This window comes from Girardinichthys multiradiatus, chromosome 19, assembly GCF_021462225.1.
Source record: "Girardinichthys multiradiatus isolate DD_20200921_A chromosome 19, DD_fGirMul_XY1, whole genome shotgun sequence".
In the NCBI taxonomy this organism is placed as follows: domain Eukaryota; kingdom Metazoa; phylum Chordata; class Actinopteri; order Cyprinodontiformes; family Goodeidae; genus Girardinichthys; species Girardinichthys multiradiatus.
This window is the reverse complement of record NC_061811.1, coordinates 19,595,769-19,719,951: the sequence shown is the minus strand read 5'-3', so window position 1 is coordinate 19,719,951 and position 124,183 is coordinate 19,595,769. Positions and strand designations below refer to the sequence as shown.

General features: G+C 39.8%; 4 protein-coding genes and 2 long non-coding RNA genes across 8 annotated transcripts; 4 read left to right on the top strand and 2 right to left on the bottom strand.

The window, feature by feature from the left end:
• Nucleotides 1-27,623: 27,623 nt before the first annotated feature.
• On the bottom strand, nt 27,624-28,530 carry LOC124855495. Its single transcript, XR_007035101.1, has 2 exons — nt 28,392-28,530; nt 27,624-28,307 (listed from the first exon to the last, which is right to left on the bottom strand). It is a non-coding gene; the product is annotated as an uncharacterized LOC124855495 (long non-coding RNA).
• Nucleotides 28,301-38,643, top strand: kcnk5a (potassium channel, subfamily K, member 5a). Its single transcript, XM_047345401.1, has 5 exons — nt 28,301-28,630; nt 33,594-33,705; nt 34,940-35,106; nt 35,186-35,354; nt 35,890-38,643. The coding sequence occupies exons 1-5, from the start codon at nt 28,445-28,447 to the stop codon at nt 36,834-36,836; spliced, it is 1,581 nt and encodes a 526-aa protein (XP_047201357.1). The 5' UTR covers nt 28,301-28,444; the 3' UTR covers nt 36,837-38,643.
• A 14,576-nt stretch (nt 38,644-53,219) lies between these two features.
• Nucleotides 53,220-72,391, top strand: rab3gap2 (RAB3 GTPase activating protein subunit 2 (non-catalytic)). Of its 2 annotated transcripts, none has more exons than XM_047344757.1 (35): nt 53,220-53,594; nt 58,054-58,151; nt 58,348-58,465; nt 58,545-58,626; nt 58,714-58,761; nt 58,838-58,913; nt 59,001-59,102; nt 59,211-59,310; nt 60,356-60,454; nt 61,145-61,293; nt 61,418-61,497; nt 61,798-61,890; nt 61,998-62,137; nt 62,272-62,467; nt 62,636-62,779; nt 63,843-63,925; nt 64,011-64,075; nt 64,169-64,271; nt 64,376-64,497; nt 64,588-64,798; nt 65,745-65,842; nt 65,954-66,062; nt 66,145-66,305; nt 66,404-66,578; nt 67,239-67,418; nt 67,534-67,640; nt 68,428-68,494; nt 68,591-68,661; nt 68,746-68,781; nt 68,857-68,931; nt 69,182-69,397; nt 69,473-69,562; nt 69,649-69,873; nt 70,434-70,598; nt 71,781-72,391. In XM_047344757.1, exons 1-35 carry the CDS (start codon nt 53,486-53,488, stop codon nt 71,937-71,939), a joined length of 4,152 nt encoding a protein of 1,383 aa, XP_047200713.1. In that variant the 5' UTR covers nt 53,220-53,485; the 3' UTR covers nt 71,940-72,391. The 2 variants fall into 2 exon arrangements, with proteins under 2 accessions (XP_047200713.1, XP_047200712.1); XM_047344756.1 differs by having other exon boundaries at nt 64,585-64,798.
• A 60-nt stretch (nt 72,392-72,451) lies between these two features.
• iars2 (isoleucyl-tRNA synthetase 2, mitochondrial) lies at nt 72,452-88,590 on the bottom strand. Its single transcript, XM_047344758.1, has 23 exons — nt 88,180-88,590; nt 86,440-86,562; nt 86,148-86,301; nt 85,919-86,067; nt 85,436-85,485; nt 85,242-85,351; nt 85,085-85,172; nt 84,475-84,590; nt 84,173-84,342; nt 83,923-84,013; nt 83,696-83,847; nt 83,420-83,580; nt 82,820-82,922; nt 82,382-82,475; nt 79,758-79,866; nt 79,574-79,676; nt 78,601-78,723; nt 78,378-78,509; nt 78,144-78,250; nt 77,916-78,061; nt 77,637-77,827; nt 73,393-73,537; nt 72,452-73,022 (listed from the first exon to the last, which is right to left on the bottom strand). Exons 1-23 carry the CDS (start codon nt 88,438-88,440, stop codon nt 72,877-72,879), a joined length of 3,024 nt encoding a protein of 1,007 aa, XP_047200714.1. The 5' UTR covers nt 88,441-88,590; the 3' UTR covers nt 72,452-72,876.
• A 7,024-nt stretch (nt 88,591-95,614) lies between these two features.
• On the top strand, nt 95,615-96,828 carry LOC124855791 (hepatitis A virus cellular receptor 1-like). Of its 2 annotated transcripts, none has more exons than XM_047345881.1 (2): nt 95,615-95,737; nt 95,903-96,828. In XM_047345881.1, exons 1-2 carry the CDS (start codon nt 95,675-95,677, stop codon nt 96,458-96,460), a joined length of 621 nt encoding a protein of 206 aa, XP_047201837.1. In that variant the 5' UTR covers nt 95,615-95,674; the 3' UTR covers nt 96,461-96,828. The 2 variants fall into 2 exon arrangements, with proteins under 2 accessions (XP_047201837.1, XP_047201838.1); XM_047345882.1 differs by having other exon boundaries at nt 95,647-95,737; nt 95,887-96,828.
• A 5,256-nt stretch (nt 96,829-102,084) lies between these two features.
• LOC124855754 lies at nt 102,085-103,005 on the top strand. Its single transcript, XR_007035135.1, has 2 exons — nt 102,085-102,244; nt 102,528-103,005. It is a non-coding gene; the product is annotated as an uncharacterized LOC124855754 (long non-coding RNA).
• The last annotated feature ends 21,178 nt before the right edge of the window (nt 103,006-124,183 follow it).

The following is a 124,183-nucleotide window of genomic DNA, read 5'->3' as shown; positions in this document are numbered from 1 at the left end:
GTCTTTTTATGTTAAATAATAAGTAGCTGACACTTAAAAAGTCAGATTCCAACTTGTTTTCAGGAACCTAAGCATCTTCTGAGCAACAATTTTAAGGAAAGTGACGTGAATGTAGATTAGACTATAAATGCAGTACAACAATCTGGTGACGTGTGGATGCAGTAACCAGGTATTTATGGATTACATAGATGATGAGTTGCAACAACTCTCTGCACATAGTGATTCTTCTTAAAAATAACCACACACAGCTAGTGAGGAGAGAGGAAAGACAGTGTTGCCTATGTCCAGACATTCTCCATGTGAGTAACTGCTCTTCTAGGGACACCACCTGGTGCATGAACCTAAACTTCCAGAGCCCATCTATCAAGTATCCCGCAAAAGTATAAACATCTCTGGACTTTTTCACGTCATGTTATATCCACCAACTTCAATGTAACGTACTGGGATTTTATATGAGAGACCAACACAAAGTAGGTTATGGCTCTAAGGTGGAATGAAATCATCTATGGTTTTCAAAGTTAAATTCTGAAAAGTGTGGTGGGTACTTATGTTTCTCCCCCCTGAGTCAATATTTCATCTAAACCATCTTTCACTGAAGTAACAGATGTCTTTTGGTTTCTCTCTGTATCAAAGGTCTGCACATCCACAAATGTAGATATTTGTCTATTCTTCTTTAGAAAAATTCTCAGGCTCAGATGGAGACTTACTTTTGTGCCAGGCATAGCATTTCACTTGTAGACTATGAGAGTTCAAATGTTTGTTTATTCTTATGAAGCACATTCCCCTACATGGCTTGTGGCAAACAGCAAATGGAACTTCATATGATTTTCTTTCGACAATAGCTTTCTTCTTGCCACTCTTCCTTAATGGCCAGATTTATGCTGTCAACAGATTCTCCCAACTGAGCTGCAACAGGCTGGGCAAAGAAAGTATTAATAGGAGATGGCAACAATGGATGAGCTTCAGAATTTCACAGGTTATTTTTATACCTGTGGGATAAAACGTCATATTAGCAGATAATACTGGTTATACTTTGACTAGAGACTGTTGTTAAGTTTGTCACACGCTTTAGAGCCGAACAACTTGTTTGTTAGAACCCAAAATAACTTTGCCAGAGGGTGCCATTTGTATTATTCTTTCAGATGAGCTGCAACTTTACAGTGCTAGTTTGCCACTATTGGATCAGCTTGTCAGTTGTGTAATGGCCTCAAACATAAGACATTCCCACACTTTTCCAGGTCTCACAGTTGATTCTGCTGCTCATGATTCTGGGAAGTTTCATTTTAATTAATGCATTTAGACTTTTGGCAAATACTGTGACTGAGTTAATTCTAAGGATGTCGTGCCCTGAGTCCACAGTGGGCTGCTCCAACACATCATGGAAGTAACTTGTCATCATAACAGCTCTCCCCTTTTGACCCATCACCTTCTTGGAAGTGGCTTGTTGTGTTTAGACCAAGAGTTATGCATGGATGGTTTGCAAAGTTAGGATTGATGCAAGTTTGCACAAAGCACCAACTTTTGTCAGGTCTTGATTTATTTTCTTCTTTGGCTCATCATAATGCTCATGTGTTTTGTTCTTTTTTGTGTCCAGAACAGTTCTCGCATTTCAAAGTCAAGCTGCACCAAACAAAAGGATTTTTGCAGCGTGAAGCTTAATGTTTGAGCCTATAATTTAAAAGTGGATCATTGCCATTTTTTTGCTTGCTTTCTCATGGCTTAACCCTGTATAAACAAAATTCCAACAATGAAGTAACAGGCATTGAACTACCTTTATGCTTTATCCCTCAACTGATATGTTTGAAATAGTATCTGGAAGCAGACTAGGATTAAATGTCTCTACTCTCCAATCAGTATAGAATCCAAAACAACAATAACATATTACAATAAACATCTCAGATCAGTTTTCAGACACAGGCCATTTTCACTTGTAACCTTAAATTAAATACGTACCTGATGTTTTTCAACAGTCTGAGTAGTACTATCACGTTTCACCTAACTTTTACGTCACTGTGAGTGGCAGAGTCAGTATTATACCCCAATAGAGGCAAGAATGCTTTAACTGTAAACAACGAACGAAACAACTACAGCAGATGTTGTGACAGCTGCTGTATTTGATAATTGCACACTCACACCGCTATTTGGCGTTCGACTTTTCATCTGTGCCACTGTGTGGAACAACATTCCCAACTTGCGCCTCAAGCTAATCACAATGACGTGCTTCTACCTGCTGCTCGAGCCCACGTTCCACAACAATACTTACAAACATTTCAGCCGACACAGTGGGTGGAGCTAGTCCTCATTTGTCAGATCTGATTGCACAATTTAATAATTGATAGATGTGTTGCATCAATATTTGCTTTTGGAAACAGAGCGATGAATGTGCATGTAACGTCTTTTTCTGTGCATGCAAGTCACTTCAGGGTCATAGTAATATTGGGCAATGGGTCATTTTCTTTTCCAACTGATAATTGTCAGTCCATTATACACTTATTGGCTATATACATGCGCAGAAGTCGTTGTTTTTAGAACTACTTTTGTCTGATTGGAGGGGCCTGAACATGTACTAATTGATTTGTCAATTAGACCTTAAATAAACCAAAAATGCAAGTGGTAAACAATGACTGGGGAGGAGTAGACCCTTGGAATGACTGTTTAGCCCAACCAACCGGCCGGCAGAAGAAGCCGTGTTTGATTTACTTTTTTGTTTAATCACAAATAAATCCAACATAGTTACAGTTGCAATAGTGCTTCCACTTAAACAACATTCTTTTATGTCTTACCTTTACACAGATGCAAACAGTTTTCATGTAGACCTTATAACTGTGGAGCTATACTTGTTTTATTTCAGGTATGTAATTTCAGGCGGAAATTGCTTCTAAAACCCTTAGGGCTTTACCGCACGGAAGACAGGCAGAAATGGACAATTAACACAGCAATGACATCAGAGATAGAGAAGACTAATGTGGTGGAACATGCGCAAAAAAACATTTTTCTCCATCAAAGTTTCATGTAGCTTAGACTATTTTTACTATTTTATTTTTACAGTTTTTAACAGGTAAACAAAGTTAAGTTAAAAGGAAGATAAAGATATAAAAAGATCAGTGTGAACCACCACATGCACAAAAAAAAAAAATCATATGCCAGCAAAATGCTGGAATTGAGCATTAAGACCTGCAGTGTGAACGTAGCGTAAGACATTTTCCTTACCTAATGATGTATTCAAAGTACATAGCTAGTAAACTAGACAGGACTCTGGAGCTGGATTCGCCCAAGTGAAGTAAGGTGTTATGAAACAGGGAGCTGTAGATGCAAATGCTTTCAAAAACAAAGACAAAACTTTCAGTTTGAAAAGGCATCGGTAATAGTCTACCTGGAGGCTTTAATTTTCCAGTTTTTGGTTACATTGCACACCATACACCTTACAAAACATTCCTCCCTGATAAATAATCACAATGGCTTGAGGAAATTGTCACAATGGTTTGAGGACATAGATAATAAACAATACTCCTTCATGGACAAAACCATATAAGATTACTTTTTCTATAGTGTTCGTTGTACATAATTACTCAGGGTGACACAGAAGCTGGATTAACCTGCACAGAGCATTTTTCCTTTCACACATACTGCTGCCGAGATTCTTCGGCTTCATGTAATGTTTCTGAAAAGTATACCAAATACAAGTAGATGCTTGTTTCATTCAACAAAAAAAGCTTAAAAAGTCATACTAGCTTACACAACACATTTGTGACTGTTCTGATTGACAGGAGTTGGGGGTTAGCACATTCTGATGAATTTAAATGAAATAGAGATCAATAAAACATTCCAGAATTACCATATTTCATATTCAACCCCAAAACTGCAGAGCTTGACAGTGCAGAATGACAGTAAAGGGACTTTGTGGTTAGTTGTATGAAAAATTTCAAATATTTTGTGTCAGACCATATCATAGCCTTGTCAGCAGCGGTTGGTTGCATCACAGCATGGCTGAGGTTAGTAATCACTGACAAGCAGAACGCACTGTTGCTCCAATCACACGGGTGAAACTGAAACAACTGAACTGAGATAACCGTGGACAACATGGAGTGCAATTAACAAAATACTGCTGAAGGACAGTAATGCTTCAATGATAAGAGATAAGTTGCATGTAACAAAACATTTAAACAATGCTACTTTTATTAATGTCCTCATATTCTACACACGTATAAAGGGGAGGTTTTATTTTATCATCACGTTTTATTCACATTTAAAGTTTCTGCCCAGACTTTTCAATAAACCTCCACCTAAATGCAGTTTCTCATCCATAGGAAAACATAATATGTTAATTTAGTTTTGTTTGTTACCCAATTTTGTTGTAAATTGCAATTTAATCAAGATAAGCTCTGCTCTCCCAAAAACAAGCTTTCAAGCCCACATCACATTAGGGTACTGATCATAGTTCTTTTCTATACATTAATTTAACATTTTGTTATCATTCTCGTTTTGAAATGACTGCCAGGTAGAAAGATTTATAATCAGCCTGCTGGCACACACCTGTTGTACTAAGCTATTACATCACTTTATCAGACAGTGGAAGGTCTGGCATCAAGCGACATGAAGCAAGCACCTCTTTTGGATTCACAAAAATGAGACAAGAAGAGATTTGGACCATTTTTTTTAAGAAAAGAACCTCTTTATGTTGTTGTTTTTTTTACAAGTGGGTTTCACAAATTCCATATGTATCACCTAATTGTTGAATCAGTGTAAAAAAAACTCAGTCCAGATTTGACATTTTCATGTTTCCAAGTTTCAAGTTTTATTCAAGTTTCAACATTTTCAAGTTCGAAGACTAACTTAACTTAATTTCCAGATTCTTCCAGATAATCCTTGGTTCTCAAACATAAACATTGCATGGTAATGTTGCATCACTCTGTTGGTCATGGTTTTCAACCATCTTTGATTCACTTGTTCATATTATATGTATTGGTCTTCCTTATTCTTTAATTTTGTTTGGTAGATTACTTGGATTGTTCTTGTATATTAAAGAGTTTGTTGATTGAAATATGGTTGACTTTGAGTTGACTTATTTTTGTTAATAAATTCTTGTATTTTAAGAAATTGTGTGAAATTGTGTTAATTTTATTCCATGTGTCTTTGCAGAGCTTGCTGTTAAATAATGTCGGAGCTTGGCTCACCCCTTTCACTATTGTCCTAATACCACCGGACAACCCTTAACAGACCAACTTATTTTTTCATAAAATATTAAATAATATATTCATAATAATAATCACAACTTACATTGTGCACAACACAAGGGTACCCATTCACTATTTACTGAAAATTTCAATGAGCTATAGAAATGTTTTTATTTTTTTTGCAAGCCCTTGTGCCACCCACTGACACAATGACGCCCTGGGCAGTGGTCCACATTACCCATTTAAAAACCGTCACTGTGCTCAGCAGTAAGCAGAGGTTGTCAGGGTAAGCTGAAGTAATGAGTTCAGACTTGAGGATGAAGATAAACAGATTTGTCCCAGTTAAAGTTCTGAAGACAATCATAGTCACTGTTGTCATAATGTCATCTGTTTGATTGTTGTACCTCTTTCAATGTCGTCAACTTAGATAAACTCAAGGCAGAATCACCAGCTCTTACCTCTTCTGAGTGAATTTTAAACTAAGATTTACTTGAAATGCTGCAGTGGAAATTCATTGTTTTTTTTATGTTGCTCTCAGTTGGACTTAAAGGAGCTTCTGGAGCCAATAGGGAAACAACATTCACATTCTTCCTCTTAGTCCCTGACATTCCCCTCACCTCCTTCAGTGAAACATACCTCTCTGCGTCATCCCACCTCATCCTCCCTCATTTCTAACTCCCGGCCAAATCTCTGTTTGTGTGCATTTTTTAACCTGACAGATTGACCAAACTTCATGTTTACTTTCCCTTACGAAGCATCAGCTGCAGCTCTCATGAATCCCAGCAATTATTGTAATCAGCCGAGTGAGTTTTTGTGGTTTGCAAATACTGTGGGAAAATACTGCATATTCATATATATAAAGCCTTACTGTCATCTGTGGGATCCCTTAACAGCTGTTAAAATGTGTTTGCCTAATGTGTTTGTCTTTTGGAGGTGGGTGTAGGTGGGATTTGCCACCTCATCTGTGTGTTTTCGTCTTTACCCCTGCATCTGTATGGTCTTTCTGAAAGCATGTAAAATGAGAAAACACCTGAAAACAGAATGTTTGGCTTCAGGAAAATAGGGGAAAAGAAACCTAGAAGTAGCAAGGTCAGATTGAATCTTTGAAAACACAGCAGAGCAGACAAACAATAATTCCTGACTGAGGTGACCTACCCAAAACACTGCAAAGGTTCACCACCCTCCTCTAAGTTCTCATTAACGGCAGCAGTGCCAAAACATGTCTATCTATACAGGTCAAAGGCTTGCAGCATATGTCAGCCTGCTCCTAGCTTAGCAGAATGATAGCAGAAACAATTTTTGGACAGTTTTATTAATTTTATGAAGATAAAAGCTTCCCTGGCCCTTAGTGATTTTCTCTGTATTTTACGAAGCAGGATTGGCAAAAAATATTAGTGTCTAGATGTGCAAAGCTGATAATCGATTACATAAAACTGATTACATAAAAAAAGAAAGAGTTTGGGTGATTGAATACAAATGCACCCAGAATTGTTCAAAAATGTGTATAATACATCTTGAATACCTTTTCTTCCATCAATCGTGTGACTTTGGGTTGGTCTGCCACATAAAATCCCAATAAAAATCTTGTCTACACATCCTCATTCCCTACTGAACAGCTGCATTTTGCCAGTTATCCTCAGTAACTGACGCACAGGATGTGCAAATAGTAAACGCCGACAGGAAACATCATTCTTGTTTATCAACATCTAACTTGGTTTGTGGAGTCCACAGAGGAGGACAAGGAAAAGCTTCAAACTCTTCTTTTGGGCTGATGTGTTTCACTGCCCTTTTTTTTTATTGTCATCTGGATGAAAACCAAATAAAAGTTTTATTTTTTTTAAATACATTTTTATTTACAGCCAACCTGTGAGCACACGAAGGCTACATTTACATACATATTAAAAGAAAAAAATGCCAGGAAAGAAAAAAAAAAGCATTTCCTGTCCTACTATCATGATCTGAAACATGTAGCTTGTTGAAAGCTGTTGGTGCTTTAACAAGAGTAATATGCTTTGGTAATATTAAACGGTTGCATAAAAGATTGTTCTATTATGCAACAAACACTCCAGTCGAGCCTGCCATAAATCAAAGAATGTATATGTAAAAAATCACCACACCCCCACTGTGATGCATAAGGGAGGATCTGTGATGCTCTTGGCCTGTTTCTTGTCCAAAGGCACTGTATAGCTTAGCAGGGTACATGACGTCACCTCTTTCCACCTTCTTGAGTCTTTGGATTTTTGCTGTTTTGTCAAAGTTTGAGAAAACTTATTTGTTAGTCAAATTACTTGGATCAGATCAAGATAACCTTAAAATTAAGAACTAAAGTAGAAGTATGAAACTTTCCATTGGTTTTCAAGAGCTATTGTGTCAAATAGATGTATGACCTCTTATTGGCAACACAGAAAAAGACATACCAAGCCCTTTTGCTATAATTTACATTCATGCAGGAAATGTGGTTGAGCAGAATGAAAGTAAAAAGGCAAAGAGAATGAATTTCTCCACACCCAAAGAAAATAATGTGGCAGCATATTTTTTTTCTGTGTCTGAGCCAAGTAAAGGATAGAATGTTTAACTTGAATGATGTCTGAGTATTTTAACTTCCCTCTCATCCACAACATGTATAGCATTTGTGTTAAATAACAAAAAAAAACTAAAAGTAAATGGGCTTATGGAGTCTGAGCCAGTGTTGTGGAATTACATTTTGACAGCAATATAATTGCAGTGTAATTTTTACACTTACAAGTAAAACTAGAACTGATTATGTCGACAAAAGTGCAATCACAGCATGGGTCCCTAATATAAAGTGTTCTTATGACAATTTGAAGAAATGGGAAAGCTCATATCAGTGCAACAATGCTGGCCAGGAGATAAATTGTATTTATTTATTCATTGACAATATTTCCCTGACAATTTAGAAACCTGAAATACAGAATGTTTATGCAACTACATGTCACATGTAGTTGCATAAACATGCCACATGCCTAAGCCAATAAACCCTATAGTTCATTGCAATCTTATAAGAGTTATACTAATCAAATCTACCTTTAGCGTATGGGACAGAAAGCCAATTCCAACATTCAAACATCATTCATCAGCAAGAAAATATCAAAGTTGACCTCAACTTCACCTGCAAGGGAGTAGTCATGAATTTCATCTTTTTTTTTTGACTGAAACAGTGATCAGTTTACTCACCTTCTGATAACTTACACTTACAACTGCGAGTCCAGCTCACCCACTGCAGGCCTCAGGAGCACGGACACACAAAAACAACCTTACAGAGTCTGCCTCTGGTTTTCTCTGATTGTGACTGTGAGTGTATTGCATGTCTGTTCCCAAACTGGTCACAATAATCTGAAGCACAATTATGAATGTTGCATAATTAGATTCCATGCTGTTACACTAAGCTTGTTATTGTGTGTTAAACTGCAAAGTCTAGGAACTCAACTGATCACAACTGGGTGTCTTCTTGTTGACAGTCTGCACAGCTGAATAGCTTATATGTGTATTTCTGGCATCCTGAGATGTGGTCTGTGCCTTTTGGGTCATCTCCCTTGTTAAACACACAGATTAGACCTACAGTGAATTCCTTCTTAACTCCTGTGTCTAAAGGAAGGCACTCAGTGCTCAAAAAATCTGAAACCCTGAGGCAAGCAATTCTAAACCATTACACATGCAAGTTTGAAAACAGCACAACACACATATTGAAATAAAACCTGAGAAAGGACAGGGACTTTATGCAACACACAAAAGATGTTGGGGGATCTGCACTGGCGAGAAACTTTTTGGACTACATGCAAAATGCTATATGTGTGCATGGTAGTGCTGTGGGGTAACTTTTCCTTAGCAGGAACAGGAAAGCTGGTCAGACTGTATCTATGAGGAGGGAGCTAAATGCAGCAAAATCCTTGAAAAAAACTCGTTAGGGACTGCAAATGACTTGAGACTGTGGGGGAGGTACACCTTGCAGCAGGACAACCCTAAACATAAAGCCAAGCTGCATTGAACAGGTTTGTATTTAAGCAGTTTTTAAACGGTCAACTCAAATTGCAGACCTAAACCCAATTGAGAATCTGTGACAAAATATAAAAGTTACCATTTTCAAATTCCTTTTATCCATTCTGAATAAGAATTGCCAAAATATTTCTATATGTAGATGTGCAAAGCTGGTAGAGACATACCACAAAATGCTGCAGCTATGATTACAATGAAAGGTCGACCCACAAAGTATTGACTCAGGGTTGATGACTAGAAATGCTTGACACACTTTTAGAATTTTATTTGTGTAGGTTCTGAAAACCATGTCTCATTTTATAAAGTATAAATAATTGAAGCTGCGAACCTTAATACGCCATTGAAAAGAAGGGGATCTTTAAAGGGACCTGCTGAAGGGCTGCTGAAGGCCTGAAGACCTGCTGTAGGTCAAGTTAATGTTTTGAACTTAGGCAGCCTTATCATTCATTTTCAGAGCACAATCTGACAGTTTTTAGAGGTTGGGTTTCTCGTATGTTAAACTTTAACTCTGACCTGTGAAGCATTCAGCATACAAAAAGCCTGCCTCCCCATTCACACACATGCCAGTTTTCTTGGAATGTGTCACAGCCCCAAACATAGGAACAGATGTGCAAGACAGAACATGAACTTTATAAGAGGTATTAAATACTAGTGAATAGAAAGAGTTCATACCCTGCTAGCTTTTACTGCTTTGGAGTTTTAAGATCCAATAAGACGGGAAAAAGCTACAGTCTGTTCATGGTTACAAGCTTAATCAAGATGTGATATGAGAATTAAACAGCTTACAGAATAAAAGTTTATGATTAATACACTCGCAAACTGATTTATTAGTCCTGCTGGTAAATAAGAAAGCAGCTAAACTGTTTACAGAAGAAGCATTATGGTGCCCTAACAAGTTTCCTTGCTCTAATCTTAAAAGCTACCTCAGACAGTTTGTCTCGCTGCTTAACCAGGACAGAGAACATCCTCACCATCTCTCCCCCTGGCTCCTGACTCACATTTTGAAGCCTATTACTGAATAAAGAGGAATAATTTGTCAATATAAGCAGAATTACAGTATTGGTTGTCTGGCCTGTAAACCTGTGACTGTTGTCATATGAGGATGTAATAAAAGGCTTGATGTGTCTGAATGAAGCCTTTGAGCTTTTTGAGTCCTAAACGAGAATGGAAATGTATTTTTACATGCAATGAGTAAGATCTTGAGGAACTGGATTGGTGTAGTTTAACCTAATATTCCAACTTCACCTGAAGCAAATAATTTATGGGCATTAATCTGATCAAAATTGAAGAGCAATTACAAGCTAATCAACTTTTATTGCTTCTCAATGATAAATGTGATATTTCCTGATACTGAAGGCAAACTTTGAACTCTGACATGAAGGGAAGTTCCAGGGCTTCAGTGTCTCCAGTGCACCAGCGAACACTAGTCTTTGTTTCTAGAACTGTTGATCCAGTGATGACACTGATGAATCGTCACATTGCAGACTGCACTGCCAGTTGATGGCATGCCTTTGCTCATCCTGGCAGTGTTTGCCCTTAGGCTTAGACCCTCTCTGCAGTGTCGGCAATTCTGTGCAGGAGAGTGAAGCCACCCATGATATTCAGCCAGGAGCTCATGGCTCTATCTCCTGCTTTAACCATGGAATGTATGAAGGATATCACTATTTGTGTCCTTTTTTAAGGTTTATAATTTTACTTCTTCAGGTTTACCAACTCTCACTCTTCTGGAGTGAGACTCAAACATCTCCGTTTCTTGATCTGTCCAGATAAATCTAACTCTTGGTTTGGTAGTCAAGACCACCTACCCTGAAGTTGAGTAAAGACCACAACTTAGACGAAGATGAGACCATGTTCAATATCATTACTGGAATGATAATGTTGCTGCAAATGTTGAAAGAAAATCAAGAATTTGAAAAATGTCGTTAAAGCTAAAAACTTTGTTGCATTGAATCAAGCCAGGAGCTCAAGCTAAAACATTTATCTTCGGTTGAACTTCAAAGTATGAAGCCTGCTGCATCGCCTGCTCTGACCTGGCCCCTCTAAGGGTAGGGTGATTTCCCTGCAATGGTGACGGGCTGATTCTGAAATCTTACAACCCACTTGTGATGTCATTTTAGTGAAGAAAACAATTTTGTTCTGTGTCCTTAACCTAAGAAAGTAAAACATATATTAGAAGTTCTTTATTTTGCCATATAATTGCACTATAATTTATAGTTTGTTGTATTCTGATGTACTAATTAAAACAACATTTTGACACGTTTTTACAGTTAGGCAAGTCGTGGGTATACTTCATGCATATTTAAAGATTAGTGTAGAAATATGTTGTTAAAGTGTTAGTATATTGGCAACACCTTATTAAAAATACAAATACAGTGCAATCATTGCATTTGTGGATAGGTTACATTTGATACTCAGCTTTGATATTGCATTTTTTTGTTTCCTGAAAAGTAAAAAAAAATGTTGCAGGGCTGATTACTTACACAGACACATATGGGTATATTAGGACACATCCGTTTATACAATAGAAACTAGCGAGAACTGATCATGCTTCGTGTAGGAGTGTCTCATTTCTCGGTGGAATATTTAAACCTCTTCCTGAAATATTTCCCAGAGATACGGAGAAGAGAGGGTTTGCTAGTATTAGGGATAACCCATTAAGACCAGGACTGAAGACCCAAAATTTCAGTCTTGGAAACAGGAACACTGGCAACCACCAATCAGAACCCAGGAACCACTGGAGGCAGAGAAATAAGTTAGTGGCTTGATAAGCTTCTGACAACGTTGCAAGTCCAAGCAGCCACTAACCTTCTCGGGGTCTGTGTAAGACAAAGAACCATGAAACGGCTCCTCAGCTGGGAGGTGGTCAATCAGAAGCCAGCCCAGAACGTCTGTACGGGAGTGTCCCACTGACCGATGTCAGATTGCCCACAGACCCAAACTCACCGACCAGTGAGAGAACCAGAAAAGCCGGGACAGGCCACTTGACAGGAGACTGGGCGAGGACAGGGAGTCTGGGCAGAAAAGAAAAGCAAGTAGGCTCAGGCAGATAAAACCAGGGGCTGGGCAGAGACAAAAATCCAGGGACAGAAACAGGGTCGAGATCCAGAGCTAGAGACATCCAACAAGGGCCAGGCAAGAAGGGGAGATCCAAGAGACAAAAACCGTGGTCAGAAAACATGATCAGGCAGGAAGAAACAATGGATATCTACTCCCTCAAATGGCTTTCAAAAATCTGGCACCGTCTGCCTGCCAGAGGCTGATTATAACTGCTGGTGCACAGGTGACTAGCATGACAATGATTGAGCTGCAGTGCAGCGGCAAACAGGTGGACCAGATGGAGCTGATTGCTGACAGGAGGGCAGAGGAGGAAGCAGGTAGATGGGCCAGAATCATAACATAGCCCTTAGAAATATGATTCAGTTTCAGCTTTCATGATATGAACCATGAATATAAAACAATGAAGTAGCACTTACCTACAATAATATCTTGTTCAATGCCAAAAATATTTATTGGAAAAAACAAGCCACGGTCTTCTCACCACACACAGTCTAAAGCAACGCATGGTAATATATAGAAGCAACCTGACATGTAAACTACATAAAAAGTTTATATAACAGTCCTGGGCTGTTCATCATCATCATCATAAGCAGCTTCATCTGGGCATATGTCACGGTTCTGTCACGGTTTACTTGGAATTGGACCCCAGAATGCAGACGAGCAGGCAGCGTGATGGTAAGTGAAAAATATTTAATAACGAAAACTCACTCACTACAGGAGGCAGGAACAAAACAAACAAGCAGGCAAGACAGGCATGGCATGATCAAAAAATAAGACTTGAACATCAAATTTGACATGAGCATGAGAGTGAAAGATGTTTCCGCGATGACTAACTGAACAGGTGTGTATAAATGGAGCATGGTACAGGTGGAGCAAGGAGACAGATTAACTTGGACAGGTGAACCGAATAAACTTAATTGACAGAGAACACAATGTGACAGGAGCAAAACATGGCTTGAACAGAACGCAAATCCAAGGAAACAAACTAACAGAAATATAACTAGAAAAACATGAAACAAAAGCATAACCAGATCCGAAAACCAAGCTTGACAAAACATGAACAAGACGACAAAACAAAAGCATGACCAGGAAAATAACAGAAGCATGATTCAAAATCTAAGAAGAATAATAACAAAAGAACGAGTCAAAACCGTAACTGTGAAAAACATCAGAAGAAACCCGAAACCAAAAACCAAACAACCCTACATCATGACAGCATATTTATATTTTCAGAAATAAATATTAAATATCAGTTCAACAAACTTGTCCATGAATTTAATTTTCTATTTGGGCTTAAAGTTGTTCGCTCCCTTTTTCTTATTAATACTCGGCTCACCTCCAGGATCATCTCCAGGATTAAAGGACTAATGTCTCAGCAGGACCTTGAAAAACTAATTCATGCGTTCATCTTTAGTAGAATTGATTACTGCAACGGTGTCTTCACAGATCTGCCTAAAAAGTCGATCAGACAACTGCAGTTGATCCAGAACGCTGCTGCCCGCGTCCTCACTAGAACTAAGAAAGTGGAGCACATCACCCCGGTTCTAAAGTCCCTACACTGGCTCCCTGTATCTCAGAGAATAGAGTTTAAAATACTTCTGTTAGTCTATAAATCACTGAATGGCTTAGCACCAAAATACATTACAGACTTGTTGTCAGTGTATCAACCACCCAGACCTCACAGGTCTTCTGGCTCAAATCTACTCTGCATACCCAGAACCAGAACCAAACATGGAGAAGAAGCTTTTAGTTCTTATGCTCCACTAATCTGGAATAAACTCCCAGAAAATTGTAAAAGCGCCAAAACCCTAAGTTGCTTTAAATCAAGATTAAAAACTTATTTGTTTAGAGTGGCCTTTGACTATACTATCTAAACATTATTGGTTACGTTTTCAGTCCAATTTTCCTTTCATTTTCTTATCCAACATTCTATTCTCTTTATTTTATTTTATTTTTTTTTAAATTACCTCTGTCGTTTGATTTTCTGTATCATTGTAATGTTTTTCCTTATGTATAGTGCCTTGTTGCTGAAAAGCGCTATATAAATAAACTTGACTTGACTTGATTCACATGTTCCTCTCCAAACAGGCTCCACTGAAAAGTTGGCAACCCTGTATGTTTCCAGGGTGGTGCAATGATAGACCTGTTCCCTCACAGCGACAAAGGTCCTAGGTTCGTGTGCATGGTTGTTTGTTTCATCTGTCTCTGTGTTGCCTTGTGATGAAATGCAACTTGCCCAGGGTTGACCCCACCTCACCCATTGCTCACTAGAGATGGCACCAGCACACCCTCAGCATCCCTGCAAAGATTAAGCAGGTATAGAATCTGGTAAAATAAAAAAAAATTCTGTTCTAAAGAAAAATCAGTTAAATAGGCGTAGATCTTTTTACTTTGGTCTTCTCTGAAAATCTCTTCCCAACCGGCTGTTGTTTACTCCCAGAAAGGGTTATCTCCACACCTAGTTCTGTGACATTACCCAGTGTGAAACTGGAAGTAAGCTGAAAATCCTTTCAGATTATATAAATAAGGACCAAGAGTAGTGGTGCTGTATTTACCAGCTGCAGCACAAATTAGCACTGGGTGGACATGCTAATTTTCGCTAAGTACAACAAGCTCACAGTTGTAGTGTTAAACACCGTTCACAATAGCAATCCAACACTGAAAGGAAACACTAAACCACATATAAAAAACGTTTGACCTGCCTAAACAGCTTCTGGCAGTTTGGTTTCAGTTTGCTTTGGTGGGGCTGAGCGCTTCTGAGAAACGCGGCAGCAATTCCTGTAGAACAGCGATTCCTTTCAGTTATAGTATTCAAAGTGGTGGAGGGAAAGCAGATTCTGAACTAATATTGCTATCACTCATCTTTAGGCAAAGAGCTCTTGTGCTTTTCTGAAATAGATGTACTTATGTTTAAAAGCCCTGAGTGTTGTCTGAATTAGGTGTAAAGGCTTTACCTTTGCTTTGTATTTCACAATTTGTGTTGCACACAACATTTTGATTGTAATGTTATTAAAAACATATTCAATGTCCTTAAATCAGTAATGTTCAAGCCACCAAACTGCTAAGCGTGGAAATTTGATATTCTGCTTGTTGCCAAAAGGTAAATAACGTCTGGCTGGCTGACGCTTGTTGGACCATTTGTTTGCTGAATATTGGACCATTTGCACGTAGCTGGACGCCACTATGCTGTTCAGCGTCATCGGCCATTTTGTACCCCAGGATAGTCTGCTACTACAAATCCCAGCGGACACTGCGGCTGATAGGACGGGGCGTCCCAGTTCTGACGTCAGAGTGGGCTATATAGTAAGGTGAGCCCTTTAATGAAGCACTTTTCAGCCTGGAATTGAGACGTGGTTACCGGCATCTCAGGCACATCATTCTAGAGAAGAAATCCCACGTGGACTTTCATTCATTCTCCCATTGGCCAGAAAACTAAGCGAATTAAGCTTACAAGAATAAGAAGGCTTGTAAGTTTCAACTTTACCGATCGAAGATGTGGATTTAACACGTAACCAAAAAACCAGGAGGTTTCAAAGAGAAGAAAATTTCCTCTTTGTCAAAAGGACGAGGACAGACCGCTATCCTGAGTCACCCATGGACGCATGGAAACTCCCCCCCCCTTTTTTTTCTCTACCTCTCTGACCAAGCACTCCCAAAGCTTCATTCAACCATATTCCTCTTGTATTTTTGCCATAACTGCCATAACTGCTGGTTTGATTTCATACACACTTGTTGCTGTTTTATTTTGTTTAGTTAGATATTTTACCCTTTTGTATAGAACTTTGCATGTTTCATTAGGTGAAGATTATTGAATCGGAAAAGCGAGTTGTATCAGGGCTGTTGATTTAATAAATATTCATGTAGATAAAGAGAAGGCGTTAAAATAAGTCAAAATAAGGTTAAAGTTCCCAACATTTCGGCAGAAACGGTTGATTAAACAGTGACATCTGGTAATAGTTATCAACTATTACTGAGAATTTAATAATTGTAATTATCAAGGGCTTTGAGCCACAATTACAACACCAGAGGACATCTCTGATTTCGATTAATAAATAAGGATTTTTGGTTAAGAAATTAATTTTCTCAAATTATGATTTTCAATTATAATTATTGACAAATATTAATTAATCAATAATCATAATCCCAACACGCTTAATATGGTACGAGACTGACAGCAATGAAGGTAAAACCACTATAAATATGGACTCCATAAACAACAAGGGCTATTTGATATAAACTTTAATCTAAAGGTGGATTAAAAGAAAAACAAATATGCAAATAGTTGAAGGCTTCATAGAGCTTGAGCTGAAAGGATATGAAACAACACAAAGTAACAAGGCTGTGCCAACAATTTCGCAACATGATGCAGCAAAAGAAATATTTGACTTTCCACATGCAAAAACCATTTCTAACCAAGTTACTTAAAAATATCATTCCTGGACCTTTTTAGATCTAGTCAAAATAACATCTCATTACTTGTTGGTGGCATTTTGAACTCTCCAAAATATCTGTGTTTTTATGACCTTAATAAGTGTCAAGCTTAAAATATGTTTTGTAAGAATGCCTATCAAATATGTCAATGTTTTTTTCTTATTTTTGCTGTGTTAGAAGTTAGGAAAAATTTAAAACAATATGTAATTAGTTGGAACTTATAAGTTGAAATATTGTCAACCTCTTTTTCATCAATAGAATAAATGTTTACAGCTATAAATGAGAAAACAGCCCTGGTGATGAGATAGTATTTTAATGATCTCTTGTTGATATTTTTTCTCTCCCTAGTCTAAAGAGTGTTTAGAAAAAAAAAAATCTATTTCCTGCATCCCAAAGTCTGCTTCTTGTTGGTTGATCAGTCCCTCATAATGACTTTCTCTAGGGAAGTGCCTGCTGCCAGAGCTGGGTTCTCGCTCACTAACACAGAGGCTCATGAATTCATCAAGAAGCTTTGTCTGACTGGGTCAAATGAAAGTCCTGAACAACCTCAATCTCAAAAAGTATTTTGTTTGCATCATATGCCTTGCTACTTTTGCACAACCATGCAAGAATTCAGGTTTCTCCTTCACCCTCCTGGACATGCTCAGCATCTCTTAATTTCTTTAAGAGCGTCACACAGTTCGGAATCCAGAGGGAGACACCTTCAGACATCTAAAAGCCAGTACCCAGGGAGACCCGTACAGCCAGCTTTTGACACCAGTGGCAGACAGGAGTGCTGCTGGAGCATTTTAATTTTCTTTGTGCAATATAAATACATACAAGTGTAATATTCAAACATCTTGCACATGTCATTCTGGTTGTTTCTTTATTATTTGTATGTATCTATGCATATATATGTATTAGATTCTGATACTGAGATAGATAGATAGATAGATAGATAGATAGATAGATAGATAGATAGATAGATAGATAGATAGATAGATAGATAGATAGATAGATAGATAGATAGATAGATAGATAGATAGATAGATAGATAGATAGATAGATAGATAGATAGATAGATAGATAGATAGATAGATAGATAGATAGATAGATAGATAGATAGATAGATAGATAGATAGATAGATAGATAGATAGATAGATAGATAGATAGATAGATAGATAGATAGATAGATAGATAGATAGATAGATAGATAGTTAGATAGATAGATAGATAGATAGATAGATAGATAGATAGATAGATAGATAGATAGATAGATAGATAGATAGATAGATAGATAGATAGATAGATAGATAGATAGATAGATAGATAGGTAGATAGATAGATAGATAGATAGATAGATAGATAGATAGATAGATAGATAGATAGATAGATAGATAGATAGATAGATAGATAGATAGATAGATAGATAGATAGATAGATAGATAGGTAGATAGATAGATAGACAGAAGTTCTTACAAGTTCTAAGTGCTACAACTCCAACTGTGGTTGTTAGTACTTTAGTGTAATTCACAGCCAGAGATTCCATCAATGTGCCTTTTTATCTTCCCTGTAAAGCCTCCAGAAACTTCTGCAGCATCTGAAATGTCAATGGCGACTGCAAAGCCACAACAGAGTGATTATGTTACACGGTTGCACAGAAGCAGCATTCAAATACAAGACATCCCTTGTTGCGCATGACAAAGGATGATTGTCAGTTAAATGTTTTCCCTATTCCTAGAAATATTATGTTACCATGTAATGAACCTACACGAGTTTGTCAAGTCTCCCTTACAGAAAAGGATTATTTTTTCAAGAAATACGGATTTGCACTGGGAACTAACTAGTTTTGCAGCTGAGTTTTACTCTCCATTATGCAGTTCATAGAAACCTTAAATTAATGCAACACCTATTTTCAAGAAACACAACCTAGTTTTAGGAAAAGATATAGCAAAAAAATCATCAATGAGAGAAAATATTGTGACTTAAATGTGATTGAAAAGTATAAACACAAGACACTTCATGTTTTGTCAAAACATTAACTATACACCCATGGTTCAGTGCAAAAATACAAATGGCAATGAGTCATTTGTGGACCAAAGGTTGAGTCTGAAACATCTGTTCAACAAAGAAAGAGGGATTTGGATGTTTGTCCTGCTAGAAACCCAGTAAATAATTCTAGGAATACATTCAACCACCTCATTGGACAAGCTTAAACTACACAACCGGAAATCTTTCATCGTTGAGACAGCACTGAGTATGTATGAGCAAATAATCATCCTGGGAAATCGTTTTCAAGTGTTTCAAGGCAGAGTTACCTTTACAGTTTAAATTTATATCTACACTTGCCAAGCTGTGTGCTCTGGATTAAAAAGAGACTCAAGACCATTTTCAGCAACAAGTTCAAAAGCAAAAACCACTTATGATAGTATGACATTTCATAGCCCTTCATATAATGGCAGCATGAATGCAGAAAAGCACAACACAGATTTTGGGGCAAAATATGATGACTTCAAAGCCAAAGCCTTACTAGGGCTGTCCATGCATTTTGTTGAACATTTCATTCTGCACACATTCCTAATCTAAACACATGCAAAACTAAACAATATATGCTCTGTCCAATCTCGCTACATGCTCGTTCAGGAGAGATTGCTGCAATCTCAGTGAGATTGATGCAACGACCGACGGACGTTTCCTTAGATAGAAAAACTTTCTTCCAATTTGAATAATAAACTGAACTTGATGGAATAAAACTGCATCTGAAAGAATGGCAGGCTCAATGCTATAATGACTTCACAGATGAAAAGCTCTAAGTAAATGTAAGAACCACATTTCTAATTATTTTCTAACTTGAAAATGCATTACAACAAGACAAAAAATTTGTTTAAAACTCTGAGTATGTTCAAAATCAATTATTTTTACTGAATTTATACAAAAATAAGATTTGTCTTGATGGTATGAGCCATTGTCTACCAGTTATCTATGATTTACAATTGGAAACTCATAATGACTGACAATCAACAAATTAACTGAGTGATTGTACAGGTTTCCTTCCCAGCAAGACGCCTGGGCGGATTGGGGAAGATGGAAACACAACACAAACATAATACAATGGGACAGGGAAGCATATCTTTAGGGTTTCGCATGGTCAAACCTCAGTACACACCTACATTTGCTAAAAATATCCCATTACAAAGGGATGGCATACAGCATTATACAACAATTATACAACATTATTATAACATTATACAACAAGCAGGAACATCGATACATACATTTTTTGGAATTTGGATTAAAAAAAATAAAAGCCATTTTATTAATAAATTGTTTTTTCTTTTTTTTTTTAGATAATGTGAGTATGTACTGCGACTTGTCGGCAGTCTAGCTGGTCTTTCAAGACAGTTAGGCAGGATTTGCCAAAAAGCAAAGCTTCGTTTTAATTCTGAAGAATTGTTTGTGCAATATAAACCAAATTATTTGAAGTGCTTTTGTTGATCTGTTCACCAAAGAAGCAGATACACCCACTTTAACTTAGATATCAGTTTTACTTCTGTTCTACTGTTTTAAGAAAACATTTTACTATTCAGTCTAAAAAGATTGAGGTAAATTCTCTGAAATGACAAAATGAGTACTTCCTGTTTATGACAGAAATGACCAAACAAAAAAAGAACCAAACAATCTGCATCTCAGTCAGAAACCAAAAGAGTTTCTGGGTTTTTAGCCTTGCAATATTTATCCAACAGATTGAGTTCAACTCTTTCCAAGATCTCCCTACAGATCATCTCGTCGTTGGAGACTGCTTGTCACAAAATAACAAGTGTTAATGCATCCGCAGTGGCTAATCTGTTATCAGATGTGCCGGTTTCCGTTGTCTTATCTGGACTCCCAGAAAATACGGAAATCAAAATCCCAACAAAGTTTTCACAAGAGACCACCATCATGGTCCCTTAGCAGCCTTGTTGTGCCCTGTGGGGTATCTCTAAACATCTGCTGGACTGCTACAACTAGAAGAGCAACATTTGAAAAAGATTCATTTCAAGGAAAAATAAACTTATGACGAGAAAAAAAATGAACGAAAATATGACATTTTCTCAGTGTTTTACTTTCTGGTTACTCAACTAAAGGAACACAGTCAAGCTTTTTGGATTACACAGGAGGAACAGTCGTTTTGTTAACTGGGTGATCTTATTAAACATGTTAGGATGTCTAACTGTTCATCTCTTTGCTATAAGAACTTGCTGCTTCTGAAATGACACATCCCTCAATCAGCTTTTCTGCAAGTGTTTGCTTTCATAACTTCATAAGCACTTTTTATCAGCTAAATATACCACAGAAGAGTTTAACAGAAGAGCTGCACATTATGAAAAATCATTGACTGTTATGCTACCGAATTGTAGCTATCTCTTTTACCTTAAACATGCTTGATTAAACTGTGTGTAATTATGGCTCTAAAACTGTTAAGCATTGTTAAAATATTTTGGAAAACCTTTCAAATTTTACACGCTTTTCTTGTGATCAATTTTATTCTCCAATCTTTGAAGACTTATTGTCATGATCCTGGTGTGTGGGTATGTGTTTGGGTATGTGTGTCTTTCTCTCATGGAGGATCTCTGAAGAAGGGTGTGATGGAGCTCCTGCAGTTGGCACAACTGTTGCTAATTTCCTGGTTGGTCTGCAGATGATTTAAGGAGATGCAGGACAAGTATTTTTTTGCCTTATGGTCAACCTATGCGATAGACTTAAGCCTCCTGAGATCAGTTTCTGGCCTTTCTAAGATAATAGTTTTTGTCTGTGTTTTCCTCGCTCAGTCAACCTTGGGCTTTCTGTGCCTTCAGGTTGCTGCCCACACCAATCCTGGACTCCTTCTACTACTGCTGCCAGCCTGGAACTCCTCTGGTTATCTTTAGGATAACCTTGCATGCTAAAACTAGATATTACTTGTGCGTTCCATTTGTACTCAGAAGTTGGAATTCTGTCATTTCAGGTTTGAAAAATTAAGTAAAAAGTACCAGTTTCTTAACAACCCCATACTCAAAATCCAGTATTTCGAAGAAATGAAAGTTTGTTAAAACAGCAACAAGAAATGTTCTTGTTTGCACTGAAAATGTTTTTTTGGTTAAACAGTTGCAGGCATATGATATCTTAGTGTTGCTAACTCCTCAGTAAAAGGTAAAATGGTAAATGGATTGAACTTATTTAGCACCTTTCCAGTCATACTGACCACTCGTAGCGTTTACACGACAGGCACATTCACCCAGACACACGCATTTTTCTACTGTAGCCCTAAGCATAACCTCTGGAATGCTATAACTGCTATAGCATTTAATGCTATTTGAATATCATGACAATGAGCCAAATATTTCTTTAATCTCAGGCAACAATAAGCAACCACTCTGTCAGCCCTGATATAGATTTCCTCTACCCCTTCAGGATGCTAAATGCTCGAAACTAAAAGTGAAACTGGTGGCATGAACAACTTTCTGATTTATTCAGCTAAGTTCTATCTGACCAGTTGGGGCATTCATATAGTATTGAAATTTCATTCCCAGATGGTCAGTTGATCCTTTGATATGAAAAAAAAATAACAGAATTACACAGCAAAATGTCTAAATGCACTATTCACAGTGGGAGTGCATTAAAAACATCAAACATACTTCAAAGATGTGGCCAGCTTTGATTTTCCTGAAAATCCATTGTTTCCTCACATTGAAACATGTGTAAAATGCATTTTCCAAAATACCAATAAACATCGTAAGACAAAAAACAGTGCAACAGAAACTAAAAGCATTTTATTATTATTATTATTATTATTATTATTATTATTATAAGGTGCATTGGCTTAGATTCCTTACTATTCCTTACTTTTTATCTGGTTTGGTTTAAAACCTTATGGTCCACAGCCTACAGGGTCAACAACCCAGCCAGCAGCAGCTTTTCTGCAAGTGTGATTCATTTGCAGCCTGGATCCAGAGGGTGATCATCTCCTGCTCTAACTAAAACTGGGAGGAAATGCTGCACAGAAAATGTACAAATGGTAGAAATCGGGAAGGAGACCACAGCAGCAACAAGATTTTGTTGAGGAGAGTAAGAACACAACCAGTATTGAAAAGTAACAAATAACACCAAGAATAGTCGCTAGGCTTCTAACTTTCAGCTTCCTGTTCTGACTTCTGGGAAAAACAGAATTCAACATTACACTGGAAGAGTGAGTAACTGTCATCTAATTAGACAAGAGGTGATTGATTTACAACTGTAGATATAAAATGATGTTTTGAGAATCTCAGCTGGATACAAGTCAAGAATCAGGTTAAGAAACTTGGTGCACAACTAACAGGAAAGTATTGGTGCACGTGTGGGATGCAGTAGCTATGATTGCTATGGTATTTGTAATAAGGAGATCTAAACGCAACTGGATTAATGAATTATATCAAATGAAAGATTACTATTACAAATTAAGTGATGAGATGAAACCTTTTTTCTACAAACTTCCTGAAATAAATAAACTCAAAAAAACAAAAAACAAAACATGAAGAAGCCTGGAATGGAGAAATAGTGTTGAAACAGATCCAGACATATGAATAAATTAACAAAGAACAAAGAAAAAGAGGTAGAACAGAAACTCAGGAAGATAGTCACACCTTCATATGGATGTAATAAAAACAAACATAAATTTTGGGTGTGACAATGGCAGAAAAAAAAACTAAATGAACAATGTGAAGAGCCCATACTAGAAATCAAACTATGATAACAAAACAAAAAACATGAAATGAAGGAGCAACAATAGCTTAATCTAACTACACTAACAGACTAATATCCAGTTTCAGTATAAAACCACATGTGGGAAATCAATTCCTTTAGCCAAAGAAGGTCCAGTATGCAACAATAGATTGTTAAATACCCCCTTTCAGGTTGTATTTTTCCCCAGCTGGTATGCAATGTTAGATCATAAAAGGCAAAAAAAAAAAAAAAAAGATTAATGAATGTGGAATTTGTTATACAGGCTCTGGTGCTATTAAAACATTCGCTGAGAACTTCTCAGTTTGAGTCTGCAGTTTGCAGGAGTAATCTGAAAGCCATTTACATTAGTTGAGTATGTCACTTAGATTTTCATATTAGATTTTGAGTTACAATTTGTGTAAACTGTCCAAAGCTGTTTAAATTGTTTAAATGAGTCAAAATTAATTAGAACATGGGCTGATATGAACTTTATGTTAGTTAAAGTAAATGAAAACAAAAGATTTTCCACTGAAACTGAAAGGTTTTCTTCTGTATTTACATGCAAAACGTGATATGCTGAAAAACAAATGTTTTGATTACGTCTGGAAACCCAGAAAGATCCTCTTAACGCTTAATTTCTACAAAGCTCTGTGTATGCGAGTCTAATATAGCAGAATATAAATTTTAAGCTGTTTAGCCCTCTCCAATCCTCCCCATGTGAAGCACCAACTGGTTTGTGAATGGGATGTGTCACTGGAGTTTTGAACACTCGGCAGGGGGATCAACCAGCAGTCCAATCATTCCTGGGATTCTCCTTTCTGTCAGGAATCTCTGTGAACTCAGATTTGCGGCTCTCTTCGTTTCAATTTGTTGGTATCTGGAATTTGCTTTCAAGTGCACTGCATGCAGACTGTCTAAATGATCACTCCCTTATCAACACATTTTTAAGTTCAACTTGTTTAGGTTATAATTTGTGTTACTACTTAATGCATATTAATTATGTTATTTAAAAAATATTATTAATGACAGTTTTACATTTTCTGGTTATACAGACATAATTTGGAAAATGTACCATTTTAACAAATGAATAACAAAACAATGGATTTCTTTGTCAGATGAGACCAAAATTAAACTCTTGGCTATTGGCAGCATCATGCAGTGGGAATGTTATCCTTTAATATTGACCGAAAAGAAGAAATTTTAAAAAGTTGGAAGTTATTGAAACAATATCTAATTAGCACTAATAATAAATTTATAGTTTGCTGATTCAATTAGATGCACTGGGGCTGTGAGGTATTTTAAAACACAATGTTTGGACTCTCTTAGCTAAGAGCTTTTCTGCTCAAGATCTGGTATGTTGAGAGAACAGGTTAACATTTGCACTTCCACTGCTTGTAGCACATAGCTGCTAGTCCGAACCATTCAGCTCTTTTCTTTCTCACCCCTTTGATATCAAGTCCCATCATCAAAAATGCAGGACTTTGCCAATGATTTCATGCAGCAGCATGTGAAAGTAAGCACATTTTTCTCTGCCAATCCACTCACAGCAAAAGTTTCCAATGCATTTCACTTCTGATCAACAGTTGCAGCACCTAGTAGATACAGAACCAAGCAAAAGTATTTCTACGGATTTAAATTTTTCACATTTTATCATGTATTTTGTTGAGATTAAAGCATAGCACTACTGCATAATTGCATTTGGGAAAAATATAAAACATGGATGTCTCTACCAACACTGGGGAACAAATAACTACCATTCCTGTCCATTCTTTTGCAGCATATCTCCAGGTCAGTCTGATTTAGTAGAGAAAATATGTAAACATCAGTTTTCAAGTCTGGTCACAGATTCTGGATTAGGTTGAGGGCCAGCTTCCTTGTTCTTGCAGGAGAAGAGCATCTTCACAGCATGATGCTGCCACCACCGGGTTTCACTGTGGGGATGGTGTGTCCGCGTTTATGGATACTTTTGGATGCTATGCGCTGCATGCATTGCATTTTGGATGAAGGCCAAAAAGTTCACATTTGGTCTCATCTATCCAGAGCACCTTATTCCACACGTTTGCTGTGTCCCCTACATTGCTTGTTGCAAACTGCAAACCATACTTCTTATAGCTTTCTTCTTGCCACTTATTAATGAAGGCCAGATTTGTGGACTTTGATTTGCACAACTAATCATTGCCCTGTCAGCAGATTTTCCTACCTGAACTGTGAATCATGCTTTGGGAGGTTTGTGATTGTGGCATACTCTTCACTTTTTGTTCTCTAACAAACCTCAGAGCTCTTCACAGAACAGCTTCTTGCACTGAATATTATTCAGAAATACTATGTTAAGGGAGGTGAATACAAAAACATGTAAGATGTTTCAGATTTTATCCATAACAAATGTAAAAGTCATGTATGATGCTTGTTCCAGTTCACAATTATGTGCCACTTGTTAATCTATTGGATAAAGTGAAGTTTAATCTCAGTTTGCAATAAAATAAGAAAACATGCAAGGTTTAGAAATACTTCTGCTAGGCACCATATGAATCTAAGCTCAACTGTCTAAAGATTAACAGAGTTTAAACCTAACTTGTGTTTACCAGAGCATAAACCAGGGTAAAAAACGACCACTGGGAAATAGACTACTAACAATATTTAATCCTCTATTGCCATGTATGCTGAGTCTCATAATAAAACTGAACTCTCATAGCCTAGTAGGTTCTGGGTTTAACTTATTTACCAATCTAAATTTTTGTTTTATCTTCATTGTCAACTAAAGAAAATGCTTTCGATTTAGCACCTTATGGTAACATTGTTCTCAGATGCTTGTCTTTCTGCAACTCATTCAGAGCCAGACTAAAGAATGCTAGTGGAAGCTCACTTTCCTATCAACAGGCCACCTATAGGTCTTAACATGCCAGACAGGTTCAGGAGGATTTCAAGAAGCTCTGCTCCTGCATTTCCAGCGATCCAGGTGTTATTCTTTGAATTGTCAAACCTGAATGTCAAAGCTTGTGTAGCAGAGGACCCAAGAATGCACACTGACAGGCAGCATGATGGTAGGTGACATGATTTAATGAACAAAAAACTTACTTCAGAGGGTGATGGCAAAAACAGACATGGGCAGGCTGGCAAGACAGGCTTGGCATGAGCAAAAGGACAAGACATGAACAGAGTGAGTGAATGATCCAAAAAACCTAACTTGGCAAAACATGAACTAGAAGACAAAAACTAAACATGACCAGGAAAATATTAAACAGAAGCATGATTCAAAACCTATCAAAAATAATAATAAGAAGAAGAACCCAAAAACACCCACAAATCATGACACTGAAAGCCTCCTGCATTTATGAACTTTCACCTAATTAATATAAACAAAGAAAAATGAGAAAACTTAATTTCATGTTAAACTATTCTGACTCTTCCACTACAGTTAACATCTAAAAGCAACCCTGTGGATAATTTGCAAAAGGTTTTACTGTGATAAAGTGAGGTGTAGGAGTAATTTTTTGCATAATGAATAAATATGAAATTTTCCCTTGTCTCGCCATCAAGGTTCAGTTTTGTCAGAGGTTTTCTTGGTCCCTGAAATGTTGGTGAAAGAGAGATATGGACAACAGAAAAACATAGACATTTTGAAAATCTAAAATACTTTTTATGGAACAAATAAGACAAACATAAAACTACATATCATTTATTAGGAATTTGAAATCAGTGGTTATAGCTATATGAAAAGATAATTAATATTTTAAAAGCCATTTCAATCAAAAAAACAACACAGTAAAAAAAAGATAAACCTACTTAAAATGTGATAAACAGATGAATAAAATAAAATCAGATAACTTTGATAAATACCACAATAACCAAATAAAATGAAAAGAGAAGAAATAAATGAAATTTATTATGATCACAGTTTGCCCATATATATCACCAGTTAACAACAGATCTAATAAACGCAATCTGAAAACATGGATACATTTAATTTAATAGAAGGACAATGTTAAAGTCTGGGATATTTTTTTTAACTTACCATCAATCTTTAGTTGACTATGACATGATCTGCACTTCAAAATTTAAGCATGCCGTTCATGTGTTCATATCTCATCAAAAATAAAACAAAATACACTAGTTATAGTTAATCTAGTAGTTGTTAATTATAATTGTATTATAATGGGTATAGTTAATTATTAATAGGATTTTCTTGTTTTTTTACATTATTTAATTTAAGAAAGTAGATACGTTGTTGAATTTACTGTGAATATGTTATGTTATGTTATGTTTTCTAAGAAAAATGTTTAGGTTATGTTTTTTTTTTTTTTTTTTTTTAAGGGGATTTAGTTAGAAGGACCATGAAAGGAGGGGCCAGTGCCCTTCCAGCTCCTCCCATAGATCCGACCATTCTATTAACTAATTTCTGATGGTGCAAATAGATACTTTATTAGTCCTGATTATTGATATACATATTTATTTTTTTCTTGTTGCTATGTATTGTTTTATTAAGGCAATAAGATACAGAATTGCATCCTACAGTAACGTTCAGATTATAATTTTTATAAATTCACTCACTTCTGTTTATCCTAAATGTATTTAAATCAGATGTAGTGATATTATACTTGATTATGATGCAGCGCAGAGGAGTGACGTGTGTCTGAAATGTGTTTTTGTTGTCTCTGGGACTTGTGCACCTGTGGCCAAACTTCTCAGCAGAAGTAGCAGCAGGGGTGTTTGCCCTCCCTCGGCGCTGGGCGGGTCTCCACCACTTCACTCTCCGCGGCTCTCTACTTTATGGTCACAGTTGGCCGCCGGATGCGCACGTGGGAGCATACTGCAACAAGTGGATGAGTTGGCACGCGCGCTCGGTCCGGCTTTTTAAACTTTTTCTCCACCGCTATCTTGTCTGTCTCGAGCCCGAAGCTGTCAGCTGCCGCGCGCTCCTTTGTCGTCTCCCAGCTCTTTCACAACAAAGGAGAAACATCCGTGAGCTTCAACTTTACAGAGTTTCTGAGAATGATTTTCGCTTAACGTCGACTTTTTACTTGTTATCTACCCCTCCTCCTTTAGTGTTTGCCCCGCTCTTCTGCACAGAAGTATGGTAGATAAAGGCCCCTTGCTGACTTCTGTCATCATCTTCTACCTCTCCATTGGGGCTGCGATATTTCAGGTCCTGGAGGAGCCCAACTGGAAGCAGGCTGTGAAGCAGTACAGGGAGCAGAAGCAGAAAATACTTGAGGACTACCCCTGCCTGTCCAAAGGTGATCTGGAAAGAATATTAGAGGTATGTTCTTGGCATTGGTTATCTGAAATGTAGTTGATTCTAACTTATCTCTGTATGGTTGCAAAATGAATGGGTGTGCTCAACGCTTCCTCTTAAAGAGGGGTGACACAAGATGAGCCTCAGCTGGTTTGTAACCTTGCACTGAAAACTAACATAGCTCCTGAGGAATGACACACACTCCAAAGAGGCGCCTTAATTCTGTCCAGTCCTAAAACTTATAGACGTTACCTTATCTCCCTTTGGCTGAATGATAAGTAATTTATGACATGCAGCTCTCGGCTAAGTCACGCAAATTTTCTCTTTTTTTCTGGAGGAGTCATTGCTCACACAACTGCAGAGATCCACTGGGTTTTCCATTCCCTGCTTCTCATCACAGTTTCGTTTTGGTTTCTGGGGGCCCTGTGCCGTTGGCCACTAGTCTACACCCAGCAGTGAATGGATATACAAAGTCAACACTCATGATTTTTTAGCAGGCTTTTTCCTCATGACAAATTGTCTATTTTTATTTTTTTGTAATTGCCAGAGCTCTGCCATCACAGATCTTTACATTCATCTGAAACGTTGAAGCATGAAAGGAATTTCTTCTTTCCTACATTTATGAGATGACTTCTTTATCGGCCCATTTTCAGCTATTTAACTCAACTCTTATTTATTTGGGGAAAGCCCAGCCTTTTCCTCTCATTTTCCATTCCCCGAGACATGTCTGAACCTGTGCCCCCTTTCGGGTCCAGTGTTGGGGTGGATTTATTATCCCCCATCCCCCCTTCTGTCTCTCCTCTTTGTGCGTTAGTGAGGGGACTGAAAAGGGATATGCCCATGAACCTCCCCCCTCTATTCACAGCAAATCTGTTCGTGAATGAATTCAACAGTGATCGGGTCTGGAGATTTTGAAAATTTCCCCTTTTGGCATTTGGTTATGCAAGTCATTCAAAAGAAGAAGCAAACTGAAGCACTTTCTGCTCATGCATGGGAAAAAGGAATACATAAAGCCATGTGTCTAGCTTCATGGCACATCGAAGAGACCATATCATGTTTGGCATTGTACCCCTTTTCATAGCCACACAGATAGTGGTTACTGTTTGCCAAAACACCTGCTGGAAAGGAGCCGGTTTAGGTAGCCCTGATAAATTCTTTAGCAGAGATGGTTAGATTTCCATGATGGGGACTTTGTACCCAGTTAAAACTTATTCAGGCAGCTCTACAAGGATGGCGACACACTTGTAAAAGTCAGCCCTCTCAGTTTTAGTAACAAGGAGTTTGCTATTAACCACAGGCATCCTTGGAGTTGGAACAGTCCAGACTGGGATTTATAGCCCATCAGCATTGGTGCTTGAGAAGCGTTTATGAAGTACGGTGAGGGTAGTGCTGGGGAGGGGTGTTATCTCTCTTGCCGGTAAAGGATAAACCCTCCTGAGTGTCATGCAGCAGCATCGTTTTGTTCTTTGTTTTTTTCCCCTCATTTTTCACACAAGCTGCAAAAACGAGCCCGTAAGGAAGGATTAGGTAAATACAGCATGGAAATGCACCTCTATAACCTGTAGGCTGCTTGACTGCACATTTATGTGTGCCTCAGCTGTAACCGGAGTGCGTGATGCATTCATTTGCTCTGAATGTAGCGCCATCTCTGCTGAGGTGGGTAATTCAGTTAAACTGTTTTGCTGCAAAAGTAAGTTTCACACTTGAGATCACATTTCAACACCCAGCCATCACATGTTTGCAGCAAAACATCCTTTTGTTGAAATATCGGGGGAATGTGTGGATTGGAATGAAGCAGCACACTGTTTTCAGGAAGTGCTTTTCTTGTCTTGTGACTTGGCTGCTATCTGAAGTTGCTGATCTCAAAAACAAAACGTTGTCCTTCCTCATTTGGAAAGTAAAATGAAGAACATGCCACCATTTATCTACCTTTTTATTTATTTTATTAAAGCTTTCTGAGAGAGTCTTAGAGTGTGTATTTAATGTTTTTAATCAGCTTCTCAATTCTTTATTTGAACCTTAGGAAAGATTTGGCGGTGGTAAAATTAAAGTTTAATTGGCAAATTATACAGCGTTGATTATCTTAAAAATAAATAGAAGAATGTAAACCAGTACCATGATTTAAAGCAACTACCCACTGCTTATCAGATGTTGGCTTTAAAAAAAATCTTCTCCTGACAGCTTTCTTCTTTTTAAAGTTATCAGTGAAAAATATCAAAAGGTTTTTTGTTTTTTTTTATTAATTTATGAAGTTATAGCCCTGGTGTTAGAGCTCTGACTGATGCATATGCTCAAATGTGGTTTATAACCCAATTATAGTCAGTAATTCACAATGACATGGAGGAGCTTAAGTGACACTTTTGTTTGTAACTCTTAAATCTTGCAAGCAGCTGCTGCTGTGTTACGTTTGGAAGTGGTAAAGTACCAAGCAACTGGAGCGACACGCTCTCCGACCAGCTGTCTAGATAAACCCTCCGCCAACTGTTTTTTTTAAGTTATCAAAGGGTGGCAGAGGATGACTGTCCAGCTGTCAGGATGGCAGGATACCAATCTACAAAATAAGTAGGGGAACCCTGGGGAGGTTCATTGAGTCAGTGTTATGCCTCTTTTCCATTCATGGTTCTAGTACCTCACGGCTTCGCTTCACTCCACCCGAAGTTGCTCTGTTCAGCACGAAACCTGTTTTGTTTCCATCAACGGCTGAAGGTGTGGCTTAAGGACATTTGTGGGCTATAGCCAATTAGTAAACAGCAGTCTCTTCACATCACATTTAGGACCTGCAGCCAAGCAAGTCCCAAAAGATCCAGCACTGGGCTGGAAAAGCCAAAAATGGAAATGGTCATAAATTGGGCTGAGTTCAGTGGAGCCGGCCAAAGAGAGTCCTTGGAAAAGATACATTATATGTCTATAAATGTACATGCATCCTTCTATTTGTTCAGAAGGCAGTGACTTGACCTCCAGGTGGCTTTTTAACCCTCGTCTGTTTTGTCATGGAGAAAAACTCCCTCCTAGTGCCATTTGTTCAGCTTGTGCAACTCTGCGGACCTACTGCAGACATGAGCCGCCACTGTGTTGTATAAATTCAGCAGTTTTGCAAAGGACGACAACAATCTTTACTTCCTTATCCAGCAAGGAAACTATGACCATGTTTGAGTTTCGCTTTTTAAGGTAGAATTAGGTGAAGAGCTAAAAACACACCAGCAGAGAGAGACCACAGATGTGAGACAAATAAAAAATATTCTTCAATAAATAGGATTTTATCATTACATTAATTTTGTCATTTGATCAAAGATTTTCTTTGAGCTTTTCCCACTAAACTCTGAACCATTTTGAACTATTAAAGACATACCAGTCATAAATGTGTGGCAGATTTTGATCTGCCAATACTATTTTAGCAGACTCTGATTTCTCTTTATGAAATATAGGATCTAAAAGCAGTTTTGAACATTTTTCAAGCCTTCCTACTACAAGCATTTATTTTTCTGACAGTTTTTGAGCAGAAGCGGAGTCACACTGCTATGTAAAAAAGCAGTTGCTGTAAAACAGGGTTTAATATAGAACAATTGATTACAGACTTAACATTTTTTAAATGGCTTAAGCAATTTGTACAGCTAGCATTTCTTCAACAGCACTCTGTGCATGTATTCCATAGAAAATGTAGATCCTTCACCTAATTCTGTTATCCTCTGGAGATATCCGAACTCAGCATGTTCCATAGCAGACACACATAGAAAGGTCAAACAGACAAAGCAGAGCATCTTCCTGTTGTCCGCTGACGGTCCTTTTCTCTCTTTCAGCCTGAATGATTCCCAGACGTGTCTCGACTTGTCATAGAAGATAGTTTTATTTTAAAAAGTTTCTTGTATCTCTGTTTCCTCTCTCTTCAGTGTTAAACACATTTCTGATACTGAAAGTAGCTCATTTTAAGTCTTCTTTCTTCTGCAACAACTTCCATACCAAAGAGGGTTCTGAAAACTACAACAGACAACGCAGTTAAAAAGCCGATGTCGTAGGAAAAACTGTCTAAAATCACACAATGTATTGTATATAGTGAAGGATCATTGAGTCCTTTACATTGTTTTAAGTTCCACAGCAGTTAGCCTTCAATTCAGCAGATGTTTTGCTATTTATATAAATCTGGAACAATTTAGGGTCAAACGACAGTTTCCTTCATGTTGTATTTGTTTTTTAATGCAATAAATAATTCTCTGATATGCAAGTCTGCCAAGTTCCTGTGTGTTTCTTGTCAGTCTCAACATAAATGTGGTCAACACAAAGCCTTTGCTTCTGCTTCCCGCTTTGTTTGGTAATTACAAAGCAGAGCTGTCACAGACCTGTTATTATTAGAGAACCAAGCCTCTTCCAGCATGTTGGAGGTTATGTGAATTTTGCTAATGCAGGCACATTTCCTCAGCTGCCAGTTCACCAGGAGAGAGAGAGCGCAGTTAATGCATTGTCCCAACACACATGGTCCGGTGTTTGCTTATTCCCAAAGGGGGGCGGTGGGTTAAGTTTTTGTTTTGGCAGCTCAAGGACGTGTATGGTCAAGAATGATTGATTAGAAGCTGTTTGCCTCAAACTGTGGTTGTGGATGTATAACATGCATGGGGTGTTTTTAAGAAGGTTTTTTTTTAATTTGTTTTACAACCAAATAACCTATTGTGAAACTGATGTTTAGGGATGCAGCACTTGCTTTCCTGTTCTCAATAATGGAATAAGCAGGGAATGAGGAATGTTCATCTGGTTAGTGCTGCTGCAGATGCAATCATTCAGTGTCACACAGGAAGGAAAATTCCATTTAAACTTAAACTTCCTTCTTTGGTTTTAGCTGAATTTCATTTTTTAAGTTTGGTTTATTAACCAGCCTGAGGTTGATAAATAATCTAAAATTAGGTTGACAAACCAACTCTCATACAGTCTAATTCAATTCTATAAAGTTATATTCCATTTAGTTTTTATTAATAATTATGTTTTCTTTTGTCCTTAGGTGGTGTCAGATGCTGCAGGCCAAGGGGTGACCATAACTGGCAGTAGGACATTTAACAACTGGAACTGGCCAAATGCTGTCATCTTTGCCGCTACAGTTATTACCACCATTGGTAAGTGTGATTAGAAAAACATTCAGACAAGCCTTTTCTGAGGGACGTCATTATTTAGAATGAATATATTTCAATTATATGAATGAATATATTTCAATTTTAAGATGTTCATTTGAACCAACATCTGATGCTTTATGTAGCTGAATTTGCAATGTTTTGAACTGACATCTGGGTTGCTTTTTGTAGTTTAAAATTGCAACTACTTAACAGCGTTCCACCAGGGGGCCAAACAGAGAAATCAAACCTATTGAATGTGTACTGTGAACATTGAGACAATAAGTAATACTAGAATGGGTTAATTATTTCAAGAAAAATAGATACAAGTTTGCTATCCTGAGAGATATTTAGTGGCTCTGTAATCTGGTAAACATAGGTCATTTGTTCATAATGCTTAAAAACTGCAGGAGGAATGACACAACCATCAATGGGTTCTTTTTACACATTATCTTAGCTGCAAACTATGAAGTTGGATGTAAACCTTTAAATTTTAAAATTTAAAGAAATGTTTCCAATACCCTTAAAACTTTCAGGAAATGTTCAGATATCTAATATCGGATCATCTGTTTTACTGTTATTGTTTTATTATTATTTCATGGTTTTCACGCAGCAATGTACTTTGAATTTGTAGTGTTTTCAATCAACATCAGTAAGTTGGGCTAATAGGTCTATTGTGGTCTATAGTAGACTTGCTCTGCAGGTTAACCAATTAAATGGTGTCTATTGGATTAAAATGATGTAAAATTGTAATATATTTCAAAAATTACGGTGGCGCGGTTGCTAGCACTGTTGCCTTGCAGCAAGAAAGTCCTGGGTTTGACTCCCGGCCGGGTGTCTGGAGTTTGCATGTTCTCCCCGTCCATGCGTGGGTTCTCACCGGGTACTCCGGCTTCCTCCCACAGTCCAAAGACATGCCTGTTAGGTTAGTTAGCCCTTAGGGTGTACCCCACCTCCAGCCCATTGTCTGCTGCAGATGGGAACCAACTTCCCTGCGACCCACTATAGAAGAAGCGGTATAGAAAATGACTGACTGACTAAATCATTTAAATAGTTATAGATTAACCAATAAATTTATGTATTATTTTTATTCAGGTATTAGATTTGTTTATGTCATTTTTGGCTCTTGACAAGTACAATGTATTTTTTATGTTTTGTCTGTTTTTAAGAGCAAAAATATAATTAACATTCAATTTAATGTCCTGTTCTAAGATAATGTTATCTTATTTTAATTTTTAAGGATATGGAAACATCGCCCCTAAAACCTCAACTGGCCGAGTGTTTTGCATCTTCTACGGGCTCTTTGGAGTGCCCTTATGTCTTACCTGGATCAGTGAGCTGGGCAAGTTCTTTGGCGGCAGAGCTAAGCACCTGGGACAGTTTCTAACCAAAAAGGGGTTTTCATTGGTAAGTTGAGTCTGGTTTTGGTTCTCTCCACCACAAGCATCTTTTTTCCACCTAAATATATATTTGTTTTCTTTTCCAGAGAAAAGCCCAGTTTACCTGCACAGCAATATTTCTCCTCTGGGGCGTGCTGGTCCATTTAGTCCTTCCACCCTTTGTGTTTATGTCTCAGGAGGGCTGGACATACATTGAGGGGTTGTACTTCTCATTTGTCACCTTGACCACAATCGGTTTTGGGGACTTGGTTGCAGGTAAGCGGATAGTTGTGGAAAAACCACAATCTGAGTTTCTGTAAAGTCTTAAAAAGTTCTAACTGTAATAATCCTAACTTTAGAACTTTAAAAATTCTAGATCTTAAAATACATTGGATGATGTCTAAATTTTGCAATGTGGGTCACTGATTGTGTCTTTGATCCATTGCTCTTTCTTAATTTAGGAACTGCGCTGGCAGCATTTATTTGTTCTGTGGTTTGTTGTTCTAGCTGAGTACTAACTTCAAACCTTGTCATAAAGTCAATTAAACAGCCCTGTCTGCAAAGCGTCAGACAGAAGTATTATGCTTCTGAAAACTGTCTTTTTGTAAGTTTAGGCAATAAAAATCAAAATGTCTTTATGAGGTAATCTGCTTTGAGCTACTTCCTCGTGGAAAACTGTCTATTTACAATTTAGTTCCTGTATACTAAACCAAAGAGTTGAATAGTTTTAAATTTAAATTAAACCTCGCATAATTAGCTTTATCTTTTTTACCTGTGGCATAAAGAAATCCTGCTTTCTGTGTTTTTGTAGGTGTGGAGCCAAATATAGAGTATCCAACTCTGTACCGTTACTTTGTGGAAGTATGGATTTATCTGGGGCTGGCCTGGCTTTCTTTGTTCTTCAACTGGAAAGTGCGGATGTTGATCGAAGCCCACAAGGCTTTGAAGAAACGTCGCAAGCTGCGCAAGCTATCTCTGGAAGAGATGCGCCACTACAAAGAGTCTCATAAGGCTTCTCTTCGCTTGCCGCCCACTCCCAACGATGTTAATATCTTCAGTTTCTTATCCAAGAAGAAGGAGGGCTACAACGATTTGATAAAGCAGATTGGCAGCAAAAATGAAGGTAGGACCAATCACAGCACTGGTGACTCCAACAAGAAAGGCAAAGACATAAATCGCTCCAAGAGTTGCAGTGATGCTCCCCTGTTCAATGATCACACCATCCTCAGGCTGGACCGTTCGCCACGCCAAAAGAGACGCTACAGTTTCAGTGACCGTGTCACCGTCGTCTTTTCAAAGTCCAAGAACTACCTCCTGGGCTCTGATAATGGTTTATTGCTAACAGAAGACCAGGTGGAGGGTGACCCAGAAATAAACCAAAACCAAATGTATGAAAACCAACTCGACAAGGACATCGGCGAAGAACATCGAGCCAACGGAGACTGTGGGGCAGAAGGTCGGAGGACGTGGGACTCTAAAGAGTACCATTCTCTGTCCTTCCAGAATGCAAATATAACTTTCATCGATGAAGAAAACTTTCTGGGCAATAACTTGGAGGAGGAAGAGGATGCAGAGGATGATGATTCTAAAGCAAAAATCTCTATCACAACATGTGACGAAAACATGGAAGCAAACTCCAAGGAGGATCAGAGTTCTGAATGTGACGGGTCCATTTTTACAAGTGACGGTTCAGAGCACTGCCACTCCTATGAGAAGCTGGTGGAGGAATACACAAAGGAAGACAACACAGAATCTTGAGCTGTGGAAGCTGACTAACATAGACTTGAGGAATCCTTTTAGCCCTCTAGGGTTGACTGTAAGTATTTGTATTACAATCTGAAGCATTCGAGTGGATATCAAACATCTCGTCACACTTTGAAGCACCGTAGAGCTGAGATCAACTTTCAAACGGACGATCAAACTCGACACAAACAACGGACAACAGAGGTGTAACCTCATGAGGAGTCAACATCTCCTCTATGTATGACTTTCTTTTTCACAAGTTTCTTCTGACCTATTCAAACAAGCAGCAGTTGTTCCTGAGTGATTTTATTCGTGCTCATAGACTGAGGTTGTATGTGGGATAATTGGTGTGATTTTCCCATAGTTTGAACTATTTCTATTCACCATATTGGTGCTTTTTAATGATATTTATTGAAATGAAGGACATTGTAGCATTTGTTCAGTTGCTATGTGGGTTTATTCGTCTGCCATTGCACAATTTCAGTCAGATCAGCGTGTATCAAAGTCCACTCCAGGGCAGACTTGCTTTTACAACCTGAGCCAAACCTGTCTTACAATGAATTGATGAAAGACATATTTTACTGTTTTTTGTTTTTTTTTGGTATTTCAATTATAAAGGTAAGCTCTTGATATCTTGTCAGAATTTGGTCTTCTATTATCAGCAACCAAACTGTGATGTCTTCCATCTGAGCCCTTACATCAACTGAGAGCAAAAAAGATTATAATTATTATGAACAGCAAGAAAATGCAAGCTATGTTGAGCCACTTTGATCAGTCTCTTTAACTGTTTCTATTTTGCTGCTGTCTGCATCCCAACTGGCAGCTCTGCATTTTCAGCGCATGTCATTTTCATGTCAAAGCTTTCACAGCAACAACATTCTTTTGTTCTGTCTCTGCACAGTCTTTGAATTGATTGTATTTGCCAACAGCCCGCCAGTAGCCAAAAGCCAGCCCTGTCTGGGACATGGCCTCGCCGCTCGTGTTTGCCTTTGGGGGGCTTGCCCCATCACGAACGAATGAAGCGCCGCTCCTGACAGGCAGCGAAGGTTAACTTGTGGCAAATCAATAATCTCTTGACGTATGTCGTTCATATCGGTGCTCAACACTGGTTTCATGCGAGCACGAAACCAAGATCTTCGAAACCTCCAGTTTTCAGTCTCGCTTTTAGAAAGTGCCTTTTGCACACAGTGTTTTGCACAAAGATTATAAATGGTGTTACTTGGAACAGTAAATGGGAGCAAATATCTCATTGGGAGTTCTTTGGAAGTTGTCTTATACGTTCACGCCAAATTTGCTGAAACAAAATGCTTGTAATAAGTGGCCTTATTTCAGGGTTGATTTTTATTTTTCATGTGAACACATCAAATGCACCGTCTGACTAATATTACTGCCTTATTGTTATGTGAATAGCCTTTCAATCCACTGTGAAGCAGAGGATGCACAATTCAGAACAACTATTGAATGTATTCTGCAGCAACTCACTGTAAATGTATTTTTTCCACACATGGTGGCATTTTATTTTTTTCCTCTGGTAAATTTCATCACAGGTCCACATCTGGTTTTATTTTTTGTCTTTGCATGTGAGCAGTCTCTTTTCACTGGTTCTTCAGGATGCCTATGCATAATTTGTTATACAACCAAGGTACTGCTTTGGACCACATTTCAAAGAATATATCTAAGATCCGATATTGTTCTCTACGTTGTGTGAAACTCCACTATAGTTGTCTGTGTATTTTTATGGTTAAGTTATTTGTATTTGTAAGTTTGTACATAATTTTCAACAAAACTGTATATTTCTTGTAAAATAAACATTTAACAAGTATTAGTTTTTTTATTTATTGACAGTGTTTTGTAAAAACTGGTGGAGAAGTAACGTTGCCAGTCACCCTCGCCAATTTGTGCCAGAGCAGAGGAGCGTTGTGGCTTTTTGTGCTAAACCGAGTAAGATAGGAGAAATTTGGCAAGGCAAAAACTTTGTTTTGTTTTGTCTGTAATCAATAAGAGCACATTTTCACATCGTCTTCATAGATTCACATATCAAGTTTATGGGTAGAAACTCATCCATGTGTAAAACATTGCATAACAGAAACACAACCTCCATTCATCTCAATATCCCACCTTTTGCTCCATGTCTTTAGTGCCCATCTCATGGTAATGTTTAATGAAATGTCTAAATGCAAGTGAAGGATACCCCTAACGCAGGCCAAAATCAAAGATTGATCCTAGATTTATTTATTTCACCCCCAACAAATTTGGAATTATCATCTTTATTGCAGGGGTGAACATTAAATGAAATGAATGTTCAAAAATCTATCAATTTCCAAATTTGCAAAACTCACTTCAGAGGTGAATACTCTTCTCAGACGAGGTCAGGAAATGACAAAAAAATCAAGAATCCAGTTTTTTGGCAGAATATATTTACTTCGGATTACTAAACCACAAGAAAATAAAAGGAAACCAACCCAAACAACTAACACAACAGGCAATATTGATTTTAATCAACCTCTTAATTTACATTACTTAATAAAATAATTAATAAACAGGGCCCAAACACTAAAATGGTATGATTCAAACATTTAATAAAAGTCTAAGGAAACAGAGTTTGTTTCTCAGAAGCCAAAAGGAAAGGCTTGTATGGCCTAATTATTAATTCTGATACCTAACCCAAACCTAAGAGGGGAAAGTGTGGAAGCTGAACGTAATCAAATGCTTTCACCCCACTTTGTGGTCAGCCTACCTCACCAGCACCAGGCAGCAGCTTCAACAGAAAGAATGGAGTGCCTTATTTTATGTCTGCTTTGGTTTGATTCAGTTCTTAAAGCACCTGCCCAGGTCTCAGGAGAGGACTGGATGATGACTAAGTCTTGGCACAACAGCTGAGAGGGATGGCTGGAACCAGATTATTAATACAAAGAGCATCATAACTTGAAGCATACAGATGTTGCAAATGCACCTTTTTATTATATATATGTATATTGTACATTGTAAATATGTATATTCTGTAATACAAAAACAAAAATAAAGAGCAAAGTGTACCGGAGTCAAATTCCTTGTTTGTATGTACGAACTTGGCAATAAAGCTGATACTGATTCTGATTCTGATAATTTGCTGGATTGGGCTAAGCACGAGGAGATGTAATGAAACACAACCTTCCTATTCAAAATTGTTGTGGGGGTGGTCTCAAAGCAGTCTGGATTTCTAGATCAACAAACTATATTTATTAATCCCAATAAAACACCTTAGCAAGGTCATAGACTCGAGGCCCTGAGGATTAACCTGCAAATAGGACAGTTCCGTAGGTGTTCAAAGGTGTTTGTGCTAAGTTACATTAGAACTGCAAAAATGTCAGTTCTGATTCTAGTAATCCTGGTTTGATAATAAATAATAAATTATCATGAAAATAAGAGCTTGCTCTACTTATTTTAACCATCTTGGCAGCATATTTTCCAAGGCAGCTGCATTATGTGCATTTTGAAAACATTCCAATTGTTTTTTCTGGTTCAAACTTTGGCTCAAATTCATGCCAAACAAGTTCTGCAAGATTACATGAGTGAAGTGGCAATGCACAGATAATATGCTGGTTTTCTGGGGTTGGACCACTTGTTGCTGAGTATTGGACTATCTGCACGTTGTTGGACGTCACTGTGCCTCTCCAATGGCATCGGCCATTTTGTATCCAGGACAGCCCGCTACTACATATCCTGTCGAGCACTGCGACTGATATGACGAGCGTCCCAAGTCTGACGTCACAAGACGCTATATAGGAAGGGCTCCGTGTTGAAAACCCCGCCTTCAGCTGGAAATCTTGACATGGTTACCACGCAACTGAAGCATCCTCTGGAGAAGATGAGATCCCACGTGGAGTCTTCATTTATTCTCTCTCGTTGGCCAACGAACAATTCATAACTGAGGTTTCTGGACTAGGAAGGCCAGAAATTTCACTTTGCCGATCGAAGACGTGAGTTTAACACGTAACTAAAAACACGGAGTTCGAGGAAACGAACCGCCACCGTGTTTCATCCCTAGTCGACTGCTGATGGTCAGATCCTATTTTTCCTTTTCGTCAAGAAGGCCAAAGGACAGGACTGACCACTCTCTTGGAGTGTAACTGCGGATGCGCAACAACGCTTCAAAACCCCCCCTTTTTCCCTCTCACTCGCTGCCCCAGAACGAGCTTCACCAAGTAAAACCCATCTTTTATGTAATCTTTTATTTCTTTATTAGAAGGCCTGGGCAGGGTCAGAGGTTGTAGAGCAATCAGAATCGGTAGTTAGGAGCTCATGTGTTCTGAATGATATGTGCATGTAACCTTGCTTATTGGAACTTTGATGTGTTGTGTTGATATCTGAAGCCGCTGTGCTAGCTCTGGGCGTGTTTTACCATCTGAGAGTCAACGCAGGTGCGTTGTAAGACTGGACTGTTAAAATAACCTCATGGTAAAATTCTCCATTTTCCTTTGTCTCCAATATCACTGCTCGCTAGCTTGCCGCCAAAAGCTTTATAACCCTTTGTCTGCTCAGGAGTTGGGGGACGTTTTATGACTCAGAATAACTGAGTTACAGTTGGAGTTGCACCCCCCACTCTCCACTCACCACCACACCTCTTCGTCATATTCTCAATTTTGCCATAAATGCTGGTTGATTCAACACCCACTGCTGTTATTTTTGCTTATTTAGATGTGTTACCCTTGTTATGTAGAATTTTGCATGTTGAGTAGGTGAAGATTAATAAATATTCACATAGATAAAGAGAGAGCGTTTTGTGTTCATTGTGTGCGAAAGTGATTTGTCAGTCAAGATAAGGTAAAGTTCCACATGTTTCGGCAGAAACCGTCGATTAAACAGTGACATCTCCGGCAATAGTTATTAATTATTATGGAGTATTTAACGGTTGTAATTGTCAAAGGCGTTGAGCCACAATTACAACACCAGAAACATCTCTGGTCTCGATTCATAAATGAGGATTTTGGTTAAGAAATTGATTTTGTCAAATTATGATTTTTAATTATAATTATCGATCAAGATTAATCAATCAAAAATCATAACCCCCAACACTGGTTCTTCTCTAAGTTTTCCTGAGATCTGTTTAAGGTTATTCTCTTCCTGAAGGTGACGTTTTATATCTACAGCCTATCAGACAAGCTTGAGTGAAATGTTTGAATGTGGAGACACTGAAAGACCAGTGATTCTTCCCTTGGAGTCATAGCGGGATGGTTGTGATCTGAAGAACTGAGTAGAAGAAATAAAAGCACCCATACGACGCTTTTCCAGGGACCTTTAATTATCCTTAGCTTGTTTCTGCGCATTTTTTTGTTTGGAAATTAAGATGTCAGCTTATGCTAAAAGGCAGCTTCAACTCACTAAATAAACAATATTAAATCTTAAAACAATAGAAGTAACTATTGTTGCTGTAACTGCTGACAGTCCATATTTGGCATCCATTGTCATCTAAAATAAGTCACTGAAGTTGCCAGGATGCCGAGTCTTTATGTCGGCACGCCACTTTTCATATTTAGAACCAGAACAGGATACCCTTTTTGTTTAAGAAGAATATAAGCTTTGTCATAACAATAAAATAAGCTGATAAGCATGTGATCCCTAATATCTACCATTCACTGAAGTTACAGTCTTTTAGAATATGTGTCTAGGGACTTTGCACATTTTGCCCATTGCTTTTTTTCCCCTCAAAATAACTCAGGCTCATATTTGATGGTGGGAGTCTGTGGAGATCAGTTTTGAAGCCTTGCCACAGATTCTCAAATGGATTTAGGTCTGAACTTTGACTGGAGCACTTTGACACATGAACATGCTTAGATCTAAATCATTCGGCTGTAGCTCTTATATGCTTAGTGTTGTTGTCCTGCTGGAAGTTGAACCTTTCCCCTAGTCTCAGGTCTTTGATAGCCTTTATAACAGTTCTTCTTCCAGGATTGCCCTGTATTTAGCTCCATCTATCTTTGGAAGGAGATGGAAAATTTGTATACAGCTTAGAAGAGAAAGCAATCAAAGGTCATTAACATTTTGTAAGTGAGAACATATCAGTTTTACATAAGACGTTTTACATGAGTTCATCCACAGTTAATGATTGTATTTTTGGGGTTTCTAAGATCTGTCCTTGTAAATTTATATCCTTGTTATGCTAGACTGGATCTGATCTAACGTGTCATACTGGCAGTTATAGTCTGCCTTTATGGATATTGCTTGTCACACTTGGTGACACATCCAAACCCAGTGTTAAAAATCCCTGCTCGACTTAAGCTCCAGATGCAGTTGCATCCTGAGATGTAAGAAGGCAAAAAGAATGTTGATACTTGTGTTTTGTTTTGTTTTGTTTTTTTATACAAATACAGCTGTACATATTAATAATTGCCTTCTTACAAGTCAAATGTTTTATGTAAATATTTAATCAAATTAATTTACAAGAATGTGACAGCACTATCTCTGACCATTAACAATTATCCTAAACTGCCTCCATTTCTTTCCTATTATCTTTGCAACCCTGTACTTGGGTACTTATCCCTTGCTATCAGTTTATTTCTCTTGCTAATTTAAATGCTTAAATCTCATGTATAATTAAATTTTTTGTATATTGTTTTCTAAGTGGTTTATGTTGAATGCTATTTTTGTTAATTGTGGTTCTGAACCCTGCTTAAATCTGCTGACGCTTACAAAATGTGACAAATTTTGATTTCTGATCAAAGCTAAATAACTAGAAGCTGCCTGCTGTTGATAGATATCATTTACAGGAAGGACATAAACACATTATTTCCTTATAGTAGACTATAAGTAGATCACAGAAAATTAAGAAGCCAAAGTGGATACAGAATGACCAGATGGTGAAAAGGTGCCTGATAAGTAGCCAAAGACTCCTTTTCAGCTGGGATGGATTGGCGACCTGTCCAGGGTGTACCCCGCCTCTCGCCCATAGACTGCTGGAGATAGGCACCAGCTTCCACGACCCACTATGGAAGAAGCGGTATAGAGAATGACTGACTGACTCCTTTTCATACATGAAAAAGTTGGGCATCATTGGACAAAAACGAAATGACAATAGGACGTGGTGACACAGACCCAATGAAGAGTTTTGATATTAAATATTTGACATAAAACTAAGGGATTGTAATCGTTGCTTCTTGATGTACAAATATAGATTAATCAAGGTTTGACGACTAAAAATGAACACTGGCTAAAGAGAATAACCTTCTCTATTTTCGTTTATCTTCAAAACAAGTAAACAAGAACAGACACAAAGCTCATTACTTACTGAAAAGTGTTTGTCATATCAGTATTAATTGTAAGATCCTTTTACTTTAACTAAGAACTTGAACTCATGACCCTGGCTGAAAATGTGTTGAGTCTGGTGGAAACCAGAACATCTCCTGTTACTGTGGGATTCCAGGCACAACATAGAGGAATCAAATGACTTTGAAAGTATGAAATATTAGTTTACAGTACAAGAACTCTACAGTTAACATTTTGTATTTGTGGATGATTTTTAGAGAATTTTAATTTGTTTTTGCAAATTGACCAAGATTATTGTGTGCTAGAATACAATTAACATACTCAGACAGGATCGACATTTTGGCTGCTCCTTCATTTGGCTGCCATTACATGTCTATGACAGCTTCAGCTTATACCAATTCATCTTTAAGAACTATAAGAAGATAAAGAACAGCACTGAAAACATTTCTCAAACCTTACAGCTATCAGGATTTAAACTTCCGACTTTGAAACAAGTAAGACAAACAAATCTAAGTAAATCTCTCTCATTCTTCTCTCTCATTTAGAGGGAATAATTTTGGTAATCCAAACTGACCTTAAACTGGACACGTTTGGGTTTATTTTTTTCCAGACAGCAGGAAAAAAAGTTTTTGTTTCTTCTTTTTCAGTGTATGTAAATATGTATTTATGAAAAGACACAAATGAAAAAAACAAACAAACGCGTGCACCCTTCAATTACTTTGATTTAAAAAAAAACTTTCAATTCCTCTTCAGCACTCAGTCTTCATGCGTTCCCACCTGCCATCAATTTAGTGAAATGAATTAACCTGAAACAAAGTTTGACTGTTTGCATCCTTTATTGCATTATTTATTTATTTATTTATTTATTTCCATCTTTTAGTTAAAGTCATTGTAGACGGGTTGCAAATAATGAAAACGATCTCAATGTACAAAGGTATCAGTCAGGAGAACCATCCACTGTGTTATAAAAAGACCATGGTACAGTAAAGGCCTTCTTCTGATGCAACAAAAGAATACCTTGCCCATGGTGAAAGATGGTGGTGGTAGCATCATGCTCTGGGTCACCATTCTTCAGCCTCAAGTACCAGTCAGTTTTGGCCCAAAATCTTCTGTTGTATGAGAGATTTTAGCATCATAGAAGATCTGAATCACCAGCATCCAATTCGACAAAAGAATGACTTCATGAGAGGAAAACAAACGTTTTGGCATTGCCTTGCCAGGGTACACAACTGCATTTGTCAGAAGATCTGTGGAGTCATCTAAAAATGGAGGAGGGCAAGAGATGTCTTCACAATCTGAGAGGTTTGGAGAACTTTTCCAAGGCAGAGTAACCAAATATTGTTACGATAACAAAGAAGATAACTAAGAAGACTGAATGCTAAAATTGAGTCAGAAGCTGCTTGAACAAAGTATTAAGGATGTGCAACCAGTTAATTGCACCTTTTTATGTTTTTCTTTCTGTCTTTTTATGGTTTGAAATTATTAATCATGATCTCCTTTTTTAAACCACACAAATATAACATTTGAACAAGAGTGTATACACATTTGAGAGCTTCTACATATGCCTGAATCAAAAAAAAAGAAAAAAGGAAATCCAAAATAACAGCAATATTCCTTTAAAACATTCTCAGAGCCATAGCATTTCAGGAATGCTTTATTTGGCTCTTTTTAATGAGGTAGTAATGGTCTGGAAGTTCAAGATATTCAGTAATTCTAGGCCTTTTCAATACCACTTTATTTAATGAATCATGCTCTTATCTTCAGAATAACTAGTTAGGGAAATGCCTCAGGACTGGTGAAAATGAAGTTTTATCTTAAAATAATCTGAGTCATTTTCTGTGATCAGACTGAAAGAGGTGATTCAAATGCAAAGCTTTCTTTTAATAATCTTAAAAAGGGAGCAACATAAATGTATTTATTTTACTGGCCTTTAAAGGCCTCATATTCATCTGCAATAGCCACAGGTGAGGCAGGAGTCTTGTTTCTACGGGTTTACATTTATTATGTCAGCAGTGATGATTTAGTTTGGTTGCAAGATTTAGATCAGGGTCAGAGATTTAGAGATAATATACCTCCTCTTTGTTCAGGAGACTGATAGGATCTGAAAACCTGCACTAAAACTGCAATAAAAACAGCTAACTTTACAGTATTATGGGAAAAAAATGGTTGGGTTACTTATTGTCAGCAAACACCTTGGCAGTAATTCTAAGGAGATCAGGGAACACATTTTATTTGTCATAAAACAACTGTGTGTGAACTTTGGATCTAGTGTCACCCCACCTACAGTAATTATAAGGTTTCATATTGACAAAAATACCAAACTGATATGTTCACTGGATGGTATAGATGGTAAACATGTATTACAGGTGCAAATCAAATATAGATGATGCTTGAAAGCAGAAAAGTCAGTGATGTAGAGGCAGAGTAGAAAATTGACCCTAAGTGTAATGAGCTGCTGAAATATTACACACACGTTGAACGGAAAAGTACAGCCAGTAATCGTGAACCAAAGTGAGAACATCATTTCACAATCACATGTCCAAAAACACCAACTTCCTGGCTACTATATTTCAGCTTATTAAGTGTTGGTACATGAAAACTTTACAAAGTAGTGAAGAATTGTGAAGTAGTCATAAGTGGTTACAAAAATAGCTTAAATCGTGTGACATTTTAAAGCTGTAGTAGGTAACTTTTGTATAAATTAATGTTTTATATTTCTGTTAAAACTGTCACTATGTCCTGATAGTACAATAAGAGACAGATGATCAGTGAAAAAAATCCAACTCCTCTGGCTCCTCCCAGTGGTCCCTCTACCATCTGTAAATATACACCACTCCCAGTCTGAAAACAACCAATCAGAACCAGGGGTAATGTCTCATTTAATGTTTTATTAGAATTAACTGTTGTATTACTTACATTCCTGTGACCTGCAACAAAAACTGGATTTCTTTTGGCTTTTCTTTCAACATAGGATTTATTTTCACCTCTCTTTCACAAACACCAAATTTTTAGTTTAGGCCATATCTCAATAAGTTTGTAGCTATAACATTTTCAGACAGTGGAATGAACAGAGCTCTGTTACATGTTCAAAGCTTGGAATATTGCTTTATAACCTGACCAAGCTTTAAACATCTCCACAGCTTCCTCCCTGACCTCTGTGCTGTGTTCCTTGGTCTTCATGATGCTGCTTGTTCTCTAATGCTCTCTAACAAACCTCTTAGGCCTTTACAAAACAACTGCATTTATACTGACATTAATTCTACCTATTTAGTGACTTCTAAAGAGAATTGGTTGCGATGGAATTTATTTAGGGGTATCACAGTGGATGGGGCTGAAAACAAACATGCCTCTGTTTTTAGATTTCAATTTGCAAGAAAATGTTGAAAGCCATGTACATTTATGTGCTAGTTTGTGTTGGTCTATCACATGAAATAAAATTCACTGAAGATACTGGCAGAAACACAGCAAACTGAGTAAAAGTTGAAGGCTATAAATACTTTTCCAAGGCTCTGTATAGATTTAGTCTACCTGTTTCCTACTGGGATCACATGTCCTTGTCTGGAAACCTGCAAAACAAAACCCAAGGTCTTTTAACTCCCAGTAAGTGGAGTAAGTCAATGACTAAATCAATGTCATCTCTCTTTGTGTACCAACGGTACGTCAATCCCGCATCCGAGCATGCCAGCTCGTGTTCTTGTCAACAAAGGAAGAGGGGGAACCAGATCAAGAGTTGTTGCCACGGCCCGTAAAACAGAAGGCACAACAACAGTTCAATAAGCAGGGGCACAGGATGAGGAAACGTGACGAGCCCAAGGACCTCTCCGACACCCAATTGTTTCCTGAGTTTTTGTGTCCAGCCTTCCGGACCGGAAACTTTTGGGCACCCCCCAGAGGGTGGGTTTGTGTTTGAGTGGTCATGTGTGTGTGAGCAATACTGTTTGTTTATGTGTGTGTGTGTTTTCTCTGGATGTGAGAGCGAGGTAGGTTTGTAAATGAATACAGAGTACTTTGGCAGGTTGCCTACAGCTGTTTTAAGAGAGCGTAGGAAAGGATGGGAAAGAAAAACGTGGAGCATTGTTTACCAATGGCACCAGCAGCTGCTCATGTTGACAACATTAGGTTCTCAGGAAGGAAGGTTGTAACAGTGACCTCTTAATCAGAATGAGCAGGATGCTGCTTTGTGGGGTTACAAAAGTCCAATTTTCAAAGTAGAGTTTTTTTTGTTTTTTTTTTACCCTGTCTTGTCCGGCAGAGTATCGCTCAGAATTGTTGTCTGAGTGCCAAGAAATTGCCCAACAGATTTACTTTCACATTTACTTTTCACATTTACAGATTTACTTTCACAAATTAGAGTTTTTCTGTGTTTCTGTGTTTTCTGTGTCCAAAGACATTTAAACAAAACATTATACACTGCCAGGCAAGGCACTGTGGAGGAGGCACTGTGGAGGAGCACAACTAACTTCATTAGAACGTCATCATTTTCAGAAATAAAACTTTTCAAAACTCTATTTCCATGCTGTTGAAACCAGATACTTGCATCAACTATAAAAAAAAAAAGTCTTTGGTTTTCTTACTGTCTGATTTTAAATCAAACTAATCTTTACATGTTTTTGGTACATTGCGGTGGCCAATTTAGGATTCATAATTTCAGAAACCCTAGATGATGACATTATAGCTTTGTAAGCTTTATTTACAACATTTGAGTTAAATGGAGACATGCCTGTGGATGTATTTCAGAGCAACACTTTGAAATGTGCTGCTTCCTTGTTTTAAATTATGGGAAATACAAAAGAAAAAATTGCATTTGTTTATTTAAAAATAATATGCCCTTTTATATTAAATTATCTAAATACTTTGCCAGTTTTGATTCAGAAATGTGTTTTTTGAAAATGTTGAGCAACAATTTATCTGAGATCATTATTAAAGACTCAGATCTGACAGTCTCTATATTAACAGTTAATCTGATTGGCCTATTCTCTGGAAACATTTTACTTGTTTCTTTTTTTTTTTTTTTCTTTTTACCATGTCCTGTCCGGCAGAGTCTTGCTCAGAATTGTTGTCTGAGTGCCAAGAAATTGCCCAACAGATTTACTTTCACAAGCGGAGCATCACAGCTAATGCTTTAAAGCTCTGCTTGATATTTATAAAAGAAACTTTATTATAAACTTATTTGGGAATATTTCAATTGTTACGGACACGGAGACTGAAATGAAAAGGAAAAAAGAAGCTCAAAAAAGAGAGAGATGGGGGAAAAAGGGGAGAAAAGGAGGAAAGAGTGGAGGAGAGAAAGAATGGTGAAGAGAATACAAGCTTACACCTGGCTTGCTTATACACCTGCAGCTGTTTTTGTTTTTTTTTAACAAAATAGTACATGGTAATTCTGAATGTAAAATGTACTTAGTGAGAGGTGCAGCCCAATATAGAACATCTGTGTATCTGTCAATACCTGAAGGTTAACACCTGTGAGTATGGGTTTGGATGCGCTTTTGTATACAAGGTTTCTTCACAAAAATATGCAATAGCGAGTGTGAGGACCCACAGGTCTGCCCCGTGGTCCCTGGACGGACACTGAGGAGATCCGAGCCACAGACATCTAAAGGCACCCCAAAGCACAGGAACCCCAGGAGAACCATCGCTGGGACTACCACAACCCCCCCAGAGAAGAGCAGTGGAGAGTCCCAGGGAGCCGCAGCAACGAGCCCACAGGCCCCGCAGGCAGCCGTCCACGCACGAGCAGATCCAGCCATGGACCCAGAGGCCCAAGACCCCGGGACGCACCACCCCCCAAGCAGAGTCCCGACAGAGCCCAGGGGGCCAGGCCCCGGCAAGCAGCCACCGGGAGTGAGCCAGCACACACTAAAGCACCTGGCCCCGGACACCGAGAACCACAAGTACACCAGCGGGCAGAGACTCCAACCACTGGCAGGCGGCGTGCCGGGGAGGAAGCTGATCCAGGAGAGGGAGCAGTCCAAGACCCAACCTGTCGCAAAAAAAAAAAAAAAAGGCACACACAGTCACAATCACCCACTCCCACCCTCATGCATACACATAAAATCACTCACACCCAATGTAAGGATAAACAACAATGAACGTCATACATTCACTCACACATACTCTATGCATACTCTATACTCCCAGGTCCAGGCGCCGGTACCCCCGAGGGGCAACCAGCCCCCGGACCCAGGAGGTGGTCCCCTTCCCTCCTGGGGCAGAGGCAGGCAGACAGCGCCGGTACTGCCCAGACCCGGGTGACCCCGTCCCAGCTCCCGCCCCCCCGCCCCGAACCCAGTCCCCAACAACCCCCATCCACCTCTGGAGAGGGGGCTATGTACAAAAGAGGGGTCCACATGGCCCAAAGCAACCAGCCAACTGGAGCTGCCGCAGGACGGAGCAGTCCCGACCCCCCAACGACCTCCGATCCCAACCCCATGAGTCTCCCACCCCCAGTGAACCCCAACAAGAACCTCTCCACAGGGCCACCTCCAACAAGGACACCGATATCGAACACATCCCCCCGAACCCAAACGCCACGAATCCCCACCCCCACAGGGGCTCACCCCCACAGGTGAACTCCGTGGCCGAGAAGTCGATGAAGCCACACCCACACAGCGCAAGCTCCACACACAGCCCCACTCTAAGAACCCCCGTTGCATCCCCTCCCCCACCACACAGCGCACCGCAACGACAAGGCACGGGCCCCGCGCAACGCCACCCCCGCCCACTGGCGCAACAGGGTAGACCCCACCCAGCACCGCACCCACAACAGGACCCCCGACCCCGCACCATGACGGGACAAACTCATCCACCAAGAGGTCCTCGGCCAGCGGCAGGCACCCAGGGCCAGTGACCCCACCACGCCCCTCTCAGCAACAAAAAACACTACATCACTGCCACTGCAACGACCGCCCAGGGAGAAACACTATCCAGCTCAGCTCCACCATCGCCGCCCAGCTGATCCAAACACCATTGACCCCACGCCCTAGAAGTGGATACTTGTTTCTTATAACTCATATTTTTTCCTGTCATGTCTGTTTTTTATTGAACTCTGAATTTGATTAAATTACCTGAAACAAATGAAGCTGGTCATCAAAGACACTGAATATAATTTTCTCCTTTTTCGTGTCTCTAAAATGGGTCAGTTTTGTTGACTTAAAAATAACTTTTTAACATCTTTACACTGTTAGGCACACTTATTTTCTTTTAGGCAAACAGATGCTAGTTAGCAGCTTTAAAAAATAGCTTATGCTTTTAGTCAAGTCTAGAATAAATTTGATACTATCGTTATCTGTTTACACCATTCTCAACAATACTGTATCTGCTGTGGACCATCCCCGGTTCCTAAGAACCACCATTTCTCAAGACCTGAGATGGTCCTCACACATAGACAATATTTGGAAGAAGGCAACTCAAGATGTTCAACCTTCCATGGGAGCTGCTGATTATCTTCTACATTGCCATAATTCAGGCTGTCCTGTCTTCGTTCATCTCAGTGTGGTTTGGCTCATCCACAAAACAGGACAGGTCCAGACTGCAATGAACAATTAGGTCTGCAGGGAGAATCATCAAGGCTGACCTTCCCTCTATCCAGGACTTATACAGGTCTAGGGGTCAGGAAAAGGGCAGACCCTGCAAATAAATTGTTTAGACTTTTACTTTCAGGTCGGTGCTACAGAGCGCTTTCTGCTAAAACCAGCTGGTACAGAGACAGTTTCTTCCCCCAGGTTGTTTCTCTGATGAACACTTGACAGTCAGAGTGTCAGAACAACACCGTGCATACTTGGACTGATCTCATATTGTCTTCTCTTGTAAAGTCACTCTGCATATGTGTACATTTAAAAATATATTTTCTATTTCCTTTTATTATATTAAAAAGTCACTGAGTGTACTGAAGTCAAATTCCTTCCTTATTTGTGTTCACAAACTTGGCAATAAAGATTAGAAATGATTCTGACTTACTGGTCAGATTCTATTTAAGGTGGAGCTTTGAAATTTTATACAATAAAATATATTTCCATTGCTTTTGTATTATAATCTTGCTTTGTCAAAAATGGTCTTATAGAGGCTCAAATATCAATTTTGTTTGCACCTTTTTAAACAAAAAGGTTGCATTAAATAGTTCAAATGAAGCATGCATGGGTACCTTTATTTGTCCTTTTCATCTTCCAAAGAAAAAGCCTTAAAGGTGTACGTTTTTCATTAATGGTTAGTTAAAAAGGGTCCCAAATCAAATACATATGACATTATTCATCTGTGTGTGATGCACTGAATTAAATGGCAGCATAATTTGGACATTCATCACAAAAAAGCAACAATATAAACACATTCGAAGTACAAAAAACAGCACATGTAAATAGAGGAAAAAATATTTTATTAATTGCAAAAGCTTTAAAAGTAAGCTCTCAGTAGGCTTCATATGCAACAATTTCTAAAAAAAAATATATATAGTCAGCCAAATTACCAGGAGAAAACCATCCTTTTTTGTTTTTAACAAAGACTGCTGGAGATAGGCACCAGCTCCCCCGCGACCCACTATGGAATAAGCGGTAGAAAATGACTGACTGACTGACATTTATACACATAAAAATAAAAGAGTAAATCATAAGAAACATTATGTATTCATGAGGTTTTACTGAATTAAAATAAATAATTATAAAAATAAAAAAAATAAAAGTTAGAAATCAGGAAAATCATTGTTCTACCGCCCTCTAGTGGAGAAAAGCAAACCGGTACACATTTTCAGATTCAATGGATACGTGTTAAAAACATTAAATGTATTATAGATATATATCTAAACGTGGCTAGATCGGTGCTTATAATCTTAGTAAAGTAAATATCAAGCTGTCCAAGTTCCTACATTCGTGTTCACTGATAACGTAGGATTGCTTGGAGGGTACGGGGTAATTATACAATAAACTGTTAACCCAAAAGTGGATATTTCCAAGTCTGAAGTTAGAGAAATTACCAGAAAGGTCCCAGCGAGTCTAAATTCCAACTGGGAAAGGCAGATGATTTTAGTTTTTCGTTAAAAGTTGGTTTCCCACTGAATTCTTGAAATTTCCTCGACCAGCTTTGAATGTTTGACATTTGGGTAAAAACATTTCCCGTTAAACCTTTATTTTGAAATGTCGTATGCCGCTCCGACCCGGAAACAGAAACGCGTTGTTATGCTAATGATGTGTCATCAACACATTTGGGTGGAAGCTGCAGATAATGATCCAAATAAACCCAGCGGACAATTATCGATGTTTGTCTAAAAAGTTAAATAAGCAGCATTGTTTAGTGAACTTACCCTCATTAAGTTAAAAACGGAGACGGAAGTGGACAAAAGCAGCGCTGGTTATCTGGGCTTTTAGCAGGGAGCTAACTGACTCTTCCTCGATTTTTTTTTTTTCGGTTTCTTGACAGGACAGGACGGGAGAGGGATGTCCTGCAGCTTGTTTGAGTTTTGTCGGCTCCAAGAGCTTAAAACAGTCCGGGACTTCTTGTTCCAGAGCCAGAGTAAAGAGTCGGCCGAGGAGAAGAATCAAACAGGTGAGTTTACCTCGGCTAAATGTTGGAGAAGATGCTGCAGCAATAAAACGCTTATCTGGAGTCCTGTTAGCATCAAACAGCTACGCTTCGTTAAATGAAGACATTAAGAGTCCGATATGTTACCTAAGAAATGCTTTTCCTGAGTCAAACGATGAATAGGTTTGATTGTTTTATTAGATGCAAATAACATCTGAGATATTGTAGCCTGCTGGATGCGTCGTCCATCCAGATGTTTGGCTTTGTTAGGTGCCTGCTGGTCAGAGAGTCTTCCCTGTTACACCTTTAAGGCAATTTAATATCCTTTTGGATTATCTCTAGATTCAGCGTACAGTTTAGAACTGCTTAACTACCCATAAAGTGTCAACACACTTATTTTCATGCAGGGTTGTATTTTTTTATATTTTTACCCAGGTGTGTGCTTTCTAAAGGAAGTAACAGTACGCCTGTGGAATCTTTGGTTACTACCTCACATGAAAATAATCTCTTTTGCTGCTTGGAGCAACTGTTTCACCATCTGAGGCTGATAAATCCAGGAGCATGACCCCCCTGCTGTCATAGAGGAGAATAACTTGCTCATCCAGCATGTTTGCTTCGTTTTATTGAACATTAGTGATATAAATAATCCCATATCATAATACCACCTACATGGGTACTATACTCTCTTACCTTGATGTTCTCATCACCCTGAAACAGGATAAATGTAGAATCATTTAACTAGGTGCTTTTTCATCGAGGCCCAAAAACATTTCCCTTTCGTCTCTGATCGCTGTGAATTAACACCACTAGCACCAGAAAATCCTTTAAAAGGAGATCTCGCATAATTTAATTTAGGTGCTGCTGCTTTAGTGATTATTTTATTGTGACAGGGAATGTTTCCAAATAGGCCAGTTTGTCTTTTGTTGTAGCCATCTGAGCAGCAGTGCACACTAACAGGTAGTAAAAGGGTGATACTATGTTGCTCCAAGGTCCGTACGACTTTGGTCATCCCTGCAGCTTCTCTGGATTTAAACTGTAAGAATTGTATGATGGGTTTCTTTTTTGCTCTTTTCTAACCATATCTTTTTAAAACCTAAATACCTTGATGGCGATAAATACCTTGATGGCGTATCACGATAAATACCTTGATGGCGTATCACGAGAAATACCTTGATGGCGATAAATACCTTGATGGCGATAAATACCTTGATGGCGTATCACAATAAATACCTTGATGGCGATAAATACCTTGATGGCGATAAATACCTTCATGGCGATAACTTGATGGCGATAAATACCTTGATGGCGGTAAATACCTTGATGGCTTATCACAATAAATACATTGATGGCGGTAAATACCTTGATGGCGATAAATACCTTCATGGCGATAACTTGATGGCGATAAATACCTCGATGGCGATAAATACCTTGATGGTGATAAATACCTCGATGGCGATAAATACCTTGGCGATAAATACCTTGATGGCGATAAATACCTTGATGGCGGTAAATACCTTGATGGCGGTAAATACCTTGATGGCGATAAATACCTTATCGCGATAAATACCTTGATGGTGATAAATACCTCGATGGCGATAAATACCTTGGCGATAAATACCTTGATGGCGATAAATACCTTGATGGCAATAAATACCTTGATGGCGATAAATACCTTGATGGCGGTAAATACCTTGATGGCAATAAATACCTTATCGCGATAAATACCTTGATGGCGATAAATACCTTGATGGTGATAAATACCTTCATGGCGTATCACGATAAATACCTTGATGGCAATAAATACCTTGATGGCGATAAATACGTTCATGGCGTATCACGATAAATACCTTGATGGCGATAAATACCTTCATGGCGATAACTTGATGGCGATAAATACCTTGATGGCGTATCACAATAAATACCTTGATGGCGTATCACGATAAATACCTTGATGGCGTATCACGATAAATACCTTGATGGCGTATCACAATAAATACCTTGATGGCGGTAAATACCTTGATGGCGATAAATACCTTGATGGCGATAAATACCTCGATGGCGATAAATACCTCGATGGCGATAAATACCTCGATGGCGATAAATACCTTGATGGCGATAAATACCTTGATGGCGATAAATACCTTGATGCTTGATGGCGGTAAATACCTTGATGGCGTATCACAATAAATACCTTGATGGCGATAAATACCTTGATGGCGGTAAATACCTTGATGGCGGTAAATACCTTGATGGCGGTAAATACATTGATGGCGATAAATACCTTATCGCGATAAATACCTTGATGGCAATAAATACCTTATCACGATAAATACCTTGATTGCGATAACTTGATGGCGATAAATACATTGATGGCGATAAATACCTTATCGCGATAAATACCTTGATGGCAATAAATACCTTATCGCGATAAATACTTTGATGGCGATAAATACCTTGATGGCGATAAATGCTTTGATGGCGATAAATACCTTGATGGCGATAAATACCTTGATGGCGATAAATACCTTGATGGCGATAAATACCTTGATGGCAATAAATACTTTGATGGCGATAAATACCTTGATGGCGATAAATACTTTGATGGCGATAAATACTTTGATGGCGATAAATACCTTGATGGTGATAAATACCTTGATGGCGATAAATACCTTGTTGGCGATAAATACCTTGATGGCGATAAATACCTTGATGGCGATAAATACCTTGATGGCGATAAATACCTTATCGCGATAAGTACCTTTATGGTGTATCACAATAAATACCTTGATGGCGTATCACGATAAATACCTTGATCGCGATAAATACCTTGATGGCGTATCACGATAAATACCTTGATGGCGGTAAATACCTTGATGGCGTATCACGATAAATACCTTGATGGCGTATCATGATAAATACCTTGATGGCGATAAATACCTTGATGGCGTATCACGATAAATACCTTGATGGCAATAAATACCTTGATGGCGTATCACGATAAATACCTTGATGGCGATAAATACCTTGATGGCGTATCACGATAAATACCTTGATGGCGTATCATGATAAATACCTTGATGGCGATAAATACCTTGATGGCATATCACGATAAATACCTTGGTGGCAATAAATACCTTGATGGCGTATCATGATAAATACCTTGATGGCGATAAATACCTTGATGGCATATCACGATAAATACCTTGGTGGCAATAAATACCTTGATGGCGTATCATGATAAATACCTTGATGGCGTATCATGATAAATACCTTGATGGCGATTAATACCTTGATGGCATATCACGATAAATACCTTGATGGCAATAAATACCTTGATGGCGTATCATGATAAATACCTTGATGGCGATAAATACCTTGATGGCATATCACGATAAATACCTTGATGGCAATAAATACCTTGATGGCGTATCATGATAAATACCTTGATGGCGTATCATGATAAATACCTTGATGGCGATAAATACCTTGATGGCGTATCACGATAAATACCTTGATGGCGATAAATACCTTGATGGCATATCACGATAAATACCTTGATGGCAATAAATACCTTGATGGCGTATCACGATAAATACCTTGATGGCAATAAATACCTTGATGGCATATCACGATAAATACCTTGATGGCAATAAATACCTTGATGGCGTATCATGATAAATACCTTGATGGCGTATCATGATAAATACCTTGATGGCGATTAATACCTTGATGGCATATCACGATAAATACCTTGATGGCGATAAATACCTTGATGGCGTATCACGATAAATACCTTGATGGCGGTAAATACCTTGATGGCGTATCACGATAAATACCTTGATGGCGTATCATGATAAATACCTTGATGGCGATAAATACCTTGATGGCGTATCACGATAAATACCTTGATGGCAATAAATACCTTGATGGCGTATCACGATAAATACCTTGATGGCGGTAAATACCTTGATGGCGTATCACGATAAATACCTTGATGGCGTATCATGATAAATACCTTGATGGCGATAAATACCTTGATGGCATATCACGATAAATACCTTGGTGGCAATAAATACCTTGATGGCGTATCATGATAAATACCTTGATGGCGATAAATACCTTGATGGCATATCACGATAAATACCTTGGTGGCAATAAATACCTTGATGGCGTATCATGATAAATACCTTGATGGCGTATCATGATAAATACCTTGATGGCGATTAATACCTTGATGGCATATCACGATAAATACCTTGATGGCAATAAATACCTTGATGGCGTATCATGATAAATACCTTGATGGCGATAAATACCTTGATGGCCCAATGAGGTCAAACAGCCTCTAACTTAATCCAGAGCTGATTATGATTTTTTTATGGACAAGATCCAAGTGATGTAAGAAGCCTGTACTTTCTGTTTTTGACGACATCAATTCTTTTGTGGGAGATTTTGAAGTCTTCTGTTTTTGCTTATTTCTCAGAAGAGAATGAGCTGTCTTGGGATACCTCTGACTGGGAATCGGGTTGGGATAATGGCAACAGTAAGGAGGAGGAATCTGCTTCTGCTTCTTCCCCAAAGGTCTGTTTTTTGTCTCTGTCTTCTGCTCCTATGTATCCAGATGCAGTATGTCCAGAAAAAGCTAAAACACAAAGGAAGTAAATATTAACTAAGAGAAATAGCTGAAAACTCCATAAGGAAGCATTTCGAAGTCCCAAAGCATCAATACTTTTGGTGGTTTTTTGCCTCACGTAAAAACAATGACTGTCCTCTTTAGTCGGAGGAGGAGCCTCCAGGGCAGAGCCAACCCTGGCTTCAGGACTGCGCTGTGTCCTTGTCGCCCTGCGCTGATTTGTTGGTTGTGGCTCGACAACAGAAAGCAATCTTCCTCTCAGGTCAGAAATGAAAACCAGTCTTCTGTATTGTCTGTATTAGAAGCTCTGTATTTTTTATAAAATACTTTGTTTCTTGCAGCAAAGTGGCGCACAGATGACAGTGGCAGAGAGGAGATGACCTTGGGTGTGTCCTGGAGTGGGACCCTCAGCATAGAAGAAGGGTGAGAAAAGATCGAAACACTGACTATAGACGAGTTAATGACGTGAGAATTAATAGTAATCCACAGAATAATGTGTTTCATCTTCAGAGAGAGTATCAGCAGTGTCATTGCTATCCCCCTGGCCAGCCAGAAGAGGTGAGAATTACCTACTTGTGAGTTATAGAAGAAAATGTTCATGACCATATCATAGCCACATATTTCTGGGCGATAGGAGTTCCACAGGGCGACCCGACTGGACATGCATAGTTGTGGGCTTCACATCTGGTTATGTCCGCTTCTACACGGAGGTACCGTTTAGTTTATGCATCACTATCTCCTGTAGTCACAAACAGTCTGGTTAACACTGTTTTTTTTCCTGTTTCCGGTCAAATCAGAGCGGGGTTCTGCTCCTGGCCCAGCTGCTACACGTGGACCCTGTTTTGAGGCTCAAATGTCGCACCTATGAGATTCCCCGTCATCCTGGAGTTACTGAGCAGGTAACAGGAAACCCACATGCATCAGCCTGCAGCGGACATGTCTCACCCATCCAGGGGTGTAATGTTAAGTAGGAGCTGACTTCTATCACTGATCATCTCCACCTGCAGCACGAGGAGCTCAGCATCCTTTATCCTGCTGCGCTGGTCACCATCGACGGCTTCAGTCTCTTTCAGTCGCTGCGTGCCTGCAGGAACCAGGTGGCAAGAGGTACAGCTGCTTTCATTCGCGTGCAGCAGTGTGGTGTGTGTTTGTATGCATAGCTGAGAGGCATCTCGTGTGCTGCAGCTCTAATTGTTACTCAGTATTAACTGTAGATGTGTTTTTCTCTTGCTGGCTGGGTGGATGTAGCGATTGCTACAAGGCATTCAGGTACAACGGAGGCATACACTTTCTTTTACGCATACAGTAGTCAAGATTTAGCAGTTTCTTCGCAGGGATGCACAATATATCGGCATTAACATCGGTATCTTAGTAATTTTTTAACATATCAGTGTCTGTCCCATAAGTAAAACTGGGCCCATGTTACTAACAGATGTTTATTTCCATCTGGTTGTCGATTGTCCATGTGGTATTTGTTTAGTCTTGTGATAGTGATGTAGTGCAGGATTATGGGGTGTTTAACTGAGGCACAGAAGCAATGTCAGCAGGGTGGTCATGTTGAAAGGGTAAAGAAATATATTTAAAAATATAATATTGCTTATCGGCCATAACGGCAATATTGATGTCGATATTGGTCCAAATTTCCATATGGGCGCATCCCTACTTTATATTATGTAGAGCTCAGCAGTTTAGATTTCAGCTAAAAATGCTCTAAAGACCGGTGCTTCTTGTAGCTTTAATGCAGATTTTTAGTCCTGTTTAGAGTTGTTCTCTATGTCCTGCAGCTTGCATTCCCTCTGGAGTTACAGGTCTTGTCATGCATAGAAAAAAGGAGCTTGATTTTCAAAAAAAAAAGGCCTTGAGCAATTTTTGATATGTGGAGTTATGCAATATAGAAGAAACATGGGTGTGGGATAACCTGCTGAGAGGTTAACCTCTCCACTTTGGACCTCAAGGAGTGCAACTTCATCTCTGTTTTTAATAATATGTTGTAAAAAAGGCAATAATGTTTTTACTACTATTTATGGGTGTATGTCATCTTTTAAAAGAGTTTTCAGGGGTTTAAAAAGGAGTGTTTTGAAACAACAAAAGTCAGTTACTAGAACTGTTTAAAGCACTGAACTGAAGGCGTCACATTTCTCTTGCTGTGTAGCTGCAGCAGCAGGTAGTGATGTGGTCCCGCCTCCTCCTCTGGCTTACAAGAAGTGGGGTCTGCAGGAGATGGACACCACCGTGGACCACAGTAGCGTCGGTAAGACATGTCTCCTAAAAATGAAGTGTTGATTGCTCACAATCTCTTTCTTTTCAGGATTGTTGTGCCTTGAAAATCTTAAAACTAATTCCTTAAACATTTTAACAACAAACACAAGAGGCTACACAGAGGCTTGAAAAAGGGCTCCGCCTTGTAAACCTTAAACTTTTTCACATTTTGTCATAAGTCATAAACTTCAATGCATTTTATTGGGATTTATGGGATCGAGCAACACAAAGTAGTGCAAAAGTGTGAAGTTAAAGGAATAAAAATGTTTTTATTTTTTCCAAAAACAAAATCTGAACAGTGTGATCTGCGTTGGCATCCAGCCCCACAGAGTCAGTGCTCTGTAGAACCACCATTGGTGCAGTTACAGCTTGGGGTATTTCTCGACCACTTATACCTATCTAGAAAGTACATTTTTGTCTATTTTCTCTGCAAAATAGATCAAACTCAGTCAGATTGGATGGAGAACGTTTTGTGTATGTACATTTTTAAGGCTTGGCCCAGATTCTCAATTGGATTACGTCTAGTCTTTGACTGGGCCATTCTATCACATGGAAGTGCTTTGATGTGAACCATTCTGGCTGTAAGTTTAGCGATGTTTTCCTGCTGGAAGGTAAACATCCTGCTTTGTTTCAAGTGGAGGAAAATCTAATTGTTTCGTTCTTCTCTGTCCTCTGGTTGTAGGTGTGATGACACTCTGTGTGTTTGACCAAATGAAGAATGCATCTATCCTGGGGGGGTTTCATGCATCAGTCAAAGGGAGCCCCCCTGCCATGAACCAGTTTGTGACTGTAGGGTCTGGGCCCTACACAGGATTTTACTACGCAGTGGAGGCGAGTGTTTGAAATTAACATTGAATATTTGGCGAAATAAAATAACTGTAAATCTGTGTAATTGTTAAAAATGACATGCTCTGCAGGACGTTGTGTGTAAGACAGTCTCTCTGTGTCTCTGTAGGGAAACTCTCAGCCTCTCTTATCCCATGTGGCTATGGCTGTGGCCAGCAAACTCACCTCAGCCCTCTTCAGCGCTGCCAGGTTCACACGTTTGCAAGCAACATGTGCTTTGAAATTGAACGATAAGAATCCTGACAGTAAAGTAGCAAGAAAATGACCAACAAGACATATAAATCAGCATTTTAATCAGCAGAATCTGAATTTAAAGCATTAAGACTATGTTTATAAATATAAAATCATCAAATATATGATCCTGATTAGGGCATCCTTGTAAGTCACAAGTTTTACTGCTTTGCTTGGTTCTAATCGTATTATTATCTCCTCTTTTTTCTTTATTGCTCAAGCCTCACATTTTTTTCCCTCTCCTCGTTCTGCTCTCAGTGGGTGGTTAGGGTGGAACAAGAACAAGAATGAAGAGGAAGCAGCTCAGAAACAGAAACCTAAAGTGGAGCCAGCGACCCCCTTAGGGATCAGGTACTTCTACATGATTTCTGGATGCTAACTGAGCACTTCACTGCTACGTCATGTTGACATCAGAAACCCTCTCCTTTGTGTTTAAACCCGACTTCCTCGACTTCCAGATTTGGTCTGCCAGATTCCCGGCGCCACGGTGAGTCCATATGTCTGTCCCCTTGCAACACGCTTGCCGGCGTGACGGATGACTTCGGCCGAGTGACGCTGCTGGACCTGACAAGGGGCATCACCATCCGCATGTGGAAAGGTTTGGGGGGGGGACCAACACAGGGAAGCCACAGCATGAAATGAATCGAATTGTTCTCCATTCAATCACTAAGTGAACTAATTTAACCCTGTAAAGATATTTATTTGGTCTCGCAAACTGCGCTCTAACATCAGGTTACAGAGATGCCCAGCTAGGTTGGCTGCAGGTTCAGGAAGAACGTGGGGATCGGGAGTTTTCCCCCTCTGCCTCCCTCCCCAGACGTCACGCTCTGTTCCTCATCATCTACGCCCCCCGCAGGGGGATCCTGGAGGTTTGGGCCATGCAGCGGGGCCCTCGAGTCGGTGCATTCACTGTAGGGAAACATTGCAGGTACACTTCATCTGTTTACTTCAACCTAATATAGACCAGCATCAAAAACAGAGCAGCGCCTTTGCTTCGTGTTTTATTCAGCGGATACAGACAGAAACTTGATTTTTATGTACACGTGACATATATATATATTTTAAATATGTGGCTTGATTTTTTATTTTTTTTTAGGCTGCTTTATGCTGGCTACCATCTGATGGGAGTGAACAGTGTGACTAGTCAGGGCTGGCAGCTCCACACGCAGCAGGTGTGTCTTCTGGATCCCACCTCAGGAGCTCTGAGGATCTTCAACATCCCCTTCCATCTGGCCCTCAGGTTGGTACAAAACCAGGGCTGTGGAACAAATGTTATATAGAGATCTCAGTTAATACTAAACATTACAATCTGAACACTTGCACTCATTCATCTGATCCAATTACAGCTAACCAAAGCCTCATCAGACTATTTGAGTAGATGAGCACTTTTTGTTAAGGACGTCTTTGTAATGGAGGGTAAATGGGAGGGAAAAAGAGGCAAACTACACAAAAAACTGTATCAACTGTATGAAGTGATTAATACAGAATTGAACTGTTCAGTTGAAATTGCCATATTTTCAGAGGATATCACTACGGAGCTCTTAAAAATGAGTCTATAGTTGTACAACACAGTGGAGGCACTGTCATGGTTTGTCTGTGATGTTGGGGAACCTGCTAAGATATATGGAAACAAAAGCTGCTTCACTATATAACAATGTCTGGAAACTGATTGACCATAATTTCACAAACTGCTCAATATATCGATCACTGTGAACAGATCAGTATCGCCAAGAATTGTTTGACTGCAATAGATATGAGCTCCAAGTAACAAACTGGCACTTGTTGTCTGATGCAGCTTGAAAATATTTTAGAAGGTAAAATGTTGGTAAGGTGATAAAACCATGAGGAAACTACATGATATGTATGTTAGCACTGAACCGAAAGCAGACAGACATTAACCCTGTCATAGGTATTTATTTCAATTAATTCAATATTCACTAATATTACACACTACCAAATACATCCTGTTACAAAGGAAAAAACTAAAGATATATATATATATATATATATATATATATATAAGATTAAAAAGGAGCAGAATGATTCTCTTCAAAACTCCGAGTTATTATGAATATTTGCCGAAAACCTTTTAGTTTTGCCTTTTTATAAAAAGACTTCTACCTATTTTAAAAATATTTTAAAGAAATCAAAACCGACTAACTTGACAATAAAATCTTTGTAACAGTTGACCCCTTAATATTTCACAAATATTAGGCTGGAATAACTTATCCATGGTGGGGGAATGACGTGAGATAAATGGTGCTACAAACCCTCTGTCAGCCGTCTTCATCTCTACGTTTCAGTGATAAAAAGAACGAGCGGGCCAGAGACATGCACCTGCTAAAGAGACTGACCGCCGTACTGAAGAGCAGAGACCTGAATCCTGGTAAGGGACTCGGTGTTGAGAGCTGAATGAAGACCCAGAAATGCAGAGCCATTTTTCAGACCATTTCTATCTTGATGGTTTGCAGATGTTTTGGAGACAGAAGCAAAAAGTGTCTTGTTGGAAATTAAACACCCAGCCATTAAGAAGCAGGTTTGAGGAATAAAAATCTGAGTGTAATTAAAGGGTTCTGTGCAATGTATTTTATGGACATTATTCCTAATCTTGTCTCTGGATTTCCTGTAGGCTTTGGAGTCTCTGCTGTCAAGCAGGAATGTTCCAGTCTCTTGTCTTACTAGCGTTACTAGTGCCTTACATGATACTGTGAAGCAACAAGATACGGCAACAGGTTTCTGTCTAAAGGAAATATTATCTGAATAAACAGTACATTTTTAACCAACATGAATTAAAGTCTATTTAAAATAAAACAAAGCTTTTATTTATGCTTGACAGATACAAATGAAGTGGAAGCATCATTGCTGCAGCTCTGCTCCTCTCACTTGAAACTGCTTCAGCTTTACACTGACATCCAGCAGCTGCAGTCTGCTGCAAACACTGAGGCCTGCTCTGAAAACGTCTGTGTAATCACACATGAACCATTTTTATCATGCTGCCTGAAACACATGTTCCTGTCCACTAACTTATGCTCCCTTCCCCTTCAGCAGGATTCCCTCAAAGGCATAGAGGAGGAGTTGTCGCGCATGGGGCCCACCTTGCAACGCTACGCACAGCTCAGCTCCAAGCCCTCTGTTTCTTTTGCCCAGGACTCCCCCGACACTCCTCTGTCCGCTCAGGCTTTCCTCACCCAGCTGGAGTGTGCAGAGGATGGAGAGGTGAAGGTGAATCGGAGCTCTGATGCTGAATGGAACCAGCTAGGTGAGAGTTTGAAGCCTTTACTCATCAACAGACACCGTATCATGAAAGGCCGGTAAAATAATGTCAACATCTTAATGTATAAATTCATTTTACTTCCCAAGGAGCTGAAAATATTAAAAATTCTTGAATAAACCAAACCAAAGTCAACTACAGACTTACTAACAAGGAGGTGCAAATTCATCCATCCATGCATTAACTTTCATACTTGTCAACCTTTCAAAACTATCTGCTCCCTACTTGTGTGTTACGAATTGTGAGATCAATAAAGTCTATCTTATCTCAATCCATCCATCCATCCTTCCATGTTATTCTATCCATCCATCCAATGACCCTGTTTCCAGTAAAAATTGGACATAAATTATGGTGATGTTTCATGTTTATTTAAGTATAAATAAGTATAAAACATGTAGGATCTTATTTTAGGTAACTTATAATATATTTTAGAACTCATAGACACTTGTGTTTGTTCATTTGTGGTGAACAGAGGAAAAAATCTCTGCTTTTTACCTCACGGTCTTGTTTAATAAACACAATCCTCTATTTTAGAAGCCGTGAACACAATATCCAACACGCGTGCACGAATATAAATAGCATGGCGGCGTTTCAGATGACTTCATAAAACGAGGATTTTTTATTTATTTATTTATATGCACCGCTGTAGAGATGCTTCGATTGCAACACTTGTTTAAACTCTTCAAGCCGCTCATGATAACAAAAACTGGCAGGGCTGAAAATGCGTACAAAAAGTAGCCAAAATCCAAACAAAACGTTTGAAAACCTAAAGAAATTTTGGTCTTTAAATCAGCTTGTCAGCAAGTTTAACTTTTAATCTATTGAGTCAAAAAGATGATGCTCAATCCATGTGATTGGTCCTGCCTTTATGCACTCTTGATCTGCTTAAGTTGTTTTTTTTTTGTATCCAGCTTTTGTTGTGTCTTCTTTGCAGGAAACTTTATGTTTTGGGGCTGTTTATGTGGTAAAAGTCCCATCCATAAAGTCTGTGACACACTACAGCTGGCTGGCATCAGCCCACAGCAGCTACTGGTAAGACTATGTCCCACTGAAGATGTTAGAAATTGAAATATCCTTTACTTTTATCCAGACTTTGTTATTTAAATGATGCGTGTTTTTTTTTTTTTTTTTTTACACCCGTAGTCTTTGTTAATGAGTGTATGGCTGCAAAGGGAGAAGGAGATGCTTCAGAAGCCAGTGGAAACTGTCAGAAACCTGCATACGCTGCTCATCGCACTTAGCAACATGGACGGTTTGTGTTTCTATCAATAAGTCTTTGGAAGTGGCTAAATATATAATAAATAAAGTATTTTTTTCTTTCCCTGTTGTTTTAGGGGCTGTCGATGAGTCATGGGACCCACAGTCTGTCTCCCCCTGGTGGCAGCAGGTCCGATTCACATGCATCCAATCTCACAACGCTGCTGCTGCTTTGTTGGCTGCTTTGGTCGCTCACCAAGCCGCCAAGGCGAGCATCACAAGCAGGGCTGACAGCCAGGTAGAGCATCTCCCTGTCACTGTGAAAGCTATCAGATGAGGTTACGAGCGGTGAGCTGCAACCACTAAGTTTTTGGGCTTTGCTTTGCTGTGTTTCAGTTGCAATCAGAATGGGAGGCCGTGTCGTTGGAGCTGGAGCAGTGGGTGGTGTGCGTTCGTCAGCTGGAGGACGTGCTGGTCCTGCAAACTCTTCTATTGGTGCCTTCTCCTCAAGGAACAGCAGGGGGTGCTGTAGTTCAGTGCTCCATCAAAACGCTACTTGAGGGAGGCACAGGTGAGACATGAAAGAAGAGATAAAATGGGGGATTTTGAGTTTTTATGCTCTTTTGTCTTTGTTTCTGCACTATTTTCCAGTGATTCAGTGCGTTCATACTCTCAGATCACCTAGAGTAAGAATATATAAACTTAGTAGTAGGGATGCATTAACGATATCGACAATAACAGTACCAACCGATTTTAGTCATCTTTTAACATATCGGTATTGGTCGGATAAGTAAAATTGGGCCGATATTAACAACCGATGTTTTTTTCCATCTTGTTGCCATTTGTGTTTTGGGGAGATTGACCATGTGGTGTTTGTTTGGTCATGTGACAATGATAGTTATGCAACGCAAGAGTGTGGTGTGTTTAATTGAAGCAGTGTCAGCTGGGTGGTCAGTTTTTCACAGTGTCAAAAGAGTAGGGAAATATATAATATCCGTAAATATCGGCTATAACAGCAAATTTTCATGCCGGTGCATCTCTACTTAGAAGATACCTGGCAATGTCAATGACAAGTGCTTTATGTATTATTTTTGTCCCCTACTACCTGCAAGTAGGCCTCATGGTGTCTAACAGCTTTTGTTTCTAAATTCTTCAACATTCCCAGCTGGAGAGGGGTCAGAACTGCATTTTTTAATACCTTGGAGTTTCCTCCTTATGTTTTTCTGGTAAGGTGGTATCGCAGACAGTGTTTCCAAGTGGGTGTTCAGGCAGAACATGGCGCCGGAGCAACTGAAAGAAATTCTCCAGAGGAAAGAAAATCAAGATGGAGGTGACAAAAAGGAGCAGATTGAGGATGGAGGAGGAGCTGAAGAAAAGGGGAAGAGTTCGGAGGATGCAGACCGGACAACAGGTGCCAACAAAGAGATAATAAACAGTTTTAGCAACCATTACAGATTTATTTATTAGATTACTTATGTATTGTCACATTATGACACTTTTTGTATCCTCTTTATTTTTTTCCTCAGAGCTCTTGTTGGCAGTTTGTCAAAGGTTTCCAGAGTCTTTGTCTCCTGACTTGCTCTTCGCCCACTGCAGCTGGGAATATGTAGTGCAGTGGAACAAAGACCCAGAGGTGCACAAAGACGCTAACAATACTGATTTTACACTGATGCTTTAAAGAAAACGAGCTCATTTGTGAAATATACACTTTTGTAAAGTAGATGGAGAAAGAAAAGGTAAGACAAAATTAATTCCGCCATTCTGCCGAAAGATTAAAAACAGAATGGTTGAACTTTGGATCTAGTATTTGTAACTTGTTACTGTGACATGAGCAATTCACCTAGATAGTTAAAGAGTGTGTCCTTGTGCTTCACATCAACTCAGGTGTCGCTGTTGTCACTCGTTGAACTCGTCTTGCTCAATTGCAGAACAAATTACTGGACTTCTGATGTATAGTTTCATCAGCTAAAACATTCGCTAATTTCGAATCTTTGAGTTTTGATTTTTATCAATCATGATTTCTCTTTTAGAACTAAAATAATTGAGAATTCTTACAAGCCATTTCCCAAAAGCCGCAAATATTTTCAGATCGAGGTGGAAAGCTTGAAAGGCTAAAACAGAGCAACTTGATCCAATATGCTCTTCCTTTTTATTCTTTTAAGTTTTACTCTCTCTCACATTTTCTATTGAACCAGAAAAGTTCAATAGGTAATGTTTTGAAAATGAAGCAGAAAAAAGACCGCTTTTGTTTTGTGTGCATTATTACTCGTGCATTTTTTTTTTAAGATTTGCAAAAATACCTTCGATTATCGCTTGACGGAATAAATATGTTCTTAAGTGGAATAAATGCAGAAGAATGAATATAACTACTGTGTTATTTATTTTCTTTCAATTACATTTACTTGTGTTTCGCTGTGTAGGAGACCCGATATTTATTCTGTGCCGTGGAACATTTAAAGTTCATCTCCAGTCCTCACATTCAATTAGGTCAGTGTTTTATTTATCCATAATACTAAGGAGGAAGTCATACAAGATATCTGATGTTATGAATGTCTTACATGCTAATCTAATGGTATTTTACAGGTATTTCCATCATGATGTGGAGTACCTTCATCGTCAAGCGTTTCTCTGCAGCTGCTTTCCTCATGGAGAAGGTAAAACGCAAACTATCAGGTTGTAACTGAGATTTTTGTTGGGTCTTTGATTGGGTTTCAAATTTATCCACTTCTTTTCTTAAGGTGGGGAAAGCACCCAAAGATCGCTTATGTCGACGGGTAAGTTTGTCTCAGAAGGTCACACAGTGTAAAGGTTTGGTTGCACTGACCAAGAAATGGCACTTCTGTTGTTAGGATGTTGGGATTGGAGACAAAGCCATGACGTCTTTCCTGGGCTGCTGCGTCCAGCTGCTGCAGATCCTCATAGAGGTGACTGGATTATTGGTTACGAATCAGAGCTCTTTGTCCTTTATACCTTTTTATGTAAGTAAATAAAAAGAACACGAGCAAAGCATGAAGAGTGGACAGCACCTGGCATAAGCATATTAATTAAGCCTCATGCTGAGGATGCATGTGGAGGTGTGCTGGTTTTAACGCATGATGCTCTGATATGAATGTCCAGTGAGTGTCGAGGCTTAGTGAAGCCGCTGTGATTACTAAAGCAGGTGGATACTTGCAGGCGGACTCCACCATGGAGGACGTTCCTGCTCCAGAGCTGTCCGTGGAGGAGGTGTGGAGTGGAGCCGAGGGCCCCGCATCCATAGCTGACCTAGCCCTGGAGCAGAGAGGCGTTCACTACCCCCTGGTTCAGCACCACTGGCTGTTAGCGTCGCTTCTGCACGCGGCCATGAGCTTCAGTGTTAAAATCAAACCACTCAGCCTGTTTGACAGCAAGGTGAGTGCACTCAAGAACATAGCTTCTTGTTGTCATGGTGTTTTTTGTGTCTCAGTCTATGTTTGTCTGCTTTAGGGTAAGAACGCTTTCTTCAGAGATCTGACCACCATCCAGCTGATGCCCAGTGGAGACATGGACCCCGGCTTGGTCTCTCTACGACAAGAGGTGAGTGGTGGAATGAAATGTAGAAGATCATTTGGAAAAATGATTTTCCAAATCTGTCATCATTCCTACTTCCTGTTCTGTTGAAGTTCCTCCTCCGGGTGCTGACTGGATGGGTGCAGGCGATAGACGACCCTTCCTTCTCGACCTCAGCGCATGCCTCCATACCGTTGCCCTCTGACGGACCAAAAGCAGACTGGTGGCCCTCCCTGTGCATGGACCTCGGATCCCTGCTGCAGGTCAACCCAGACATCCTGCGTCGACACCTTGTCTGTGAGCTCTACAACCAGGGCCTCGACCTGCGAGCTGAAGAGGTGACTGATATGGTATTATGGCATGAAGCACTGGTAAAGGTCTTGAGTCATTCCTTATTTTATTACATGTGCGTTCAGAACATAAACATAAAAGAAAGACATCAAAGTTTGCTAAATTACAAAAGACGTAAAATAGAAAAAAGTGGCAAATTTTCTTAAATGATGAATCCAAGTTATTATCAATATTTATAAGCGGTATTTAGAGTTCAAAATGTGAGGTTCTATAGGTAATTATCTGTTAAGCAAAGTGAAGGTAGTGTCATGATTTGGGCCACATTTTAGTCAGTTATGCTGAAGATTTTATCAAAACGAACTAGTGAACACATTAGTATTGTTTTGATCTGTGAATTGTGACATACAAATTGTTTAGGATCAGCATTGTAAAAGCTCCTTTCTTCTTTTTATGCAGTACTTCTGTTCAGTTTTTAAAATAAATACCTGCTCTTATGTCCCATTTTCTTCCCAAAATATGATAAAATGAAATAACCTCAGGCTTGAGGCTTTAGCTCAGCATCTTAAGTGTATTGAGACTCGCTGATGACTTCCTTGCTGCCTTGTAGGTGATGTTGCAGGTAGAAGATAAGGATGTTCTGGGCTCCCAGCTCTTGGTGCTGACCGGCCAAAGGCTCAGCTACTCCCTGCTTCACAACCAGAACCGGACACAGGCTGCCATGGAGCTTCTGGCTCGCCTGCCTCCAACTCTCTGCACATGGTTAAAGGCGATGGTAAAACCCACTGCAACACCTCACCTTTAACCTATGAGATTTAATGTGATCAGGGAAAGTTCAGCAAGTCATTATTTTAATTTAGATTTTCTTTAATCATAATCTCTACTACTTCTTCATTTAAGGAAATTAATAAAGCCCAGATCTCATCATATGAATACCTGCACAATGTATTATGATATTTTTGGTAGAATACAATCTTGATAGTGCTAACTGAAGCTTCCTAAAGGCTGATGATATAGAAGAGTGAAGACTACAGGGTTTAACTAGTCATCTCAGGAAGCACGCAACCCTGGACCCAAAGAGCAGAGACTGGAACAGATTTAACATTTTATTCCCACCAAAACCTATAACTGATGTAAAAGCAGGACTGTAAAAAAGATCTTTTAACAAAGGTCAGACTAGTCCTTCAGAAACATAATGACCAAAGGGCAAAAATGTGGACTAATTCCCACCACTATTTTAAAAATCTAAAGCCAAACAAACAAGTTCACAGCTAACATCTCCAAGTTTAAAAGAATATCTTGATTAAACATCAATAAGTTGTTTAACGGCTCTCTGAGGACATGTTTTAAAGGATGGGATCTTTTTGGTTAAATGTTTAGAAACCACCTTCTTGAAAATCTCCACAATGGAAAAAAAGACATTCTGTCACTGATCAGAGGATCATAGAACACAGTCAGTTTTCTCTGTAGTTTTTTTGAGCCATTTCTACTCACTGTGATCACTGCATCCTTAAAAGACTGCTCTAGAGCAGCATGTCGCACATTTAAGAAGCGCAGAGAACCTAGCGACTGCCAGTGAGCTGGCAGGACAGTCGGTGGAGCTCTTCCAGTTATATTCTTTAGTGCCAGTGCGCTGATGCTGAGCTCTATTAGATCGCACATTAATTGTTTCTCCCTTGCGTCTCTCGTCTTGTGACTCTTTGGCTACAATATTAAACGCAGTCTTTGTTGCTAAAATAAATCCATTAAAAAAGCGACTCTGGTGAATTTAATTTAAAGTACCATATATGCTACAGCCTCTGACTTCACAGGCCCATATTCGGTAATAGTTTTCCACATCCAACTAAGCATGCGCTAAAAGTCATGCAGACACACTTCTAATTAAACATAGACAATATAAATGGAAGGCTGTGTGTTTAAAGCTGTAGGAAACCTGATTTAATGTTGTGTGCTGCAGGATCCCAGTGAGCTGAGATGCCCCCTGGTGTCTCTGTCCCAGACCAGCCAACTGATTAGCCGTCTGATTGAAATGCTGCCAGAAAATCACGCCCAGTACAGCCTGGCCCTGCACCTTCTGGAAGCTGTGGACGTCCTCTCTCTATCCACCGATGATTGATCTTCACTGACCCTGCACTCAAAACCCCAAAGCTGAGCATTAGAAAGACCACTTCATCTAGGTTTCATCATTCAAATCATGTCAATTCTGATTCAGGCCCAGTGTTAAATTCAGTGGCTTTTAACTTTTTGTTTTATTGGCCCATCAGGTTTTTCTGTATGTAACATAAATGGTATTAAATATTTGTGTATGTGTTTTCAGGATGAGTTGTATTGAGGATAGGAGCATGGTTATTTTACCCTCTCATTTCGCTAAAATCAGCTGTCCTGTGGGGCACTTCAGTTATACTGGTCGTTTCAGCTTTTGCACAGACATGTATCATAAATGAAGAGAAGGAAGTTATTTTTATTTATATATTCAGACACTTCTGTATTAGCTGCATATGTGCATCTTATATTCTGTAGTTTGATATCCAGCAGGTTTCTGATGCAGAATAAAGAGATTTCTCAAAAGTTGTCCTAGTTTAGTTCACCACCAGAACATAAACAGAAAATATAACATTCAAGCACTTGTAGTTTCTGAGAAAGAAGGAACAGATTTTATTATACAAAGCTAGATTTGTACAGGAACTCACCCATGCCATCTTCTCTTGGGAAAACATTTCCTACTATAGTCACATAGTGACTTGTAGTGAAATATTTACCATCAACACATTTAAACGAGCATTCCTTCTACAGTCAAATCACATCCTTTTTTACCTCCCAAATGTATTTACAGTAGACTTCAGTGTTTTTGTTTTGAGTTCACTGAGGAACCATGAGCACACAGAATATATTGGTATTATTTTACATCTGCATATATGGTATGTTCATTTAAAATAAACCCTCTACTGGTAAAATGTCACCATCCTTATAAACAGCAGTTTTACAGTTTCCACTGGGAGTGTAAAGCAATTTCTTCCTCATGATGTGTGCTGGTTGTCCTGGTAACAAGCATGTCAGCCGGCACGTGAGACGACAGTCTGGCACCGTGGACACAGACAGTCTGTGGACTCTGAGGTGTAGCGCCGGCACCGCGGGCAGCGGGCGGTATAGGTGGGCGTCACAGCAATGCTGTAGGGACTGTCCTCACGAATAACGCCACCTACAAGGCACACGCACATTGCTGTGAGGTACAATCTAACTCAGAAGTTCTAACAAGAGAAAAGATATTTTATTTTCCTCTGTGTGCAAATACAGTGCAAATGTCCGTGTGGCTTTCTTGCAACAAGATTTCTTTTAATCTTAAAGGTTCTGATCTCTAAGGTTTGTATTTGGATTTTGGCTGCTTTCTTCACTCGTTTTCAGTCCATCCAAAGAAACATTTTGAAAGGCCTGGCGAACTAATTATCAAGACCACTTTAAAGCCTAACAAGAAAGTTTAGCTCCTAAGCAAAACAAAAACTAATGGGGCTATGTCAGAACTTTTGCACAGGACTGTGTACTCATTCACTTTATGACAGGTCACAGCTCACCTTCCAGGTTGATGAGGAAGGTACCGTGGCTCAGCAGGGCCTCGGGGTGCAGGTCACGGGGCAACTTGTTGGTCAGGTTTACTCGTGCTGCCATCATCAGCTCAGCTAGCTGGGAGCTGGTGGAGGTGGGCTCCTCTTGAAGAGACTGAAGGAAAGATTAGCAGGAGGCGAGTTTGTTTGAATACGGACGTTGGCAGGTTTAGAGGATGGCTTGATTTATTGGTTTTCGAGTTGGAGAAATGCTGCAGAGCAACAAATTGCACCACTTTTTATTGGCTTCTACAGTGAATGAATCGTTTACCAGAGGGAGACGACTTCTTGGTATAAATTTCGAACAAAGTAAAAATGTTTCTCAAATTAAGGAGATTTAAAGTCAAGCAGTCCTTCAATAAAAGCTGTGATCAACATACCAATTCTACAACATTCAAGCAACATTAATTATAAATCGTATCTAAAGATCTGGGCTGTCCTATCGATTGTGATTGGCCTCTTTTTTCCTTCATCCCCATAAATCCTTAAAAGCTTGAACATATCCACTAAAAATATAAAGTCTGGCATCCAGGATTTACAAGCTTGGCATTTAAAGTATAACAGCCTAACAGAAATGATGCAATTTCGTTGCATTGGGCAGCTCTACTAGAGATGCAGTAAGAATTGGAGGAATCAGAGGAGGCCCAGTGATTTAAGGAGCTATTCAAAAGGAAAATGAATTGTCCACATCATACTAAGACATGTCTACAAGTTATTCAGGCTGCGAGGGATAACAGGAAGGCTGGAGTGGCTATAGTAAAGCTACAATGTTTTGATGAACTTTCAACATCTGTCTGTCAAAAAACTTGCTGTATTTGGAGATGCTGGAATACACACAGAAACGTATATGTTAGTGAGGCTAAAGACGCTTTGACATTGTGGTACCTCTATTATCATGTTGATCTAAAATGCTTTCTCTGAGACACAGGATGTTATTTTCCAGACAGACCTCTTTTAAACAAACCTTTATTACATCATATCTGTTTTTTTAAAGAAGACATTGTGTGTGTGTTGGTGAGAGTTCGTTAATAAAGTGAAATATAAACATATCTACTACTATTATATAGTAGTATAAATATTGATAAGAAAAATCTGAGTCCAAACAATACTGAAAACAATCTTTTGATTAGCTTGGTGCAAAAACTAACTTTATGGTTATTAAGTGATTGCATATTTAGTTTTATATTTTTTATTAGATTTTTTGTCACTCATTTTATAAAGTGACAGTCATATAGATTAAACACTTAGGGTGAATTATTTCAAGTCTTTATTGCTTGTAATGTTGATTATTATGGCTTACAGATAATAAAATCCCAAAATTCAGGGTCTCAGTTTGGAATACTACATAAGATCAATAAAGAAATTATACTTTAAACAAACATGTCAGACTTCTGAAAAGTATGTTAATATCTATTTTCTCAATACTTGCTTCCTTTTCAATGAATTATTCCATCATTGCAGGGTGGCATGGAGGCAATCAGCCTGTGGGTCCGCCGAGGTGTAATGGAAGTCCAGGTTGCATTAATAGCAGCCATTCAGTCATCTGCATTTTTGGGTCTGGTGTCTCTGAAATTCCTCTTGGCAGTCCTCCATAGATTCTCTGTGAGGTTCAGCTGGGGCCAGTTTGGTGACCAGTCAAGCACAGTAACACCATGGTTATTGAAAAAGCGTTTGGTACCGTTGGCAGTAATGGCAGGTACCCAGTCCTGCTGGAAAATGAAGCAGTTGCCCATATCTAGTATTTGTCTGTGACTCCAGTCTCCGTCCACTCCTTGAGAAGCTCCCACAAATACTGAAATGGATTTCGTTTGACAATCCACTCAGGGCTGCGGTTATCCCTGTTACTGGTGCCCCTTTTCTTTCCACACTTTTTCCTTCCACTCAACTTTCTACAAATGTGCTTGATACAGCACTCTAAACAACCAGCTTCTTTAGCAAATACCTTTTGTGGCTTACCCTACCTGTGACTGTGTTCTGGACATCTATCCAGTCAGCAGTCTTCCCCATGGTTGTGTAACCTACTGACCTAGACACCATTTAGAAGCTCGGAACACCTTTCCAGGTGTTTTGAGTTAATTAGGTGTTTAGGTTGTGACATCTTGAATTTCCATATTTAACTTTAATTTTCTGAGACACTGATTTTTGAGTTTTTATTATCTGTAAGCCAGATAACAAAAGCCACCCACCATTACAAGAGATAAAGGGTGGGGTCTAAAGGATTGAAACATTTCCTTCTATGTGTAATGAATATAAATAATATACGAGTTCCACTTTCTGTAATGACTGACAAAAATAATAAAATGTTTTGAGATGAACCTGTAGTTTTATTCTTTTATGAAAGTACAGTTCCTACTTTATTGATTCTTTATCACGATGGATAGAAAAACTGAAAAAAACCTATTTTCTTCCTGAGACAAAAAAGAAAATCTCAAAAGAAAGATACAGGTCCTTCTCAAAATATTAGCATATTGTGATAAAGTTCATTATTTTCCATAATGTCATGATGAAAATGTAACATTCATATATTTTAGATTCATTGCACACTAACTGAAATATTTCAGGTCTTTTATTGTCTTAATACGGATGATTTTGACATACAGCTCATGAAAACCCAAAATTCCTATCTCACAAAATTAGCATATCATTAAAAGGGTCTCTAAACGAGCTATGAACCTAATCATCTGAATCAACGAGTTAACTCTAAACACCTGCAAAAGATTCCTGAGGCCTTTAAAACTCCCAGCCTGGTTCATCACTCAAAACCCCAATCATGGGTAAGACTGCCGACCTGACTGCTGTCCAGAAGGCCACTATTGACACCCTCAAGCAAGAGGGTAAGACACAGAAAGAAATTTCTGAACGAATAGGCTGTTCCCAGAGTGCTGTATCAAGGCACCTCAGTGGGAAGTCTGTGGGAAGGAAAAAGTGTGGCAGAAAACGCTGCACAATGAGAAGAGGTGACTTGACCCTGAGGAAGATTGTGGAGAAGGGCCGATTCCAGATCTTGGGGGACCTGCGGAAGCAGTGGACTGAGTCTGGAGTAGAAACATCCAGAGCCACCGTGCACAGGCGTGTGCAGGAAATGGGCTACAGGTGCCACATTCCCCAGACCTGGGCTACAGAGAAGCAGCACTGGACTGTTGCTCAGTGGTCCAAAGTACTTTTTTCGGATGAAAGCAAATTCTGCATGTCATTCGGAAATCAAGATGCCAGAGTCTGGAGGAAGACTGGGGAGAAGGAAATGCCAAAATGCCAGAAGTCCAGTGTCAAGTACCCACAGTCAGTGATGGTCTGGGGTGCCGTGTCAGCTGCTGGTGTTGGTCCACTGTGTTTTATCAAGGGCAGGGTCAATGCAGCTAGCTATCAGGAGATTTTGGAGCACTTCATGCTTCCATCTGCTGAAAAGCTTTATGGAGATGAAGATTTCATTTTTCAGCACGACCTGGCACCTGCTCACAGTGCCAAAACCACTGGTAAATGGTTTACTGGCCATGGTATCACTGTGCTCAATTGGCCTGCCAACTCTCCTGACCTGAACCCCATAGAGAATCTGTGGAATATTGTGAAGAGAACGTTGAGAGACTCAAGACCCAACACTCTGGATGAGCTAAAGGCCGCTATCGAAGCATCCTGGGCCTCCATAAGACCTCAACAGTGCCACAGGCTGATTGCCTCCATGCCACGCCGCATTGAAGCAGTCATTTCTGCCAAAGGATTCCCGACCAAGTATTGAGTGCATAACTGTACATGATTATTTGAAGGTTGACGTTTTTTGTATTAAAAACACTTTTCTTTTATTGGTCGAATGAAATATGCTAATTTTGTGAGATAGGAATTTTGGGTTTTCATGAGCTGTATGCCAAAATCATCCGTATTAAAACAATAAAAGACCTGAAATATTTCAGTTAGTGTGCAATGAATCTAAAATATATGAATGTTAAATTTTCATCATGACATTATGGAAAATAATTAACTTTATCACAATATGCTAATATTTTGAGAAGGACCTGTAGTGTACTAATCAATACAGATTTTTTCCCTCATAGTTTTCTATTAAAGTTGAATTTAAACCATTTCTTGCCCACCTTTTTGAGGATAGGAGGCCTGGAAAATGTTCCTCTAAAGTGAGGCTCAGCCTTAATGTTTTGAAACCCACTGATTTAATCCTATTGATTTTTGAATCTATTCTCTGGTAGATTTATGGTGATTCTTACCTCCATGAGCTCAAACAGAAGACCTGGTTCAAGGGCAATCGTCAGATCATACTGGCTGGCATTTTTACCAGGAATTGAAGACAGGAAGGAGTCTCGAATGGCACAGGCTCCTTCCACAGCCTCCTCCAATCCTGGACGCCGCCAGACAGAGCTGCTTTTGATCCACCCGCTTTTGAATAGCGTCTCTGCTTCTGTTGCACAGATCAGAAAACCTCTTATTAAGAACATCACACATTGCTAACATTTACCCTGTTTCATTACTAAGCCATCGGCACATACTGTCGTGTCCTGGAGCATGCAGATAGACCTCTTCTGCTAAATGTGGCAGGATGGGAGCGACAGATCGGGTCACGCCATCCAGAATTTCCTCTAAAGCGGTCTGACATGATCGCCTGCCCAATGAGTCCTCTGGACTGCAGTACAACCTGAATGGAGGAGGCGTCGAGAAGAGATGCATGATGGAGCCAACTGTAAATATGTGGTCATAATGTTGAGGAAGGTCTTTACCTGTCCTTTATGATGCTAAAGTAAAAGCTGGACAAGTCTCTGGTGATGAAGGCTTGAAGGATACGGATGACTCTGCCAGCATCAAACTCACTATAGGCATCTGTAACCTGAACAAAGAAACAAGCATCCTGAAGAACCACTGATCAAAACCACTTCAAAAATATCGCAAGGGACAGATATGGAAGCAAGATATAAAGAAATAAGAGGTGGATAAAGAGTCCAACTTCAACATACCTTCATGCTGTATTCGCGGAGCAGATGCAGCATGTACTGATCAATGTAGTACATCTGTTTAGGGTCCACAGCTTGCAAACGTGGGTCGAAGCCCTGCAGGTTGCCGAGCAAAAACCTCAGAGTGTTCCTCAACTGGAAGATAAAACCAGGACACAGAGAAATGATGAAGGGGAGACAAACAAAGGGAAGGGTTTTCAGAAGATATGTCCCACTGTGTTTGTACCTTGCCGATGCTGTCTCGGGCCGAGTTAAGGGCATTTGGCCCAATTTGGACTTCGGTGAAGATGTTTGATTCTGCGACCCACCACCGAAGCACATCTGCCCCGTACGCTGATACGCTGCTGTCCTGAGACAGAGAAGCGAGATTATCTAATCTGATCATCATCAACACAAAAAAATGATAGTTTAAAAAAAAACTACAGTTTAAAATTAACTGGGTGAATAAATAACAACAGAGTTGTGACTAAAAAAAATAAATGAATGATAAGGTTTTTGGAAAAATTCAGATTTTTTAAATTTAACCTATCATTTAATCTATCATTTTTTATATACAGTAGAAGTAACCTAATTGACCAACCTTGTATTTAAAATTTCATAAAAACCTGTTAAGTAACGCCTGCAGCAACATGTTAAGAGTAGTTAAAAAGACAGCAAAAAATAATGCCTTTCCCTGGTCTGTTTTAGCTGCTTTATTCACTTTATCGCTTTTCCATTGTTTTATCATTTTATCCTCTTCATACTTTCCCCATTTTAAACGTTCTTCTATGACCTGACTGTGATTCCATAAAATAAAGCTGTTACATAAGTATAAAATCCTCCCCTTTTCTTTGGTTTTAATATCTCATTTTCAGTGTTAATTTATCTTTTCACACATTCTGTCTTCTTTCACTTTATCCATTTGAAATTTTCAGATTTTGTTTTTATCACTTCAAGGCACAACTATGATAATATATATTTTTAAGCTATGACAAAGAAACGTCCCTTTTATGTGAGCTTTAATATTGTCATTTCATTTCTTTCTTTTTGTGTCTTCAGAAAGTCTTTATTTGAAATATAAATGTTATTCATTATGTTACGGTACAAATATGATCATATTTCTTTAGGCCACTACATACAATTAAATAATCTGAAAGCAGCCGACAAAGCACCAAATACCCCAGCAGAAAGTTGAAGTCGTCGTTTCTCTCACAACTCACCTCCTTTCCATTAATGACTTCATCAGGATCCACAACGTTCCCCAGAGACTTGGACATCTTTTCTCCTTTCTCACTGACAACAAAGCCATGGACCACCAGAGATCTACAACACATTACATGTATTTCATTTAAAAGGTGAAACATGATCTGTACAGTTCATACTTCTATTCAACGGGACACTCACTTATAGGGCGCTTTGTTCCTGACAGCCACGCTGGTGAGCAGCGAAGATTGAAACCAGCCTCCAAGCTGGTCCTTGCCCTCCACGTAAACATCTGCTCTGGGGTCTGACTCTGCAGGGAGGCAGAGGATGAGGTGAGGAAAGGAGAAAAAAGATGAAGTTATGATGTACACAAAGCATAGTTTGTTTCCCAAAAAACATGTCTCAAAGAAGATAAGAAATACCAGCCGTTGTTAGTCAGAAAGGAAGTATCTGTGTTTTTAATATGTTTTTGTGTTCTCATAATCACAAATGAAGGTTGGATCATCTGCAGAGGCTCTGAGACCCCCTGAATCCCAGCATGAGTGACAGCAAAGAAGAGCAGAGCTTGGACCAACTCTGGAAAGAATCAGAAGTGTTCTGCGACGAAAAGTATTCTGGGAAAAATCCCGTATGCAGACAAGTGTGAGAACTTCAGATTCATGCCAAGAACTTTAAAAGGGAATTTATTCACGCTATCTGGGGTTTGGAAAACCTCATTAAAGCACATAACCCTGTTTGAGGGCTGGAGGAAACCAGGAGACGTGAGACAAAACAAGACTTAAGGTTGTCTAAATAACCTGTGACTAGAGGTTTGCGAAGCGAGTTGGGGAGCCAGCGGAGACGCGATTCTGGCTCCTCCGATTCTTCCTCCATCTCCTCTGGAAATCACAGCACAGACAGTGATGCCACAAGTCAGAAGCTAAAGATTGTTTAGTTTTGCTGTAAATTACACAGCTTAGAGTCATTTTTTAGCAGTTTAGAATACATTTGGAGTTGCTTAAAATAGTATTCCCCCAACTTGGAACATTTTCACATTTCATCAGAATAAATACGCAAATGTCAATGTATTTTAGAGAGATTTGATAAGATACTCCAACACAGAGTATGTTGTGGTGGTGCTTTCCTTCAGAAGGGTTAAGGAAGATGGTCAGAGTTGATGGATGGAGCTAAATACACTCTAATCCTGAAAGAAAGCCTGTTGAGTAAGTGAGTGAGAAACAAACAAACAATGGATGGATGGATGTCACACAATATCCCAATACTTTGAAGTTTGTGGTTGTAGCTTGACCTAATGTAATGGGGTATGAATAATTTTGCTAGTGATTTTTTGAAGAATAAATATTGTCCTCCTTGGGCTGATTTTAAAATCAATTACAGACTAATTTTACTGATAAACTATCCTATTTAAAACATGTCTTATTACATAATTGGCTTCCTATTTAACAGAAAGTGTCTGTTTTTGTCCAGTTCTGCAGCAGAATTGCACAGAAAACTTCACCAACAGAGGACAAACTATGGAGATATAAAAGCTCTCCTGAACAGGTTCTGCATCACATGCTCAACTTGTCCTGTTCCAGAGCTCCAGGAACGCTGAGAAAGCCTGACTCTATAATCCTGGACTGTGACAGAAGCTACTTCGGCTAATCATACCTCACCAAAGCAGCTTACTTGTTAAGGTGGATAAATCAAGTAGCTGTAAGCAGCTTTCTGTACATTTAAGTTAATGAAAGACGAGTTGATTAAAAGCAGTGTGAAATCTTTGAGTCTGTGAGCGACTTCACTGAAAACCAATGCACTGAGTGAACAGATTAGAGGCTGCACTCACTTTTATTTATATTCCAGAAGCTGAAAAACCAAATCGTTTTAGCTTTCTGCTGCTGACAACAAAAGGAGTTGGTTCTTCATAAAGACAAAATAATGTTAATGTTCCAGCAACATCTATGCTGGATGACTTAGGATAAATCTCCACCTTCTGACTTTATATAACCAAGAATCCTCAGCAATAAAAGCAGTTTCCTCATTAAACAATGTAGTGTAGATCTGTAGATGATCAACAGATCTCCTTCTGAAGTTTAGTGAAAGAAAAAAAACTGCTGATCAGAAAATGCAAAAGGAAAGCAAATAAACTGCAAACAGAACACACATATTTCCAGGTTCCACTAAACACAGCGCTTGGTTTAAAGTTGAAGTTCTGGATAACTCTACTCTAATACTGTTAATGTTACCAAGAATAAGCAAGACATGAAAAACAAAAGCATGTTCCCATGGAAATTGGGCTGCAAAGTCAAATTCCCCATAAACTCAGACTGGGGTTTTAGGAAATTTCACCCATCTCCTTAAGCTGGGATAGGTTCACCTACAGACCAGACCACTGAGTTGTTCTTCCCCTCCTGTATCTAAAAAGGTCGGACTCCACCTCAATTTCAGCAGCTAAATTTGCTTGTCTGGTTTATAAATGATGTTAGGCTGAAGCAGGAGGTTGATCGATGGATGAATGCAGGCAATTGTTAAGGATTCCTCCTGGGCGTTTCAAGTGGGAGGTTTTCTGAGCACATGCCACTGGAAAAAAAATCTTACTTTGGTGACCAAGTGAAAACATGAGCAGATCCCTGAGGAAGGACATTATTTTAGACTCATGTCAGAGTGTTTCGTCACTGTCATGAGCTACACAGCTCTGACAGCTCTGTGCCACCCCTCTGCCAGTCTCTCTGCTCTCCTTTCTCATACAGCATTGTCCTCAAAACCAAACATTACCATGACAACCATAAAAAAGGTTTTCTTGTGTTTGATCAAAACTGGGCGCATTTAAGGAAATTCATTCATACCTTCCAACACAGCTGCCCATGACGCTCCACTGTCAAACCAGATGTCCAGAACATCATCTCCTCGAACATAGTCGCTCACAGGTCCAGCTTTGCTCTGAAAAAGCAGAAAAATCCCAAGGAAACCATCTTATTTGACACCTCAAATGTAGCGTGAGCGCTTGAGTTTCTTTAAAGAACCTGAGGCATTTATCACAGCTTTATGCAGTCTGCAATGAAATAATAGTCTAATCCAAATTTTATAATAGTTTTTTTTTTTTGCATTTTATTTATTATCTTACGTATTTCTGATTCTAAGTGGAATAATGTGGAGATTATTAAATTATGGAGAACTCGCGTGCAGTTTAGCTGCAGTGATTTTGGAAGGTCGAACTTTATATTTCTCCTTTATTTTTAATAATAATCACTCTTAATCTCGCTTTCACACACTCACTCACTCACCTTGTCGAGAACCTCTGGGGGCAGCAGATCCTCAATGGGAAGTTCCCACCAACAGTCGCTCCCTTTTTCTTTGAAGAGTTTTGCCACGTGGGACACTGTGTATCTGCAGAAGGTCCATGGTTGTCAGATCTTCTCATACAGCAAACGAAAGTCAAGTACCAATGCTTGTGATGAACTCCCATCATTTCTGGTATATAACCACATACTCTAACAGCTTGTACTTTGATTCTCTTTTTGAGTTTCATAAAAATCAAAAAAATGTCGGGAATATGTTTTAAGGTATAAAATGGAGAGAATCTTGTAAATCCTTCATTTTCTGTTGGACTGAAAACGACTACCTCCATCAAAATCGAGCTGCAGATTTTGTCTCTTTTATGTGTTACAAACCTGAGAAAAAAACATTGGAATTGGTTCAAATCAGAATAGGTATTTTATTTCTCAATAAAAAGTTATTGTTTTTCCTAGACATTTCTCTGAATTTTGAACTCTTTACATATTTTTTGATAGATGCAGCTTAAAGCTTTGAGTTGCTGTCGACAAAAAAGAGGCAATGTGATAATAACAATAATGAAGGTTTAGTTTGTGTGACATTTGGCTTACTTGTTAATAAGAGGTTCTCCGGTCTCTTTATGGTAGAAGACCGGGATTGGGACCCCCCAGCTCCTCTGCCTGGAGATGCACCAGTACGTCCGTCTGTCCAGCATGGCCAGCAGACTGCCTCTCGCTGACTCTGGTAAAACACGCACCTTGTGCAATGCCTCCTGCAGACACAAAAGTACAAGTGTGTGAGAAGCTTCTAAATCAAGCTACTACCTGGTGCAACAGAGCCCCGGCTGTGTGCCTCGACCAGAGTGCAGCAGTAAGGTGGGAGATTACCTTTGCCTTGTCTTTCAGTGATGCAGTGTTGATGAACCACTGTTTACTGGGTCTGATGACCACAGGCTGCTTCGTCCGCCAGTCATACGGGTAGCTGTGGACACACTGCTCCTCCAGAACCAAAGCGCCGCTTTCTTTCAGCATTGAAATCACTAAAACAGGCAGGAATTTAGGATTAAAAACATACAAAAAATAAAGCCAGTAAGGGCTCCTCTGACCCCACCTACCTGCATCAGTTCCTTCAGTGATCACAGACAGGTTCTGCAGCTCCGGTCCTGCCAGCTCTGTGAACCTGCCGTCTTCATCCACCATACACTCCTTTAACCAAAGCACATGTTTAGATGAAAATGCAAATTACAAAAATTGTATTATTCAAATCTTTCAGTCTTTTTTAATCATTTAGTGGTAAAATTGCATTTTAATTAGCTTTATTAGGACATGAATCCATAACAGAGCAACTAAAACAAGAAAGCATACCACGGGCAATTTAAACTGTGAAGCCACGCTGTAGTCGTCCATGCCATGAGCTGGAGCCGTGTGGACCAATCCTGTTCCTTTGCCCATGGTCACATGGTTGGCTGGTACCAATGGGACATGCTTGTCAGGAATGGTGGGATGTTTGCAGATTGCACCTTCAAGCTGTGAACCTTCAAAAAGACCAAAAAAGAGGAAGGAGGCATAGTTAGGTCTGTAAATAAGAAAATCTGTTATGTAAAATAACAAGGCAAAGTCTGTTTACCATGAATGGCAAAAACAGGCCAGCCTTTAGAGAGCAGTACCTATGAAGGTGCCAACAGCCTGCAGCTCTGTGCCCAGCAGCGGCGCAAGGCTCGCTGTGCGTTCAGTCGCCAGCAGCAGCAGCTGGGAAGTGTCGGCCCTCTTCACCACAGAGTACCTGCAAACCACAAACAGGAATCAGACTCCCAGAAACAACCAAAAACAATGATGCTAATGTTAAACACATTCCATTCATTGGGGTTGTTTACTAACTTACAAAGGCCATTTCACTACTAATCCTTATGTAAAATGAGCTTAAGGAAAGTGGATTACATTTCTGTGATCAGACAGGTAAAAAACTGAAATTCCTTTTGGGATCAGTGGATGCTGAGACTTTACAGCTAAAGAATAGAGGCACCCTAGCTTGTTATCAGTGCACAGATAAAAACATCTGCATCCATAATAGTATGGGCTGGATCTGTGCTGGTAGAAAGAATAGATCTAGAAACGCTTCATAAATGTATGTTTGAGAGGGAATGAACTTTATGCTTGAACAGATCAGCCTAAAAAAGATAAAATCAACATCTGTGGACCTGATTTGTTAGGATAATGGCAAACAATTATAGCCTCAGCACAACAATGCGTAGCAAAATGTTTGCAGGTCATACTCACTGGGCGTTGGGCATGTAGCACACGGCCTGGTTAGCAGGGATGGTCCATGGCTGGGTGGTCCAAACCAACACCAAGACATTCTCCAGACCTGCTGAGACACCCGCACAGAGTCAGAACATGTAGGTAATCATCACCTTTCTGAGTGTGACAGGATAACCTTGTTCTGAAGCCATCTTCGGCGGCAGCTTGGCCAGAGGGAAGGTGGCGTAGACGGCTCTGCTCACATGCTCAGGGTTGTACTCCAGCTCGGCCTCAGCCAGGGCCGTTCTGTAAAGAAAACAAGAGCAGCGGGAAGGTTAGCAAGTTGAAGGTTACATTTCTACAGACTAGGGCCACATGTTGGTGCAGTACCTGGATGAAGGAGACCAGAAGACAGGTTTGTAGTCCTGATATACCAGGCCCTGAAGAGCAACAGAGAAGGATGACCAGATCAGACAGTTATTTAAAAATAATTTAAATCAACGAAGGGGCTATTTTAAGTTTTAATTACACAAAATTAACTAGTTCATGTTCATAGTTAACCATTTGAAGCCCTAAAATGTTCGCAGTAGCAAAATAAATCAGATATATTTTTTAAGCATTTTGTATGAGCTGAGCAGCTAAAATCTGCACTAATGTGCATAAATATTTTTCACATTAGCATCTGAGCTGTGGTTTGATGTATGTTGACCATTCAGACACACCGTTTCATGTTGCAAGAGTGAGCAGCAGACCCGAACAGTTTAAAGTGGAAATTTAAGGAAATAAAAAGGCTATTCATGCTCAAAACTCTGTTTAATTCTTCTACCTGAGAGGAAAAATTACAGCTTATGTTTGCAGAACACTTGTGACCACCTTGCTATGCATCTCCTGGAAGACCTTTAACTGAGCAGCCTCGTAAGCCCCATCGAACGTGTAGTAGCACTGCTCCCAGTTGGCCATGACCCCCCAGCGCTGGAAGGCGGCTTTCTGTCGAGCTATCGCCCCTTCGGCGAACTCCCGTGCTGGAGGGGGAAAAAGCACAATAGCATTAAAGCAACTGGAAACTTCTGTGACAAGCATGCGCCAAACTGTCTGTTCTCACCTTTCTGTCTTATCTGCGGTGGACTGAGTCCGCTGGTGCCTAGTTCTCCCAAAGCTTTGAGCTCTATGGGCAGGCCGTGGCAATCCCAGCCTGGGATGTAGTGGATCTGACGTCCCCTTAACATCTCAAAACGGTTACGGATATCTTTCAGGATCTGAAAAGGATCATTCAAAGAACGTGTAGCTTCCAAGAGCTAATAAGAATTTTCTGAAAAATCCTGGCTTCTTGCAGCATCTTTTCTAAAAAGCACAATGCAAGCAGAGAACACAGGAGACAGAGTTATAATACCTACTTTATTGAGTGCATGTCCAACGTGAGGGTCTCCGTTTGCATAAGGGGGTCCGTCATGAAGGCAGAACTCTTTCTTGGTTTTCCTTTCTCTCTGCCATGAATACAATTCTGCAAAACCACATTCCTGCAAAAATAGATCATGCAATACAAGAATTAATGCATTAACCACAATCAAAACACAGTAACTGTTTAAATTATTAATATTTTAATGATATGTTTGGGCTGAAACTTGTTCTGAAAGACGACAGGACAAAAATACAGACAGTTACTAAATATACGAGTCATTTTTCAGTTTGAGGTACCTTGCAAAAGTATTCACACCTCTAACTTTTTCATATTTTGTCACATTACAACCAAAAGCGGTTCTATATTTTATTGGGATTTTATGTGAATGACTGACACAAAGTTGTGAACAACTGATGTGGAAAGACTGTTGTTCAGTTTCTTTTACAAATAAAAATCTGACAAATATGCCATGCATTAGGATTCAGCACCCTGACTCCCTGTAAGGCCACCTTTTCCAGTAATTACAGCTGTAAGTCTTTTGGAGTATGTCTCTACCATCTTTGCACATCTTTTCTAACATGTTAAAAAATTAAAAGTTTAAGACCCTCAAAACAGAACAACTGCAGATTTCTGGTTCTTTTGTCCTGATCACAGCTTCAGTAAAGCAGTTTTCTTTTCACAGACAAGTAAAATCTGTGTCATTCAAAACTATTCACACCCCTTGAGAGAACATATGTGAACATCTTTTGCAATACATTTTTAGTTGGATTTATATCTGGACTTTGATTAGGCCATGCCAACACTTCAACATTGATCTAAACTGTTCCGTAGTAGGTATGGCTAGATTTCTACAATAATTGTCCTGCTGAAAGGAGAACCTCCGTCTTCTTATGGACTTTCGTTTAACAAAAGCTGTCCTCGTGCCGTTCTCTCATCCAGGCCATAATTGTGGAGCGCATAACTGATTGTAACCCTAGACCTTGTTCCATTAACAGATTCTTCCACCTGAGCTGGGGATCCCTGCAGCCCCTCCAAACTCTGACATGTCTAGTGTGTTTCTTGGTTTTTCGTGATGCTCTGTGTTCACTATTGTCCTCTAATAAACAACCAAGGCCTCCACAGAACAACTGTATTTAGACAGACAGACAAGACATTTTTAAACTGGATTTAATTTAGGAGAACTGGTGGGGCGGTGCATGATTATTATTCCTCTGCTACTTTGTAATTAGATGCTATTTTGTGTTGCTCCATCAAATCATATCCATTTAAGTTTGTTGTTGTAACATAACAAGATATTACAGATGTTGAAGTGGTAGGAATACTTCTGCGAGGCACAGTCAATGATTCCCCAGCCACCATGGCAACGTTATAAGAGCTACAGTGAATATAAAATACCCTTATTAAATGCAATGTGTTTCCAATGTAAAAAGATGGTGTAAGGTTAAATCATTTAAGAACTTTTGCCCTATTTATTGTGACAAGTATTCTGAAAGACTGAACTAAAAAGCAATCAAATCTGTCACAGGAAAAAGTAAAGAAAATGGAAAAGGCAACCTGGTTGCAGAAGTGTAAACTAATAATTTGATAAACCACATTCTGATTAAGTTGGAGCATTCATTCTTGGCTTCACACCTGTAAACAATTACCAAAATTATTTATCAGGGTCATTTTTTTTTTACGTTGCAAAAACCTAGCATTTCAACAGGGGTGTGTCCGCATTTCAGAACCACTGTACCTGCTGGATCTGAAGTTCCCGGTCCAGCAGCTTCTGTCCGGTCAGTTTCATGGGGAACTCAGTCCGAGGAAGGAGCACCGTGTCCCGGTACACAGTCTGAGCGGAGCCGGCCTCCCCGGGCTGAGCGCTGCCTTCCCCGGGGCTGACACCATGACAGCGGCTGGAGACCGGGCGGCTTAGGAGGAGGCCGCCTCCCCGCTGTGACCTCAGTCCCCATCTCGCCAGCGTCTGGTACACTGGCGACACCCGGCACAGCAGCATGGAGAGGCAGGACGACACAGAGGGCAAAATAAAATAAAAAAAAAACTGAAAGTACTGGTCTGTTTCTGCTTTACTGTTGAGTTTGGTCAATGCGTTGTCATGTTTCGTCCTTCTGGTTTAGCAGCTTTGTTTCTCACGGAAGATATTGCAGAGAGGACCTCTACGGTAACCTCGTAGGGCCATAATTCATCCGCATTAACCGCTAGAAGGCGCTGTTGATCTGCCTGAAAACCGAATGCAATTGCTGTTTCTGCGCTGTATAACTGTTAATATGAGCAATAAATCAAAGGTTAAAAAGTATATATATATATATATATATATATACACATACACACCCTTCATTTTACAGTCACAAGACTTCCATGTATTTCTTGATCTGCGTTTTGTGAAGCAGTACCTGAATAATACCAGCAATGGTGGACCGATCCTGACAAAATTAAAAATAAAAGCAGAAATATATATATTTTGTTTTTCCTTTTCCTTACACATGCGTTTTCATCAAGAAATGTAAATGTTTTATTTTTCCTTTCCTTGCACATGCCTTTGTTCTTTTGACATTTCTTCGTCTCTCTTTTCTAAGGAGTTAAATTTGTCTCAATATTATTCAATCAAACAAAAAACTAATCTCAATAAAAAAAAAACTAATCTCAATCAAAAAAATAATATTCAATCAAAAAAACTAATCTCAATCAAAAAAATAATATTCAATCAAAAAAAACTAATCTCAATCAAAAAAATAATATTCAATCAAAAAAAACTAATCTCAATCAAAAAATATTAAGTTGTGATCAAAACTTTCAGAGTTTTTTCTCACAAAGAGAAAAAAGTTATTTGCAAAACATAAACTTTTATTTGCGCAGGTCAAAAATCTTTGGTTACGAGTCTCGCTTTTTTGGTTTTGATGATCTCTGTTTTTGGTTGAACTCAACGAATTTTGAGTTCTGGAAACATGAACATCCTGGGCGGGGCCTAAAGACGAACGCTGTAAGACGTTTCCCTATTGGTTAGCGCTGACTAAAGCAGCAGACTCTGATCCCCCGCACCTCTGAACTTCTGCTCGAACTGCAGGGCTTGCAGCGTCGCCTCAGTGAGGAGACATCAACTGTACAGAAGAAAACTGCGGTCAAGTGAGCCGACAGTCAGAAATACGCGGTGACGTCAGCCGACACCAGCTCTCTCTTAAAGATTAGCGTCGCGCATACAAGGTTCATTACGGTAATGGAGCAGAAAGGACGCCGATCCTGGCAACGGTTGAGAAAATAAGAGGAAAACAGAAAAGTAACCTACAGAACATTTATATTAATTAAATTTTTACAACTTTCACATTCATGTTTTATGTAAAAGAATAAATATTTTACTGTACAGTTTTGGAGAAATGTCTTGTCAAAATACCTCAAAATGCTCAACCATTATATGCATTTGTCCCACTTTCAGGAATTTATTTCTCCAAAGCCAAGAGAGGTGACAACACAATCTCTTCAATTATATTAGAGGGTTATGTATATTATAACCAGAATTAGTATTTCATAATTTCACTGTAGGTTTCTGGAGAAATACACAACTACCCCAAGTGCAATATATATAATGCACCTTGTATGCGTGACGCTAATCTTTAAGAGAGAGCTAGTGTCGGCTGGCGTGACCGCGTATTTCTGACTTTCGGCTCACTTGACCGCAGTTTTCTTCTGTACAGTTGATGTCTCCTCACTGAGGCGACGCTGCAAGCCCTGCAGTTCGAGCAGAAGTTCAGAGGTGCGGGGGATCAGAGTCTGCTGCTTTAGTCAGCGCTAATCAATAGGGAAACGTCTTACAGCGTTCGTCTTTAGGCCCCGCCCAGGATGTTCATGTTCCCAGGACTCAAAATTCGTTGAGTTCAACCAAAAACAGAGAGCATCAAAACCAAAAAAGCGAGACTTGTAACCAAAGATTTTTGACATGCGCAAATAAAAGTTTATGTTTTGCAAATAACTTTTTTCTCTTTGTGAGAAAAACTCTGAAAGTTTTGATCACAACTTAATATTTTTTGATTGAGATTAGTTTTTTTTTATTGAATAATATTGAGAGAAATTTAACTCCATATTTTTCCTTTACCGTATGCATTTCTCCTTCATTATGCAAATGAGGAGGGCTGCCTTCTTCTCTCCAGCTCCTCTCCTATTGGTCAATATACAGGAAGGAGGAGGATCCATGTGCAGGCCGAGGGTGTGTCCCAATTCAGGGGCTGGATACTTCCAAGTGCATACTTGTGGGCCGATTACGTCACAGCGCGGTGCGGAAGGTCCTTCAGATGCTGCTGACAAATGTGTCCTTCTTTTGCCCGATTTGAAGGATGACTTGTGAGTATCCTTCGCGGTCCATCTTTTCCCATGATTCATTGCGGGTCGAAGCAGTTTGGTCAAACAGGGGCAGCCATGGCGGACCACAGTGGCAAAAGCTATGAGTAAACTGTGAAAAATTACACTTTCTGTGACACAAATTAACTTTGACAATGTTTTTAGTGCGGGAATATAACTGTTTAGACGTGAAAAATCTGCTTGATTTATCAAGACATCGCTTAATTTCAAACGTGCTCCGACATGTTCGGAGTTTTCCGGGTTGCCTCGCCAGTCCTACCGGCGGTGGGGCGAGCTAGACCCGGTAGAGATCTGACCGGACTATCGGTACTGAGCTCCTGCTGCCAGTGATCACAGTGAACGTTAAACACAAGTGATTTCTAACAGTTTATGTTATTATTATTTTAATGTATTGTGTCTTTTGTTCATGTAAGTCAATTTGACATTACAGGTGATATTAAAGTTAACCTGAATAAATGGACGATTTTATGTAATCTTACCGTATCGATTGAGAATAACTAAGCTTTTAAATATTCATTTTTGATGAAGAAATGTGCTATATGTGTTTTTAAAAGTATATTTATAATTCAGCTAGCATTATAATTCGTGATTCCAGGTACAATTGGAGAGAAATACACTTTCAAATGCAAGCAAATCTCAGTAAAGAAGTGAAAAGTTTGAATGAGCTTGTTTTAGGCATTTGCATAGAAATATTTTAATATGTTCTGCAAATTAAGACAAATGTAAAATTTAAAAATGCTTTTTTTACACTGATAGATGTTTTTTGTTTTTTTTTGTTTTTGTTGTTTAGGGACAAAGGAGCAGACGGGCCAGTTTATTAAACTCAGGGGTGAGAACCACCACCTTTTTACTGGAGCTAAAAACTCAGCCACCGTGGCTTGGAGGTACAATAACAACATTCTTAGCAGTCAGTTTCTGTCCAGTTTCAGTAACTCCTATCTTTCTAACTTTCATAAATATCCATCCAGTGATTAACATACTTCTTTTGGTTTTCCCTCTTTCCTTTTGTTTGTTTAGGACAGTTCTGGAGAAGATGGACCAACAGGGGAAGGTCACCCCCTTGCAGGCCAAAAAAAAGTGGGACAATATGAAAAAGAAATATAAAGTTTGTTCAGAAGTTCTCATGTCACACACAAATAAAAATATTTCTAAAGGTCTTATTGGTTTCTCTGTTTAGTCAACTCTTCTTTTATTCCCTCTAACTTTAGGATTGTAAGTATCCAGGGTCAGGAGAGAGAGTCAGTGAAAATCCCACTGCTGCTACTTGGCCCTGGTTTGTCCTTATGGATGAGGTGTTGGGTCAGAGGTCTTCCACAACACCTCCTGTTCTAATTGCCTCCATCCCTGAGGACACTCCAGGGCCAACCAGATGGAGAAGGAAGACAGTGAGCCAAGGAAGGGGTCAGAAAAGAAAGAGGGACAGAGATGATGAGATGATGGAGTTGATCAGGGAGGACATGAGGGCACAGAGAATGGACAGACTGTTTTCCATCTTAGAAAGAATGGTACCGAAATAAGGTGCTATATAAGAAATAATATTAAGTTTTGTTCAGATAGTTTCTTAAAGTTTTAAGCTGTTCTAATAAATTTCAATATTGTTTTTGTCACCAATGTATTTTATTTCCATTTGACCTAACAATACATCAACTTCATTTAAATTTCTAAACACAGTTTATTTTGAAAATTACAAATAGCATTTTAAACAGAATGTGGAAAAAAAAAAACATTCAAACAGATCAAGATTACAAGACAAGGCATAAAATAAAACTATGTACAAGTATTTACAACGGCGACAGCAGGATCAACCTGAGTGACTGGTTCCTGGAAAAACCTCTTCAACAGAACAAAGAGGCAGATTTCTTTCTGAACAGAAAGTCTCTGGCGGTGTGGCTAAATCTCTCACAAGGTCAGAGACTTGGATGGGATGCTGCAACTGAGACCTGTGGTTTGTGTTTCTGGATGGTGAGCGAAGCATCACACAGGTGGTCTGCAGATGTTTGTGATTCCTCTTTCTGCTGTCCGTGTCATCAAGTTTAAAGGGCTGGCTGGACCACATCACTAAGATGTAATCAGAAATATGCAGAATTATAAGATGGTGCTCACAGAATATGACAATTAGTTATACCCCTCAAACATTAATCACATCTATAATAAACTTGCCTGCATACAGTAGTCATGTTCTGGTGGTATATATATACAAATATATTTTTATATATATATATATATATACACATATATACACTGCTGAAAAAAAAATAAAGGGAACACATAAACAACACAATATAAATCCAAGTAAATCAAACTTCTGTGAAATCAAACTGTCCACTTAGGAAGCAACACTGACAATCAATTTCACAGCTGTTGTGCAAATGAAATAGACAACAGGGGAAAATCTTTGGCGATTAGCAAGACACACTCAATAAAGGAGTGGTTCTGCAGGTGGGGACCACAGACCACTTCTCAGTACCTATGCTTTCTGGCTGATGTTTAGGTCACTTTTGAATGTTGGTGGTGGTTTCACACTCGTGGTAGCATGAGACAGACTCTACAACCCACACAAGTGACTCAGGTAGTGCAGCTCATCCAGGATGGCACATCAATGCAAGCTGTGGCAAGAAGGTTTGCTGTTATCTCTAAAGCTGTACATTTTTACATCATATCTCTTACATGTCATTTAGTTACAGTACAGACCAAAAGTTTGGACACACCTCATTCAAAGAGATTTTTTTATTTTCATGACTATGAATGTTGTAGCTTCACACTGAAGGCATCAAAACTATGAATTAACACATGTGGAATTATATACTGAACAAAAAAGTGTGAAACAACTGAAAATATGTCTTATATTCTAGGTTCTTCAAAGTAGCCACCTTTTGCTTTCATTACTGCTCCGCACACTCTTGGCATTCATAGTGATGAAAATAAAGACAACTCTTTGAATGAGAAGGTGTGTCCAAACAGTACAGACAGTTTGATTTCACAGAAGTTTGCATATATGTAATCAGCCCACAAGTACGCACTTGGAAGTATCCAGCCCTTGAATTGGGACACACCCTCGGCCGGCACATGGATCCTCCTCCTTCCTGTATATTGACCAATAGGAGAGGAGCTGGAGAGAAGAAGGCAGCCCTCCTCATTTGCATAATGAAGCAGAAATGCATACGGTAAAGGAAAAAGAGAGACGAGGAAATGTCAAAAGAACAAAGGCATGTGTAAGGAAAAGGAAAAAGAAAACATTTACATTTCTGGATGAAAACGCATGTGTAAGGAAAAGGAAAAAACAAAATATATATATTTCTGCTTTTATTTAAAATTTTGTCAGGATCGGTCCTCCACAGATTTCAGCCTTCCTGCCTTTGATCATGTATCCAAGCATTATACATCTTGTACTTCTGGGCTTCTGGAATATAACAGGACTGTAGGAGAATGGGATCCGGGTAGCGTCAAGTTGTGTTCTTTTTAGTAATTAATTTGTGTCGTTCTGTCTCAGCACATTTTTTGACTGCTCATTATTTGCAACAAAACGTTGGATTTTCAAATCCCTAAATCTTGGCAATTTCAAGAGTGCTGCATCATTCTCAGACTTTTTACAATTTTTAACTTTTCACAGTTAGTTAAATATCTTTTTGTCCCATTTAGCCTGAGAAATAGAAGCTGCCTTATAACTGTGTACACATTAATGTAGGGTTGTGATCTCCTTTGTCAATGCCCTCCCTCACTACATAACGGTCACAAGTGTTGCAAAAAAACAATATTGTCAAATAGCTCAGTTGTCATAATAATATGATGTCACCTGTGGCCAGTGGCTGTTTTTGAAATGAGTGAAATGCCTCCACACCCAGGGTGCAAGGTCAAGGGGCATCCAGAAAAAAAATCTTTAATTGCATCTCCTTCAGGTTTTCTATTGCTTATTATCAATAATGTGCTGTGCAGAGTGGTCAGACCTAAACTGGTGTATTCTACAGTTTGAGATTTTCACAACCTTTATTCTGCTTGTGAAGTTGTGAAATTGGTATTTTTGGTGCTTTTTTGGGATCAGCACAACCTTAGAGACAGGAGTGAAATTTACAAATATACGGATCACTCCTGGACCGAATCTAAACTGAGTACAGATTCTTTGATTTGTGAAACCTATTTGTGGAACACATTTCATTAAATTCTGACTTACTATTTTGTTTTTCAAAAGGTATGTTGAATATTACACAATTTTGCACAATCTGAATGCATTTGATCACTGCATGTTTAAAAACACTGAATATTTATCACTTCAAAGTAAATTCAAAAATTAACATTATTGCGCAACAGATATAATGGATATGTTATATTTTTTCATTATTCCTAAATTTGGTAAAGCTGAATTTCTCATCAGTCTGACTTTCATGGTTTCTTTTTTGTTAAATGCAGTTAAAGGGGAGGATTTAAAAAGTCTTCAGGATCAAGAGGTCCTCCAGTACAAATTTATGCTTTTTGTGCTTTCCTGTGATGCTTTTCCTATCACAAGTCAGAATTATCTTCAAAGTAGAAGCCAAGTAGTTCAGGCAGAATGTAATCTTTAATTAATCTTCTGTCTAAAATTGAGTAGAAATATTAGTTTACTCTTAACTCTATTATCAAGACAAGCATTTACACATCTGAGTCCTAAGATCACACTTTAACTGCACACAATGAAATAAATATAAACTCATTGTTGTAATTTTTTGAAACCTGCTTAGCTTTGGAACAATACCCTTTGCAACTGCTCCATTATTCAGTCTCAGATGATACTTGAAGGCAGCACACAGACAACAGGTGCAATCTATTAGTTCATGGTGCTACTGGTTGGTATAAAAAACAGGGCATGGGCTACTGGGATAATCATAGTAGAATTGACCACCACCAAGATGAAGCAGATGTGTGGGGCTTTCCTTGCTGCTGTTTTGCTTGTTTTCCAAATTTCACTACAGGTTTGTTTCTTGAAGTATTTTCAGTATTGCATTTACAAAGTCAGTTTGGCCTAATAGGCCTCAACTGACTTTTGAAAACTTAAATGCAGGAAGTCTTGAGTTTCTTTGATTTAAGTAAAGTACCACATTCTAATGGATCTTAAATGAAGGTTCTGACTATTGCAGATGGTCTGGGCACTGGATGGTCCAAATATGGCTATCATCAGAAGCATCTCCAAAACTACAAGTAGCACAGTAGCTGGCAGCACGGTCCCTACCAGCGCCGCGACAGCTGTTGGCAGCACGGTCCCTACCAGCGCCGCGACAGCTGTTGGCAGCACGGTCCTTACCAGCGCCGCGTCAGCTGTTGGCAGCACGGTCCTTACCAGCGCCGCGTCAGCTGTTGGCAGCACGGTCCCTACCAGCGCCGCGACAGCTGTTGGCAGCACGGTCCCTACCAGCGCCGCGACAGCTGTTGGCAGCATGGTCCCTACCAGCGCCGCGACAGCTGTTGGCAGCACGGTCCCTACCAGCGCCGCGACAGCTGTTGGCAGCACGGTCCCTACCAGCGCCGCGACAGCTGTTGGCAGCACGGTCCCTACCAGCGCCGCGACAGCTGTTGGCAGCACGGTCCCTATGAAAAATTCTACCTTCAAGTCGACATGTGGGAGAATCGTAGCCTATCCAGTTCTCCTGCTTGCTCTGATCTTGGTGGCACCTGTCGTGTACGACTGGTCCCTGTAAAAGTGTTGGACCAGACTGGACTTCTGCTGTCCGTTTAGGTTAAGCCTTGTCGTAAAGGACCCCTCCCATGAGCACATTTGGGTTTCCACTTACTATTTTGGGTGGAAGATATTTTGAGTTGTCTCAAGCACTAAACGACTTTTTCTATGTCCTGGCCCAACGTGTATCATAAAGTTCCTGTCTTTGTGCATTTTCAAAAAAAAGTCTAAAAGAATGTCTCCCATGTTTGTGAAACTGCCTCTGGAAGTTAACCTCTGTTCACTGTGATGTCTTAGAAATTTAAGTTTTGAAAGGCTTTGTATGACAACCTTTTTAACTTTGTAGGAGTTTTTAGACTGACTGAATAAAGCTGTACATGAAACAACTGATTTGTGTGCATGGTAATTGTAGTAGATTCTTGGCAATGGAAAGCCATGACTGAATGAAGTTGTGGCCTTGTAGCGTTAGCTTGGTGACACCTCTGCCATACTGAGAAGCCAAGTTTACCCTGGCAGCAGTTGTATTTTAACATGTTTTCTGCAGCTGCATTTTTAGCTATTCCTTTCTGATCACATGTTTCTATGATGTCTTGTAAGTACACCTTCTACAGCTGCTTCACAGTGAGCTTTAGGGAATGAAAAATTTCAGTTGCATGTCTACTTTTTTGTTTTCATATTAAGTCATGAGCCAAACTTTAACTTCTAACACATTATTTGCATAGGTTGAATATTGCCAGTGTGTGCTGTGTAATTTAAAGGTTAAACATATATATCAGGCAAGCCTAGCACTCAATGTAGATTCACAAAAATATGTCATACCCAGGCCACTTGGCTTCCACATTGCTGATGATGTGGGCTGCATTACATATGATTTTTACAGTACCAACTGCAATTCGCTGCAAAGTCAACTATGCTGCTCAAAAAAAATAAAGGGAACACTAACACATCCTAGATCTGAATGAATGAAATATTCTCATTGAATACTTTGTTCTGTATAAAGTTGAATGTGCTGACAACAAAATCACACAAAAATCATCAATGGAAATCACATTTATTAACCAATGGAGGCCTGGATTTGGAGTCACACACACAAAATTAAAGTGGAAAAAAACAATACAGACTGATCCAACTTTGATGTAATGTCCTTAAAACAAGTCAAAATGAGGCTCAGTCCAGGTTCTGGACACTACGCTGATAGACACAGCAAACCTTCTTGCCACAGCTTGCATTGATGTACCATCCTGGATGAGCTGCACTACCTGAGCCACTTGTGTGGGTTGTAGAATCTGTCTCATGCTACCACGAGTGTGAAAGCACCACCATTCAACATTGAAAATTGACCAAAACATCAGCCAGAAAGCAAAGGTACTGAGAAGTGGTCTGTGGTCCCCACCTGCAGAACCACTCCTTTATTGAGTGAGTCTTGCTTATTGCCAAAGATTTCTTCCTGTTGTTTATTCCATTTGCACAACATCTGTGAAATTGATTGTCAATCAGTGTTGCTTCCTAAGTGGACAGTTTGATTTCACAGACGTTTGATTTACTTGGAGTTATATTTTGTTTAAGTGTTCCCTTTATTTTTTTAAGCAGTGTACATAGGTATTGATTAAGTGTACTTACTACAGAATAGAATAGAATAGGAAATCGTTTATTGTCCCAAAGTGGGGAAATTCATGTGTGTCAACAAGACAAAAGGCAGTGAAAGCATCCAGATTCACTAAAACCATAGAAGTTACTAGACTAAAGGTTATAAGAACTGATCAGGAAAAACAATCAGGCTGTATAGTAAAGGAGAATAAAACCCAGGATAAATGAAATGTATTTTTGAACATATGTGGTTATCAGCAAGGCAAGCTCAATTAATTAAATTAGAGGTGCAGCATAGTCAGGTGACATTGGTGACAGAATCTGTGTAAAAACTGCAATATAATATAAAACAAAACATAATCTCCTTTATTTAGTGAAGGAACAGTGAATGTAACTGTCATGAATGCAGCAAAATCAGCCTGAAAACCCAGAAATATATGATTAGATAATGCTTGAACTCTCAAAATGTGATACAGATTAAATTACAGCTTCCACTGATACCTCCAGTTCTGTGACAATCTTCTTTTATTACTTGCCCAGTTTTTCAGATTGTAAAGCTACTTATAAATGTCCATGGGGCTCCTGTTTAAAATAAAATGCAACTAAACCTAAGCTATTTGTGTCCAATGATAATGAAATAAAACACAATGTCAACACAACCTCCGTTGGGGATCAAACCCCGGTGGGTAAGAACACGATCCATCATGCTAAGGAGGACGATCTGACTCTACTGAATGTTTGTGACTGATATCATGACCACATCTGCTATACAGTAACAGGGTAAGTGCATAACATTTATGACAGCATGACATACAGATGCCTTTGAAGGATTTTCTGTGTCACCTAAGTTATGACTGCCTGTTCTTTTCGATATTCTCCAATTACTTTTGCCAACTGATTTTTGTATTTGAAATAGATGTTCTCCTTTGGTTCCCTCCTCCCAAAGCTGCTGCCATTCTGATTTTACTTTGTTCATAATAACAGATTTTATTTTAGATTTACTATATGCAATTTCAATAATTCTATCTTGACTTAAAGACTGTTTGGCTAGACTATTTGCTACTTCATTACCTTCTATTTCTTTATGAGCAGGAACCCACATTTAACTATTACATGAAATTGTGTAGGTCTAAATAAAGTCTCCTAAAATTTCATATACTAAATCTATACGGCTTTTGGATGAGAAACCCATAATCAACATGAAGGAGGACAGTGAATCTGAGCAGATAAGAACTCTTTCTATTGTGTTTTGTTCTACCCACTGTAACGCCATCAGAATTGCAATCATTTAAACTGTAAAGACAGCTAAATGATCTGATGTTCTTTGTTTCAATGATATGTTTAGTTCAGGAATAAAATATGCAAATCCTGTTTTACCTGACTCTGAATCCTTAAAACCATCTGTTTATATTACAAGAAATGATATGTATGTGTTATCAATTCCATGATTTACAACATCTATCCAATTCCTCTTACCTTAATGAATAAATACATCTGCATTTCTTTGTGGATATTTAGATCAATATTAATGTTTGGAAACAATCAATAAGGTGTAACTGAACGGGGCACAGCAGTGCTCTTCTCTTGTAATTCCATTTCCCCACCTCATTTGTTTGTTGCCCAAGCAAAAAAGTATATTTTTGCCTTTCCACTTTGTATGTCTTTCTGCCTTATGTCTTTGCAAATTTGCCCAATAATTCATCATAATTTGTTTATACCTTAGATGCAAAGGGAGCTCTCCCATTTCCACCTGTACAGCCAAATTTGGAGAAGTTTTCATAGCCCCACAGCATAATCTCAGTGCTTAATTCTGAATTACCTCTAATTTATGAATCTTTTTTGTTTTGCAGCTTGTTTATATACTAAGGATCCATAATCTAAAATTGATCTTATCAGAGTGAATTAATAGTATGTTGTATTGTTGTTATGTTTGTTATGTATAATGTTAGGTTTTTTTCCTCTTTCTCCATTAAGCCCTATCGTCAGCGAATAATGAGTGCATAATATCCTGATCAACTCCAGAAAACCCTGCAACTTTTTTTCACACTGAACATCAACCTTCCATATTTACAAATGATTTTTTAAAGCTGATAATAGCATACACAATGATTTCAGCCGAGCAAGCAGGCTCTATATGACCAATGGAAATAACCCAGACTTGAAAGGACAACCCTGCTAGATTTTCAAAATAAGACAAAACATGCTCTACAAAATTAAAGCCTTTACATTTTAAATTATAGAAAATTGCAGCACTGGGCTTCACACTAATGTTGGAGTTCATCCAGTGTAGGAAATAGGACCAGGTCAGCCCTTTAAAAAAAAAATTATTGATAATTTCCAAATAAAAGCCTCAATTTGTATAGTTACTAGTGATTATTTAAGCTGATAATAGCATACATAATTATTTTAGAATATCAAGCAAGTTCTATGTAACTAATGAAAGTAACCCAGACCTGAAAGGACAACCATGCTGGTTTTTCAAAATAATACAAAATATGCTCTACAAAATAAAAGCCTTTACATTTTAAATAATAAATAATTGCAGGACTGGGCTTCACACTACTGTTGGAGCTCACCCAGTGTTGGAAATAGGACCATGTTGGCCTTTTAAACTAAAGCTTACTGAAACATTCAAAATTAAAGCCTCAGTCTTCCAGAGGTAGTAGTAATTTTTTAAGCTGATAATGGCATACACAATGATTTAGAATAGCAAGCAGATTCTTTATATCTAGTGGAAGTACGCCAAACCTAAAAGGACAACTATACTGGACTTTCAAAACAACACCTAGACATACCCTACAAAACAAACATCTTCATATTTCACACAGCGATAATTGCAGCATTGGTCTTAACACTATTGCTGGGACTCTGTGATGGAAATGGATCTACTTTATCCTTTAAAAATAAGCTCACTGATATTTACAAAATAAAAGTCTCAACATTCCTTAGTTGGGGCCTGCCATAGCAATGAAGGGAGAGCAGTGAGTGGCTTGACTCCCATGCCATTGCATGGTGGCACCTATTACTACACATCTCTAAACTGGACTCTTTATTTATTGGCGACTGCCAAAGCAATCCAAGGACGCATGATTACTGGTGAAACAAGAACAGGTCTACATATACATCTTAACATTCTACCCTCAATCGTGTTGCACACCGTTCTGTTGCTTTGGTTCTCAGGCCCACAACCTTTGGCTCTGGTCCTAGAAGCACGCGCTAAGAGGCAGGCCCCGTCTAAATTTCTTCAGAAATGTTCTAGTTTATTACTATTATTATTGTGTGAATGCTGAAGAGTGAATAATTTTAAACGGCAATTTCATAGACTTTTGTATATACGCTGATTTTAGCTTATACATTGCTTTTTGCATAGTAGATGGGTTAAATTAATATCAGCCTTCATGCTAGTGATACCCAATATGCTAATGTTAGCAATTTAGCTTCTCTTTCCCTTCTCTTCTCTCTTAACTGAAGAACACATTTGCCTTTTTAGGCAATTTCTTGTTTGTTCTTGTGTTTCTTCAGTGTATTTGTTGTTAGCTCATTTTTTCTGAAATGTCTGCAATTTTTTATGTATTTTAGCACTGACTTCAACTTCTTAGGCTATATTTTTGCTTCAGTCTGTTTTTCAGCTCATCTATGGCAGCTCCTTCCTGCTTTTTTAAAGTTTTTGTCAGTTCTCGCATTTCAACAACTCTTTCAACAAGTAGGTTTGAGGTAACTTTACATTGTTAAGCTGTTTTATAGCTAATAGTCTTCCTGCTTAAACAGATCAGATGACAGTTTTTCTTTGCAAATGTTTCTGCTATTTCTACTAATTTATCTGATTTCAGTTGATATTCTGCTGTCAACCTTAGCCACTTTCTGCCAGCCAGTCTGCAGTCAATTTCAGCTTGTTTCTGCCAGCTTTCAGCTAAAAAAAAAAAATCTGCTTTCAGCATTCACACTGCATTTTCGCAGGAAATGCAAATTTTTCTAGTCTTTCTTTGATTTTGTGATTTCCAGACCGACCCTGAAAGCAGCTTGCGCAGCAGCAACTGTGGTTGATGATGATGGCGCTGATGTCACTTGGAGTATAAAAAGCCCAGAAGAAGGTCTTGGTTGAATCTCTTGAGCTGCTGACGCGTTTGGAGTCGCTGCCTGAACACCAACCAGCAAGATGACTAAACTGTGCGTCAGTTTGCTTTCAGCTCTGCTGCTGGCTTTTTATCTCTCATCCCAGGTTAGTTTTTTCTTCTAAGACGTCTCTTGTAATTTTATTGCCATTTTTATTTTGGCATGAATGTTTGAGTGGCCAGCTTCTTTAACTTAAGTTAAAGAAAACAATTGTTTTCCCCTTAACTTTTTTGTGTATTTACGTTAAATAAATAACTTTTTTGTATATTTACGTTAAATAACCCTGCTTTATTCACATTAATCTCCATCGATGTTTGGGTTCCTGTTTAACTGTGTGAAGACGTAACTGCGCGGGCTATAACGTTACTGGTGTTCCGCTCTTGTTGCAGGTGGTTCAGGCAACTTCAAAGAACGTGACCAACAACACCGCCAACAGCATCAGTGGAAGGACCACAGTCATCCCGCTGCTCCTGTTCCCTATGACCTTAGCTTTTGTCTGCCTTCTCGATTGGTCCAAGTAAAGGACTAACTCCGCCCGTCCTGTCGGGCCAGCTGGAGAGTGGAAGCGAACATCAGCCTCTTCAACATGAAGTTCACCTAAAAAGAACTTTCATCCGTTTTACGCACCAAATCAGGACGCGCCCTGTTCCCCTCAGCATGTCCTGAGCCTTGCTAGGTGTTTCATGAACTATATATCTTTCTTAATCGGGAGTACACGGCGCCAGTAGTAATTAGTAATGTTTATGGGGGTGGGAGAAAATGTCAAGCTTTTTCTATTAAGGAACTAGTTCTGAAAGGCTAAGATTTGTATCTATTTAAATGTAAAGCATGAAACTTGTCTGGAAGTTAATAAAGCCTTAAAATGTCTGCCTTTTTATTGCCCCCCTTTAAATTGAAAGATTTAATCTTTTGTTTTTGTGGTCTTTCAGTCAGAACTACAAATTAAATTGGGCTTATGATCTGCTTAAAGTTAAATCTCAAGAATTAAGGTGGAGTTACCCCCAGCCCCAATCGCTGCCAAAAGGAACATTGCTGTCAAATGTTGACTGCTCAAACTGACTTCATTGCGGTTTGGTTGCTGTCTTAAACCACAAGGCAAATTTGCTAACTTGCAGACTTTGTCTTGGATCAATTTCTTCCCATCAAAATTGAGGTTGCATAGTACCAGAGTTGGATAAACGTTACCTTGGTGACTTTAACAACCCCTGTTAAAGGTAAACCTAAAGTGTACAGGTTTTAAACTGCAGTTATCAACTTGCAATGGTGCTGCATATCACACTGCAGATCTTAACCATTTAAATATTTGGCCTATGGCCCAGATTGCCTAAACATAAAACGCAGCTTTTTTTTTTATGTACTTGGAGTCAAGTGCAAGAAAAGTTGAATTTAGTCTTTCCAGGTGCTGTGTATATAAAAACCATTTTTCTGTTCAGTTTTCTCCATTCCGTATGAACTATTGCATCACAGTATTTGCAGAACTGCTAAACAAGATCACTGACCTCTGACTAGTAATTCCACTTATCGGTTTTATTTCAAGCATTCATATTCATGCATGATGCATATTTACATGACAATTTGTTTGAAAAGGAGGTAGGCAGAAGTTTAAAATTATTTGACCTTACCTTGTAACTGTAACTACCTTTTTTTTTATTTTTTTTTAAAGATAAAACAATCAGGCAACACTTCACAAGAGACATAATGCAATTATGCATCCCTGTTTAAACTGCTTTCAATTGTGCCATTGAAATGCACATACTTTTAAAGTCATTCTTATGCCATTGATTTTTAAATTCTGATTCCCTCTTAAATCATATCCTCCATCACTCTCTGCAAACTATTTCATTTTTTTCAGGAAGTAAATTGTTTCTTGCTTTAAATATAGTTTGTGCTGAACCAAGTCTGGAAATTTTCCTGTTTCTTTTTTTATTATACAAAGTTGGTTTGTACCACTCTTAATTAATCAAATATTGTTATTGCTTGGATATTTTTTGTGTTTTCCCACATGTCTGCTCAGTAAGTCAAATATGGTAATAGTAATGTACAATCCAATGCATACAGAGATTTGTGATTGAGGATATGCTAGTTTTCCACAGGATGGCAAGGCTCTGGGCCAACTTTCCCAAACATGTGATTTCCAGCAGATTTTGTGGTCTAACACCAGACCAAGAAATTTAATTTAATTGACCCTTTCAATATTTACATTATCAATACATATATTTACATCTATATTTTTATGTTTTCCAAATAGCATAAATTTAGTTTTGATTATATTTAATATCAAATCACTTTATTTTATGCATTTCCTTAGTGATCACCACCAAAACCTACTACAAATCCATCCCAGGACAAAAAACACTACTTTTTGGTAGTTGAATTTTTTACCAATACAAAGTGCCACTTCTCCTTATGTATCCTATCTAAATGCAGAAATTCATTTCTATTTAGTTTAAAATCTTCACCTTTTTCAGGGGTTATTCAGGTCTCTGATATGGCTATCATATTAAATGGTCTTTTAAACTGTCTTAAATATTTTATTGTTTGAAAGTTTGCATATAATCTTCTGCTATTAAAGCTACCCAGGTTAGGGCAGGGGTGGGGCGGTAGAGACTAAGTTGTAGTGTTGTGGTAGTTCATCTTGCCAAGAAGAGGAATAAAGTTCCATAAGCTTTCATCTGCCTCCTCCTTGTTCAGCTGCTAGCAGAGCAGAACCTATGAGCTTGTTACCAGAAAACGAGCCGAAATAGACACTAGCCTGTTCTGGACTTACGAAAGGTAACATTGTGTAGATTATCAGGCATTTCTGTTGGTTGTAGTATTTAGACCAGGAGTCCCCAATTAAAATAGCACGAGGTCCCTTCCCTCATCCAAACACTTTGGGGTCCGAAAGTTTTAAATCAATTATTTAACATTTAATTAACACTAGTTTTTTTTTCAACTACTGATCATTTATTCATATGCCAATGAAATCATGTGCTGAACAGAAAAGAGCAATCCAGTACCAATATTAAATATACTTTGAACAGCACCTTCGAGCTGGGTCTAGGTAACTTGGTATAATTCAGCTCTCGTTGTCAGGGTTCTGGGTTTTTGTGCGTGTGTGTGTTAGATGGGAGATTGAGGATGTCATTAGCAGGGCTCAACAACAGGAACTTGATCCTGGCACGGGACCACCGAACCGCATTTATGTTCCCTCTCAAGTACATGTTAAGCTCATTGATTGGCTTCATTCAGCCAAATTTTCGGCCCATCCTGGTGTGAGCAGAACCATAGCTTTGGTCCAGAAAAGGTTTTGGTGGCCATCCATACATAAATATGTCAAAGATTTTGTTCAGGCCTGTGCCATTTGCGCCAGGAACAAATCCAGCAATCAGCCCCCTGCAGGTCTTCTCTGACCCCTCAGCATACCTAATCGACCTTGGTCCCACATAGCCTTAGATTTTGTTACAGGACTGCCTCGTTCTTCAGGTATGACTACTGTACTCACAATCGTTGACCGTTTTACTAAGTCATGTCATCTCATACCCCTCAGAAAACGTCTATCAGCATTACAAACAGCCAGACTCCTTACCAAGCATGTCTTTCGCCTCCATGGGATTCCTCAGGACATTCTGTCTGACCGCGGCCCACAGTTCATCTCTCAGGTTTGGAGACAGTTTTGTTTAGCCTTAGGAGCAAAAGTTTCACTCACTTCTGGTTACTATCCTCAGTCCAACGGTCAGACAGAAAGATTAAACCAACAACTGGAATCCACCTTACGTTGCCTCACATCCACAAACCCCACAGACTGGTGCTCATATCTACCCTGGGTTGAGTATGCCCTCAACTCTCACATATCTTCTGCAACTGGACATTCACCTTTTAAAGCATGTCTCGGATACCAGCCACCTATGTTCTCAGCCGACGAAAAGGACATCACAGTCACATCAGTTCAACAACACATTCGCCGCTGCCGTAAGATCTGGACCACAACCATTCAAGCCCTCCAACGAACTGCTGACCAAAATAAGCGTTTTGCTGATCGAAGACGCTGACCTGCACCCAAGTATCAGCCCGGCCAGAAATGTGGTTATCGGCACGAGACGTGCCACTCAAGTCTATGTCTAGGAAACTTCCGCTTCGCTTCATTGTTCCTTACGAAATTGAGACTGTTATCAGCCCCTCTGCGGTTTGCCTTCGCCTTCCAGCAAGCCTTCGTATTCACCCTACTTTCCACGTCTCTCAGATTAAGCCGGTGATCTCCAGTGGTTCGTGGCAAGTACCTGAACATTGAACTCTCTCATGAATTCACCAGTATTCACTCCCCAGCTCATACTGAAGCATCTGGACAACCTAGCTTCGCACACCCAGGTTCTGACTCCATCTACCCCTGGCAACCTGACGGCATTTACTTAGTAAGACGCTTTCTTGTTTACAAGTATCGTTTCATTAACACCGTTCCCTGTTTCACCAGTTCTTTTCCCCTCTCTTTCAGTTGGCGAATTTACCCAATCATGTCCCTGTGCTCACGTACTGTAAATAAACACTGTTACACTTTCAGTTTGTTTCCTCTGAGTGTTCTCTGTATGTGGGTCAGTGCTATTTCGAAAATGACAGAACACTCTGGCCAACGAGATCCAGCAGAAATGCTCAGAAGAACCCTATCTGAACACACTAACCAAAGCCATATTCTTGACTCCTCTCAGGTTCACTACGGCCCTGTATTGACTATAGAGGTTTAAATCAGATCACGATTAAGAATAAATACCCACTTCCTCTCATAACGTCCGCCTTTGAACCGGTCCATGGTGCAACCATATTCTCCAAATTAGATCTCAGAAATGCCTACCATCTTGTCAGGATCCACCAGGGGGACAAGTGGAAGAGGGTCTTCAAAACACCGTTGGGCCATTTCGAGTACCTGGTCATGCCATTTGGACTGTGCAATGCTCCTGCTGTTTTCCAGGCTTTAGTCAATGACGATGTCAGAGACTTTCTGAATATTTTTGTTTTTGTGTACCTTGATGATATTTTGATTTACTCCAAGGACATTGAGGAGCATTGCACACATGTTCGCCAGATACTTCAGCGTCTCCTGGAGAACCGCCTGTTTGTTAAGGCCAAAAAGTGTTAATTTCATCAGCCGTCTGTCACATTTTTGGGCTACATCCTCGAGGGTGGACAGGTACGTTCTGATCTGGAGAACATAAGGGCAGTTCTGGAATGGCCTGAACCAGACTCCTGAAAAGCTCTTCAGTGTTTTCTTGGTTTTGCTAATTTCTACAGGCGTTTCATCAAGGACTATAGTATCATAGCTGCACCCCTCACCGCACTTTGTCTAAGGTCTCGTTTTCCTGGTCATCTGAAGCCGAAGCGGCTTTTCAGGCCCTAAAAGTAAAGTTCTCACAAGCTCCTATCTTAGTTCACCCCGACTCCTCAAAACAGTTCATCCTGGAAGTTGATGCTTCTGACATCGGTGTGGGGGCTGTTCTTTCCCAGAACTCTGAGGAGGGGAAACTTCATCCCTGTGCTTTTTTTTTCTCGCAGATTAAGCAACACCAAAAGGAACTATGATGTGGGGGACAGGGAATTACTAGCCATAAAACTGGTCTTGGAGAATGGCGCCACTGGCTGGAGGGAGCCAAGCATCCTGTGCAAGTCTGGACTGATCATAAAAACTTGGCCTACCTCCAGTCAGCAAAGAGACTCAATTTTCGACAGTCACGATGGTCTTTATTTTTCTCCCTTTTTGATATATGTATCTCTTTCAGGCCTGGACCCAAGAATGTTGAGCCAAATTCCCTCTTCAGACAGTTTGCCACTGACGACTCGGTGGAGGAACCAGCTCCCATTTTGCCTTCCAACTGGACAGTAGGAGCCCACGTCTCTCAGATTAAGCCGGTGATCACCAGTGGTTCGTGCCCTCCGGCCGAACCCCACCGCCCACCGTTACACTTTCAGTTTGTTTCCTCTGAGTGTTCTCTGTATGTGGGTCAGTGCTATTTCGAAAATGACACTCGTTGTACTTTTGGCAGGCATGGCAGGTTGCTTAACCGTTTCCTCAAGTTAATGTCCTTCTTTTCCATCTAAAAGTGTTTCTGCCACAGCTTGAATGCACTCTTTAATCATTTCCCAGTCAGTGAAAGGCTTTTTGTGTTTTCCCAAAATCCACTGTACTAACAGTGAACACTTGTATGCTTGGTGTTGTGCTGTAAGAGACCGTATGTTTCTGTCCATTCATCTTTAAATGTGTGATTTTCATAATCCACTTTACGTATTTTTGATGAAGCAATCTTTTTTTACTCATTCATCTGTGCACCAAATCATTTTACGATCAGCAAGCGTAAACTCCCAAACTTAGCAATCCACGTCGAAGGACCCGCATAGTTTCTTCTTTGTTGTTTTCTGGTGGTTGACATACAACAATGTATTGTATTACTGCCACCAACTGGTTTGGAGTTTGGACCAGAATGTCGCTGACCCACATAGCTGTTCGTTGCGCCTGTTCAAAAGTCAGATGTGGCAGCCGGCAGAAATAAAATGTTTATATCTGTAACATGTTGTGTAAGGTTCACATTGTCCACTAGATGGTGTTCTGATTAAGTTGTGGCAATGATGTTAAACTGTGAGAGTTGGAACGGGAGTTCGGTAGAGGATAAGTTCCAAGATGATGGAATAAACTGCATTGCCAAGACAGACGTCATTATTATTTAAATACAGTTTGAATCAAGTATAACAAAGAAATACTGCATGGTGTCAGAAAAAGGGGATACTGATCCGAATCATCGTTAAAAGAAATGGATGCTTACGGTGTTCCTGCTCTGTGGATGGATTGGGATTCCAAAAACCTACCCGAAGCATGGCGGTGTTTCAAGCAGCATGCTGAGTTGATGTTCACAGGCCCCTTGCAAGAAAAAGGGGAGGAGGCCAAGTGTAGCTACCCCCTTCTATGGATCAAGGAGAAGGGACGTGATGTTTACAACACCTGGACGCTCACAGCAGATGAAGCCAAGAAGCTACAGACATATTATGATAAGTACACTGATTATATTGCTCCCAAAGCAAACCCCATCTTTGCTAGATATAAATTTCACCAGAATATGCAGGGCAAGCATGAGACATTTGAACAATTCGTGACAGATCTAAAACTGCTTGTTAAGGACTGTGGATACCCAAATAGTGTTGACATGTTCAGAGACCGCATTGTATTTGCCACTAATTCACCCCATGTACGTGAGAAACTCCTCAGCCAAGATGCAGACTTCCCATTAGACAGCTATGGGCTATCCCAGAACAGCAGAAAGGTTTAAAACCCCAAAAGCATGCTAGTACAGCATATAAGGTGTGCAGCTACTGTGCAGGGCAACACAGTGCGAAAGAGAACTGTCCAGCAAAAGGGAAACAATGCATGAAAAGTGCAAAAAGATGAACCACTTCGCTGAGGCATGCAGGTCAAAACGTTTTTCACAAACAAGTTTTCACCACCAGACAATACATACTGCCAGGGAGAACACTGGGACTGTTGAACAAGACACAGATGATGAACAGAGCGGCCTTTACATTGACAGCATCGCAATTGAAAATGAGGGTGACAGCAATGAGCAAGCTTATGCAGATGTAGAGCTAGGCTCTCCCCCACATAAAGTGAGATTTAAAGTAGATACTGGTGCACAGGCTAACACCATTCCAGTTAACATTTTCCGAACACTCTTCCAAGACGAGCCACTGAAGCCAGCAACAAGCAAGCTCCCAGACTACAGAGGACATCTTCTCAGCATTGATGGAAAATGTAAACGAAAGCGCAAACATAAAAGCACCACACTAATGCTAGACTTTCACGTCATTGACACCAGTGCTCCACCTGTTCTAGCAATGAAAGCTTGCCGTGACCTCAACTTAGTAAAGATTGTGATGGTTGTGACTGAGGTAAAAGAAAAAATTGACTCTTAGAACACACTAAAAGAATACACTGATGTTTTCCTGGGCACTGGAGAATTTCAGGGTGACTGTAATTTCCATGTCAACCCAGAGAGAGCTCCTACATTCTATCCACCGCCAAGAATCCCTATTGCTCTGCGAGACTGACTTAAAGATGAGCTTGACAGCATGGGGAAGAATGACATTATCCGTAAGGTTACAGAACCCACAGACTGGGTGAATGCGTTCGTTGTTGTAGAGAAGCCGAAAACAGGCAGATTGAGAGTGTGCCTAGACCCCAGGCCCCTTAACAAAGCTATACACAGACCTCATTACCCCTTACCGACATTAGAGGATGTCACCAGAAAACCTGTGGCTAGTTCCATGGTGGCCACAAGTCCATTTCATGGACTTAGTTGCCCCTGGTGAGAGGCGCCTAGCTGGAGTGGGCATACTAGTTGTCCCCAATCTCGGCACCTGTACGTTGGCGTTCACCCCGGTGAACGAGAGGGTAGCCTCCCCCCGCCTATGGGTGGGGGGACGGGTTTGCGCTTATGCACCCAACAGCAGTTCAGACTACCCACCCTTTTTGGAGTCCCTGAACTGCAGACTTCCTGTGACATCACTGGCCAAATAAAAGCACCCCCTTTTCAATGGTCTGATCTCTTCCACACCTGTGTTCATAAGGGATAGGAGGGGGACAAAGCGCGCTGATGTCTCTTTGCTGGCAAACAGACATAAACTCTTCAACTGGATCCATAATATCAGGCGATCATATGCACAAGCTAAGTACAAATAAATCACTGTCTGCGTATCCGGTGATTTTCATTCATGAACGGGGTAACCAAGGTACAAGCATGGCTTGACTGTTCTCTCTGAGATCTGCAGAAGCGAACTGTTTCCAGAGAGTTCCCAGCACAACGCCAAGTGCAGCAGGAGGACAACGGAGGCCACATCACCGTGGTAACGTGCAGTTTGGTGGGCCCGACAGAACGGCCGCACCTTCAAACCCCTCAGTAGCTAAGGAGGTTAGCTGTAGCTAACCATTGTTCACTGTCGATGCTTTCTTCAAACTTCGCTGCCTTGGACAACGTTCCTCACCACAGTTCATGAGGTTAAGTGTTTGGGCAGAGAAATAGAAGGATTTAGATTGAAATGATCTAAACATTTTTCATTTTATGAAGTTGGGTTTTGTTTGTGTTGAACTCAGCTATCTTGGTGCTAGCAGAATATCTGCAGCACACATGTTCAGTTTTGTGTTCTTTGTCTGTGTGTTTGTAAAGTTAAGACAAACTTTATTTAAAGGGTGATTTTAAACAGAAGGTCGATCATAACACGCCGTCCGCGCTTATGCATTTTAACCCTTTTATTAACCCTGGTATTTTAAAGGTATGTGTTTGATTCTGGTGCTAAGCTATCAGCTTCTTTTGTTAGTTCAACTGCTAACCGGTAAGAACACGTGCTTGCTACTAAAGAATATTTAACAGAAAGGTTGTTAGTTTTCAAGCTAGTGAATAATAATCCCTAAACATAATTTTACTAGATTTCATAACTAAGTAAACACCATTAAGCCCCATTTCTCCAGAAAGATTTGGCTCTTTTCCAAAATACTCCCTTAATAATATTTCTTTAAATATTATTTTAATAAATAAAGTCAGCTAATTAGACACCATTGAGAAATGGTCATCCAGAAGGTTGGTTTTATTCAGCAAACCATTATTTAAAATATTATTTTATTAAAATAATATTTTATCTGATCTTGCATTGTGAATGGTTGTCTAAACGTTTGATTATTATTGCCTAAGTTGGTTCCAAGACTAACTGAACTTAAATTCCAGATCCTTGGTTCTCAAACATAAATAACATTGGATGGTAATGTTGCATCACTTATTTGGTCATGGCTTTCAATCATCTTTTTAATAAACTTGTTTACATTGTATATAGCCCATTAGTCTTCCTTATTCTTTAATTCTGCTAGGTAGTTTAGTTGGATTGTTTTAGCACAGTAAAGAGTTTGTTGATTGAAATATGTTTGACTTTGAGTTGACTTATTTTTGTTAATAAATTCTTGTATTTTAAGAAATTGTGTGAATTCATTCCATATTTGTGCAGAGTTTATGCTGTTCAATAATGTCAGAGCTCGTCTCACACCTTTCTATTTTGTCCTAATACCATCGCCTTACTGGGCTGGTATTCACAGGACAACCCTTAACAGACCGAAATATTATTTGATAAAATATTAAAATATTAATATTAAATATTAAATAATATTCTCAGATTGATAATCCCAACATGGGGGAGGTCCTGCCTCAAGTGGAGGAGTTCAAGTATCTTGGAATCTTGTTCACGAATGAGGGAAAAATGGAGTGGGAGATCAACAGGCGGATTGGTGCTGCGTCAGCTATGATGCGGGCACTGTACAGGTCTGTCGTGATGAAGAGAGAGCTGAGTCAAAAAGTTAAGCTCTCTATTTACCGGTCGATCTACGTTCTTTCCCTCATCTATGGTCATGAGCTTTGGGTCATGACCGAAAGAATGAGATCACGGATACAAGCGGCCGAAATGAGTTTCCTCCGCAGGGCATCTGGGCTCTCTTTTAGAGGTAGGGTGAGAAGTCAGGGAGGGACTCAGATTAAAGCCATTGCTTCTCCATGTCGAGAGGAGCCAGTTGAGGTGGCTCGGGCATCTGGTTAGGATGCCTCCTGGACGCCTCCCTGGTGAGGTGTTCCGGGCACGTCCCACCGGGAGGAGGCCTACAGGAAGACCCGGGACACGCTGGAGGGACTATGTTTCTCGGCTGGCCTGGGAACACCCCGGACGAGCTGGCCCAAGTGGGTGGGGAGAGGAAGGTCTGGGTCTCTCTGCTTGGGCTGCTGCCCCTGCGACCTGACCCTGGATAAGCGGAAGACGATGGATGGATGGATGGATGGATGGATGGATGGATGGATGGATGGATGGATGGATGGAAGGAAGGATGGATGGACTTAGTCAAGTCCAGCTGTTTCTTTTCTTTCTGTGGAACAATAGATTTTTTTAAGAAGAAAATGTAACATATAGTGTAAGGTTCACATTGTCCACTAGATGGTGTTCTGATTAAATTGTGGCAATGATGTTAAAATCCTGCGAGAGTTGGAACAGGAGTTTGGGAGAGAATAAGATCCAAGATGGTGGAATAAACGGCATTGCCAAGATAGACGTTGTCATTATTATTTAAATACAGTTTGATTCAAGCATAACGAAGAAATACTACAATATCTACTTAGTACATGAGAAAATGCGTTGCGGTTAGGGTAGCAGCAACAGCCATGAATGACACAGCTCATTGCCTGACTTACATCACGTGCAGCCCGGGGTCAGATGCTCCATATATTAACACAAGATGCAGAGCAAGTGAAGTCAGACACTGTTGGACAACATGCAGTAATAAATAAATGTTTAAAATCAGGTTGGGTCCGAATTGGACGGTACGTGGACCCGGGTCCAGACCCTGCTCCGCTAATCCGTGACCTCTGATTTAGACCATTAACAGTAGCCATAGCATCCTTTTATTAACTAGTTTCATTTATAAAGTAATCCCATTTTCTAGTTCTGTTATAAATGAACATTACATCACTAGTTCCATATAGAAACGATGAACGCAGCAAAGTGGTAAGCTGCAGATAATGATAAAATGACAACAAACTTATTTTAGACATACATTTTTTGTGTCTTAATTTGACGTCCTGGCCATTGTTTTGATAGCAGTTGCATTTTAGCAGTAGACTTTTACCTTCAGGTTGGCACTACAGAATACTATTTGCTAAAACATAGACAATTTCAGAGACCGTTTCTTACCCCGGGCTGTTTCTCTGATGAACACTTGACAGTCAAGAGTTCCAGAACAATACCATACATACTTGGTCTGATCTCAGAACATCTCAGAGCGAAAAATCTGACACTGAATTCAGTATCCAATTTAAAACTTTTAAACTAATGCCAAGAGGCTACACCAGTTTATAAAGAAATTAAGACTTCATCTAAACTTCTTGGACTGGTAGGACCTAAACTGAAGGGAGCTATGCCAGAAGATTAAATACATTCGCGCTACAGGAAAAAAGAGCAATGGCAATTTCTGATATGGGCTGTGTTGAAAGTTGCCCATGGTGATAATGGAAGGAGGTACATAAACACTAGTTAAAAGTAACTTTTCAGTTGCATCTTGAATACTAGTAATCTATTCCTTTTTTGCATCTGCAATGGGGAGTTGATGCCCCCTGCTTACTGGGAATAGGTAGTTTATGGGCTTTGTGTGGGACTGCATTAAATTCTATCCCACCCCAGAATTTACACTTCCTGTATTTCGAATGGTTGGGCAGAAGGAGGGGCTTGCCCAGGACAGCGGTGATGCAAAGGTCGCCAATGAAAAGGGGAGGCTTGCCTCAAACTGTTGAAACTCATTCTGTCACTTTTGACACAGCTACCGAGAATTGTTTAAAGCCATATATATATACACTGCTCAAAAAAATAAAGGGAACACTCAACTAACACATCCTAGATCTGAATGAATGAAATATTCTCATTGAATACTTTATACCCCTCCTTGAACCGCCACCTTAACGTGGTGGAGGGGTTTGAGTGCTCAAATGATCCTAGAGGCTATGTTGTCTGGGGCCTAAATGCCCCTGGTAGGGTCTCCCATGGCAAACAGGCTCTAGTTGATGGGTCAGACAAAGAGTGGTTCAAGAATCCCTCATGAGGACCAAAATATCGAGGCACGTGACGTCGCCCGGTACGGCGGAGCCGGGGTCCCACCCTGGAGCCAGGCCTGGGGTCGGGACTCGTCGGAGAGCGCCTGGTGGCCGGGTTGCTCCTTGCGGGACCCGGCCGGGCAGAGCCCGAACGAGAGACGCGAGGCCATCCCCCAGTGGGCCCACCACCTGCAGGGGGAACCGTGAGGGATCGGTGCAAAGAGGATTGGGTGGCGGACGAAGGTGGAGACCTCAGCGGCCCGATCCCCAGATGCTTAGGCTGGCTCTAGGGACGTGGAATGTCACCTCGTTGGGGGGGAAGGAGCCTGAGCTTGTGCGGGAGGTCGAGAGATATCGACTAGAAATAGTCGGCTCGCCTCCACACACAGCGTGGGCTCTGGAACCCATCTCCTTGAGAGGGGTTGGACTCTCTTCTACTCTGGAGTGGCCCACGGGGAGAGGCGGTGGGCTTTTGTGGGTTTGCTTGTTGCCCCCCAGCTCAGCCGTATTGTGTTGGGATTTACCCCAGTGGATGAGAGGTTCGTATTCCTGCGCCTTCGGGTTGGGGAGAGGTCTCTGACTATCATTTCGGCCTACGGGACGAGTGGTAGTGCAGAGTACCCGGCCTTCTTGGCGTCCCTGTCGGGGGTGCTGGATAGTGCCCCTCCCGGGGACTCCATTATTCTGCTGGGGAACTTCAACGCCCACGTGGGGAACGACAGTGACACCTGGAGAGGCGTGATTGGGAGGAATGGCCTCCCCGATCTGAATCCGAGTGGTGTTTTGTTATTGGACTTCTGTGCTAGTCACAGATTGTCCATAATGAACACCATGTTCAAACTTAAGGGTGTCCATCAGTGCACTTGGCACCAGGACACCCTAGGCAGGAGGTCGATGATCGACTTTGTTGTCGTATCATCAGACCTTCTGCCGCATGTTTTGGACACTCGGGTGAAGAGAGGGCCTGAGCTGTCCACTGATCACCACCTGGTGGTGAGTTGGATCCGCTGGAGGAGGAGAAAGCCGGACAGACTTGGCAGGCCCAAGCACATAGTGAGGGTCTGCTGGGAACGCCTGGCGGAGCCCTCGGCCAAGGATGTATTCAACTCCCACCTCCGGGAGAGCTTTGACCAGATCCCGGGGGATGTTGGAGACATAGAGTCCGAGTGGACCATGTTCTCCGCATCTATTGTCGATGCTGCTGGGTGAGGAGTTCGGCCATCCGGGAGGGGCCCGGAGTAGAGCCGCTGCTCCTCCACATTGAGAGGAGCCAGTTGAGGTGGCTCGGGCTTCTATACCGGATGCCTCTTAGACGCCTTCCTCGGGAGGTGTTCCAGGCACGTCCCACCGGGAGGAGGCCCAGGGGACAGCCCAGGACACGCTGGAGGGACTATGTCTCTCGGCTGGCCTGGGAACGCCTTGGGCTCCCCCTGGAGGAGCTGGAGGAGGTGTCTGGAGAAAGGGACGTCTGGGCGTCTCTGCTGAGTCTGCTGCCCCCGCAACCCGGTCCCGGATAAGCGGAAGACGACGAGTACGAGTACTTTGTTCTGTACAAGGCTGAATGTGCTGACAACAAAATCACTCAAAAATCATCAATGGAAATCAAATGTATTAACCAATGGAGGCCTGGATTTGGAGTCACACACAAAATTAAAGTGGAAAAACACACTACAGGCTGATCCAACTTTGATGTAATGTCCTTAAAACAAGTCAAAATGAGGCTCAGTATTGTGCATGGCCTCCACATGCCTGTCTGACCTCCCTACAACGACTGGGCATGCTCCTGATGAGACGGCGGATGGTCTCCTGAGGGACCTCCTCCCAGTACTGGACTAAAGCATCTGTCAACTTCTGGACACTCCTATGGTGCAACGTGATGGTGGATGGAGGGAGACATGATGTCCCAGATGTGCTCAATTGGATTCAGGTCTGGGGAACGGGCGGGCCAGTCCATAGCTTCAATGTCTTCATCTTGCAGGAACTGCTGACACACTCCAGCCACATGAGGTCTAGCATTGTCCTGCATTAGGAGGAACCCAGGGCCAACCGCACCAGCATATGGTCTCACAAGGGGTCTGAGGATCTCATCTCGGTACCTAATGGCAGTCAGGCTACCTCTGGCGAGCACATGGAGGACCATGCGGCCCTCCACAGAAATGCCACCCCACACCATTACTGACCCACTGCCAAACCGGTCATGCTGAAGGATGTTGCAGGCAGCAGATCACTCTCCACGGTGTCTCCAGACTCTGTCACGTCTGTCACATGTGCTCAGTGTGAACCTGCTTTCATCTGTGAAGAGCACAGGTCGCCAGTGGCGACTTTGTCAATCTTGGTGTTCTCTGGCAAATGCCAAGCGTCCTGCACGGTGTTGGGCTATGAGCACAACCCTCATTTGTAGACATTGGGCCCTCATACCATCCTCATGGAGTCTGTTTCTAACCGTTTGTGCAGACACATGTACATTTGTGGCCTGCTGGAGGTCATTTTGCAGGGCTCTGGCAGTGCTCCTCCTGTTCCTCCTTGCACAAAGGTGGAGGTAGTGGTCCTGCTGCTGGGTTGTTGCCCTCCTACGGCCTCCTCCACATCTCCTGGTGTACTGGCCTGTCTCCTGGTAGCGCCTCCAGGCTCTGGACACTACGCTGACAGACACAGCAAACCTTCTTGCCACAGCTAGCATTGATGTGCCATCCTGGGTGAGTTGCACTACCTGAGCCACTTGTGTGGGTTGTAGAATCCGTCTCATGCTACCACGAGTGTGAAAGCACCACCAACGTTCAAAAGTGACCAAAACATCAGCCAGAAAGCATAGGTACTGAGAAGTGGTCTGTGGTCCCCATCTGCATAACCACTCCTTTATTGAGTGTGTCTTGCTAATCGCCAAAGATTTCCCTCTGTTGTCTATTCCATTTACACAACAGCATGTGAAATTGATTGTCCTAAGTAGACAGTTTGATTTCACAGAAGTCTGATTTACTTGGAGTTATATTGTGTTGTTTAAGTGTTCCCTTTATTTTTTTTTTGAGCAGTATATATATCATCATTGGAACACATATTCTAATTTATTGAACATGCCTCTATCTCTCTCTCTATATATGTATATTTCAATAAATTAGAATATTATCGAAAAGTTAATTTATTTCAGTAACTGCACCACTGAAAGACACATAGATTAAACACAGACTATACATTGTTATCACAGAAATGTGGTATTAATGAAGCATGTTTCCTACCTTAAGAAAAGGTTATTTTCAAAAGGTACTTTTAATCTGAAAAAGGAACCTCATCAGAACATATATATCAGAAATGATCAAATATGAGAGATAACCTCACTTTATTATTTTATTTAGAAACATTGAAGTATGAATAGTATGTTTAAGTTCATGCAGGACAACCAATTTGATTTGAGTCCAGACTTTTATCAGGCCCCTCCAAAACCTTCTTTTTGTATTTTGGTGCATTTCAGAGGTGGACTTGTTGGTGTGCTTTGGATAACTGTACTGCTGCATAACCCAAATTCGTTTGAGCTTAGGGTCCCAAACTGATGGCTGGACATTCTCCTTCAGAATTTCTGCGAGATAGCAGAATTTGTGGCTCCATCAATGCACCAACATTAGTTCTAAATGCTTGCAATAGAAAGCCCACTTTAGGCTTGCAAAGTGTATCTTAAGTCACTATCAGTAAAATGTCTGTTTTACTTTCTTCATCAAAATAGGCAGATTGTCAATGTCTCGTATTTAGTTAGAATTTTTTTTAAAACTAAACAATACTTACCTTTATTTTTATTGTTTACTCATCATATTGATCCAGTACGTGAATATGTGTAGGAAGTTGTGAATATCAAAGCAACATAGAAAAAGCTCTCAGTTATTGATGGGAAGGAGTGGTTTTCTCATGCAAATGTGAGCTCAGTTAGATGAGCTTGATTCACTTATGTAAGAAACAGGTTGGATCTGCATGTAGAAAAAATTCCCACAAAATTTAAAAAGCACAGCAGCATCCCCTTTGTCCATTTGAAAACACAGAATCCTGCTTGAGGCAAAAAGCTGAACAAGATGTTCCTCGGTTTCTTTGGAGCTCTTCTGCTTACTTTCCATCTATCAACACAGGTTAGTTTGTTTTTCAGAGTTTATTATTATTAGTAAAACTTGATTTGCGAAGTGTAATTTATTTAGGTCAGGAGGGTTTAAGCCAAAGTTGTGAAAAAATGCTAGCTTGTTTTAACTGTAGTTCTTAAAGTTATATATGCAATATTGCCTCCAAGTCTTGGTTTAGATTGTCAAATCTAAATTTAAACTCTTGGTGTATTTGTGTTTTGTGACTTTAAGTTGAGTAAACTAATTTGCTACCTCGTAGTGTTCCCCAGTCCTGCTGCTTAGTAGCTGCTACCTTGCATGTTTTAGATCTTTCTCAGCTCCAGTGCAATTTATTTAAATGTATCTGTTACCTGCTTAGTACTTCATTAAGATTAACAGAAGCAGGTTAATTGGTCAATTGAGGTATTAAAACAGTAAATCAGGGCTCTTCTCCCTTCCATCCATATAATATGGATAGAAAGTAATGTTTATTCCTGAATAGTGCCCGATGTTCATGGAGAAAATTTTAATATGCAAATAAAAGTTTTATTTATTTATTGCAGGTAGTTTTTTTTGTTGCTGCGGAGAACGCTACAGAAATGATCAACTCGACAGTTATAATGTCCATTACTGCGAATAGGACAGGAACGACTACCTTGGCTGCTGTAATGTCAGCTGGTGCAAATGTGACAGGAACGACCAGCTTGGCTGCTGTGATGTCAGCTGGTGCAAATGTGACAGGAACGACCACCTTGGCTGCTGTAACACCGGCTGGTGCAAATGTGACAGGAACGACCACCTTGGCTGCTGTAACGCCGGCTGGTGCAAATGTGACAGGAACGACCACCTTGGCTGCTGTAATGCCGGCTGGTGCAAATGTGACAGGAATGACCGCATCAACTGCTGTAAGGCAGACTACTGCAAAATCATCAGGAACTTTCAAAGGCAGCACATCTACCACCTCCACAATTCTGCCATTGCTGCTTCTTTTAATAAGTTTTCCTATATGATTTTGACCTTGGTGGAAGTAGTTTTGATGTAGTACACCAATCTAGGATGCATAGTTGCTCTAAACATGTCCTGATGTTCATTTGGTGCTTTCATGGTCTTTAACATTTACTTATTCGGCAAAATACTAACTTTTATTTCTGTGTTTCAATGGGTCAATGTGTCTTGGAATTTTCTTAAAAATGTTAACATTTTAAATTGCCTCTAGAAATGATGTGTGTGTCTAAGATTCTTTCAGTTGAATAAAGCTGTAAGCGAATAATTTTTGCAATGTCTGCTGCGGTTATATTTTAGGACAAAAGTAAATGTATTAACCATAAAATACATTTCTGGTAAACAACCGCAGAAAGGGTGAAAGAAAACTGACATTTTGGGCATCTGAGCCCCCTCAGGTTCGCTTCAACTCTCTAGAACTAGGTGTGTCACAGAATACCAACCTTCCATTCAATACCGTGCACTGAAGTGCAGTTTTTGAAGTTGTGTGGCATGAAAGGGAGGACTAATTAAGGTTTCCAAAGCACAATTGGCCCTTTATTCAAAACGTTGACATGACTGAAATGTGTAGATCGAGTAGTATAAAGGGTTTTTCTGTTTCCTGGATGAGATTTGCATGCAAGCCATGATGTATATGAATTGCACAGATCAGTTCACCAACATGGTGACAAGCTCTGAAAGTCAAATTGTTGTGCAACATGTAATTTATAATTTCTTAATTAAATCAATTTCTGCAGTGATCATACACAACCAATTTATCTCACCAATAATGTAAACCGGGATTTCAATTATTGATATTAATGTTTGAAGTTATGGGTGGGTGGGGGTTAAACGTTTTTAGTATTCATTTTCAGATGTAATTTATGGATGTATGGATGTGGAAGCTAAAAACGTCCCTAAATCACACTTATCTTGCAGATGTAACAGTGCAGCCTGCAGTTTGTACAAGTTTGGTGTTAAAACTTACTAGATGAAATCTCTCTCACTTTGATTTTTCAAATTATTATTTTTAGCCACACACGATGTACAGCTTGTAACTTAAAAAAAGAACAGCATTTAGTCTGTATTTAAAATCTACTCAACAATATTCACAGTAATCAGCCTTCAGAATCCTTCCTCTTCCTTCACCTGTGGAGTGGGTCTTTGCCATCAAAGGGCCTCTCTATCTTTGAAAGAATGTTGGAATTCACCTTTCTTTTGTCCCACCAGCACCCACTCCCAATCTGGGTGGGTATTGTATCCCGCTCTGATCACTGGACAAAAGTTCCATTGTCCACCTCATCTTATCTGTTGGATTCTTATCAGGACCCATGCTCCATGATCCTAAGCCCCCTTCCCTTCCCTATCCCCAGTTCCTCATCAGACACCATAGAAATAATCAGTACAGATGTTTGTGTTCACCTTGAATTTCTGTGTTTCTCAACCTGAAATCATGTTTTCTCAAAGCAAAAGAAAGTTGCTGAAGCTGCAGCCACATTCCTGCAGTGCAGCCTTTAAACTGGATTGCATTCAGGTGTTCTAGAGTGTAACCACTTAAAATATCACCTCTTCGTCTTCTTCTCTTCCTCATGTCTCTTTTTGCATCAAGGAGATTCCAGAGCTTTTAGCACTAAGCTGCTTTCTCTTTAAATAATTTCAAAGCAGAACTACTTGAAACTAAGCACTTTACCATTGCTATTTAATATGAACGCTTAACATTTTAAGATTTAAGACAACTACAGTAGTTCCCCATGAACAGGTCAGGGAGTTTCTTGTATTTTTACTAAATAGACTTTATAGGGACATATTTCCTATTTTTTGTTTCCTCTTTTTGCAGATGATAGTGTGATGTACTCTATTAAATTTACATCGTAAAAAAGACTTTAAGGGCCCCAAGAGTTTTTTATTAATGTGCATCACATTATATTTTGAAAGCGTATCAATGTTTAAATTATCCTATTTCGGAATCAGAATCTGTATTATTTGGCAGGTTTGAGCACAGAAACGAGGAATTTGACTTCGGTTTGACCTTGCTCTCAATTAAGACATTTAAAATATCAATATATATAATATAAAACAAAGTTTTTCATAATGGTATTGATCTGGGAACTCTGATTTTTAAGTGGTCATCAGAGTGGCAGCCTGGGGATAGAAACTGTGCCTGGTTTTTCAAATTGCCCTCTGTAGTGCTTACCTGAAGGTAAAAGTCAATCAGTTTGTGTCCAGGATGTGTGGGGTCTGTAGATATATTAGCAGGCCTTTTCCTGAACTTTTCCTTAGACTTATACAGGGGTTGGACAATGAAGCTGAAAGACCTGGTTTTAGACCGCAATAATTTATTAGTATGGTGTAGGGCCTCCTTTTGAGGCCAATACAGAGTCAATTTGTCTTGGGAATGACATATACAAGTCATGCACAGTGGTCAGAGGGATTTTAACCCATTCTTCTTGCAGGATAGTGGCCAGGTCACTACGTGATACTGATGGAGGAAAACGTTTCCTGACTTGCTCCTCCAAAACACTGCAAAGTGGCTCAATAATATTTAGATCTGGTGACTGTGCAGGCCATGGGAGATGTTCAACTTCACTTTCATGTTCATCAAACCAATCTTTCACCAGTCTTGCTGTGTGTATTGGTGCATTGTCATCCTGATACACGGCACCACCTTCAGGATACAAAGTTTGAACCATTGGATGCACATGGTGTTCAAGAATGGTTCAGTAGACCTTGGCAGTGATGCGCCCATCTAGCACAAGTATTGGGCCAAGGGAATGCCATGATATGGCAGCCCAAACCATCACTGATCCACCCCCATGCTTCACTCTGGGCATGCAACAGTCTCGGTGGTACGCTTCTTTGGGGCTTCTCCACACCGTAACTTTCCCGGATGTGGGGAAAACCGTAAAGGTGGACTCATCAGAGAGCAATACATGTTTCACATTGTCCACAGCCCAAGATTTGCACTCCTTGCACCATTGAAACCGACGTTTAGCATTGGCATGAGTGACCAAAGGTTTGGCTATAGCAGCCCGGCCGTGTATATTGACCCTGTGGAGCTCCCGACGGACAGTTCTGGTGGAAACAGGAGAGTTGAGGTGCACATTTAATTCTGCCGTGATTTGGGCAGCCGTGGTTTTATGTTTTTTGGATACAATCTGGGTTAGCACCTGAACATCCCTTTCAGACAGCTTCCTCTTGCGTCCACAGTTAATCCTGTTGGATGTGGTTCGTCCTTCTTGGTGGTATGCTGACATTACCCTGGATACCGTGGCTCTTGATACATCACAAAGACTTGCTGTCTTGGTCACAGATGCGCCAGCAAGACATGCGCCAACAATTTGTCCTCTTTTGAACTCTGGTATGTCACTCATAATGCTGTGTGCATTTCAATATTTTGAGCAAAACTGTGCTCTTACCCTGCTAATTGAACCTTCATACTCTGCTCTTACTGGTGCAATGTGCAATCAATGAAGACTGGCTACCAGGCCGGTCCAATTTAGCCATGAAACCTCCCACACTAAAATGACAGGTGTTTCAGTTTCATTGTCCAACCCCTGTACATGTCCTGGATGGAGGTAAGATTAAGCCTGATGATCCTCTCTGCAGACCTAATTGTTAATTTAAATTTGCACCTGTCCTATTTTGTGGATGAACCATAACCTGATGGACAAACACAGGTCAGACCGAATGTGTAGAAGACGATTAAGGGTGGTTCCTAGGAACCGGAAGTGTTCTACAGTAGACATTGTGTTGTTGAGGATAATGAGGGGAGGCAGTATGGGGCGTGTTCTCCAGAAGTCCACTCTCAACTCCACTATCCTTAGCAGGTTAAACTCCAGGTGGTTCTGACTGCACCAGTGGACCAGCTGATCCAACTCCTGTCTATATGCAAAATCATCATTGTCCTGAATCAGACCAATAACAGTGGTGTCATCTGCAAACGTCAGGAGTTTCACAGATGGGTCTACTGAGGTGCAGTCATTTGTGTACAGAAAAAAGAGGAGTGGGGTGAGAATACACCTCTGGGGGGCGCTGGTGCTGATGGTTCTTGTGTGGGAGAAGATGCTCCCCATCTTCACCGGCTGCTGCTGCTGGTCTGGTCAGGAAGCTGGTGATCCACTTGAAGCAGGAGGGAACCTTACACAGCTCCAGACAGATCTGATTAAAAATGGGGGCCCGTTGGTCAGCGCAGGCCTTCAGGCAGAAGGAGGAAATACTATCAGTTCCTTGAGCCTTACTGGTCTTCTGACAATGAAAGAGGCTATTTACATCTTCCTCAGAGATCTTCAGTCTAGGAAGTGGGTATGAGGAGAGGAGGGTGGTTGGTGCATAGGGAGCAGGCCTGTAACATGTGTTTTGACTGCTTGT

What these genes read in the sequence shown, in the direction of transcription:
- kcnk5a (XM_047345401.1), top strand. Translation starts at nt 28,445, where the DNA reads ATGGTAGATAAAGGCCCCTTGCTGACTTCTGTCATCATCTTCTACCTC. An exon ending in ATCTGGAAAGAATATTAGAG is followed by an intron (nt 28,631 to 33,593) that starts GTATGTTCTTGG and finishes TTTTGTCCTTAG; the next exon opens with GTGGTGTCAGATGCTGCAGG. An exon ending in TTTTGGGGACTTGGTTGCAG is followed by an intron (nt 35,355 to 35,889) that starts GTAAGCGGATAG and finishes GTGTTTTTGTAG; the next exon opens with GTGTGGAGCCAAATATAGAG.
- rab3gap2 (XM_047344756.1), top strand. Translation starts at nt 53,486, where the DNA reads ATGTCCTGCAGCTTGTTTGAGTTTTGTCGGCTCCAAGAGCTTAAAACA. An exon ending in ACCCAGCCATTAAGAAGCAG is followed by an intron (nt 64,076 to 64,168) that starts GTTTGAGGAATA and finishes GATTTCCTGTAG; the next exon opens with GCTTTGGAGTCTCTGCTGTC. An exon ending in GCACATGGTTAAAGGCGATG is followed by an intron (nt 70,599 to 71,780) that starts GTAAAACCCACT and finishes TGTGTGCTGCAG; the next exon opens with GATCCCAGTGAGCTGAGATG.
- iars2 (XM_047344758.1), bottom strand. Translation starts at nt 88,440, where the DNA reads ATGCTGCTGTGCCGGGTGTCGCCAGTGTACCAGACGCTGGCGAGATGG. An exon ending in AGGAACAAAGCGCCCTATAA is followed by an intron (nt 79,677 to 79,757) that starts GTGAGTGTCCCG and finishes AATGTGTTGTAG; the next exon opens with ATCTCTGGTGGTCCATGGCT. An exon ending in TTTAGCATCATAAAGGACAG is followed by an intron (nt 78,062 to 78,143) that starts GTAAAGACCTTC and finishes TCCTCCATTCAG; the next exon opens with GTTGTACTGCAGTCCAGAGG.
- LOC124855791 (XM_047345881.1), top strand. Translation starts at nt 95,675, where the DNA reads ATGAAGCAGATGTGTGGGGCTTTCCTTGCTGCTGTTTTGCTTGTTTTC. An exon ending in TTTTCCAAATTTCACTACAG is followed by an intron (nt 95,738 to 95,902) that starts GTTTGTTTCTTG and finishes TGACTATTGCAG; the next exon opens with ATGGTCTGGGCACTGGATGG.